The 123,430-nt window shown below is 40.3% G+C and overlaps 9 protein-coding genes and 3 pseudogenes across 20 annotated transcripts in view; 3 read left to right on the top strand and 9 right to left on the bottom strand.

The window, feature by feature from the left end:
* Nucleotides 1-2,074: 2,074 nt before the first annotated feature.
* LOC115733780 (microtubule-associated protein 70-2-like) lies at nucleotides 2,075-7,322 on the bottom strand. The gene is made up of 10 exons (XM_030664404.2): nucleotides 6,904-7,322; nucleotides 5,579-5,664; nucleotides 4,755-4,820; nucleotides 4,483-4,653; nucleotides 4,145-4,315; nucleotides 3,888-4,043; nucleotides 3,637-3,783; nucleotides 2,961-3,032; nucleotides 2,365-2,880; nucleotides 2,075-2,266 (listed from the first exon to the last, which is right to left on the bottom strand). The coding sequence occupies exons 1-10, from the start codon at nucleotides 7,115-7,117 to the stop codon at nucleotides 2,075-2,077; spliced, it is 1,791 nt and encodes a 596-aa protein (XP_030520264.2). The 5' UTR covers nucleotides 7,118-7,322.
* Nucleotides 7,323-10,655: 3,333 nt separating this feature from the next.
* Nucleotides 10,656-14,356, bottom strand: LOC125312743. 5 transcript variants are annotated; one of them, XM_048271879.1, is made up of 4 exons: nucleotides 14,213-14,356; nucleotides 12,947-13,093; nucleotides 11,551-11,627; nucleotides 10,656-10,995 (listed from the first exon to the last, which is right to left on the bottom strand). In XM_048271879.1, the coding sequence occupies exons 2-3, from the start codon at nucleotides 13,067-13,069 to the stop codon at nucleotides 11,562-11,564; spliced, it is 189 nt and encodes a 62-aa protein (XP_048127836.1). In that variant the 5' UTR covers nucleotides 13,070-13,093; nucleotides 14,213-14,356; the 3' UTR covers nucleotides 10,656-10,995; nucleotides 11,551-11,561. The 5 variants fall into 5 exon arrangements, with proteins under 5 accessions (XP_048127836.1, XP_048127835.1, XP_048127837.1 ...); XM_048271878.1 differs by lacking the exon at nucleotides 10,656-10,995 and adding an exon at nucleotides 11,221-11,450 and having other exon boundaries at nucleotides 11,545-11,627; XM_048271880.1 differs by lacking the exon at nucleotides 10,656-10,995 and adding an exon at nucleotides 13,960-14,035 and having other exon boundaries at nucleotides 11,221-11,627; nucleotides 14,213-14,338.
* Nucleotides 14,357-15,628: 1,272 nt separating this feature from the next.
* LOC115733798 (transcription factor TGA2.3-like) lies at nucleotides 15,629-22,045 on the bottom strand. Of its 3 annotated transcripts, XM_030664419.2 has the most exons (12): nucleotides 21,824-22,045; nucleotides 21,219-21,706; nucleotides 20,127-20,230; nucleotides 19,403-19,476; nucleotides 19,109-19,303; nucleotides 18,808-18,885; nucleotides 18,671-18,730; nucleotides 18,447-18,524; nucleotides 18,308-18,359; nucleotides 17,347-17,618; nucleotides 16,742-16,990; nucleotides 15,629-16,143 (listed from the first exon to the last, which is right to left on the bottom strand). In XM_030664419.2, the coding sequence occupies exons 2-12, from the start codon at nucleotides 21,314-21,316 to the stop codon at nucleotides 15,997-15,999; spliced, it is 1,407 nt and encodes a 468-aa protein (XP_030520279.1). In that variant the 5' UTR covers nucleotides 21,317-21,706; nucleotides 21,824-22,045; the 3' UTR covers nucleotides 15,629-15,996. The 3 variants fall into 3 exon arrangements, with proteins under 3 accessions (XP_030520279.1, XP_030520284.1, XP_030520290.1); XM_030664424.2 differs by lacking the exon at nucleotides 21,824-22,045 and having other exon boundaries at nucleotides 19,109-19,252; nucleotides 21,219-21,765; XM_030664430.2 differs by lacking the exon at nucleotides 21,824-22,045 and having other exon boundaries at nucleotides 20,127-20,222; nucleotides 21,219-21,765.
* Nucleotides 22,046-24,402: 2,357 nt separating this feature from the next.
* LOC115728991 lies at nucleotides 24,403-27,040 on the bottom strand (annotated as a pseudogene).
* A 19,267-nt stretch (nucleotides 27,041-46,307) lies between these two features.
* Nucleotides 46,308-48,861, bottom strand: LOC125312720 (annotated as a pseudogene).
* A 1,542-nt stretch (nucleotides 48,862-50,403) lies between these two features.
* LOC115729895 lies at nucleotides 50,404-51,329 on the bottom strand (annotated as a pseudogene).
* Nucleotides 51,330-55,317: 3,988 nt separating this feature from the next.
* Nucleotides 55,318-62,107, bottom strand: LOC115733464 (amino acid transporter AVT1A). Of its 2 annotated transcripts, XM_030664130.2 has the most exons (13): nucleotides 61,753-62,107; nucleotides 59,735-60,018; nucleotides 59,364-59,578; nucleotides 59,193-59,216; nucleotides 58,933-59,113; nucleotides 58,625-58,844; nucleotides 58,408-58,543; nucleotides 58,287-58,306; nucleotides 58,033-58,178; nucleotides 57,003-57,046; nucleotides 56,128-56,190; nucleotides 55,587-55,704; nucleotides 55,318-55,479 (listed from the first exon to the last, which is right to left on the bottom strand). In XM_030664130.2, the coding sequence occupies exons 1-12, from the start codon at nucleotides 61,956-61,958 to the stop codon at nucleotides 55,612-55,614; spliced, it is 1,632 nt and encodes a 543-aa protein (XP_030519990.1). In that variant the 5' UTR covers nucleotides 61,959-62,107; the 3' UTR covers nucleotides 55,318-55,479; nucleotides 55,587-55,611. The 2 variants fall into 2 exon arrangements, with proteins under 2 accessions (XP_030519990.1, XP_030519983.1); XM_030664123.2 differs by having other exon boundaries at nucleotides 55,318-55,704.
* A 5,866-nt stretch (nucleotides 62,108-67,973) lies between these two features.
* LOC115732273 lies at nucleotides 67,974-69,279 on the top strand. The gene is made up of 3 exons (XM_030662922.2): nucleotides 67,974-68,446; nucleotides 68,527-68,599; nucleotides 68,938-69,279. The coding sequence occupies exons 1-3, from the start codon at nucleotides 68,298-68,300 to the stop codon at nucleotides 69,184-69,186; spliced, it is 471 nt and encodes a 156-aa protein (XP_030518782.1). The 5' UTR covers nucleotides 67,974-68,297; the 3' UTR covers nucleotides 69,187-69,279.
* A 1,343-nt stretch (nucleotides 69,280-70,622) lies between these two features.
* LOC115731719 (phosphatidylinositol 4-phosphate 5-kinase 5) lies at nucleotides 70,623-74,915 on the top strand. The gene is made up of 8 exons (XM_030662393.2): nucleotides 70,623-72,167; nucleotides 72,600-72,767; nucleotides 73,014-73,179; nucleotides 73,264-73,380; nucleotides 73,627-73,820; nucleotides 73,962-74,092; nucleotides 74,203-74,275; nucleotides 74,371-74,915. Exons 1-8 carry the CDS (start codon nucleotides 70,945-70,947, stop codon nucleotides 74,660-74,662), a joined length of 2,364 nt encoding a protein of 787 aa, XP_030518253.2. The 5' UTR covers nucleotides 70,623-70,944; the 3' UTR covers nucleotides 74,663-74,915.
* Nucleotides 74,916-82,628: 7,713 nt separating this feature from the next.
* Nucleotides 82,629-101,360, top strand: LOC115729373 (ferredoxin-dependent glutamate synthase 1, chloroplastic/mitochondrial). The gene is given in 35 exon segments (XM_030659936.2): nucleotides 82,629-82,647; nucleotides 82,696-83,118; nucleotides 84,334-84,646; nucleotides 84,917-85,359; nucleotides 85,447-85,578; nucleotides 86,545-86,643; nucleotides 87,620-87,690; nucleotides 88,237-88,333; nucleotides 88,798-88,890; nucleotides 89,781-89,926; nucleotides 90,071-90,230; nucleotides 90,729-90,839; nucleotides 90,977-91,192; nucleotides 92,217-92,374; nucleotides 92,476-92,605; nucleotides 93,024-93,082; nucleotides 93,232-93,337; nucleotides 94,138-94,234; nucleotides 94,565-94,680; nucleotides 94,789-94,986; nucleotides 95,099-95,209; nucleotides 95,370-95,609; nucleotides 95,691-95,789; nucleotides 96,638-96,733; nucleotides 96,824-97,021; nucleotides 97,110-97,184; nucleotides 97,355-97,483; nucleotides 97,591-97,689; nucleotides 98,270-98,412; nucleotides 98,585-98,678; nucleotides 98,857-99,095; nucleotides 99,172-99,220; nucleotides 99,222-99,251; nucleotides 99,679-99,762; nucleotides 100,661-101,360. Coding segments are annotated over 34 exon segments (4,893 nt in total). The 5' UTR covers nucleotides 82,629-82,647; nucleotides 82,696-82,818; the 3' UTR covers nucleotides 100,823-101,360.
* An 18,451-nt stretch (nucleotides 101,361-119,811) lies between these two features.
* On the bottom strand, nucleotides 119,812-121,428 carry LOC115732929 (transcription factor ORG2-like). 3 transcript variants are annotated; one of them, XM_048271682.1, is made up of 3 exons: nucleotides 121,020-121,428; nucleotides 120,303-120,686; nucleotides 119,812-120,174 (listed from the first exon to the last, which is right to left on the bottom strand). In XM_048271682.1, the coding sequence occupies exons 1-3, from the start codon at nucleotides 121,383-121,385 to the stop codon at nucleotides 120,055-120,057; spliced, it is 870 nt and encodes a 289-aa protein (XP_048127639.1). In that variant the 5' UTR covers nucleotides 121,386-121,428; the 3' UTR covers nucleotides 119,812-120,054. The 3 variants fall into 3 exon arrangements, with proteins under 3 accessions (XP_048127639.1, XP_048127640.1, XP_030519477.2); XM_048271683.1 differs by having other exon boundaries at nucleotides 119,813-120,174; nucleotides 120,303-120,626; nucleotides 121,020-121,427; XM_030663617.2 differs by having other exon boundaries at nucleotides 119,823-120,174; nucleotides 120,303-120,689; nucleotides 121,020-121,422.
* Nucleotides 121,429-123,334: 1,906 nt separating this feature from the next.
* Nucleotides 123,335-123,430, bottom strand: part of LOC115732914 (kinesin-like protein KIN-7O) — a 16,997-nt gene continuing 16,901 nt past the window's right edge. For all 3 annotated transcript variants that reach the window (XM_030663602.2, XM_030663608.2, XM_048271681.1), the window contains one exon: nucleotides 123,335-123,430. This exon is cut by the window's right edge and continues 392 nt beyond it. The gene's annotated coding sequence lies outside the window, so the exon portion shown is untranslated.

Below are 123,430 nucleotides of genomic sequence, written 5' to 3'. Positions count from 1 at the left end.
GAGGAAGAAGGAGAAGAAAAGAAAAGAAAATTTGAAAATTGAAAATTTTATTTTTTTAAAATATTTCACGTCAGCGCTGGGCGGCCCGGATGAGCAATTTTCTGTCAAAGTTGGCTAGATGAACTGATTTGGTACAAATGAAAAATGTTTAGGATTGAATTGACATAGTTGCAAGTTTATAATTTTTTTTGATAATTTTTTAAGGTTGTGAAGATTGATAACAAGTAATCCTGAGAAGTGAATATAATCAAAATAAAATAAAATAAAAATTGGCCTTTTCGTGGATGGCCCTTCAAATGACCCAAAACCTCGTGTCACGAATGGACTAGAGAAACGGACAGAGAATTAATATTGGGCATCTACCTAAGTTCCTCTTTGAGTTTCATGTTTGTACTATGGAGTTCTACTCAAATATTAAAGGAGAATCATGGGCTCCTCCATAAACATCTCGTCCAAATCGCGCATAGTCGCTTGCAGTTCGTATGCCTCTCACATGGCAACTCCGACTGGAACCTTTACGAGGCAACACATGGTTGGAGACGATTTTTAGCTCTTGCGCCACCACAACGACCACTTCCCCGGCGTGGCGTTTTTGGTCCACTTGGTCGGGTCTTTCCTCTAAACCAAGGTTGTGTGACTACGGGTGAAGACGCAAATTAGCCAGGTTAGAAGCTTCGCAGAGTAATTCAAAATGTAACGGCCCTTCTCGCCTCTACTCAATCCGTGAAGAGCGGTGTCAAAGTCCAGACGAGAATCGACGGGGCGAACCGTGCACCTGTGCATTGGGAAAACATTATGCACAAATACGCCTTCAGCAGATGCGGACAACACTTTTTACGATACAGAAGATACGAGACTCGCATCCTTCTGTGCGAGTGAAAAATGCAGATCGCATCGCTTCTCGAAATGCAATGCATTTGGTCACGACGGGAATTGCCCGTAACATGCTCTGATTTCACAAATTCAAATGCAGAGCCTTACGATGTGGTCACTGGCGAAACAAGGAAATCTTCTGACTTGCATTTCGAAAACTGTTTGCTTATATCGCCGTGCTTGCTCTTACCGGTTATCTTTCCGTGGCCTCCTACAAAGAAACCCTACAGAGAAATTCCAATGGGCGAATACCAGATTCTCAGTTTAATCTTTGGAAAGACCATCTTAACTGAACTACGACGGTTCTCTACCATATTGGCAGCCTTGTCTCATAAAGAAAGGGGAAAGAAAAACCCAGAAACAAAATGAACATAAGAGGAGCATCTCTTTGTATCTTTCTCCCGATCTGCTATCAATTTGCATTACATCGCTGGAGGAGCATTTAACCAAACAGAAAAAAAAAGCACTTGCGCTATGTTTTTATAGAGTTGGAGTTGAGTTACCACAATATTTGGGCGGCCTCCATCTGGCTTCCGCAAATTGAGTGAGTCAGCTTTGACCTTAGCTATATAGATACAAACATGTACAAGATTCTTGAATCCTCAACCGGAAAGAGAAGTCAGGCCCTTGCAAATTGACCACGCTGGCTGTAGAAGGGACGACAAACGTGGATGATCACACCAAAACCACACTAATTCGTAAATTGCTCGACAGAGGTATCTCAGCAGGAGCTCAGAGGAAATGCCCAACTATATTGCCTACAAGTTCCGCACGTTCCTGTAATCAGAACATGATGAACTAAGTAAATTCAGAAGACCATCAGATGGGAAAACTTTTCGCCATCAGTATGAAATATCTAATTCTATATTGGCCCTACAAGAGGTAGAAGTCAGGTGCATGCATTGATCTGAAACTAAGTGAAACTCCTGAGCAAATTGGCCTTTCGAATTAGTAAACTCTACTATAATTCCATCTCTAAAGTTGATGCGAGCAGCATAAGCTGAAAAACTTTTCTCCTCGTGACTTCAACATCTAATTACATCTTATCTTGAAGTCGCAACATTGCATTTAGTTGAAGAAGCATCTTTTTCTGAGGGCACAAAAGTGCATTTAGTATTATCTCGACATAACAATTGTTTTATGATTTCAACTGTTAACTAATCAGAAATGATCACAGCTCATCTCTCTTGCTGACAATTAGTTACCTCGCAGAAATTGATTGAGTGCAATTCACAGCCCCTCTGGGAGCGCTGAGGCGTCTTGTCCTACTGTTGTGCTCTTTGCTAACACGCATAGCAGCAACCTCCTTTTCCATGGAAGCAACTTCTCTACGCATTCTTTTCGCTTCAACTTCCATTGCTTTGTTCAAAGTATCAACCTTCTTAGCCAACATCTGCTTATTCAACCACAGCAAATATCAAGTATTCAGACACGAAACCCCGTGATGAGGAAAGCATAGATAATCATAGTATAGGAGGCAAATCCATCAACCTCTATAGCGTCATCCTTCTCTTTAAGGCTCTGATCTTTGTCATGACCAGCTTTTCTCAGGGCTATGACCTCTTTTTGCAAGATATCGTACAAAGTTCCCGATACAACGTCCTCATCTTCTGGTTGCGCTTTGGCATTATGATTCCCATTTGCAATCTCTATCATCTCAGTGCTCTTCATCTGTTCTCCTGCGATATCTGTGGCATTGTCATTATCAGTTGAGTTTGGCATCAGTTTATCGAGGGACTTGCTGCCACCGTCAAATGATGCAGATGACCCTCTTGCATGTCTCAACAGTATACTGGCACTGTTGGAGCGTAGTAGGCCAGACGGTGCATTCGACGCTTTCTTTTGTAAGGAGCCATTGGAGTGCTGTCTGGACAGGTGCTCCAATCCACTAAGAGACAGCCGCCTTGAATGTCCATTAGTACTCTTTCCTTCTGAGTGCGTCCGAGCATTGCCATTAGATCCTTTAAGCTTTTCCTCCAAAACTTTGAATCGCAGTTGGTATTTTTCCTAAGCATCATTGAACCAGCCTGCCATCAAGATTAATTGCCCAAAAAGGAAGCTATTGCTATAATTGATGATTTTTGCACCTTCATTTGGGCTTCTGCCTTTGCAGTGCGCTCGGCTACAGCAAGTTTATCCCGAAGTTGTTGCATTTCACCCTATTGATATAAGAAGAGATCAGTAAATCCTGCTTTAAAATTAGATTCCCCTAATTACCCTTCACCTAGTCAATGTCGTTAAAAAAGTTGCTTGCATCTACTTAGCAAAGATCTCTTCCAAAAAAGAGCTTTCTAGACGCACTTGAATTGAGAAATGTAAGTTAGAAACCTACTAAGGATTCAGAATTGTTCGAGGCTTAAAAATTGAAGAACCGTTTGATGCTTTCAAGTTTCCACCACAGCTGTTTTTTTCACCATTATGACAAAAGCATAGGATTAAAGGGGCATTTAAAAGCTCCTTAATATCTGGATTATGTAATTAATCCAGCACTCTCACTCTTAACGCCTACATGGCTTTGTACGTGGGTGTCCTAGGAACCCTTTCAACACTATTTGGTAATGCGGCATGCACAAAGAGTCTGACCACTATATAATTAACAGCCCCTAGTTGTCGAGACATTTGCTGCTTCTTTGGCAGCATAAGGTAAGACAAAAAAGAAATTATTGCATTTGATGTTAGCGGTCTAAGTTAATCAGGGGATGAACGCAAAAAGATAAGCAGGACACTATGCATGCTAACGATGGCATATTGCAATTGACTTGCCTGAAAAAATCTTCTTTCTTCGAGCCACTGCTTTACAGGCATAACTTTGTCATTGCCATCTTTCCATTCATTAGCAACTACAGTTGCAACTCGGTTTGCAGAAACCTTTGCACGGGCAACTTCCCTTTCCAAGGTCTTTCTCTCCTCCTATGTGAAGCTTCCGTGTCAGAAAAAGCTTCATATGTTCGTGACTGAATATGGAAAAGCATTCAACGAGAAGACGGAAAGAAGAAGCTTCAAAGAGAGATTACATTCATCTCTTGAACTCGTCGCTGATAATCCCGAACAGCATTAGCTGCAGCTCCACCAGCCAAAACAGCTTCCTCAAGCTCTCGAACTGTTTGCATTAGCTTTTCAACCTCAGAAACTTTTTGTCTATGCATCTTGTCCAGAATTTTGTTCTCCTCCTGCACATAAGTGCAAGAAATAGTCAATATTTGCCTACTTGAGACAGCCTCGATCTACATCATATCATGAAGAAGAAGAATTAATCTCAAAAGAGTAAAACCTGGCAGATTTCAATTTGCTTCATTAATTCTTGGTTCTTGTTCTGCAGATGATCCACCAGTGCTGCTTTTGCTAAAGCAATCTCAATAGTCCTTTCAGCCTCCAGTAGAGCAGCCTCCTTGGACTTTGTGAGCCGATCAAGGGCTCTGTTGTCTTCTTGCAACCTTGCAGCCTAGAAAGAAGGCAGGATTACAATGTGAGACAAGCTCTCTCTCTCTCTCTCTAAACAACCAGAAAAGAAGATCTTGGGATGTCAGGATATCTCATCAGAAAAGAACATGCATCCCAAAAGACAATGGGATGCGCATAGCAAGCAATTGATCAAATTCCCACGTATACCTCGAGCCTAGCTAGCTTAAGCTCTGCCTCAAGTGGAGCTATGATTGCCTCAATTGGAGGCATCTCATCATCTTTTTGGGCAGCATGGACTCTTCTGAGTGTAGCTTCTGCAGCAAATTGTGCAGCCAGAGCCTCTTTCTTCTCATCATTTACCTTCTTAATCTCAAGATTCTGTAAACATGGTGCCCATTAGTTTATGGCGAAGGTCACATTCTTAATCTGATATGGAAAAGAATTGCAAGCAAGTGACAAGTCACAATGGTATTTCAAACCTTGCTTTCTAAAAGAGCTTCTGCCGCTTTTAGCTTCCCATCCACTTTCATCAGCTCGTCAGTCAACTGATGTCAATCATTGCACAAGACGATAAGAAACTTTTTTGACTATTTGATAATCCTCAAAAACATGATAACATCTAGCCATCCTAAGGAGCAAAAGAGGAGAAAGATGCAACTGCCCAGGGTCCTCAGCTAATTTTAAATAGACTAAGCACGAGCAATATCAGAAGTTTACGACGAATGAGGTCACACAAAAAATAAAGCAAAGCTTCAGATCGCTAACAAATAAAAGGACCAGAAAGATCATCAGAAAGCCTGGTTTATCCTCCAGATCGTACCAGGGGCACCAGTTTGGTATGCTGAGGGAAGTGCCGAAGAACTAAAGTTTCCAAGACCATGCTTACCAATATTGGTCTCCCAATGTCCAAAGAAGTGATACAAGACTCTTGGATCCAAAGAAGACGCATGTTTCTCATCAAGCCAACAAGCAAGATCAAGCATTTCGATTTCCTTTTATTGCAAAACCTAGGTGAGATCAAGAATTAAACTGTAGTCGAATTCAGGGTGAAACCGAGGATTAAATCTATAATTGCAACTTGTCTAGCCCTAGAACTTCAACTGTTTTTCATCTTTCTTACTCAGTGAAAAGTAGTCTTCGTCATAAGAAATCATGATTCCTTCTCAGTTCTCACCAGGCCAAAATCAAAGATAATCTTCTACGAGGTGATGATCCGAGCTGGTCAGCTCATACAATAATTGCATGTGATAGGTCATCTAAAAAGAAAGAGACACGTTGCATAGCATTGTGGGTACGTGAGTACCTCTTCAACTGCTTTCTCTTTAAGACGTTCAGAATACTTTAAAGCTCTAATTTCTGCAAGTGCATCCCCCAGTTCTCTATCTTTGTCTGTGGATAGAGTAAAAAAACTCATAAGATTGCTGCACATCAGATGCGCTCAACAGAGAGGATATATAATTTCCTTGATATCTACTAATTTTTCTAAGAAGCTCAGCCAAGTTTATAAGTTAAACCCAATCCACGAAACACAATCATAAGAAACATTAGACAAAACAATGCAATTTTCACTATAGAAATATACTTCAAGGAAAGTGCATATAGTAATCTCCTCCATTCACTACTCCGACAAAGAGCTGGACCATCAAAGGGGCAAAGCCTAATAACACGAAGTTCCAACGAATCTCTACCTACTTCTTGAACAAGTTTACAAGGTGAACCTCTGATGCTTATTGAAATATATCTCTAGAGATGACTCACTCCTGCAGACCTCTTAGACTAGGGCATCCTAGTGCCTCATTATGAGGTTTGGCAGGTTGAAAAGAGCCAAAAACATGGCACGTTCAATGTTCACTGACCAGTACATTGAAGCATTTCATTCCCATCACGTGTTCAAATGCACAATGAAGTTGCATGGCATGTTAAAGAGCAGAAAAGGAATATGTACGTGGTGTACTCTGCCGGGCAAAGGTGACAAGGAATCAGCATTCATAAAACTCTTAACAGCAAGAAAATGATCCAAACACGGATGAACGAAACGCGGTACAACCCAATGCTAGAAAAATCACATTCGCATGGATAAGCCAAATCTAGCATAAGTAAATGACTGCGTTTGTGAAGTGACTAATGCTGCAAGATCTTTGGACGGGAAAAGCCAACCAAAATCGACATTTCTATTCAAAATCCGGCCCTCCACCGAGTCTACTAATACAATTGCTTGATTAGAAAAGATTGCACCATCGATTCGAGTAAAAATCAACCTCGATAAATTGCTCGCTACACATCCACACTCAAACATACACTGCTTGACCAATCTAGTTGCCAACTCCCACCCACTATAAGTACACAGAAACTCAAAATGCGTCACCAAAAGAACAAACAAGAGAAGAACGGACAACTTTGCTCAAACTACCTCCAAATTGAGTCAAAAGAAAGGAGAATCGATGTACCACCGTCTCGGCAGCATGATTCAGGTATCATCGTGAAACACGAGTAAATGCAGCATAAGAAATGGACAGTCACTAGACTCACTGCTACTGCCTCAGCACATACAACGGAGACGCAAAGACAATCGAAGGAATGTGCTACGCAACAGAAGGAGGTCCCTAGGGAAGGAAACGGAGCGACAACCTCGGACTCCGTTCTCGAGGCGAGCGAGCTCGACGCGCACGGGATCGGAGCCGTGGAGAAGAGTGATGAGGTCATCGACGTCGGAGCCGACTCGCGACAGGGCGTTGGAGGCGCCGTTCGGCTTCCGGCGAGCGGACTTGAACGAGGCCGACGAGCTCAGGGAAGCCGGCTTGAGATGCTCGGCCTCGCCGTTGGCAATGTGAGCGCCGGCCATCGGAGATCTTCCGGTGCACGGCTGTGACGGCTAGAGCGCTGCTGAGCTGAAGATGCCAAAATCAGTCGCAGGAAGAGAGAGAGAGAGAGAGAGAGAGAGAGAGATTTGGGTATGATATGATTTTGGTACCTAGAGAGAGAGAGAGAGAGAGAGAGAGAGTGTGTGTTTAAAAGTTGAGCAATTTGTTAGACAGAGAGTTGAGAATTAAAAACGAGGTTTAGGCGGGGCTTTGATTGACCCGTGGATTAAGACAACATTGTTACTTCCCGATATTCGAATTTTTTGACTCCATAAAATTTCTAAAGATAAGGTCGTGTATCCCCATACGTATTGTATAAGTTTATTTTCACCAAACATAGATCATGAAATCGAAAATGTCGACACGAATCGGCATTTTGTTATTTTTCTTGGATAATTTAGAATTCGAATTTTTACTCAATTGATCTGTAAAATGCATATCATTCGCCTAATATCGCGATGAAGCCCAAGCCATTGAAATCGGAGATTATTTTGATTCGAACACGGAATTTGTCGCATTCGAAATGAATAGTAAGTGGCTCGGCTATTTGACCCCCCCAATCCCCGTTAGGTGTCTAAATGCCATTAAAATGTGTTATGGTTTTGTTGGAGACAAGGCCGGTGGGCATCATATGCTAATGTCATTAAAATGTTCGGAAAATGGGGATTTACAGATGGGGATTTGATTTTCGAAACGGTGGGACCCAACGATTGACTACTGGGGGACAGGTGGCATAATCGTAGCCGTCTGATTGAGATTGCGTGCGGCTAATACACAATTAGCATCTCCATCAGAGTACTCTATCTCTCTCTCTCTCTCTCTAGATCGTGGAAAAGAGATTGCCCGAAAAGGACATGATTTTGTGTCCGGCGGGCCCCACTCCTCGGACACCACCTTGATCAGAAAAAGAATCAAACGGTTGGCTTCGCAGCTTTCGGTGGTCCGGCAAATAACACGACCGTTGAAGATGATAAGGTCAAGGTACGGTATTTGCCCCCCTTTTTCTGTTTCATTTCAGCACCTTACAAGTTTTCGGGGGAATGGTTTTGTTTTGTCTCGACATGTCTTCCTTATTTTGGTCTCTTCACCCTCTCTCTTGGATTGTACGCACTTTCGTTCCGTCAGTCCATGTCGGGCGAGTACTTTCTTTCAAAATTCGAATCGCGTCTTATCTAATTCACAAGATCGAGCCTCATTCGAGCCACCCAAAGGTGCCCGTTTCAAAGCGAGGCATTTTCTCTTGCAAGAAAAGTATCCACGCTATTGATCGATAAATCGTTCTCGAAATGAAAGAGCCCCCATCTGTCATTTAAACCGGCGATAAAGATCGGCCTCTGTATAGCAGAAGGACTTAATCGTGGGCGGCGGAGGAGGGGCGAGGGAGCACGATAAGAGCGGTGGGGTGGCGGGGCAGGAGAACATCGGAAGATGCGGAGAGAGAAAGCGTGAACTTAGAAAAAAGCGGGAATAAATAATTGGGTGGGGAGGTGGGGGTGGGGACACCGAAGACAAACGCACATGCGCGGAGAGATGGCACGCGCTCTCCCCAGTTCCACTCTTCCGCGCGTGCGCGCGTGGCCTCCCTTCAGATAAGCTCCCCTCGAACGACACGTGAGGCCAACGCCCGTTTTTAGTCGGGAAAATATCGCCACCCCCCACCTTTTTTTTCTCTTTTTTTAAGTAGCTTTACGAGATTATCTACGATCGTTGCTGTCCATCTCCGACCCAACTCGTAACAGCCACATCGAAGTTCGCCCCCCGTGTCCAATCAGAAGACCCTGATCATTAACGTTCCGACCGCCATTCGTTTCGAGACTTGCGTGGCAACACCTTTGTTTTATAAATTAACTTCTGATCAAAAATTAATTTTTTTATTTTTCAAAAGAAATAATAAATTTTTTTATTTTTTCAAGTGATTTTAAAACTATCTCTAAAAAAAATGCTTCAAAAATTAAAAATAAAATTACCTAATCAAACAAATTTTTGCTCTAAAAACGCTTTTGAAGAAGAAATTTTACTCTTGAGGTATTGTCATGCGCGTCTTAAATTCCCATACCACCCAAAAGGACTAGAACTAATTAACAATCAAACCACCTAACAACCCAAAGGACCTTTCAAAAAATAATAATAATAATAACCCAAAGGAACGATGCGATCTTTCCCGTGCTGGGTGTCGCTCGGAAATGTGTGGGGACGCTTCTAAATGCAGAGATATGAAAATGGTTATCGGGTCAATTACGAGAGACGCACTGCAAATGGCCAGCACAAAACCGATGGGGATCGGCCCTCTGCGCACGCGCGTGCCAACGCAAGCGTGCGGGCGTTATTGGGCAATGAACGGGGGACTACGGAAGCTTTGAGCTCACATGCTCTGTGGGGCCCCTCAACTGACCAAACCAAAACACACAAACACCCCCGCACCCCCCGGGCGGGGCTTTTTCGTTTTAATTGTACTGCTTTGACACGTCAGAGTTGTCTCGCGTGGGCACGTGTTTGCTGGAGGGCAGTACTGTCAAAAGTCCTTTCATAAAGTCATAAGCGACAAGACTTGTTCCGTCCGCTTCAGAAACTTAAAAAAAAAATAAAAATAAAAGGAACATTTTTATTTTCGTTCACTATTCATTTATTTTCATATATAATATAAATAATTTTTTAATTAAATAATTTTTTTTGATATTTTTGTTCATAAAACAAAGAAAAATTTAAAAAAAAAAACCTCAAATACCCTCATTTTCTCGAATAAGAGCTCAAAATAGAATTTATTTCGAAATAAGAATGCGAGGTGCCATCATTGTATCAAAAAAGGGCCCGAGGTGGATATGATTATTTCAAATAAAGGACTCACTTCGTCGGTCGGCCGACCAAATTTTCTGGCCGATCAAAGGCATTTTTATAAAAATATAAATTTAATATACTTTTTTGTTAAATTAAATTAAAACAAAAAAAAAGTTAAAAAAAACAAAACAAAAAAACACAGCCTATGATCGCCGCCCCACCACCGGTGGGGGGGTGGGCGGCTATGGCCGTCGAGGTTGTCGGCGCCTCAACAAGGGTTAGCGGCCCTCGTTCAAGTCCGATCGAGGGCCGCAACCATCAATTGGGACCGAGGGTGGGTCGAAGGACCCTTGCCCAAATCTAGGAGAGGCGCGGCCCTCGCCGAGGCACCAGCAACCCCGACGGCCATAGCTACCACCCCATCGATCCTAGAGCCTGTGTGTTTCTTTGTTTTTTACTTTTTTTTTCAAAATCTCTAAAAAAAAAGAAAAAGTAAAAAAAAGTTAAAATAATAAATTACCAAAATGCTCCTAACTAAAGGTGACTCGGGCCATTTTTTGAGAATAATATAGTCACTTCATGCTCTTATTTGAAACAATATGTACTTCAAGCCCTTTTTTAATACAATGAGGGCATTTCATGCTATTATTTGAAATAATGTATATTTCATACCATTATTTAAGAAAATAAAGGCACTTGAGGCTATTTTTGGAATTTTCCCTAAAACAAATGCAAGTTCAACTATTAGAGGGGCCAAGAACTCAACAGCTATGGGCTCGCTGATTCTGCACCAACACGACAGGGCCTTCGAATCCCAGTTTCCAAGTCTTGAGGTACAGCTGTGGGGGAAATGGCATGTTTGGTGGGTTCCCAATCGAGTGACCTCCAATTCACCAAATGCTGTTCCTTGATTTTCTCAAACACCAGGACTGTCCCCTCTAAGAATTCCCCCCTACTGCTACTTGCCCTACCAAAAGGAGCATCCTTACATTCCAGGGCACATACCTTTGCTTTCCTTGTACTTCATGTCAGCACGCAGGTTCAAGATTGAGTCTTCTTCCAGATACCTCGTCAAACTTTGCTACTAGAAGAGACAATCTTGATGAACAGCTAAAATCACACCAGTTGGGTCGTGTGTTTCAACTTTATTACTCACCAACTGAATCTTCTCACCCAGAGAAGGTTCCTATCTTGACGAAAAAGACACTCGCAGCCAAAGATGTAAATTTTGGTTGCCTGTCTGTATTATGAATTTTGCCATTCAGAAGCTTGTTAAGTTCAGCCCACACAAAAGATACGGCAGAAATCCTAATAATATCCAGGAGGCAACTCGAGATCGAAAGTAATAGATTTGTTGGAAAAAACAACTCTGTAAAAGCTCCCATATGAAGTAAAAGAAATCAACTGCACTAGCACTATCAGTTAAATCAGTTTGATCTAATCAGTAGAACCTCACATAGTGAAATGTTGATAGAATTTAACAATTATATGTACAGCTACAATTGCACATTCAATCAGGTAGAAACTGTAATCAACCGTGCTCAGTGATTTCGACCAGAACTTGAGGTAAGGATGCGGACCAATTTTATGGATAGGTCAAGATGAAAAGGAAGGAACTCCAGTATGGGAGACATGGCACCTTAGTTGATTCTATGTTGATCTAGCACCAGAATTCTTAGCTAAAGCAGCTTCACGTTCCTGACGACGATGTTCTCTCTGAAACAAGGAAAGAATTCAGATGTTAAGATGAAAAGATGTACATACGGTATGAGGCACATTTTTCAATGTGTCGCAATTTCAAGATAAACAAGACTATTTCACATTGATCTTAATAATTTGTGTCTAGTCCACCCACAGGAAACAAATACACAAGCCCATCATCCGGGCTCAGTCACATGTCTCGATTTTTGGAAATACGACACAAGTGTTATAGCAGCAGTGCTTATGTCAAATGAATGGTGATTGCTTCATCATCTAAGACACAAATGATCTTCACAAAAGCGCACAACACAAGGGAAAATCAGACCACATAATTCTACTTTGAGAAAGCATCTAACTAGTCAATGGAGCTAAAGTACAAGGATATTGCACCTAATTACACATTTAGATCCAGCAGACAGTTATGATAATTAATTAGAGTTCTGAGCAAGATGAATAGTAGCACTTATAACTCTTGCATCCCACACTTTCTGTTCAAGGCTATTATATCAAAGAACTTGATAGTTTAGATGTCCATAAGCAAACCTTGAAGCCCACACCACATTGGATGGCATCCTTTGATATGAATATTTTCCAAAAACAGGCCATGATGTAACAGAACCAGGATATATTCTACAAAGAGATATTTACACAAACAGTCCCTGAACTTTGCTCCAATATACAATATCGTCCATGAACTTTTAATTAGTTAAATGTGGTCCCTAAACTTTAGTTTAATGTGTAATGTCATCCTTGAATTTTAATTTGTTTGACTTGATCCCATAACTTTTGGTACATGTTCAACTAGTTCCTATACTATATGAAAATGTTCAATATTGCCCTTGAACTTGAATTAATGGAAGGACAACAATGGACATTTTCATATAGTTCAAGGACTAAATGGAACATGTACTAAAAGTTCATGGATCGCATTGACTAAATTGAAAGTTCAAGAACAACATTACACATTAAACTAAAGTCCATGAATCATTTGTGCCATTTTCCCTCTATCAAATAGGACAATGTATTGACATTATGCATAAGGCATGGAAGTTACACATCTAGATCAACTGCTCTATCAAACAATCAGAGATCAGCTGTTACACAATTTTTAATACTGACTTTTCTGTAAACATATAGGTTTCCTTGGGAAGAGGGAGGGCAGAGAAAATGGAAGGCGGGTGAAAAAAATAGCTGAAAGTTTGAAATTTTTGTGAAAGAAAAGTTTCAGGCCTTAAAAGATTTTCTCTTCCATCCCTAATATTCTCTCCCCTCTCCCTCTTCCCAAACAACGCCATAAAAATCAATGCAAAAGAGAATGAAAATAACGACGATACCCTTCTCTCCCAGTAAGGTAGAAAGCAGATGAAGTCATAGACAGGAGTTATAGTTGAGACCAAAATGGCGTTGACTCCAGTAAACAATAACAGAGCCGTCATGGGACGGGTCTTATGTGGCATTTTACCAAGTAATCAGATGCCTCTCTGCAAAAATATGGCGTGAAATTCCAAGTTAAGACAAGAAACAATTGATACTTATGCAAACTAAGCTAACTTCACCCTCCATAGATAATCCACAGACTGTTTTGAGTAAATAAGGCCTCATCTATACATTATCTTGTGGGAAGAAAAGAAGAAACACGAAATATTGAATAAGAAGAGGCGGTACAATGACAAGACTAGTTTTAGAGACTCAAACTTAAATCCACAACATCCGCTCTCAAGGCCCAACATATAAAAAAAATAGAACGAATGACTAACAATCTTAGCTCCCCGGTTACGAAAATCTCAGCAAATGGTAGGGTCACATTGGAGGAGTAGGAAATCGAGTTAGATATATTCAGAGAGGGGTTGATGAGAAGTTCATTCAGAGTCCTCACGTATATACTACTTCACTTTGATCAAACAAAGCAGCCCAAGTTGAAACGGTATTATGTGGCCTTGCTCTCCCACCTCTACAGCTAGCTTTTATGGTGTTAACTTCCCAAGAATCAATTCAACCAGTACCAAAGCTGTTTGCCATGTGTTTTTCTAGTCCCTATTGCAATTGCACGTTGCAGTTAGGGACACCGGTATTGCAGAGCTCAACTTGGGACAAGTTAAGGCTATGCACTGCCAGCTCTTACCGGTTCCAGGATTATGGAAGCATGGCAGATCATTACGATCCAAATTGTATTTTCTGCAAGGGACATCCATTGAGATTTAGACAGTATCGATCTTGCCCACCTCAACAACTAGCATCTGTGTACAGCTCTCCCAAGTCCCTACCAGCCCCAGGAAATGACAACAAAACACCATGCTAAAAATGTAGTGCGAAAGAGAAAAAAAGAACAAGAAAATGGACGCATAACTCTTTTAGGCATTTCATCAAACAGACGGATCACCAATCCTCGCCTCTTTCAGTCGAGCCTAGGTTATACGGAAATCCTACAAACATCGTCAAGAACAGGTCCTGTTCGGTTGCTCAGGATAGCTATTAGGCGGGAAAGTCAAAACCACGTTCTTCCGCCGCCTCACACGTTCGTACTGGGCAAGCTGTCTCGGACTCGCAAGAAAATTCTGCCATTGCAGGAGGGTTCTCTTCTCATTCTCGCGCTCATTTACCTGGCAGAAGATGGATGCAAAAGGAATGCCCGTCTCGCTGCTCTGCGATTTCTTCGCACACCCGAGAGACGAACGAGAACGATGATCGAGTAGCGTCTTGAGTTCCCAAATGCCCGCGCTATTACATTTCCGCGCTCTTTCATACATCCACTTGTTATACCGCATGCTTTCCAAGAGGCCAGCAATTATGGAAATATCCGTTTTTTTTTTTTTTTTTTGGGTCTGATTTTTTTGGGTATTTAGACATCGACACGACACGACACCGTATTTGAGATTGTGCAAATCGTAATTAGCTCAGATTGACCCATTTAATCTATTTAATTGCAAATTCACGTTAAGTTAGCGTATTGACTTCAATTTGGATTGCCTTACATCATTAGGATTAAGAAAAGACAATTTCTTATTCAAATCCAAGAATTGTTCACGAATTTTCAGTCACATTTAATAGCTAATGATGGTTCTAATTTGTCCTAAATTTTGGCTTTTGCAAAAGAGATGGAAATTTTTTGAATATTTAGGTTTTGAGATACTATACAAAAAATCGAAGGGATGGATCCAACCCGAAAAACGAAAGATTTTTTTTTTTTTTGGGCATTCGGGCAAGGGTTAACTTTAAGAAAACAAGATTCAAGATGCAAGTCCAATAGAAAAAGAAGATTTGGGAATCCCCCCCTCTCGACGCAAATAAAGGGAGACTTTTTTGGCTATTTTATAAGATATCATACATTTTCTTTTTTCGGCGGCATGGTCGAGACGCGATGCTGTTAAATTAAATTAACACATTTAGTAATCTTGTTTAATAATTATTCCATCCTTTTAAGTTTAGAAAACAAATAACACCTTATCTTAGAAAAGGAATGATGGGTGAAGAAAAATAACATATTTAGAGATAGAGTAGATAACCAAATAAATTAAAAAAGCTAACTTAAGAATACACACAAAGTTATAATGCGAAGGAAACCTGCTTCGAAAATGTTTTAAAACAAGCCATCGTGCCTAAAAAGTGTTTACGTGTTTACCGTGCACATATTAATATACATGTGTATTGTTAATATATTGTGTGGCGACACGTTCAGTTATCCTGTTTGGTGCCGTGCCTTACAACCCGCTCTTCTAGGCATGCCGTGTTCATGTCGAATTATTGAGCACTTTATGCTCAAAGGTATTACACTCCTGTGTCGACCCGACACGATACGAACCGCCGGACTATTGCTCAAATGGAGTATTTTCAGTGGTTATTTAACCCAGCATCTTATTCTGTTCACGGATTAGTGAGATACTTCATGCACTCCGAACTCAAGTGTCTACTTGGCATGAGCACTCTCATCATGAATGAGGAAGCTGTGAACTAACACAACCACGAGAAAGAGAAGGAATCAGTCTACAAAGATTTCACTTCAGACTGCATCAAGAACCCATTAAGCAGCAGACTCGGTTTATAACTTCATGGTATCTTCCGACAGTATCACCGTGAAATAAACAACTCCCACCTCTATTCCTCAAAGTTAATGCATATTAAACAGAATACATTGGGAGTTCCACAAGACTAAACACGACATCGCTATAATGTTACAACAGCACGGACACTGAAATCGCTATAGTGTCATGACAGCACGAGTCTATAATTACAACAGCTAATCGTCGTTGCATTGCAGTTTGGACATTCAACGGTCTTTGACCTTGGCCGAGTAACGGCAATCTGCATTGTCTCCTGTCAGGACACGCAGGGGCAGCAGTGGACTTCAACAGGTTAATAATATACGACGTCGCCTTAAGTGAGATTATCACTCACGAGGCCGGGCAAGCCAGAGAGAGCTGAGCGCTCGAAGACGGGAAAAGTAGTCGTTTATTGCGAGAAGAGCGCGTGCAGATTGCCTCGTCGTTAGAACTCGGTGCATTTGCTGCAGAGTTTGTTGGCGCAAATTGTCCGCCTGGAAGTTAAACAAAGATGAGCAATAAATGGGCATCAGCATCTCCTCGGAGGAGTCAAATCCAGCAGATAGGTCTCTTCTACAAAGCCAAACAGGTAGAACAACAGTGCAGTAACAAACGCTAACATATATCACCTCCATGAAACAGCTAAAGTTTGGACATTTTCTTAGCAGATACAGGTCATATGAAATCATGCAAGGATTTAATCCATTGTACTGACTCGTAGAGGGAATATCTGCATCTATTAGTTAGGCAATTCCTCGATCGCTTGTATAATTCATTGTCCATTTTTCAGTCCACGTACACCATTTTGCCAATCACTAGACACAATAAGAATGCATCCGATTAATTTCAAAGAAGACATAGGCACCACAAGCTAAATTGTAATCAACCCTTGTATGAAGAGCTGTAATAGATACATAGAGAGATTCGTATCATTTTGGAAGACTTCCCCATAACCAGCACAAATCAACCTCTTAGTCTGCACATTGAACAATTCCTGAAGAAAAGGGAAGTTTGGTAAACACCTGATGCCTCCCCCAACAAAAAGATGACCTGCCGAAGTGAGCCATGTAGGAAGACTAGAACTACTATTACCTGACGAAGGAAACCCTCAAGAGTTCCAAGTTTGCCCATAGCCATGGCCATTTGACCCATATAGCTTGCCACATTCCCGGAAGGTCCTGCCGTTGCAGGTGAGCTGGTGGCCAATGTCTCCGCAAGAGATTGTTGCAATGCCTCCAACCCTTGTGACAGAGCATCTTCGGCCTGTTGCGATGACTGCTGTAAGTTGCCAATACCCACCAACTGTTGCTCGGTCAAAGGCTCCAATTGATTCACAAGAAGCTGCAAAACGGCAAATTGGTTAACAAGATGGGCTTGGTGATGCAAAATACACAGGTATTGAAGTGAGCTCCCATGAAAAAAATTTCAGAATATCAAAAGGGTCAAACTCAATGCACAAGAGAAACAGCCAATTCTGTCCCTAATGGCACATCTGCACCAGCTCACATTCTCTATGAAGTTCTAACCTTATGCAGTTTATGAACAGTCAAAATGTTCCCACTACTTAAAAAGGCACACTGTGAATATATCTAGTTCTCCTGAATAAGAGTGGAAATGAGAAATGAGCTTAACGAGTAGGTTCTGTACCTTAAGGACTTCAGATGAACGAAATGAGCTTTAAGGAGTAGGTCCTGTACCTTAAGGACTTCAGATGAACGAAACCCACCAATCCACATAAAGCATCTCTCTGCTGGAGTTTTCCACATTCCAGACAAAATGTGGAAAACATCAGCTTTTGATGCAGTGCCTTTCAGCTTGAAGATTTCATCAAAGTGTGTGGTAACGTTGTCAACAATTGTCCGTAGCTCAGTGTCTCCAGCGTGAGAATTGACCGCATTTCTCAGCTCATTAACTAGCTTGTTGTGCTCTTCTAGCCAACGCGCATATTCAACATCAAAGGCCAGAGCACCTGAGGATAGATGGAGTAGAAAACTTATCTTTTACTGATGAACATGCAACTTGGGGAATCGCATCCCAAGAATCATCATTCCAGGAAATTAAAGACCAACAAATTACTTTTTTAACACGTGAAAACTGCTTAAGGTTCTACCACATCGATTGCTTAAGATTCTACCGCATGGATCCTGCTAAAAACATCCAATATCAGGTGATGCAGGGAAGTTCTGCGAAAAATAGGTGAATGAACCTGTACCTTTAGATGGTAAGATATAGGGAAAAAAAATTGGGGTGCTTTAATTTTGTTCCTCGGGGGGCCAGAACCAGCAAATATTAAGCATTAAAGATGTTGATCAGTCATCAAAGCACTAAGACGTCATGAATAGATATGCCTCAGCCCTTGTTCTGGCTTATGCAAAGAGGGAAAAAGGGCAAAAGCCTGTGCAGGGATGGGTTAAATCTGCTTCCAATTTTCGCTACCTAGTTCCATTGCCAGCGGAATGTTCCTCCTCTCGAGTTTACAATTTCCTGTGCTGTGGAAAATTTACGTACATCACTACGAGATTGGCAACCCCTCCATGCTATTTTCACATTTCACAATGATAAAAACAACACCACCATATAGTTCTCTAGCACATTATAATTTCAACCAAAGAAAACAAAATTTATAAGGAGAAGAGAGAATGAATAAATGTTGAGTACCATTCCCGCTCATTGAGTGCGATTGGTCTCCACTACTTGAAATGAAAATGCCCTACAAATATAGACAAATAAGTTGATTTAAACACAAAAGGGGACACGTTACCTATATAAGTCAAAACAGAGCAATACAAAATTGAACCTGCTGACGGGCTCGCTGCAGTTCTTGCTCTAGTTGGGTGAGTTTCAGCCTGCTACTTTCTAGTTGTTGGACATATGCCTGCAAATCAGATGAAAATAGAAATGGGAAAACATAGATCTAACCATTACCCAAGCTGGTAAACATTTAAAGTACAAAACGATTGACGAAGCTGGATGAGAACTCAGCTTTTGCAGGAATGGTCAGAAACTAAATATAAGACCTACCTTTTTCCTTAATCTACTTTTTCTGGCGGCTTCGCGGTTTTGAGCAAGCCTGCGTAAAGTCTGCAAAATTTGAAGGTAAACCACACAATCACAATCACCATCTGAAGTGATATCAAGACGAATGATAAAATTTGCACCTTTTGATCTGTGGCTTTTTCTTTTGATCTGTCACTGGAATCAGAAGCTGCTGCAACAGCTACTTGACCCCCTTCGAACTGCATGATTGAGTACACAAGATTTCAAAACAGTAATCAAGCATCACGCACCACACCATACTGCAGAAAGAAGCGGTATGTTTGTCTTTTCTTTTGTGCAATAAGGACCAGATGTTAGTTTCTTGTCAAATTAAAATAATACATGCTGCAACATTTTGAAAAGAAATTGGAAAATAGAGTGACATAAGCTAAAAAAACATAGATATGGTATAGGAGACATCACCCTCTGATTCTTGTCACCTGTGTCGTCGGTTGAGGTATCTGTCCTTGGACTGGAATCTGCCATGGTGGAATCACCCCAGTTCTCGCGATGAGCACCAGGTATTGATACTAGGTTTGATTGTGCTTCTCTATGCATGGATAGTGTCTGAGACCCCATAATATTTGCAGAAAGATTTCTGTCTGAGGATGAAAGGGACTGAAACCACCAGTCATAAGAAAAGAGAGGAAGAGACAACAATAAGTTACTTCTCATTTACTATAGCAGAAACTGCATGAAAAGGAGAGAAAAGTTGACCTTATTCAAAGAACCAAATTGGACATCAGCCCCAAGACCCTGGGCACTTGATTTCATCTGATTGAAGACAGGATCTGCAGGCAACAAAATCACCAGATAGAAAATGCAGCTCAAGTGACAATGGAAGAACGATAAGCCCAAAAATTACATGAGTTAGCAATTTATTAATTTGCAAATGAACAACAAGGTGCTATTATCGGTATTTAAGAAAGAACAGTAATTTAACTCTCAAGACAGGCCACAAAGAATGTTCACAGCAACATAATGCCAAATTGATAGAAAGAAATCCTGTAACTCGTCATTTCATACTAATTAGAGCATACTCGAGCACTACTTGGCAGATAAGGTTCTAAAGGGCAGCAGCAGACCCTCAGCTCCAATGAATGACAAATGTCACCTCAGAGGACCATGGCCTTGGGAAGTGGTATGCGGACAAAAATACAGAACCAAAATGAATTGAAATGCAAATCAGCCACCAGCAGTTAACCTAAATGATGAGGAACATGCAATCGCGTGCTGCAGGCCCGACATAAAGCAAGAGTTCAATTCACTGTTCATGAGCTTGATGGAGCAGAAAGTAAACAGAGATATTTGTACGGCAGTTGCACATCATCCATTTAGTAAATTATCAACTTCTTGACATTGAAGTAAATTTGTGCATCAGACTGTCTGTAGAAGCACTTGTTGAAATAGAGGATAATAAAACATATGCACAAGCACGTACTTCTGCTGAGGTCAACTGCATCTTCTATGCGGTATCCAAGAGACTGCTCAAGGGTTCCAAAGTCTGTAATTCGAGAAGAACGAATGGAGTTTCCTTCTGATCCCCTAGGATTCATAAACCACCACTTGAGAATTGATTTTCAAAACTAAACTATGTTTAATAGAACGACAAGAAATAACAGAAGGCCACACTCCAGGGCAATTCAAATTATTGTCAGACAGGAAAGAAGCAAAACACAGTGACAAAGCAACTTCTTATCTTAATAAAGCAGTTATTCTACACCCAATAATAGAGATTGATGCATTTATTTGAGTCATTTCATAGACAATAAATGCAGAATTTCTAAATTGACGAAGCTCAAAGAAGATACAAATTCTCTTTCCGGAAGCGATAAACAGAACGTCCTTACCGGTTCAAGATGAACGAATCAAATTGTGGCCCACCACAGCTATAGGAATAGAATATAGATAAGGCAAAGTCTTCCACTGCCAAGCTACTTTACTGTCACCTTTTTAGTTTCCCATATGTTCATAACCATTAACACTTCGAATTCTCTGGACAGAGCCTACAGGAACTTGCCAGGCTAACTTAATTCCATCCAACAATTGGAGAAATTGAATGAAGTCGAAATCCCAAAGACCAACCAAAAGCATACTGACATGACTAAGGAAATCATACCCCGTATTTACTTGAGAAATGATTCCAAACAGATCAGTAGCGATTGCCTGGCAATTAAACATGAAGGATGCAGAAAGAATGCCAAGTTTTAACACGCTCCCACCAACCCAAAAGTCCCAATAAAACTGCAAAAGAAACTAAGACATGATTGCTATTTCTTACCTTTCCCCATTCTCAAACTCAGATTCGTAATTCTTCTTATTCATTTCCAGCAACTTTACCTAGGAAGGTGATTTTTCTTCTATTTAAACAGATATCTACTTCATGTAGAGAACATAGCCAGCCCTTCACAATAAAAGGCACACAAATTCAACACAAGCAATCACATGTAGTCACGATTTCAACAGGGGCAAACAGAAAAATGCGAGATCTTTGAAAAACAAAGTAAAACGATTGTTAAGGGGAAAAACTTACATGGAACTCGAAGTGGGTAATTGAGGGACGAAGCTCGGCATGCCGTTCACAACTCTGCCATCATCTCCACCACCGCCGGCTCTAGCTCTACTACCCATGAATCATCATCACCGCCACCTCCTCCCGAGTCAACGCATGCTGACCTGACCGGACCAGAACGCACCCTTTCGCCTCAATTCTATCTCTATTTCCTCCAAAACACAACCGTGGAGGCCGAACTAAAAAAATCTCTAACTTTACCAGCTCAAACTTCCTCGCTCCTCATAAAAATCGCAACTTTAACGGCAAGAAACCTTACGATCGACCCAACTAAATCCAACAAGACAAGCTAAGGAGCTACACAAATCTCCGAGACACCCCGCCAACGATTGTGATCAGGACATCCCCATAAAGGCTAGACATCACCTGACAAGAAACAGCACCCCGCTACACACTGAAGCAGCCCCGTACAGAACTGGTGGAAACCCCTCGTAGCTCTTCTAGGTGGACTAGGATAAAAGGGCAAAAAAGGAAAAAAAAAGAAGAAGAAGAAGAAGATTAAACTTCGGGGTGGGAAAATGAAGAAAACCCTAATTTCAGAGACCTTATGGGAGATAAAACGCAACCATCGTGCTGAGTCCTTTGACTTTCCTGGTCCACGGCGGATGTATCTTTCTGAGACTGACCGAGAAGTAAAGATGCAACAAAACGGGAAAACCTCTCTCTCTTTTACCCCCCCTGCAAATTCTCGACAGACCCACCTCTGAAAGCTCGAGCTCTTTTCGTTTCCTTTGACTGTGATTCCTGGGTTTGGTGAAAGAGAATGCCAAGGGAAGAGGCAGAGAGAGAGAGAGAGAGAGAGAGAGAGCAAAGGCTTAGAGTTAGTAAGAAGCGTGAGGCTTTAGTGCATTGACAATCTTCTATTGCCATCACGTCCTTTTCCCCTGAATTTACCCTCTCTCTTTCCCACCGATTTCTCGAAAGCGGATCGAAATAAACAAATCCTCCTCTCTATTTCCTATGCCGCTTTTTGAAAATTGCAGCTCTCGCTGGCGTGCCATCATTCTTTTACTGTTTTCCTTTCGGAGAATCACTCCCTCCCTCCCCTCCCCCCCGCAGGCCGGGCGAACTGCCTTGAAATCTCAAGTTATCGAAACGTGAATTCTTCTCTTCGGAGCATTGGAATGTGCAACTTTTTGTTCGTCCTTTTTGTTTCGAACGTGTCTTAAATAGCGCCATTTCTACTTTTAGGTAACTTGGGATGTCGGTGACAACACTTTTACTTCAGAAATTAATTTTTGAAGTAGAAGTACGTAATTGATTTCCGATCAAAGAGAATCATTTGATAACAAAACAAAATTTAAACTTCTGAAATAGAAATTTATTTGATAACAGTTGAAATTTTTTACTTCCGAAACATTATTAACACAAAATTTTTTTAATAAAATTATTATTGGCGATCGAAAAATTTCTACTTCATTTTAAATTTTTTAAAAATTTCTTTGAAAATAAATTTTATTATTAAAAATATTTATTTGTTTTTTTACTCCAGAATCTGAATACGACGGTTGGCGGCGGCCGACGGTTGGCGGCGGCCGGCGGTAGTCGCAGTGGCCGTGCGTTGGTGGGCGACGATGGTCACGACAGTGGTTGTAGCGACTAGCGACCGTGGTCGGCAATGGGCGAAGGCGATTCGGCAGTGGTCGGTGACGGCAGAGGTGTGGTTGAAAGAGAGATGCGACGAAAATGAATAAAAGTCGAAATGAGAGAGTTGTTGATGTTAAGAGATCTCTACTTCTGAAAGAAAAGTAACTTTTTTTAACTTTTGGAAGTGGCTCAAAAACAATTTCAGAAAGTAAAAATTTACTTCAGAAATAAAAAATGTAATGTTGCGGAACCAAACGAATTTCTACTTCCAGAAGTTACATTACCAAGCAGATTCCTCATTCAAAAACACTTCTGAAACATTAATTCATTTTCAAAAGTGTTACCATGCGCGCCCTTAAGTACTAAAGGTACTCGTCGCCAAGTTCTATTACGCTAAAAGTCCCAACTTCTTTCTTCACAAATGACAAACATGTAAATTATTCTTCTCGGCTATATGACAAACTTCATCGATCGCTAGCTATCTTGCGGGAGCCTAAAACACGAACATCGACGATCATCGCAATGGGTCAAATTTATCGGTCTAACAAACGTACTTAAAACGAGCATAGTCGCTGAATGTCCGATCACTTGTTCATGGCTACTGGACAAAGTACATGCTCGTATGAAATCCAAAAACGTAAGAATTCGTATGTAAATGCCGACTGCACTTAAAATTTGGTCATTAATTTGAAATGACGAGTTAATAATTTGAAAATTCAAGCGGACACCTGAAATGATAAGTTAATAATTTGAAGGCGTCGGGGGAGATTCCGGTCAACTCCTCGAGAGTCGGGGGGAGGGAGTGGTGGGGCCCGGGTAGTTGGTGAGAACCCTCGGGGAGGTAATTAGGAATTTTGAAAAGATTGGGGTTGGCAAAAGGATAAACCGCGTAAGGTGGGTAATGGCTTTTCTGCAAAAAGAAGAAGAAAAAAAAATAGAAGAAGGAATCGCTCTCGTGGCAAACAGTACGAAATGCGGCTCCGCCGCCACCGTGCAATAGACGTGGGCCCCTCCCCCCCCACACGTGCGAAACGGTGTCTACCTTGGAGAGGAAACTATAAATCATGAATAAATGGCCAATTTCACTATTCACATATATTTTCTTAATACTTATATCACTCATGAAAACGAATTAACGAGAATGTTTCAGCATAAATTGCCGTTAATACTAAAAAAATCTCCTTATTATTTTGAGGAGATTTTTTTAGTGTTAACGGCAATTTATGCCGGTTTTCGCACAAAATAGGCACGTATTAATTTTCAAGTTTTAAAGGCAAAAGCTGAAAAAGAAAAAGTAAAGTCATTATTATTGTTGTTATTATTTTGGTCAAAACAAAGGGTCGTAGCCAAGATCTTCCAACAAGTAGACACCTACCTATGTCAGCTACGGAAAGGGAAACAACACCATTGAGAGCGGAGGAGGTGTTTGCAGAAATGTGGAATCCAACCACGTTGACGTCCCAAATTAATTAACATCGGAAAAAAAAAAACATAACTATTTTCACCACACTTAAAACACGACTTGATAATTGTAACGACGCGATCCGATCTTGCCTTTCGACACGATAAAGTAATTATTCCAAATTATGTTCTCATCTTTGACTGGATCTGGACGTATCCTCGTTTGCAAAGGCGAAAAAAGTTCAATGATTGCACAAACACATCAACATATTTGGAATGTAAATTCGCTAAATCTCATTTCTCTATCTCCATTCTCCTTTGGGCCAGACGGGTTTCTGTTTCTCGTCAATCATTTCCTCAATGTCTATAGTCAAAGGCAATCAGTACATCAAAGAACCCACAATCAAAAGAAGAAGAACCCACAGAGAGAGAGAGAGAATCGCTAAAGGGTGGTGGACAAAATGAACAGACATTCGATTTCACCCACAAGCATAAGCACCAAGAGCATTACCTTTCGTGATTAGTTCATAACTTAACCCAACGCTCAAAATTGTCGAAGGGCCCGAGTAAATGTTGATCAGCTGCTCTATTCCCGGAAGACTCGTAGATCAATTTCCACTCGAATTGGAATGTTCTGTGTGTAAATGAGTTCAGCAAGCCAAATCATTTAGAACCAACATCGACCCCTCTTTGCTTCAAGTAATGCTTGGCCTCGACAACGTCCTGCAAAAGATTCAACTCTCTTGCCTCAACTCAAACCATATGCTCTAGTTAAAAAGCCAAACTCAAGTAAAATGTGATTAAAAAACGGGAAGGTACAGAACACATTGCTAAGATCCATCAAATTGTCCGACAAGGGAGCAATTATTCTGAAAGACCAAATTCATACGATTCATTAAAGCCGTGTGCCATCCGATTATCACGTCAAAGATATTTCACCACCACGGGGTCTTCCACCACTCCTTCCAGAGACACCAGGCACAACAAGCATGGGCTACCTACTTCCTCTTGCCGTAGAATGTGTCCCTCTTACCCCGCTAGCACTAGAATTCACAGTCGTCCAGTCCCTTCTAACCACCCGCTAGATTAAATTTAGTAAAAACCGGTCTGCTTTCTTTTGCTAGAGCAATGTGACACTCTTACTTCACTAAAAAGATAATCCACGATTACCTAAAATACTCAACTAGCTCTTCGGGGACTATATTTCCCCTGGACCACCCACCACCCCTCAAACAACACACGTAGAGTGGTCAGTGACAACCCCTCGAGTGAGTGACATGGGTGTTGTTTTGAAGCTCAGACCACCTGCTTCTGGTCAGGACAAAGTCAAATTTAGGGAAATACAATGATATATGACTCCGGAGCCATATAATTTACCACTTCCATATATGTCCCAGGCGTAATAAGTTAAATGAAATGCTCACGAAACCTGATAAAACAAGCAGCAAAGTGCCAACCTAAAAGACTGGAAAAGATACGACAGATTGCCTGGACGTGAAACCAAGCATGTCTTGAAAAATACAATTCAAGTATCAAGGCCGAAAACATATACAGACTTTCTTCGAGAATGTTGGAAGAGACTAAATATGTTAGAAGGTCATAATCTCGATGTTGTTCTTCATTTGAGATTAGGAAAAAAATATATATAGGCAACAGAACTAGCTCCCTCGAGAAAATTTCCTTTTAAGCAGCACACTACCACTAATATTCTTATTTAAGAAATTCTAAAAAGCAGACTTGGTGTAATCCTTACAAAAAAAAAAAAAAAATTGAGAGTCGAAAACAGATTATCGGAGCACGAGCCTTGTCCAATAACAAATTTAAGAAATTCTGAAAAATGAAATACCTGCTGCAACAACACTGCCTCTTGAGGACAAGTTGGAAAGTGCATTAGGCCGATGCCAATTGCCAACCGTTAGCAATCCATAGCATCCCAGGGAAACAATGAAGTATACCGGTAGCTCAAGAACGATTAGAAACTCAAAACATCAAGCTATGCACGGAAGAAAGGATCTTACAAGTGTAAAGGAGATCAGAGAAGGGAGAGGCAACTAAAAAGATTCTCACCAACCAAGTCTGGCTCCGTGGAACTACAGATATCTCCAGAAGACCAATCCACATGGCAGAGATAGCCACCAACAAGGCAATTATCTTCACAATATGCTTCATTATGCTCAAGCAATCCTACCCTTCGTCATACGAAAGTACAAAATCAGACCAGCAAGACTTAATTTCCCACCAGATTAGCAACAATATCTTTCGGCCATATCAGCGAGACACAGAATGCCATTTCAGGATATTCCACACAGAAAATTTCTCAAACAGAAGGCAAACAGGAGGCATGCGGGATATCTAAATCAAAGCTCAAAACTTAAACAACCGATGAACCGAACACGAATCTAAGTGACCCAAAAATCCGTCCAACACCGGACCTCCTTAGCCCCTCGCCGACAGTCCAATCTATACAGTCATCCATTTGCAACCATACACGACATCCGGACGGGACAACGGGATACAATCAGAAGGCAAAACGCGAACATCACAGAGGATCGGCACCAATTTTTCGCCGGAAGGGACAAGGCCGATCGACCATCACACGAGACGCGAAGTACAGAACATAGAGAAAGAAAACGGATTCAGCAATTGTCTTGGCACAATGAAATATGGAGGCAATCGACGCGCCTAATAACCATTGGCACAGTGTCTATCAAGTAAAAACGTATGGGCACGCGCTTAATCCGCAGCCGAGGACAAATTAACGTGAGCTCGATTCATGCAATTTCGTCGAGCATGTAATGAGCACTTAGAACTAGAACTCAGATCCAACCCAAAGAAATCATCAAGAAACATCCGAAACCAACCATGGCAGCTTACTCCGAACCAGGAAAGGACGAATCTCGGTTTCTGTTTGGACCAAATCCAGGATGGAGCAGGGGAAGATTCACGGGATGAGCGTTTAAGCGAATAAACCGTGACGTGGGTGCCAAAACTCACACTCCAAACAGTCCAATAAAGTGAAAAGCAAAAAACATACAATACAAAACGATTATTTTTTAAAATAATAGAATGTCTTATTCTAGCCATAAAAGTACACGCAATTAAATTTTAAGTTTTAAAATTAAAAGCTGGCAAAACAAGAGTAAGAGAACTAATTCAACTCGTAACAGAATTTCTCAACTCGGTTTTCCTTCACAATTGCCCAAAACAAAGCAAACTCGCTTGGATCAAGAAAAGGAACGTTACGTGTGGTGTTGATCGCTTGACCTTGAACAAATCAGTCACGAAGACGATCTCGAAATTTGAAATCGATATCGGCGGGTTGAGGAATCACTGCCGATCACCATGGCTGAGGAGAACTTCCGCTCACAAATGCTGTTATGTCAAACATAAGGAAGTTCCGACCGCTTGAGTATGACAAGTGCTGACGATTATCGCCTGTCAGCGCAAAACGAACTGCTTCATACCTATCCAACAAAAAACAGAAGAGAAACATCCGCTATGATGACTATTTGATGCCATAGAGAAGCTCTTTGGAGCGATAATACAGGCTTGAATTGGCGAAAAAAGCAATGGCGATCGTAACCTCGGCTCTTCAATGCCGGGAGATGTGCTGGTTTGAGCATCTTCCATGAATTCCAAAAACACGGGCTTCGTAGCATTTCGAGCTTCATTGGTCTGCTCAAATATTTCTTATACCCCATGCATGACTTGTTGAACTGCCGAGGCACGAATCTCGAAGCGCTTGTGGAGTCGGGAGTGAGAAGCTTCGATCTCCTTGGGGATCCCTAAATGCGAACGATCGAGGTAGCACTTAAGATCGCTGATCGAGGTCAGGCTCTAACTCACTAGAGATGGATTTAGGCCGGAGGTGTTGTCGCTGTTGATTCTGCAATGCAGTGAAGATGGCCATTGATTTTGGATGAATTGCAGAGAATCGCGAGGCAACGACAACGAAGGGATCGGTGATGGCTATGCTTTTTGCTCAGATAATCGTCCTGCAAGCATAAGCATAGCTGTCACCAATCCCTTTGCTATCGTTGCCTCGCGATTCTCTGCAATTCATCGAAAACCAAAGGTCGTCTTCACTGCAAAATCAACAGAGATAACACTTTCAGCCTGAATCCGTCTCCAGCGAATTAGAGCCTGACCTCAATCAGCAATCTCAAGTGCCGCCTCGATCACTCACATTCAGGGATCTCCAAGAAGGTTGAAGCCTCTCACTACTGACACCACGAGCGCTTCAAGATTCAACGGTCATGCATGGGAGTATCAGAAAATATTTGAGCAGATCGATCAACGAAGCTCAAAAAGCTATGAAGCCCGCATTCATGGAATTCATGAAAGATGCTCAAACCAACACATCTCTCGGCATTGAACAGCCAAAGTTATGGACCACAGTTTTTTGGGCCGATTCCAGCCTGTATTATCACTCCAAGGAGCTTCTTTATGGCGTTGATTAGTCCGTCGTTTCTTATTTGTTTTTGGCTGGAAAGGTGTGAAACAATTCATTATTCGTTGACAGCCTCAACGTCGGCACTTGTCATCACGGACCATGTGATTGAAACTTCCTGGTGTTTCACATAACATTTGTGATAGGAAGTTCTCCTCAGCCATGTGATTGGCAGTGATGATTCTCGGCGAGGAATATGATATAAAATTGTTGATACGGATTTCAGCCTTAAAGATTGTCTTCGTGACTGATTTGTTCAAGGTCAGGCACTTACTATAGGTAACGGTCCTTTTCTTGATCGAAGCGAGTTTACTTTGTTTTGGGCGATTGTGTGAAGGAAAACCGAGTTAGACAAATTTAGTTACCGTTTGATATCTGTCCATGTTTGCACGTATGTTCTGTTCATTGCTGGACGTAGTTGAGTCATGTATGAATTTGAATCAATATCGAAGTTTTCTTTCCAAATCTGAATAGAACTAAATTGATTCTTATGATGCAATGTCTATTTTCTTTTGTAAACGAGTAAATACCATTTGTTGACGGTTTCGTGAAAAAATGTGACTGGAGATCTCTATGGAACGTGTGCTTTTGTTTTGAAATTCTATATGGGTGTGAACATTGCTGGTGTCCATAGCTGGTTGGTTTAGTGGCTAGGAATTGATACCATGATTGTGTGAGGTTGTGGCTGGTGGACGATGGCAGGTCAAATGACCTAGATAGATGAAGGCAGCGCTCGGTTTCGAGAGTTGGAAGTACTGGTCGTAGACGAAGTCTCCAATAATCTTGTGCTCACGAACGTTCAAGGTTCCTCTTTGGAAAGAAGAAAGAACTTCATGTCCTGAGAACTTGACAAGGGAGACAAGCGAGAGGCTGAACGCAAGAAGGGGATGAGAGAAAATACAAATGAATAATGGAAATAATAAAAAGAGAGAGAAATAGGGATTAATAGAAAATGGATTTCGTTCAGTTATGATGGAAACTGGGCTTAACGTGGGCTTAGAGTAGTTTTAATGAAAAATGGGCTTGGAGCGATTATGATGAATCATGGGCTTGGTGAGTTTATTCTACCAAATTGGGCTCGTGAGGCTTTAATTGGAAGAGGCTTGATTAGTGAGTCCATTTGTATATTGGGCTTGGACTTGTGAACTTTATATCTGCCCCCATCTGGGACCGGGCCCAAGGACTCGGCCGGTGTTCTGTTTTGGGGATATTATTAGCAATAATAATAAGATAATTAAAAAAATTAAAAATTAAAATAGGGACAAAAAAGACCTGATTATGTAGGCAGATCCTAATAATAGATTTAGTTTGGATTAGATTTAAATAGTCCCAAAAGAATTTGAATTCAATTGAATCTGGCTTACGAGATTGTTATTCTAAGACTTAATAACCAAGCCATGTGATATTTTTTAACCATCTCATATTGGTTTATTTACTGCGCTCTATCTCTTATTAGTTTCTTATTACTTTTTTAATGAATGAGTTGCGATTCTTTTATTAATTGTGGACGAATGGAAGAATCGCCGCTCTTCTATCAAGATGCCGCGATGAGCATGTTCTCGACTGTGGCTATATTGATTGAGCCGGTTGTAGAATCTAGGTTCCATCTCGGCATCTTGATAAAAGAGCACTCTTACATTTGTTCACAGCTCATTGATCAAAAAAAGTAATAAAAATTTAACAAAAGATAGAGTGCATTAAAGTAACCCAATATGAGGTGGGTAAAAAATATAACATGGCCTGTTACTGAGCGCTATTGATAGCCATCCCATAAGCTAGATTCAAATTGAATTCAAATTATTCTAAGAGATCGATCTATTTAAACATAAACCAAACTAATTATGATCTACCTACCCAATCAAGACTCTCTCTCTCTCTTTTACCTTTTTTAATTTTTAATTTAAGATTTGTTTAGTTTAAGATTTAAAGTCCACAAGTCCAGGACAAAATTGCAAATGAGCTTACTAATCAAGCCGCTTGCAATTAAAAACTCTAAGCCCTATTTTGAAAAATTATCTCACCAAGCCCACGACTCATCACAACCACTCTAAGCCCATTTTCCATTGATGCTACGACCAATACTTCCAACTCCCGAATCCTAGCGCCGCCTTCATCCATACACCGTCATTGGACTGCCGCCATCATCCACCGTCCACAACCTCACGCAATCACGACATCAACGGCCAGCTCCGTACATCAATACCGTTCACACTCATATAGATTACATTACGCATAACACAATTTCAAAACAGAAGCACACATTATGGAGAGATCTCCAATCCCATTTTCCACGAAGTCCTCGACAATTGGCGTCACTCGTTTACAAAAGAAACATGCACAATAGACGTCGCATCATTAGACTCAACATAGTTCTATTCAGATTAGGAAAGAAAGCCTCAGTATCGATTCAACTCCATAATCTGGCGATGAACAGAACATACGTGCTAAAACACGGACAGAAATCAAACCACTAATGGGCCAAGGGGACTCTCGGATAAGAAGGAATGGATTCACAAAAGTGATCGATGTTTTGGACAAAGTCATTCAACGCACGTCAGATTGCCCTTTAATCAATCTATAACCCAAGCTATTTTTTTACTTTTCTTTTTCGGTCGAAACGGATCTAATCTGTGCATTTCGTCGAATAAACGGTGAGGATTTCGTAAAAATGACCCTATGAGCTTAATTGATACGGATCTAACTTGTGCATTTCGACGAAATAGATGGTAATCATTTCGATCCCCATACGCAATAGCAAGACAACAATTCGATCCAAAGTTTCTAGAAAAGGTTTAGTTCATATCAAATATCGACTTTAAAAGCAGCTTCTACTTGCAAAATAACCAATGCAGAGCATCTCGAGTCTTACCTTGCCCAAGAGAAATTAACGGTCAAGCTATCGCGAAGAGGTTCTGGAAATCATTTCCGGCGAGGATCAAGTTCGGCCAAGTCCGGCGAAGGAGATTTGAAGGAAGACGCAGAATTTGGAGCTTCATGCAATGGTGAACAGACGAGCCCAGCAGCCGGCTCCGAATTTCAAGATACGGCACAGATGTTGGCTGACCACGACGAAGAAATTCTTTGTTCGAAACGAGAACAGAGACACAAACTTAAAACGAGAGAAACAGTGGCAAGGTGCAGCGTCAAATCTCTGGTGATTATAACCGAAGACATAGCTATGAGGGTAATAATGATGGAGATGACACTCCGCCACGATTCATCCGCAGGGAGAGGAGAAATTGAGTTTGTGTCTCTGAAACATTTCCGGGTCGGGGAAGGCTGGTATACAGGCACTGATGTGGATCGTGGCCAGGAGCTTGTAGGCTTGGTGATTCCACGATTTCTGTTCTCTCTTTGGAAAATCTCAACGGCTCAATCTTTAAATCGCCCTTCGGCCAAACCCGTTATCTCCCCTCAACCACTCGCCGAAATCCAAGCCTTCGTCTCGTCTCCGAGGTCTCTTCCGTTCTGTGCCCACTATTTTATTGTTTCCTTCTACTAATATTTCAAGAACTTTGCTAACATAATTGTGAGAATAACGATACGTTGTGAGCTATAAAATCTTAAAAAAGTCGATCCGTAATAATTTTTAATTATTTATTGTTCATTTTTTGCGGTTCAAAACAGACCGTTAGCATAACGGTCACAAAAAAAAAAAAATACTGTTGTATAATCAATTATCTTGCTTTAATATTGTGCTCCAACTTGCTCCCGAGGAAACAGGAATCGTATTCTCAGATTGACCATATCCATAGCTTCAAATCTGGAAATGATTGCTCGAACACGGGAAAGATCCGCTTTTGACCTACTTCTTCTTATTCATGGTAATCCACCCACTCCCTTCGACTTTGATGCGCTGATCGAATCGCAACACGAAAGTTCCCATTTGCACTTGGATGACTGACCACACCCCGCTTATCGTAAGTGCATTATGTCGACATGCAACTTCGATATTTTTTTGTTTAGGGGTCGGATATTTTATGTGGGGAATGACTACACGGGTTGTCAAAGTTTAGGTGCCAACAATTAGTAAATGGAGTCCGAAGAGATGAAGAGGTAAAATTGCTTCTTCAATGAAAGTTTTCAAGTCCCTCTTGATAAAAAATTTAAATATTAAAATTGCGTATTCATCTAACATGATATCGGATGAGAAGGTCCCGAGTTCAAATCTTTCCGGACCCATCTCACACCTCCTCGATCGTATTCTTGATTGGTTATTCAGTTGACCGCTTATATATGAAGTTGTTATGGAGAGAGAGAGAGAGAGAGAATGGGGATGCACAAGTTAGCATGGGTGCAAAGTTTGTGTAAGGCTGCCCTAGAGAAAAAGGGAGGGGGCGTTGGGTTCTCTTTTCTCTCGTTATGGGATTTCGATAAGCATAAGTGGGAAAGTAATGGATGGTCGAGATGTAATTACTATCGATTCGCGTCGATTCTGTACATCTTTTTTGATTCATGCGTCGAATTTTTTGAGTATGCAAAGTACGTCGATTTATCGGGTCTTTTCTTTGTTTGAGAATGTCCGGAGTGCAAGCAATACACATTATTCACACAAATTTTTGTGGCATCGATTACGTCCATCCTACCATATATTACTAGAGTTATAAATAGCTTTTTGAGTTATGGGGAAGGTGGAGATAAGAGCTTGTTATTAGTTCGAACATGAAATGCCACTAAATTGTGACGTACCAATAACAGTAAATGCGAATATGCGGAGATTACAAAAACCGATTTTATAGTATTAGCGATGAAATGTGGAAAACCTTTAATTCTGGAGTTAAAAAAGATAAAGAGATGACTGAGTTGGCACAATTGTAATGAGTTTACGGTTTACCTCCCCAACCGAGCTTTACGGGCCTATCTCTCTCTTCTTGGCCATGGCCGATGTCGCCCTCGACAAATCCGGGTCTCGAGTTCCGTTAGCAATCGAATCGGGCTCGAGATGTCTGTCAAGTAGAGCTCGATGCCGCCGTGGACAGATTTGAGTCAAGCTCAACGCGGGCAAAAGCTTGATGATGGGTTGCAGCTCAGCTGAGATGGCCTGCTGCAACGACACAGCGAGTGTCGGCAGCAGCCAAAAGAAAAGGGGAAGAGCACCGGCAAAGCAATGGATGAATTAGGGTCCCCAGCAAGTGATTTTACACTCTGGGTGGATTTGGAACGATGAAAATGGCTATATTGAAACGAAAGTTAAGGACCAAATTTCGGATGTAATTTTGTAATGCTAATCAAAAGTCTTTTCAAAACTTACGACGCAAATCGATATGAGGATGCTCGGTAATATTTTTCCAAAAATTAAAATTGCATGTTTGAAATATCGATAGGTCATATCTTAGAATTCGGGAAAATTATCAAAAAGGTCATAAACTTATTGTAATTATGCCAATTTAGTACTAAATCTTTTGTAATTGTACCAACTCGGTTTATCCGGCCGTCCAGTGGCATAATATTTAATATTTCTTGATATTTTTTATTTTATTTTCTATTTTATTTTTCATTTTTTTTCTCTCATCCCCCTTCTTCTTCCTCCTCTAGCCTCTAGCTAGAGGGGACGGCCGGGGAGGTAGCTCGCCCTCGCTGGCCACCGGCAAGAAAGAAAAGTTTCCTTCCACCAAGTTGGCTTAATAAAAAAAAACAAGAATCAAGCCCTTAAACCATTTCTTGTACTGAATTCGATTTCTAGTAAAGTAGTAGAATTGAATTGGCGTAAATTACAAAATATTTATGATTTTTTTGATAATTTTGTTCAAGAATTCTTTAGTGAAAAAGTATTACATGACCCAATTTTGTGAACCGGGCCGAGAGAGAGAGAGAGAGAGCTCTTGGGGTTGCAATGAGTGCTGCGTTGGAAGGGAAGATGGAGATGTTAAATGCCGCCAACAGCAAATGGCTATTTAGAAAAAATAAAAAAAAATGAAGAAGAAAAATTTGTGGACCTGCAACAAGCAATCTCCACTCCAGTTGTGCCGGCTCCTCCACCAGGGTTAGCTGTCTGGCCCCTACCCCTCCCCGTTCTGGACAAGTGCTCCCGTCGAAACGGGTTTCATCTCGATCGTTGATTCCCACGTGATCGAGGGCCGCAATTGCTTTCAGTTCACAGATCTGGTCGAGACAAGACATTCGCCGCATGCCCGACCGGGGCCATTATTATTTCACGTCGTTTTTTCTAGGGATCGCATGTGCCCACAATTCTCGTCCCGACTCGTTCGCACGACGCGGTCGACATCTAATTAAACAGGTCGTCGGTCCATTGACGAGCGTGTTCGGCTTCATGGCTCAGGGCTGAATCGAATTTTGCCGCAATATTCGATTTTTCCTTTTTAAGTTTCTCTGTCGGAGGGTGAAGTCAATCCTTAAAAGTAGAAATGAGCCGACTTGGTAGAGATCTGTCTAGGCATAATCAAAGTTACTTCAGATGGAGCAATTCTAGGGTTTTCATGTTGCTCTTTTGCTTGAGTTTTTTTGACACTCCATCTTCTTTATGGTGTTTTTTTTTTTTTTTTGGGGTCCGAAATCTTCTTTAAGGTTGAAGGGGCCGTTTCCAGGCCCTACAGATGGAGTCATTGTAGGGTTTTCTCATTACTCTGTTCCGTGACAAAATGGAAAGCAAATGAAACCAAGGACAAGTCACAATCGGAATCATTTGATGGTCCATCGACGCTAACCGCAACACCTACGACAACAGTTTTATTTCTCTATTTTTTATTTTATTTTTTTGTTCCGTGAAATAGGTCTGAAACAAAAATTCGTTTGGTAACTCAATTTCATTCTTCCTATTTCTAGGATAAATTTTTATCCCATAAATAGTTTTGAAACCGAAATGAGAAATATAAATTTTCTACTTTTTTTTTAAAATTTCTGCAACAGAAACAGAAATAAGAATTTTTCTTAGTGATCACCCTTTCTCTCTCGCATGCGGTCTTCCTCTCTCTCGGGTCTCTGCGGCTGATCGCCATATGCCGATTACCGACCACTAGTCTCCGTTCGTCAGTTGATGGTTGCCCACTACTCGTCCCCGGTTGCCTCTCTCGTGTCCCTATCGCCGACGATACATCACTGGTCATTGGTCCATAGGTGCAATTTGCATGTCATCATCTGCAAGTCTCTGTCCGCCTATTGTGGCAGCTGATCTCCATCCTCCGGTTGCCGGTTGCCGGCCGCCATCCGCCCGTCGCCCAACCGTAGAAATTTTATGCCTTTGTCAAATGAATTTTTGTTTTAGAAACAGAAATTTTGTATTGTTGTCAAATGTGTGTCTATACTCAAAAACTCATTCGGAGAATAAAAATCGAAAAATCTGGTCAGAAATATAGCCTAAAAAGAGAATAATTGTCATTCGCACCCTAACTTGCATGGTTAGGTAAATCCAATCTCCATGAAATTTATTTTCGGTAGGATTTGTGATGGTGACACGTGAATGGTAAATAAAAGAGTTAATATGACTAAAAAATTTCAAATTTGTACACATGCATTTCATTTAAACAAAAATATATATTTGTATTAAAAAAACTCTTGAGCTTGTACATGCGTGCCATTTTTACAACAAACTAATTTTTAAATCGCAAAAAATCCAAACAGGTATGCTCACGTCACATTTATCCCAAACTAGCACCGCATTTACCCCTAAAAACACAATTCGGATAAATGCCACACGAGTATACCGATTTAGGGTAAACGTGGCACGGGTGTTTCAATTCGGTATTTTATTTGACATGAAAATTTGTTTGGGGTACATGTAGCAAGATAGACTAGTTTGGGATTTAGCTTTTGTTACAAAAAAAAATAATAATAATTTGGGCTAAATGTAGGATGAATGTATTAGTATGAGGTTTTTTGGTGGTATTAAGACTAAATAAAGTAACACAGCTTGCCTAAATCTTTCATTTTTTACATTGATCGTGTATCAACTAAAAATCATTTTATCATAATCCTACATTTGAATTGTCTCAATTTGCTGCCAATCTCTACTATGAGTATCCAATTACCCGAGGCCTTTCTAATTGAACCGCTCGTGCGCATTTTAGAGTGAGAAACCGTCATTTATAGGATTTAACTTAATTGATTACTAGAGTCGAGCGCGCGTCATGCGTGCGTGCAGGTTTTTTTTTTTAATGTAAAAAACAATAAATAACCGATAGATGTTTTGAAAAAGAAAACAATAGTTTTTTTTTTTTTTTTTGAGTGGATGAAGTTTGTGAAGGTAGTTTTGGAAGGACAAAAAAGTGAGATGACAACTAATTAGGGTGAGCGATTTCGGGGCTGGTCTAGCTTTCTCTTGAAATCTACCAGCCGAATAACCATTTCATCAATTTTTTGAAACTTTGAACCTACCATGATTACCTTAGAAAAACAAACTTTGGACCTATCCCATGATAGGTTCCAAGGTCTATTCAAGTTCCCGTGTATTCTTAAGCGAACGATTGCAGTGAATTATCACTCTTGATGATAATCATTTGCAGCTACAATCCACCGACCATGGCTTATATTTAGACACGTCGAGAATATGAAATGTTAAAAAGTCTCGAGCACGGATATCGTTGAAAATAGAAGCTCAAACTAGTCATTTCATATTACACACTCATCATCGGATACTATGGAACATTGGGTTTGAAAACAAAGAACAAAATAAGCACAGAGACAAGTTCCAGGCGAAATTTACTTGTCAAAATCGGTTTCACAATTTTTTGAACTTAAAACCTAGTCTCCATATCCTGAAACTTGGAATCGAATTGGGTGAGACCGAAGATCGATTCTCAATTCTACTTTAGAACCAGGCTCATCTCAACAATTGAGTATTTTGGCTCAAACCGGGCTGGGTTTGACAAGTGTATCTACGATAGTCGTTAAAAAAAATTAAATATATATACATATATACAAAGGAAAACCACAAGCCACAAGCTCCATCATTTGTCCTTCCGTAAAGTATACGTCACCGAATCGGTACATTCAAGCAGTCAATCATTTCGACCAAAAAAAAAAAACAATCAATCATAGAAATATTCGATTTTCTTTTGAGTTTTAGGAAGTTTTCGTCTATCTTTGTCCCGAGGAGAATCCTCGTCCACGTGTTAGAAAATAAACACGACGGCCCCACATTGGTTTTCTCGAAGCCCTCCCTCCTTTTCATCGCATTGCGTACGTCGATTTTTCCACCTTTAGTAAGTTTACGACCTCAATCAATGCCCGACGCGTTAAAGTCAAAAAAACATGGTTGAAATTAACAACGCATGGGATGCTTAATTTTCCCTCTCTCTTTTTTTCCGGGATAAAATTACTTTTTTTTTTCTTTTTCGTGATGTAGAATCGGAGACATCGTGTAGCTGGCGATTTGGGCCCCACTAAGGCCGGTCGAGGTTGAAAGTTATCATCTCCGATTGATTGCCAATCCGAACTAATTTGAAATGAGTTTGAAATAACCGACCTCATTGAAGTCGTACATTTTATATATTAGCATCGAGCTTAACTTAAACTCAAGTCATGTTTTCAAGTCGAAGCCGAAATCTAATCACATGACCATGTTGAAATTTGCTCTTGTGGCGAAACTCGCTCGGCTAACATTTCTCCTCGCATATTTGAAGCTAAAAGTATTTTTAGGTGTGTATAAATAATCAATCGATGCAATTTGTAACCAAAATGATGCTTAATTTTCCCTCCCCCTCTCTCTCTCTCTTGAGATAAAATTCTTTTTTTTTTTCTTTTTCATGATCTAGAATCGGAGACATCATGGAGTTGGTGATTTGGGCCCACTAAGCCCGATCAAGAGGAAAAGTTATCATCTCCGATTGATTGTCAATTCGAACTAATTTGAAATGAATTTGAAATGACCGACATCATTGAAGTCGTAAATTTTATATACTAGCCTCGAGCTTAACTTAAACTCAAGTTGGTGATTAAAAAAAAAACCTTAAAACTCAAGTCATGTTTTCAAGTGGGAGCCGAAATCTAATCACATTACCATGTTAAATTCGCATGGGTTCCATATGTGCGAACTTGGGCATAGGGAGGGATCGTGTCGTAGCTATCAAGGAGGAGAATCATTAGTTTGAATGTGCGTTTATTTCGTCGAGAATGAATGATCTTAAAAATATTTTACTAAAAATGATCGCTTAAATAGCTTTAAAAAAATGAATGAACGAAAGATACTTTCATTGTCTACCAAAATATTTAGACATGAATTGCTATCGATGGTGAGAATATTTTTTCATTAAAAAATATGTTTAAATGAAACCTTAAACTCATATGTGAGTGAGGATCCAAAATAGTCTCAATCATTGGATAAGTGAGGTTCACGCTATCGTTGGATAAGATTAATTCGAATTGCGTGGACTCGGACGGAAGCGATTTAACGGCGGTCCCCGTCCACCGAGTGACGTGGTTCGGCCTTTCCTCGTCCGAGTCAAAACACGTGCGCGACTCGATCGTCACAAACGCCGTCGAGGTTTTTCTGCCGCGTGGCCACGCGTACGTACGCCTGGAGTCATCTCGAGCTGATCAACGCTGGAGCCCCTCTGGTCAACGTGGATTTTTTTCACCGCCAAATCTCAGGCCACGTGATTGAGCCACGGCGTCGCTAAAAAATTGGCCGCTGCTGGATCTTCTCCTTTCGGATTGCGAAATGAAATTAAGAAAAAAAAAGCCACGAATGTATTTTTATCCGAAATGTGATTTGATACTGAGATTGATTTTATCAGAATTGATATACAAATTGTTTATGGCATGTTTTTTTCCCATTTATTTCGATACCCACATGAATACCGCATCAAAGTATTTTTGTATTTTTGGCCCAGCGTTCGAGAAAAACACAGATATGTGTGTATACAACACCACGGCGAATAATTTAGAATTTATACCATGAATTTTGGTTTCTCAAAAAATTAGGGCGGCACTCTATAACAAAAGTTGCTACTACGAATTAAAGATTACAAAGACTCCCAGCATGACAAGAATATTCAATTCATCATTACCGAACTTACAAATTGCAATCTTTTTTTTTTGTTGGTAAAAGATTTACAATGCATTTAGTCATGAGTAATACACTAATGAATCATTTCTAACGATGTCCGCATATACGAAAGTATCATTTAAGAATTGAACTGTGTATGATTTGACTAGCACGACATGACAATGAAATATTCGTAAAGTGATAATTGATATCAATGGCTAATCCTCGTATTAGTTTATCCACCTGGTTATATCGTAACATTTGTGTCGCGTGAAAATATGACAAAGGAAGTTTAAAAAAACTCATTATGTTTTCAGATTTTGAAGGGAAAGTGATAAGTAGAAATTATATATATATATATATATATATATAAGGGAGTTTGCGAAACGGGATTCCACCAGACGATTCTTTTCTTCCAAAAAGAAAAATTAATCAAAGCTTAAACAGTGGAGTGCACGGATTGTGGTGCACCATCAGGTGATGACATGATGTTAACCTGCTCGAGCATCTAAAGCAAGCTGAACAACTGGAGACAAAAAAATTTTTTTAATCCTTTTTTTTTTCTCGGACAGCTGTAAAATCAATTAAATCACGTGCATCCCGAAGCTAATAATAAATTAAACCGAACGCAACCAAATGGCCCAATGGGCAGAAAAAGGCGAACGGAAAAGAACTCCGACGGAATACGAAAAATGGCAGAAAGGAAAAAAGAAAATGAAAAACTCCAGCCTACGTAACATTTTTTAGAGAGATTTGAATCACCTAAAATTAGAATTTTCGTGACATGCATTACATTACTCAAATCAAGCTCGTCCAAATAAAAATGGACGGCTTGATTCGAGCCACGTCGTGTGTTTAAAAGGAAGGAAAAAATGTAGGTGAGAATTTTTTAAAATTTGAAAAATTTTGAATCTCAAAAGTGGTTCGAACAACATGATTTCAGTAACGTCACGCATGCTACAAAAATTTCAATATTAGGCTATCCAGGTCGTTCGTGGAACCGAGCTAGACACAGCCTAACACTAACTGGCTTTCCTGGGACATGTCTAAAGATCGATCACCCGTCAACCGTCATCGTCTTTCGTACCGATGACGTGTGCACATCTTATCAGGCCAGTGCCACGTCGCGGCATTATTGGGCGACTGTTGCAGTCAGCTGGATTTCTCCACGCGCTAGTGGTCTCCTGCCCTCCACGCTCCCTCTAGATTGTCGTTTGTCTTACTCATCCCCCTTTTTTTCATAGGTCCCGTCCTTTCCTTTTTAAGAGACTTTTTTTTTTGCAATTTATTTTTCTCTAGTTAAATTAACTCGTAAAGACTCGAATTTATTAATCTACAATGTACATTTTCACCAAACAGAAAAATATACGCCATACAAGATAAATACTATAATCAATAAATACATTTAAAAATTAATTGGACAAGTATCCATTATAGACCAATCAAAATGAAAGGATACTTATTCCATCGATCATGTTACGTTTAATTATTATGCGTACATCGGTAGACGATTGGTTCATTCTATTCTTGAGAAAATTTATTCTTTCCATGATATTCCTCTGAAAAAGTTATGCATAATCAAAATATATTTCAATAAAAAAACTTGTCGAAAAGATGAGTTACACTGTCATGAAAATTTGCCCTTTCAAATTGAATACAATAAGACAAATGACTGGAAAAATGCTCTAATAGCATGATTTCTTATATTTTCGAGAAATTTCGTTGCTTTCTTGTCGGCCAACAATTCCATCTCAAAAAGACAAATTTCATGAGAAGAAAGTGTGGTGCACGCGCGCCATGATATGTCCACAATCCCTTCGCTAGCTTCCATTTGCTGCCATCAAGACGCACACTTTTTCCACCATTTTTTTCCGCACTTTATCTTCCTCTTCAAATCTCCCACTTTCTTCGCAGCAACCCTCATTTGCAGCCTCAAACCCCAAAGGAATCCCCCATGTGAGAACAAACCCCGCGCGAGAGAACAACCTCTTCATCTTCCTCCAATCTGCCGTAGAAGAACCCAGCACGATGGACGATCTACTCTGCAGCATGCCCAAGAGAAAACCCACCAAGCGGTCCAAACCCAAGAGCAAACCCATCAAAGTCGTCTACATATCCAACCCCATGAGGGTCAAGACCAGCGCCTCCCAGTTCCGGGCACTGGTGCAGGAACTCACCGGCCGCGACGCCGAGCTCCCCGACCCCGCCAGGTTCGACGGCTCCGATACGGACGGCGTCGGCGGCGGCGGGGGGCCGGCCGAGCGGTCCCCCATGCCGCCGCCACGAAGGTCGATGCGGCGGACGATGACGTTGTGGAGCCGGGAAGGAGGTTGAGCCTCCCGAAAGATCATCAGAATCACCCGAGCGGCGGCGATCTCGGTAGACTGGGTGTCGGCAATTATGAGCCGTTGGATGACGACGTGTTCACTCCCCAAATGCTGGACTCTCTCTCGGCTTTGCTGCCGTCGAGCCTGCTGTACGAGTCCTCTCAGGTGGACGTGGCCTGAGGGACAAGCCCGAGAAGGTAGACGCGGAGTGGGAATAATTGTTCAGGTAAGTAATATAAGTGACTTTTTACTGTCGTCCTTTTCCCCGTTTTTGCTGTACATGTGTGTAAATGGCGCTATGGTAAGGTGTAATTATGCTGATAAATAAGCAGTGACCAACCTCAAGAAGCAACTTCAAGCTTGGATCGATTGGTCTAGACCGTGTATATTATGCTCCTGTTGTTACAACTCTCTGAAAAATCCATGTCGGTCGATCATTTCGTCGAGTTGTGGCGCCCTCTGGTGTCCAGTTGTAGGCCTGATTTAAAGAATTTATACCCCCATTACTTATACCTCTCACGATGTCCTTTCGAACCGGTTTAGATCTTGGATGATTAGCTGGGTAAAAATCATGGATAGGGGAGATTTTCTTATACATGAACTTACCGTGATTTGGGAAGAGTTAAGAGCTTTTGAGTAAGTCTTCACCTTGCCGGCATGGTGGACCGAGTTACTATGGTTAGGATTAGCATATTCCTAACCCGGTTCTTGCTCGATTGAGTCTATCAAAATAGAGAGAAAAAAAAAAAAGGCGAAAACAAGGGATAAATTTGTGAGAAATCTTGCCCTAGCAAGGCAGCTGACACTTTCAGTGCCTTATCAGCAGAATATACCTTTCATGCACCATCTCCAGTTGAGACTCTCCCCGAATGTGCACTTGATAAAGATAAATAACGAAGATGATTGAAAAAGATCATCTGAGGCCATGATCTAGGGAAGTCCCGATCAGATGACACAACCCATTTTGGAGCAAAACTATAAGAAAGTGATATCAGTTTTGCACTTTTCCCTGGTTAAATTAGTGTTAGCTGCCATTGTTCTCATTCTTATCGATATAAGAAACAAATTCATGTACCTAGACACCGCGATTAGTCCCAAATATCAGAACTTGCACATTCAGACAATTTTTGTGTTCTCTTGAAGGAACTATTGCACGGTAAGTGCTAAGTTCTCAGAAACGGTAACTTTCTTCTTAGGTTACATTCAGGGTTAACACTAGAAGAAAACCATACATTCAGGGTTAACGCTAGAGGAAAACCATACTGATTTTTTTCTTTTCTTTAGTGAATATAAGCGATGCTTCAGCTGGCATTGGAGCATTCTCGATCTGAGTACTGAAACCCAAGTCCGAGCTTGGAGTTAGAAATTTCTTTTCTATAATTCATGGCTGAAGCAGAAATTTCTTGCCTGTAATTCATGGCTAGAGCATCTAAGCTTCCTCAGTGCAGGTCTTCTCACTGTAAGAAAATGGCTTTCATGGTTTTCACTCTGATCCGTAGGTAAAACGATTTAACCTAACTCTACAGAGAGATCTGCAGAACGTGTACATACCAGCATATGTCTACCAATGTGCACGTGCGTGCGACGCACAAGAAAACCGTTCTCATCTGGTGCATCGAATTGGAGGGCTGCCTATTAATGAGCTGAAAATCTAGTCCGCAGAGCAGCCGCAACCCGAACTGATGCGTGCGTGTACTGAGCTAGTTCCTGCGTGCACCCCTCCAACTTGCATAAAGATCTCTCGCTGACGCTTTTTTCGAATTCAATGCGTCGTTTCGTCTGGTTCACGGGTTCGTTGTCTTTGGCCATTTCCTCGTTTTGTTTTCCAATGATGAGATGGGCAAAATATTCACTTGTCATGTAATGTAAGTGATGCTTTCAGCATTCATCCTTCTCTGGACCATCTCTGGACGGTCAAACAGAAGGTTAAAGTAGCTTGCAGCTGCATGAAGGATTCGATTCATGGAATGTTTACGTAGATATGTATTTAATCCAACTAGAGTTGTTGGATCTATTAACACGCGATCCCCACATGGCGGTGTGCCACGTAGGATTTCTCTCATACGTGTTGTGCTTTATCTTAGAAATATACACCGTAACCGGCATTTCCCAAAAAAATTTGTTACGTTCTTTTTCTTCGTTTTTTGTCCTAGTTCACAAGGTCAAGTGAGGTTACTCAATTAGCGGTGCTTGTTCATCTTTCTAAGGTCGGGTTTCTCGTCCTATTGTTTGTTTGGAGCCATGTTTTCCTCAATGAACGATGGGTGGTTATAATCATGGATATCGCCCGAATCTATTTTAGATTAATCGGCTTGCACTTGAGTGAATGTTCATAACTTGTTCATCCACCTTATCAAATGCATGGTCCGTGCCTTTGGGGCTATCCTAGTGGTCAAGATCTCTTCGGGTCATGACAAGATTACTTCCGCCGCGCCGCAACCGGGTTATTACCAGGATAGGAGACCTCGTTAATTACTGCCCTTGCTTGTACTAATCCGACGGGGACATGGATATTCTGTAATTCCATGGGGGTTCCCTACTGGCTAAAACCTTTTTCCAAGTTCCAATTCGAACCGTGGACCAACATCTCCATCGACCCAACGTGGCTCTTGTGGTGCCAGAAACTTTCACTAAAAATCCCACCTTCTTTAGATGGGAGATGCGTGCATGAGAGAAAGCGATGGCACGCGTATGAAACTGTGGGTGGCAGTCCTAGGTCAAAAGCTGTCGTGCATCAAGACAGTTTCCGATGATGTAGGGTTCCGATTCAAAACACGGATCGAAGGCAACCGCCGGACACGAATCGGGTCTCTTCTGGGCAGACAACACGGGGCGTTTCGTAGGTCCCTCTTAATTAAAATTCCACCAGGTCGTACCGCAACCGTTTGCGATCCACTTGGGGGACACGGCAGGTCGTCTTCAATCCTCGATGCGTAAAATATCTCAAGCAGTGACTGCTTGTATTCGACCAGATCACAGCGCCACCACACTCAGAGCTCCAAAAGATGATGGGGAGTCGCCACAAAGTCTTTCCTGTTATAGATGGCGGACTCTTTCTGGACATAATTCGTTCAATGATTTGTAGGGGAAAAGCTAAATAACCTTAATGCATGTGCTAATTCAAACCGAGCGATAGATGGTCCTACTCTTGTCCGTGCTTCAATATGATCTATTTATTTGACACCCACTTACACTGGGTCTCATCGCTTTGTACGTCAATCTTACTAAACAAATCTTTTAATCCGCGACATTGCCGTTCTTAAGAAATTTAGGGTGCTTTTGTTGGAGTGAAAGTATTTTTCTGGAAATTATTTTTCCGTACTTTCACCCGTTTAATTCGTTGAAAATGACTTAGTTAACGGAAACTATTTTCCAATCAACGGAAAATCTATGCACAAAATTAGAAAAGTGAATTCCTAAATCTAAATAGGTAAAAATGCCTTTTGGAATTGCTTCTCTAGAATTTTTTATTTTTACTTTTATGTTATGTTATTTTCTTTCCTTTTCTTTTTTCTTCTCCCCCGCCGATCGCCGGGCCTCGGCGATGGCTGATCGGCCCGCGAGCCTTGAGCTCGCCCGTGGCTGCCGCCTACCCAAAAAGAAAAAGAAAAAACTCAAAAAATTATTAAGAATTTGATTTTGTTTTTGCTTGAGATAAAAAGATTAAAATCATTTTCCAAATGAGATCCAAACACCAAAAAATACTTTTATTCACATATCACCAAATAAAGGAAAATTAACCATTTTCCTGAAAAGTGATTTCTGGAAAGTATTTTCCTCTAACATGAAGTTTTCTCCCAAACAACGCAGTCTTACCATGAAAAGAAACGATTTTGCTTATTATTTTACATGAGTAATCACACAATGGGGACATCACTAAATATCCCCACCAAGGTACTGTGGTGCAAGGTAGGCAAGGGAGGACTAGAAATTCATGTACCTTAAAGTATAAAGATGCATCCTTGCCTTCTAATTTACGAAGGGTTAAAAGAAAGAATGAACAAATGTGCAAATTAGTAGGCAAGGTTGCATCTTTAGGGCCTTTCTTTCCTTCTTCTGCCTCTTACATTCTTGCAAAATAAACAGCAGAATGCTCAAAAACAGTGTGTTTTCTTATTACAGAATCAGCGAATGACACTGATAAAAGGATGCAAGCGAAAATCGGCTTAAAGAGTTCTCCTAGGAGAGGAGAAAAGGTCAAGAACTAGAGTGCGCAAATGTTTCTGACTCCTAATTCCTAACCTTCGTTGGAACAAGAAGGGTTAATTTCAGAGAGGAAAGTTTGCTGTTGTCCTCTCTGAATACTGAATAGCATCCAGAAACATGTCTGATGTTAGTGTCGATGATGATTCGCGAGCTAGGATGGTTCTGCCGGTCTATTTTCTTGAAACCCGATCGGCATGCCACCTGGAAAAACCTTCTCCCGAGGCCTCTCGCATCCACGGGTACCTACAACACTCCATGGCTTCAGCAACAGTTAACCAACTTCGCTGGCGAGTGCCCTGCTCAGGCCAAGACTCAAGTTGCTCCTTCACTAGCAATGCGAACATGGCACCTCTGCACCAATCTTCAGAACTAAGCTCGTCCTGGAGGGTCTTGCTCTTGAATTTGGAGTAGCAGATAACATGCCGAAACACAGAAGGTTTGCCTAAAAACATTGTGAGCAAACGGGTAAAACAGACGGAAAAGTGATGCTTGTTTGTCTGGTCAAGTACAGTGATATTTTAACAAAGCTGGCAAGGGCATCGAAGTCACTCAGTCTTTAGGTCTAACATTGATGCACCAGCTAGACAAGTTCAAATCAAACACATTACAGAAAATATAGCCTTATAGAGTAATAGTCCCAATGAAAACACATTATGGACTTCGCCCGAACCCGGGCTTCCTCAAGAGCTTCACGTGAGTCAGCCTACTCAACAGTTTCATCATGTTCCCAGCTACCCCAAAATTTCAGAAGTAAACAATCCTTGAATGAAATTCATATAGCAACAAGCAGCAACAAACAATATGCAAGAACTCTTATTAACGGCACATGGTATCGCCGTAAAGAACGTGATCAACGACAGGAAAAGTGAAAGAATAGGAAAGTTTCTCCTCTTTCTGGCAATATGACATGAAAAATGAAGTCTATCTTAGTCCCAGTAACTGAACAAAGGGAAAAAACAAATTCGAGCTTGCAGCAACTCCTTTGCGCATTTTATCTGTGAGGGCTTCCACTCTAACAGGCCGAACAGCCGAATTATGAAATGAAGGAAATGCCCTTCCAAGAGAATTTTTTCCAGTTTTTTCCATTGAATTAGTTTGAAAATGAAAACAACCAAGAAGACACCTGCCCACCATACAATGCTGCATTGCTTCCTAAGCAAATTTCCATACGACCACCTATCCGGTTACACATCAGGACTTGTTTTTTATCAGCAAATATCAAGAGAAGTCCTACAGTACCCAAAGGAAAATGGATAGACATAGCCCGGTCCTCATGTCTCTAAATATTGACCTAGCATCCCTCTTCACATCTATCATCTACTGGGCAGCTAGAACTTCACAGGAGAATTTTGCCACTGATAGTTCTGAAAGAGCACAGAATGCCTCAACGGTGACCTCTGACAATAAGGTTCATTCAATCTGCAGCGGTACAGTATGCCCTGCAGACCAACCTAGCTCATGCAATAAGGAGTCTGACGAGCAAGTTCGCTAAAATTGAAAAGTGCAGCTGTATGAGGAATAGAGTCATGATGTTGGACTGCAAATTGTCAGATTCCTAGAATTTCCAACCAAAAATATGAATTTCTAGATAACTTGCTACTTGTCTAAATCTCAACATTGTAAACAAAAGTTTCAAAAGAATATTACTAAAAGGACTCGTGTCATTTGTAAGGCTAAACTCTCAAGTCTATTCTACCTCTGCATATATACCAAATGGATTTTGCTAATGAGTGTCCAGGGGGCACTTGTTAAAAAAACCCGTGTAAATACGGAGTGTAATTTCTAATGCCATGTCCTCTCATGTTATACGTAATCTCACCATTATCCTATGATTTTGTCCATTAGTATGCGGCCCGTATAAAGATCCCAGCACATTTGAGATCATGGTAAGATCCAACTCTCCCTTGGGTTTCTCCCTGTTTCAATGATCTTAGCTCACCGAATTATAAGATCCCAGAATCTTGATATGGATTTCGACAACAATGCCGATGAGAGCTTCAGTAAGAATTCATTTTCAGGCCTTGCAACTTAATCTCTCGAAAGTCGTCATAGACTTTGATACTAAAGTCGCAGAAGGTTGCAATTTTCTCAGCTATACATACATGCCAAAACTACCTCACCACCGACCTGATCTTTTGGTTTTAGAGAATACAGCGAGTACAGCGGGAGACCACCAATCTGTTTACTTTCAATCATCTGGCTACTAAACTTCTTACAGATGCATAGGATCGGGAAAAAGAGTAATTTCGCCTTGGAAGAGCCATCTCCTTGCAGAATCTCATCAAATAATAGCTGTTCTTCTGGACTAATGGGATTCCTCAGAGGAGCTTAAGTCTATAAAGTTTCTCAAGGATAAAGGATGAAGGGATCAATCCTTACAATGTACCTTTGGAAACAGAAGACCAGGTCCGCTTCTAGAATTGATCATCAGGACCTCAATATCTCCGTGACATACACCATTCCCATGTTCAACAGCACTTCTATACTTGAAAGGAACGCACCTTTTTCCATCAGTAAGTAATCCAAACACTGTTGTACGCAAAGAAGCTTGCTCATATTGCAGGAGAAGAGATTCAAACTCGTAAACCGACACCTCTAAGTCGAAGACCGCTGTGATCTCACTGAAGCCTTTTTTTTTTAATACAAAGGTTTGGGGGAGATTTATTTACTTGATACAGCTACAGGTAACATTTACTCCTAGATCATATCATAAACCTTGTGAGAGGCGCCAGACAAATTTTGCTCATGCACAACATGCTTGCTTTTTCTAATACTCTACTCCAATCCTAATTTATGCTTATAATCCAGATTGTCTCGACCGTCTCCGTATATAATAGCCCCAAACAGCTAAACTACATATTAACTTTTTCTGATGTCCCAACTTTTGCCTATCTATAAAAAGATTTATCTTCTTAATTTGCAAACTGGTTTTGTTTGCTTTATGTCCTGTCCTAGATAATATGTCCAAACTACCATTGAAAATGTATGATGGTTAGGAAAGCAAATTGACAAAGGCAATGTCATGCGCAAAGAAAGTACAACAGGATCCATTGGATCGAGGATCACATCCCTAACAAATTAGGGCAATTTTCTGGGTTACTACACTTCGACTTTAATCTTGTTGCTACCTCGATAATGCTTATCAAGAAAAGACCATCATATCGAAGGAATAACTATCTTATGATACCGAAGGAGACGGATCCCAGATGGGTATCACAGAATATGATCGGGAGTCGAATATCGAGCATGAATTGATGCAATGTGAAGAAAATGCAAAATGCTAAATCGGAGCTGTGGAAGCATTTGAAAGATGAAACATGGCTAACACATTGTGGCTATGAAAAGGAAAGGCTCAATAGAAGAGAAATTCCTTGAAGCAAAAACATGGGATTTCTTCTTCAATCAAGCCACATAAATGCCCAATAGACACATACAGAACAAGGAGTAAAGTAATGCAGAAGCCCCAAATTGTTAGATATGAGCTCCGGGGAACTATTAGCCTGTGACTGTATTGACGTCCAGTTTCAGACCTGACGAAACAAATTAGAATCTGAGCATCAATATTTCCTGAATTTAACCATTCTATTTCTGCAACCGAGACATCCATATTTTCCAAAAAAAATGATTTTCTTTCAAAGTATGCTGTTCATGTAAGTGGCAGCTGTTACCTAGTATTGATAAAATATAATGTTACACGGATGTGCCTGAGAATAACTGAGGCTTTCCCAGCTTGTTCCATCAGTGGATCATTGTTCGGTACTTTGTTCAGCGACAAGGTAAGTGAGGAGCTGATCAAGTATCAAGCAAGTCAACTGGCTTGAGAAGAGAAACAAAAGCAACCGGACTGCTCCCTCCCCTCCCTCCACGAGTTGCAGTCCTATACAAGTAAAACGCAAAATCGCAGCTGAATCATCGAAGTTCATCAGCAACCCCAACCTGTGTATCAGGGTCTCAGAGTAAACATCCAAAGCAAGAGCAAACTGTCACCTGTTTTCATGCGGTGCGAGAAATTTGATCTCATGACAGTTTCCTCTTCTTCTGCAGATACGAGTAATTTCGCTGGTAGTGCAAAACCACCCCCACCAGATGCCACAGCCTGATCTCCGGCCAGAGCGCATCCGGAGTGTACTGGGGACTCTAGCTATTCTGCCACAGCAGGAAGTTGCTCAGACAAGTCTCCCCAGAACTTCAGATCACAATATCCGAATCAGGAGCCCCTGCCATGTACATGTGCTTCTGGATATCTAGCAGATTATGAGAGGTTTAATTTCACGTACCATCTCACCATCTTCACTACTTTCAACAGTGCCTTTGGATAATTGGCTTTGCATGGATTCCTGAACTTCATTTCACTTTTCTCCACGAAATCCCAGAGCAGCACATTTGATGACTCCATTCTTCTTTTCGCTTGCCTCCAATTTGCTGAACCCGTTACAGCATATCTCATTTTTTCCCTATTATTACAGTTCCGTGCACTTCACGTTTATGGCAGTCTTGAATTTCTGGGGGATATACACCATTAATCTGCCCACAACTTCCATTTTGCTCGGTGCTATTGCGACCTGCCTTGATAGTATTTTCTGCTTGGACGTTATTCATCTTCTCTTCACAGGATTCTTGAACAGCATGAACAATTGCATCGTATGAAGTATGTGCCATTCCTATCAAAAGCACAGTCCGGCTATTGTGGGCAGTGGCCTTCATTGCCTTCTCTGCCGCAATCCTGACCTCCTCATTTAGAAGTTTCAGGTTTCCTATGAAGTACAACCTCATCCCATAATGATCTACAATGCTTCCATCTCAAAGCAATTCATCGATTTTCTCTATCATCAGATCCATCAGATATTTGGACTTCCTCAAGTTTTTCTCTCGAAGTTTTCAATGCTAAAGGCATACACCGTGATGTATTTGACACCAAGTTCGTAGCAGTAATTAAGTATAGATATGAGGGATTTATGACCAGCCCTATGGCCCTCGCCTTCAACCATGTTTTGTTTCTTAGCAAAACGCTGGCTTCCATCCATAATGAAAGCAATGTGAATGGGAATAGCTCCACATGACAAAACTCGAAACAGGTACTTCCTGAAAAAAGTGCTGAGAGTGCTCAAGACTGCGACTCCAACTGCTTTCGTTCCCCATTGTATGCTCGAGGAACAAATTTAGATTGTCAATGCCATACGACCTGTTTGAAAATAATACTCCATCAGATGAAATGCATTCTCAAAGCATATCTGTCTACCAAATAGGAGCAACAAAGACTGTACATGCCAAAAATGGTAGACTCATAAACACGGCTTATTCAAATTGCCAATTCAAATATAAAGTGCCACCTTTATTTGGTCTTTAAAATGATTTCTACAACAACGCACGATACAGAATAGCAAAAAATCCAGCAAAGATCATCTTAAGCACAAATGGGCAATCTAAAATGGGAAAAAAGCATTTCCAATCAAAATCCTAAGGAGGTGGAGTTAAAAGGAAAACTGCACTCAAAACCATAAGCTCGTAAAGAGGGCGAGTGTCATAAACGCCGTGTCACCGACGTATCAAAACTCAATAACACAGGGGAAGAAAAACCGATAAGTGAGAAATTGACTAACTCAAAATCAGCAAAGCAACATCCAGAACCCAGTTGGCAACAGTTCTGTAGTCCATTATTTTCCTCATTCTTTTACCTATGTATAAACATTCCAAGAATAGTGCATCATCATCAAACCAAATAATCCATCCCCCACAACTTTTTTGCCGCTCGACATTTGAACATAAGAAGATGTATGATGTGCCGATCTCTTCCTGATTCACTTTCTTCTTTCGATCCAGTGGGCGAATTACTAATTTTCTTCAAACTGGAAAAAACTTTCTCCATTTGAGAACACCCTTATCAATAGGCAATTTCATCAGATAGAGTGCATGGCTTTATTGCAATAACATGTTCCTGTCAAAGCACTAAAAACCATCCAAGCCACTTAAAGCTGTTGGACTCGCCCATCTACTTCTCATTTCTGAAAAGAACACAAGTAATAATCTACTGCAACAGTGTCTACAAACAGCATCAAAGAGGATCGTTCGCGTGTTGAAAAGAAAGCAAGAGTCAGCAATTTGCTAGAGCTTCCAGTAATTACACTCCAAAAAGACAAACTTCCCAGCTCGAATCTCCCGGCAAGCACATGCATAATTCTTGACAACTAGCATTCACAAACACCGCAACCGATCCAAAGGAAAGTGCCGTAAGTGCCAATACATTACAACTATCCAAGACTTAAAGTCATTTCTTAGAGACAGAAGCCAGAAAAAGCACAATGCGTTTTTTTGTTTTTTCAAAAAGGCACTGTTTTTTTTGGACTACAGTTAATAAGGATCTATCGAAAACTCAGAAGCCATCAATGACTAGGCTTCACCTATTCCCAAGAAGCTACCACTTACAACTCAGCAAACATTAGCAACGAGATGCTATTGTTGGAAACACACAATCTAGAACATAGCCAGCAACAAGCAAAGCATTGAACTTGGAGAAGAGGACGATAACATAGTAAAAGCACATACTTTAATCAACAAAAAAAGAGCAAAAGTGCCCCCACACAAGAGAAAAAAAAAGGGAGTGAGACAGAGAGATTAGTTGAGGTATTAGGAAAGACAGAAGAGGGAGACAGATATTAGTTGAGGGATTAGGGTTGACAAACGCAATAAGAAAATAATCAAAGGAGATGGAGAAAAATAAAAGAAGAAATGGGAGTAGGTTTACTTACGAGCAAGGCAATAAAAACCGACCGAATCTTACTAGTATGAAAATTTGGTCCTTTGGATTTTAATGAAACAATGGCGATGGATTAAATCGGTTGCAATTTATCTCATCACTAAATACATCAATTGCGTAACTAAGTCGTAGCATATCAGGTATTGCTTCACCGTGTATAATTCTTATTAGCGATGTGCAAGCATGTATATGGTTATGGTATAGTTGGTGTAGGAATGGACAGGGACAATGTATGATAGTTTAAGGAAAATATGGAATGGGACTAGGAAAGATGGTTTCACTAATTTATAGAAATGATTTTATCTAGACTTTTCTACAAATATATGTTTTACAAATATCTTGTGCATGCTAGATATATTTCTGAACTTCACTAGCAAATACCCATTCTAGACATACTCTAGAATTTATAGAGGACTTCACCGCTATAGTAAATTACACTAGATACATCTAGACTTTATTTTACAAATATCTATTCCACAAAAACGTTGTGCATGCCAGATATTTCTGGACTTCACTAGCAAATGCCCATTCCAGAAGTCTCTAGAAATTGGATCACAAATTCCAACAGAAATAAAGATTCTTTTTCTAGTTTCTATTGTCCAAAGCCACGGATCAACCCAGGCTAAGCAAATTCATAGACCTTCTGTCGCCAGCTCGCCCGGTGGAGCAAAGTTATTTTCACGGTTACTTTCACCGCATGCACTCGTCTTTAACGATATTGTGAGCAAGAAGACATGGGACTTCAATGGAATTATTGAATGCACGAAATCGTCACTTATTGTCGAGATGGATGGTCTTATCGAACTCCACGACTTCTGTTCGACACGATGCAGACATGACGGTCCAACGGCAATAACACGACAGTCCACGAGATTGATCCCGCCTGCATAGGACGGAATAAAGGGAGGCCGAGAGGAGTAATGGTCCCTCCAAGAAACTCAAAACCATTATGTTTGATTTGAGCTTCGGCTGTCGTTTGTTTCACGAAAAATATCAAAAAAGATATTTTTCACCCATAAAAAAAAAACACAATCAAAAATGAGGAAAATATATTTTCCTCTTTTTGAAAAATTTCGACTTTTCTAATTTTTATATAATTTTAAATTTTCTTTTCCTTGTTTTTCAACTTTCTTATTTTGCAAGTCGCCTGCTAAAAGTGAGGACGAGCCTCACTGCGAGCAAACTCGCCTTGCCAGATTTGGTGAGGTCAAGCGAGCTCGAGCCAGCAAACGGTGACACCCGAGGCCCCACCTCCCTTGGGGCCAATCACCGGCCATCACTGTGGCTGGCAATCGACCAGCCAAAGAAGAAGGAAAGCAAAAAAGAAATAATATTAAAAAAATTAAGAATTTTATTTTTCAAGGGAAAAAAAAGTAAAGATAAAATAAAAATAAAAAATTATTAGAATGAGCAAGAAGGAAAATCAAATCGAAATTCCCATACCAAACCATGAAAAAGCTTTTCTAGTTCACATTCAGATTTTAAGCAATCTGATCTTTAAAATTTTTTCCTTGGCCACTAGTGGCGGACTGGTGGTACCTTCCACGACTCGCCAGGGGTTGGCGTCCGTCGCGGGGCTCCGGTGAACCTTGTGTGTGTGTGTGTGTGTGGGGGGGGGGGGAAGAACACCGTCGCCCACCTCCACTACGGAGTAATGCAAAAATGGCGGCGAGGGTTCACTACCTTCGCTGCTGACTTATGTGAATACGGTGATCTAGGCCGGGGTCGCCACTGCCTATGGAGGCCAGGTTGACGAGGGCCAGGCTGGCGAGGGCAAGGGGCCCCGGCCACTTGGACCCGCCGTAGATTTGGGCAGAGCGTCGTCGCTCAGATCTACATGTAGGACCCAAGGCATCTGATCATCCCGAATTATTCGAGGAAGAGCTAGTCAATGATCCTATTCTCGATTCAAATCCACTTCATTCACGATTTACTGCATCTCATACTCGCCTTTCGTACTCTCCAATACGCAGGTCAACCTCTTCCGAATCACCCGAGGAGAGAATGAGCAATCCAAGCGTCACCCTCCTCCTCCATCTTATTAGGCAGATCTGTCTCAGAAGATGCACGGCGTTCCTCGCACCCCAGCTACCGTCTCTCTTCGTCCCTTCGACCTACCTGGACATGCTCAGCTAGACTTTCACGCCTTTTTCCCTTCCCGAATTTTTCGGGTTTCTCCGTTCTTATACTCCACGTCAGCAAAGGTCAGAGGAGCGCGATGACGTGTCGCTGGCACGGATGTCCGTGCACTGATATAGCGCGGACGTGGCTTCCCACCTCAGCATCCTTCTGGTCTATAAAAATAACAGATGTTTAATTTCACCGCGTGGTATACAATTTTTACTCATGTCCGCTCATATATTGACACGTGCACATTGACGTTGAACAAGAACTTGTTCAGAAAAAGCTTTCAGCCATGGAAGCTTCTTCGCTTCGTTGTTAAGAGAGATCTGTTCATCCATGGCCGTCACTCGTCCGACCTGAGCCACCCCCTCCGTCCTCTACGTGCACAAAGCAAGGACAGTATTTAGTCCTCTTCTTTTTTCCATCTCAAACTGAGCAATTAACACTAAAAAAATAGTTGACGATCACACGAATCCGGTGCTGAAGTTCCATGAAGCTTACAAGATATAGGACAGACTACTGATGCCTAAAGTTCTATCAGATTGAGTGGCTGAATCTCCTGTTCAGTAATTCTTTGCAATCTGGGAAATGGAAGAGTATGTCCCCAGCACAGCACTGACAACGCCCACGACCGCAATTGCGGTACTCAGGATCACCTGAACATATCAAGTGAAAAAGCAAATCTATCAGCAATTGGAGCAGTGGACAGAAGGGAACTAAGCCAACAGGATCTCGGTGTCTGCAATTTATCAAATAAGACGGATGCCAAGTTATTCTGCTTAGTCAGAGATAAGAACATCAAAGCCACTGCCGAGATGACCTCTCGCGGACTAGTGCTCACCAAGTTAATTTCTGGATTCAAACTACTAAACTAACCATTGAAATCCATCTTCTCTTGAAAAACTCTGTTTTTCTACTTTCTAGCCCCAAAAGGGGGAATGGAAGAGCAAGTGTGATCTAAACTGTAGGAGCCACACCACCCTATCTTGTGGCTATAAGCCTCGTACTTTTACTTCTCTCCTTCAAGTTGAATTCACTTCTGCCGATGCAAGTTTTAACCAAGATCAAGTCTGAAGTACCTGCATTTTTGTTGCTTTCTTCCCCATAATCCTCAGAAAGCACAAAGCTGGCATGATTACTGCCTGAATCAAAGATGAAATTTCACATGGTTCAGAAAAATCACGAGCAAAAGACTTGCGTTCTACAATAACAGATGAGATGGAGAATCCAAGAGACAATAACAAAGCCTTAACAACGTCGAGTTATTGCTTATACTCCTCAGGAGGATTGTTGTCAAATACTATGAATTAACATCACGTAAACAGGTCACATCCTCAAATGTCAAACAGTTGAAACTGATAGAATATCAACGCAATGGCAGAATTTTACCAAGAAGAATTTGAGGATCTGCTAAGCTAAACCGATTAGCTTTGTTGTCTAACAGAAAATAAACTCTGAATTTTACTAGATCTTATTTTGTTGGAGTTCAAATTGCTTCTAAGTTCTCAGAACATGTAAAAAAATGTATGTAGTCTCGAGCCAAAATTGAGAGACGTGCTTGTATGATTCAACTACAGAATCCTTGTACAATTGCCACAGCGAAAACTTAGTCCATAATAGACATGGAATGTGGACTCAAAAAAAACAAAAAAAAAGGGACAGAAGTGTGCCCAATAGTGCCTATATGCTCATATACAGAGAATAGCAAAGATGAGGTCTATCCGTTGGAAAATGTGAATGAGATAGAAAGAGGTTCAGAGTCAATCAAATCTTTAACAAAAGGCAGCACAAGACCTGGTTCTGAACTTGTTAAGAGTGAAAATGCTCCATTTATTAATGTTCCAAATATGAATGGACACAAATTGTTTACTCTGGAAACAAACATCAGATACAACAAGGCTGTACAGAAGAAAGATATAAATCCAAATTCTAGTTAATGAGGTAATATACCTACCACAAGAACACTTAGGAGGGAACCGATTAAAGCCATTACAAGGCCTGCATCAAACCAGAAATAATTATACTAACAGCATCACATTAATGTCAATACTTGTATGAAATACTAGATATAGCTGGAAAACATGGTAAGCAAACGGTAAAAGTTGGAGCAAAGTTATGGATATTCCATAATATGAGGTTTGTGCTGATGCAAATTCTAAGTACTTCATTTACTCTTTGTATAGTATGCTCTTCTGAAACTCTAGAGGCAAGCATCCCTCATCAGTATGTGCAGATTCAATTGTAGAACATGCTCGAGAAAGTTCTTAACATCAAGCATCTATTAGTGTCTCCATGAGGGTTTCTCATAAAAGAAACTGCAAAAAACTATGTCAAGTGTGGCACTTCAATATAGATGTGACGAATATCTCAACCTAGAATATTTGAAGGTATTACCATGGAACATAATACTGAGGAATGGAATGTTTCGTAACAGAGAATCCGTCAGGCTATACAGTTAAAGCACACTTACCTTTGCTACATGTTAATGAGGAAAAGGAAAAACTATTTTAAGTGTCCCTAGTATTGGAAGTATCAATATTGAATGAAAGATTATTGCAGCTCAAATTTTCCAATAGCCTCGAAGAGTAAAAATTCCAGTAGTCCTCCATTTTTAGTTTAGCTAATATCATCTTTGGCAGTGCGCAAGCAAAGGCCGCTTATTTCATTTAAGACGCGAGATGAAAATACTTTGTCACTAACCAAGAAAAGAGAGGGAGAGAATGATTTCAATTTTTCAAAATAGGACTTGACAAATGTGAGGAGGGACTACCACTGAGCTAAATCACAGCTTTTTCTTTTCTCCTGTTCAGAATTGAAGATTGGAAGCAACACACTCCCAATATATATCATCAACTCAAATTGAAATGCATGCCAATCCGCCAGATACCTCCATAGTCTTACATAGGTTTCATATAACTAAAGAATATTTCAACAGTAATGATGAGGCTGAACTATTTCTGCGAAAAGGAACTTAAAATATTTACCAAAGAAAGGAAGAATGAAAGCAACACAAACTGAGGAGATGACCAGGGTTGTTCTAAGCAGAATATAACATAAGAAATTGTCCGAGATTCCTGCAGGCAGCAACTCTTCTATGCTCCGTGCCAACGGGTTCATCAACAGCGCATATTTACAAATGTTCAGGATACAAAGTATGTTATAAAAAGTAGAGATAAAAAGAAAAAAGAATTCATCAGTTTAACTGTCACCACTCAAAAATGCATTGCAAAAAGGATATTTAGTGAACGGATTGATGACCTGCCAAAGAAAAAATGAAGGGGCGCTTAGAACCCACAAAGGTATTCATTTCAACCAGGGATAGAAGCATTGCAGCACAATGCACAAAATCGCCTACTCACTGTTGTCCATATGGCAATTTTGGAAGCAATGGAATGTTCTGGCATGTTCAAGGTTATCTGGGATAATGTACTTTGACCAAACATGAGATATCCCATGACTGCAACGCCGCCATATATTAAGACACACATGATGAAGCTGCATATACAAGAAAACTCGTAGGATATAAAAACGAATTAAGCAAAGTATGTTAAGCATGTATCAGAAGAAAGTCCATACCACACAATCAATGCCTTGCTGAATTTTGTTTTATCAGCCATTGATTGATAGATGTTTGGAAAAACAGAATGTCCAGAGTAGCAAAATCCGTACACACCAATGGCAAATGGAATGCCACTCCAATTCACTAAGGGACTTGTTTGGTGAAATCCAATACCCTCTGTAGTACCAAGTGTCACCACGCAAAGAAATATCAAAGCTGTAGCAATTACTCCTCCAGCTGCCAGGATGCAACGCGAACACAGATGAATTTCGCAGTTTAGATACTAAAAGAACTATAAATGTTACTAAATCAAGGAAATGCTTGCCTGAGAGGTATGATATTACTCGTAGATCCCTCAACCAAACTGTAGGTAGCACAACGAGAGCGGTTAAAATTCCAAAAAGGTGCAAAGAATCCAGCTGAAAACCAGCCCAGTCAAATGATACTCCAGGAAATAGTCTGGTGAGGTTATCCCCTTCCAAAATAACAAACTCCACACAGTATGACTGCAGACAAGAGCTTGGATAGTGAATAGGCTGAATTATCACAGCAAAAGTAAAAACAATGCTTCTACTCCGAACTTACATATAATTCGGTGTACAAAATGATCTGCAACAGGAAGCAAGAAAGACAACTATTAGACTAATGGCAATCCATTGCCCTGCCATGAACCTTTCTTTCACTCTCCATAAATGACAATTTACCCACAACTAATTAATAATCAAGCATTATTACACAATGAAATCGTAAACTCACAGAAATGAAGAGACGCCCATATCTCCCAAAGGCAGCTTGTCCTAGATCTGGGTATGTAATGATGCCTTCTTTGCTTTCAAAGCAGTCTCTCATGAGAGAGGCAGTGTAACAGCATATGATGGCGAAAAGAACTAGAATCGCGAGACTTGCCCATCCAGCTTCTTTTATCGTGCAAGGTGTTGATAGAAGCCCCACTCCAGCCAGTACATTGATCCCTATTTTGGAACCAAGGCATCATAAAACATCTGGTAAACAAAAGTGCTTAATTCATGCCAAACGGCTATGGAAACAAGGGCACTAATGGAGAAGTAAAAATATTCAAAATATCACTTGAAGATGTCAAGTGGCCACTAGTGCAATTCCCTACAGACCATGAAAAACAGTCTGGGTGAAGCTACATCCATGACTGATTGGCAATTCTCCCGTGAGCTGCTGGTGATATGAAGACTTAGCTGAATATGATGATTGTGCTCTTGATATCACATCTTCCTCCTTTGGATGTTTACTTTCTTCAGTCAGTAAAGGAGATCTTGAACCTGCGTCTACGTTACTCTTGGGGAAACCATTGTCACAGCTCGAATATCTAATACTTGGTGAGCGAACGAGAAATCCTAAGTTTGGCGACAACGAGATGGTATACGAATCTGTAGTTTCCCTGCAACAAAGGGTAGAGAATGGTAACAAGGATGAAAGTAACAAGGTTAGCACTTCAAAACTGTGAAGAATAATTCTACAATGCAAAATGTTGAGGACAACATTTGAACTCTACCACTGCTGTTTTAGCTAAACGTGTTACTTGTTCAGCTCAGGAAGAAAGTTTAAAGTAGACTCGAGAAATACGGACATCAAAATGCAGTACCACACTGGAATAAAATATTTTGTTTCGCACAACTATTACGCATATATTTGAGTACTAGACAGTATAGCTTCATTGGAGCAATTTATTCACTCTTATTATTGCTCTAACAGACGCATGCACTTGACTGTTTTGTTTTCCATTATCAGAATTTCTTTTCTCGTCAAATCAACACTCTTACAAAAGCTATTGCATAAAGCAAACATGCACGGCCGCACTTTGCAATCATGTGGAGAAAGATCTTGGCCTCCTGCTTAAAGGTGACGACTCTTTCACAAATCGTATATGCTGGGAACACTGACTGATGTGGGACAAGTTGTATTCATTGGGAGTCAAAGATGTTTGGTTGTTGTAGGTGGACGCTTGTGTCACGAACATGCAGTAATTGGATTATAGTAATGTGATGATCGAGTGAAGTGCTATATATTGCAGAAAAAAATGATGAACACAATAATAAACAAAATAATAAAATTAATTGGACATCAATTTTACGTGGTTCAATCAATGTGACTACTCCTCGAGGAGAGCAGCACAAAATTCCACTATAGACAAGCGACACAACAGAGAATATAACCACATTCGAGTCACTCAAATACTCCCGATGTTTCTTAGCCTTCTATTATACCCGATAACTCAGTAATTAGCCCTCACAATTGCTCGCGGAACAATCTCTTAATATCACAAAGAAATTCAATAATCTATTCGCTTCGAGCACGCTGCACAATTGATTGTTAATGCCAATCTTCAATACGTATAAACCAAGTCCCAATTAGAAACCAAGAAACCTACTTAAACTAGAAAACCACTCAAACTACAAATCTACTCAAAATAATCAGTTTCCTGGTTCAAACTCGACACTATACCCATACGTGCCTTATACTCCTTTGAATCAAGCAAATCAAATATCGAATATACATATCTCTGGCAATTTCTAACGGAACCTTTGACAAAATCTTCTTATTCCAAGAATCAGCACTGCAACAAAGATCCAGGCGGGAAAAAAATGTATACTAGCAGCATGGCTGTAGACTTCAAGTTTTAGAAAACAACTTTCCGCACGAACCAAAATGCTCCTTCAATCTTGACAAAGACACAGTAAAAATGGGGAATCGCGGAAACTCCTAAAGAAAGAAACAAGCAGGAAGCCCGAAATCTATCCTGCCACAGAGTACATTTCCAAGGATCGGCAAAATGCAACGCTCAATCATTTTTTTTCCTTCTTACGATCAACACTCTGTTGAACAACACAAAATCAACTGGATTGTGTGAAAGATCATACGTTTACGATTCACAAGCTCAACACACCCGCTTCTCGGTTGAATCCGGCATCGCTGCCTAAAGCCAACAAAGGCCAAAACCGGGATTCATTGACAGAACCGCCTTCGCTATGAATACACTATACACCAATCGAAAACCAAATAAGCAACGACAACTCGGGAGCATGGCAACTTTTTGCCATACCACAACGTCGCCGTGGACCAACTGATTGGGGAAATAGAAACTAGTCTGGGAAAAACCGTAAGCAGACGTCACCTGTAGCTCTGCGGCCACACTAGAGAGGCTAAGGAAACAGGCGAATCGCTCCGGCCGCAGGCGCCATGTGCCTCCTCTTCTCCTCCTTCGTCGCTGCTACTTCCCCCGATCTTGTTCACCTCGAGATCTCCGTGCTCGCTGTCGTCGACGTCATCGTGCTCCAAGAAGAACTCGGCCTCTCTCTGCTTCTCCTCCTCTGCCGCCATAGCGGAACAAGAGCTGCTGCACTAGACTCAGAAACAGATGGAAGAAGAAGGAGAACGAGAAGGAGAAGGAGAAGCCAATTCCCCTTTCCAGGTGAAGAGAGGAGGTTGAAGAGCTGCCAGAAACGGAAGCGCCGAAGATTGATATTGAGATTGAGATTGCATATCGGTCTATCGGGGAAAGGCTTCTAAACTCTTGTTCGTGTCGGGACTTGGGTAATGGAGGGAACGGCTGACGTGGCACGAGTTCGATTTTACTGACGTCACATCCGTCTCGGTCCCGGGGGGAGGGGCTTGCCACGCGCGCCCCGTTCTTGCTGTTCCTGCGCGCGCCCTGGATTTCGCAAATTGGAGATTTGATTATTCTGATTTTTTTTTTATAAACATGATCGTTTCGTGTGGGTCTACAATAATTAATTAAGTTTAAAATATTATTATTATTAATTTATGTTTATATTATTTTTTAGAGATAAAAATATTTTTTATTTATTCATTTTTTTTGTAAGTGGTACAAACGGTCGTTTTAAAAAAATTTATTTTTAAAATTATTCGTTTTTCACGAAACAAATAAAGACTTAAATATAAACATGCATATTAATCATCTTTTCAATATAAAAGGTAGTATTAAAGTCATTTTGCTTATCTAATTCGTACGCTTGCGAAACAATCACTAGGCTTGTTTAATGAGCCAATGTTTAATTGTCAAAGTATAAGTGAATTAAAATTACATGTTTTTCTTATTTATCCACTTAATAAGCGTCCCAAAAAAATCGATCTAACTTTTATTTTTGCTCTCTCTTCTTATTAGTTCAAATGAACAAAGAGATTGCTAATTTTCATTTTCTTCTTCCCAAATATTCTTTAACACGCGAAGACGAAAAATCAAGAAACTTGACATTTACTTTTGAGGGCATACTCCTCTAAGCATGCGGAGAGATAATAGATTTTGAAAATGCAAGAAAATATTTATTTTTTTATATGCGATGTTAAGAGAAATGATAATTATATAAAAATTGTAATAAATCACACTATATATTGAATAAAGTTCGGACTGTTCATGTGGACTAAGCTAAACAGTAGAATGACGGCCCCCGTTGGATTTCAAATTTATGGAGAAAATTGTCAAAAAAAAAATCTTTACACTTTTAATAATTCAATCATAAACCTTTTTTTATGTCAATTTAGTCATAAACCTTTTGTATTTGTGTCAATTTAGTCCATCCCACCAATAACTTTGACCGGTTGACGTTGACGTGGACGCCGTCCGACGCTAACGGGATAATTTCAAATAATATTTTAAAGACATTTTCAAAATTGTATGTTTTTTCTTTTTTTTTTTTTTTTTTTTTTTTGGTTCACCTTCTTTCTCCAGCTGGTTGCCGGATCAACGACCAGCTAGAGGGGATGGTTGACGAGGCTCGACCTCGCCGACCACTGGCGCCACCGCCATTGGGTGAGGTTGGCCTAGTGAGGCCGAATCACCCCCGGCGACAGCGTAAGTGGGATTGCCGTGGAGAAAAGGCGAGGTCTTTGTGATTCTTCAACGTTCATAGTCGATTGCGAATGCTCTGATTTCTGAAAGTCCGATTAGTTTGGTTGGGCTGAGCTTCGTTTTGTTTTTCATTTTTGTTGTGATTTCCAAGTGTTCGGTTGAATGGATAATAACCGTCAACAATGCGGGGTATTATATTTGTATTTTCCCATCAAAGAGACTCCGAGCAGAAGCTACTAACCTAAGAAATATAAGAAGAATAACCAGATCAGAGAGTGTTAGGAATCGGAAATTGTCGAGAGGAAGGAGTAACTGTCCATGGTTAATAATTGTCGCTGAGCACGCGCATCAGCAGCGGCGCTGGTGGCCGACTAGGTCGAGCCTCCCGGACCCTTGCCTCTAGCCAGTCGCCGATCCGGCAATCGGATGGAAGAAGAAAATGAACCAAAACAAGAAGAAGAAAAATTAAAATAATTATTAAAAATATCCCCTTCAACGCCGCCCGTTCAAAGTTGGCCGAGTAGACCGAATTGGCACAAAACAATGTCTAGGATTAAATTGACATAAATGAAAAAGGTTTAGGACTGAATTGATAAAATAAAAAGATATAGGACTAAATTAACAAAAATGTAATATGCTTAGAATTTTTTTTTTCAAATTTCCCCATATTTATGTGCTAAGTACACTGATAGTTACCCTTGATACGCTCGTCAATCAATGCATTAGTTGCTTTTGTAAAATTTATGAAAATTGACAATTTATTAAATTAACTTAACTAACTAGTGCTTTGATGACATTCATTGATGAGATTCAATTACATTAAAGGGAAATCATCATAAAGAATCCTCGTATTTCAACCTCCAATTGGCATCCCTTATTAAAAAATTTATCATTTTCCTTCCAGTTTTAACCTCTCCTACCTTTTCAAATCCACTCACAATGAATCACCACTTGCTCAAAGCTCCAATCCACCCACCACACATTGCTCAGCCCCTCCCTTCCGGCGCCGCCGCCGACCACCACATAGGCGCCATCTACCACCAATGGTCGCCCTAGTTGAGTCACACCCCATTGAGCTTGACCCGCGGCAGACTCGATTGAAATCCTTCGAGCTCAACCTTAGGGAAGCTCAATCTAGTTCCGTCAAGCTTGACATCGGCCATGACTAAGAAGAGGTAGATGTAGAGAGCATAGCGAGAGAAAAGGGAGATATGCAGAGGGCTCATCCCTAGCGGCATGACGTCGTTCGAAAATGGTGGCATTGTAGTATCAGGTCGCGGTTTGTGGTGGAAGCCCCCGAGATGGAGGGAGAAAGTAGGGTGAGAGAGAGTATGAGGGAAAAGAGAAAATGATTATGATTTGGATGAACTTGAGAGTAAATCGATCTCTTTAGACTGGTGATTTCTGTTAGGGCAAGCAAATTACAAGTTTTCAAAATTCTAGATGTAAATTGGCATTGAAATGAGAAATGAAAAGGGTCATTGAAATTACCTTACAATTGAAGCGTGTAAACTTGTTAAATGGGTGGATTGGGTCATAAATAGTCCAATCCAAATTGATCTACTAGCCCGTTTATGCGTAGTGCAAATTTCACCCATACCCGATCCAACCCATATTACCAAAGCACTTTTATATTTAATCTAATCTTACTAAATCATTGCGAATAATTTTTATAATTTTAAAAAATATGATTTTTTTAAATTTTTATTCCTTTTAAGAAATATGTGTTTTTCAATTTTTTATTTGAATATCTTTTATTTCTATTTATTTTTTAAAAATATGATTATTTATTTATTTATTTTTTCTTCTAAGAGTGGTAGATGGCAAGGGTCGCCGGTCGACCCTCGTCGGTCTAAGAAGAAAAAATGAAAAAAATTAAAACAATCAGACTTTTTAAAAGAAAGAAAAAAAAAGTAAAAGAAAGACAAAGAAATGATAGAAGCATTTATAGGGTTGTCTTAAGTGGATTGTAAATGGGATCACAATGGATTTCTTTATCATCTATTTATTTTGACCTTTTTATTTTTGTTAATTTATTATGCTGACCTGGTAAATTCATTATGATCCATTTAATTGCTTGCAAGATCATTAAATGAATTTCGAACCTATTTCGATAGGCTTAGAAAGTTAGAAGTACCAAACGAGAAAAGCCAGAGACAGCTAGGGGACAGGACTCCCGCGTTTGTTCACGCGCGGAAGGGAAGCGCTTCGGGCTTGTTGGGCCTGCCCGCCGGTTGCACGTTTCATGCGAGCTTGACGGGAGCGAGAATGATCCGACGACATTGCGGATTGTCCGATTCTCAATAATTAAAGGACGAGCCGCGATGCGACGACGGCCGAAACGAAGACAAATAGAAACGTCTGAGCCTCGACCCGACCGGTTCCCACTTGCGTTCCTAGCCCGCCACAACTTTTTTGCCAGCGAGTAGGACGTTACACAGCTTCCTGACAAAATGTTGCCCCACACGTGGCTGGCGGGCGTTATCCAAGAGGAAAAAACACAGAGAGAGAGAGAGAGAGAGAGAGAGGTACAAAATCTAGGTTCCACATGATTCCGGATTATACCCAAATAATATTCCCGATTTCCCCTCGTTTTCTTTATTTTTCATTTCCGGAATTTCCATACGATGATCTTTTGATAAATGAAAGGGCGAGGAGGGGGCGATCGGTCGACCACACAAAGTAAAATGTACATTGAATCCTATCCTTTTTGGATAGTACAAACTTAGCGCGTAGTTTTCACCCGATTGTAGTTCTCGATTTTAGACATGGAATCACCCACAGACCGCTCATGTAGGATCGATTTATGTATTGCACGAGAACCCCACTTACTAATTAGAGATTATAGTACCACCACCATACGCTCTCAGCTCCTTGTCGTTTTCTCTCAATCCTAATCCTCTCATGGACTCGTCTTTCTCGCAGCTCGCTCTCCCACCACAAGATCTTCGAGCGATAAAAGTTACCAGAAATAAACTGACCTAAAAAAGGTACAAGGAGGAACTTAAAGGAAACATGTAGAAGAAATAGAGACGACAAAGATGGAGGATCCAAGGCAGAAGGGGGTTAAAATAGTTGAAACTTTGGGGGTGGAATTGCCATAAAAGTGATAAATTTATTGCAATTATGTTAATTTAGTATTACACTTTTTTTTCTATCAATTCAATCTTAAATCTTTTACATTTGTGTCAATTTAGTCCATCCGGCTAATTTTAGCTAGCCGATCCCGATGTGGACTATTTAAAATAAAATTTTAATTATACTTTGAATAGTTTTAATATTTTATTTATTTAGTTTTTTTTTCGTCCTTGGACTTAGGGCTAGCAAGGGCCAGGACGTCCTCTTCGGCATTGGGAGAGGATGTCGCAGCCCCTCGCTTGGGAAAAAAAAATAAATACAAGAAAAAAAAAGCAAAAAAATACAAAAAAAATATTAAGATATTATAAAAAAAGTTCACGTCGGTGCCAGTATAGATTGAATTGGCACAAATACAAAATATTCATGATTGAATTGTCAAAAATTAAATTGGTACAACTTTAATATGTTTAACTTTTTTTTTCATAATTAATTCCTTAGCGGGTGTCTTGGACTTTTGGTCAAGTCGAAAGTCTCTACAACCTTCTCAGCTTCTCTAGGAGTGGACCTTTGAAGGTTTCCAAGCCATTCCACGTTGGTGTCGGCTCTACCAGGTACTAACAGATGGTCTTCTTCACCCCAAAAGCGGAGAGAGAAAGCTGCATAGCTGTGGCCTTGACCAACATTCTTGTGGTGGTGGAATTGACCAACACGTCGGCCCATCTGAAAGGATGAACTGCGATTCTTTCAATTTGTGTGCTGATCACTTGCTGTGCGTGCAATCGACGGTTCCATGAACCCACTCGAGAATCGATTAATATTAGATTGGTGATCCAATTCCCGTGAAAATAATTATAAAAAAAGTTCTAAATTTATTGCAATTATGCTAATTATATCTTAAACTTTTTGCATTTGTATCAATATAGTCCATCTGACCGACTTTGACATTGGCAGCGCTGGCCCGGTGCTGCCGGTGCTACCGTGACAATTTTTAATAGTATATTAATATTTTTTTGAATGTTTTATTTATTTTTATTTTTTTTTAACTTCTCCTTCTTCCTCCAGCCGACGACTGACTAGAGGAAGATGGAGAAGAAAAAAAAGAAATGATAGAAAAAGTGAAAAATAATTCAAAAAAATATTAAAGCATTATGAAAAATTATCCTCGTCGGCGTCGATCGCCCAAAGTTTATAGAATGGACCGAGGTAACACAAATGCAGAATGTTTAAAATTGAATTGACACAATTATAACATGTTTATGACTTTTTTCATAGTTTTTCCTATTTTCTAGTGGGTCTAGGTACTAGTGGGCGGTTCTCGATTCCCAATTTGTAGAACTAGCTCACCTTGAAGCCGATTACACCTAGGATGACCGACATTTAATTTAGCGATTTCTGACCAAAATTAATCCAATTGACTATATTTTATAAATGGTCGGAAGGTTTAGAACTAAATTGGTCATTTTTCTATCATTTTCTTATTGCAGAAAAGGATCAAGAGAGGGGAGGAATGGGCTTCTTTGCCATCACTTAGTTTCAATCGCATGAATCGATTCCTTCCTTAAAAGCAACCAAAACTTTTACTTTTGTCGGGCTTACAATTTTTGGTGCCCCGTTTCTGTTCCAGACACAGGAAGCTGGCAACCTAAAGCAATGCATTATACTATGCCCACCATGCAAGCCTTTGTCAATGCCCCCTCCAGGGTTATTTAGCAGGACAACCTGAGAACCCCCCTTCAAAATTCGTCGCAGAGGCCTCGCGAAACGAGAGCGAGATGGGGAACGTGCTTGCCGGAGATGGAGAGAAGAAGGCAAAAGAGTTCGAGCCGATCATGGAGAGATGTTACGAGAACCACTTCAAACAGAACGAGCTGGAGGACATGAGCTTGGCGGATTTGTACCGCCTTGTTTGCGAAACCGTCGAGTGAGTTCCGACACCTTTCAACTATTTCCAAACATTGTATTGCGTTCATTTCTTGATGGTCGATCCTCTCTCTGGGACAGAGAAATCAATAAGAAGCTGGGGAACACGCAACTTCGAGTGCCAAAGGTCTCCACTCTCAGGCATGCTTATGAGGTAAAATGATGGGAAATGCTTCTCTAACACTATAAATCTCAATCGTAGATTCATACATAATCACTGCGTGTTTGATATAAAATACTCATTGACTGGGAGATCGTGTGATCAATTAGAAATAATTGACAGCACTTTCAGACCGTGAGGCTAGCAACTTCTTAAAACGTTCAGTATCTAGCTTTGCAAACTCCTCGCTTATTATCAATCATGTAATAATTTCCTTTAAGCATTATCGTGAAAAAGGTCGTAACGTGTCTATTTTATTTATTTGCTGGTTTTTGATTTCGCAGTGTACCCGATAAGAATGTTATATTTGACTCATGTCACCAAAATTGCAGACTCACCATCAAGGGAAGGGGAAATCGTTGACCAAGGAAGAGTTCCAGAGAATCCTGCAAGAGGTGATCGTGGACACGGGGTTCACCGGCGTCGGAGCCAAGGACATCCTCTTCTACCTCTTCGGTGTCCCAGCGACTGCACTGTTCATCAAGCAAAGAGTCGCGCCGCGAGCGATTCGCGACGACATCTTCATCCCCGGAATCACCTCCGCCACCGTCTTCCTCCTAGCTAAGTTCAACAAGATATGAACTGACTCAAACATACGTCGTTTGCATGTGGACTTTTTATAGTTTGTGCTTGTCTTCCCTTCATGTATGGATAAAGGAGGATCATTTGCTCTTGCCTTTTGGTTGAAATGGGCCTGTTGCTGGTGTGATGATTCAAATTCACTTGTTGCAATAGGTGTGTACAGAAAAGTTGGAAATGGGTAGAAGCCTGAAAACCGGTCCGTCGTTTGGGGCCCGAATTCGACCGGGTTGGTTGTAGCGGCAACAAACTTAAAAAAAAAATTTTTTTTTTTTTGAAAAATGTCAAAAAAATGGAGTTTGAGTTAAACAAATGACTTCTGAATTTTTCCCATGCGGCTACGTTGTAGCGCCAAGTTCAGATTAGTATTTCGAGTCTCGTAAATCAAACGGATCAAAAGTCGTATGTCATACCAATATTAAGGCGCGAGAATTTTCTTTTCTTTAGAGAAGAATTAATATCAAGTAATTTCACATTTATCATTTCATAATTGCATGTTTGAGTATTGAGATTCCATGATTTGCGATCAATTTTTTATTTCCTTAATGATGGCGTTAGCTTCTTGTGATGACTTGCGTATAACAAGCCGATGACATGCCAACGCCCCTTCCACCTAATTTGCATGAAAATCTAATTCATCTCCGAAGACAATAGTGTGAGAGTTTCATGTTGGTTTTGTACACCACCAACGCTCGCTTAATTTGCACTACCGATTTGACGATATCCGGAGAATAAGCATTGACTAACTCTCGATAGAAAAAAGTCTTCTTTTTATCATGAAATTTCCCAAAATGGAATGCTGCATCTCTTCCGAGATCCGGACGTTTAGCATGACTTATGCTCATTGCCTACAGAAGTATATCAATTTGGCTTATGCACCGGTATTCTCATCATATATAGATCGCGATAAGTAAAATTGTGTAATATCCATTGTAAGCCCTTTCGAGAGAATCTTAAACTTCCATTATCCTTCTGCACAATCAAAATATACTATAGTCGAATGTTTCGATCATTCTGAGGTCAAACACAGAGATGCTTCCAAGTTCCAGCTGTCCAACGTAAGTCCAAGATTTACTCGTGGCTCGAAAGCATCGTGGATCCTATTCTCCTCGTTGCTATGAATATAGACTCTGTGATTTTGGTCGTCTGGTGCACAGATTATCCGGCCATACATACGAGAAAGAAATCAATTTACAAATACGGTAAGGGCCAAGGACGAGATAATCTTATCGTTCCTTGTAAATAATTACTGAAAATGATGATGATGATGATGATGATGATAAAATCACCAACTGGCACGTGAAAGTCGAATGCAAAGCTCTTGCCCTCCCAACAATTTCGGTTAAGAGAAACGAGAGAACAAAAACTGCTCAAGCTAAAATGAAAACAAGGAAAAGACAGGAACGTTGGAGGGTGTTGGTTGAGTTATTTTCTTGTCAGAGAGACGTGAAAAAAACCGATCTTTGGTTCAATCGCTCTTTTCGCTCCGTTCGGACAAATACATGGATAGATAGCAAGAAAGAGAAGATCGAACGAGGAAGAAACGAGAAACCTTCAACGACTGACCCAACCCACATTTCCAAATCTTTGTCACGCAGACACCCGAGGAGAGAAAGAGGATATAGATCTTCACGTTCGGCTGGATCGCAAGGAGCAATGCATCGGCTTCAGGAATTCGCGCGAACGGACGTAAGAAAGCAAGAGGAATAGACATAGCAGGGATTTTTTCTTCTTCTTTTTTCGGTTTTCGATTGGTAAAGATGAGCAAAGAACACAGCAACACGGTGATGAAGGCTTGGGAGGCGACCCTACGGAAGACGCAGGCCGCGAAGAAGCGTGCCAACAGCATCTTCGGGACCATGTCCGTGGCCCACGCCGACGACGAGGACGAGGACGGCGACCATGACGATAGCAAGAACAATAACAACAAGGACAACAGCAGCAGCCTCGATGCCTCTCCGGGTGGCAGCGAGATCTACCATGCAGAGCGGTTCGTCCTGAACGGCGACTGCTACACGGGGCAATGGCAAGACAACTTCCCGCATGGGTACGGCAAGTACCTGTGGACGGACGGATGCATGTACGTCGGCCAGTGGCACAATGGAAAGAAGATGGGGAAGGGTAGGTTCAGCTGGCCTTCCGGGGCAATCTACGAGGGCGAGTTCAAGGGGGGGTACATGGACGGGAAAGGCACGTACACCGGCCCGAGCGGGGACGTCTACCGTGGCCAGTGGATCATGAACCTGAAGCACGGACACGGGGTCAGGAGCTTCACGAATGGCGACTGCTACGAGGGCGATTGGAGGAGGGGGCTGCAGGAAGGGAATGGGAAGTATCAGTGGGCGAATGGGGATTGCTATGTGGGTGAGTTCAAGAATGGCGGGATCTGTGGGAAGGGCACTTTTGCTTGGTCCGATGGGAATAGATATGAAGGTTTGTGGGAAGATGGATTGCCCAAAGGGAATGGGACTTTCAGGTGGCCTGATGGGAGTTTTTACACGGGGAATTGGAGCAATGACCCGGAGGAGCGGAGCGGGAGCTACTACCCAGCGGGCGGGTCGCCGCCTGCCGAGGGGGATAAGCTCGAGTGGAGCCCGCAGCAGGTGTATGACGGGCTGTCAGGGCGTGAGATCTGCTCGGGAGAGAAGGTCTCCATCCTGCCCTCGCAGAAGAAGCTGGCGGTGTGGAGGTCGTCTAAGGGTGACGCCCGGCCGAGACGGGTGTCCGTCGATGGGAGAGTCAGCGTCGGCATGGAGAGGACAATTGACCGGGTGCGAATGCTGGAGGGCGACGACGGGGGCACGGTCGAGGAGATGGGGAGGGACGTGGAGGTGGATCTCTTGGGGCTGGATGTTGAGAAGGCGAACCTGGGGGTGTTCCCGGGGCAATTGAGGCTGCCTAGAACAGGGAAGAAGCAAGGAGAGACAATTTACAAAGGGCACAAGAACTACGAGTTAATGCTCAATCTGCAGCTCGGGATAAGGTATGAATCAATGTTGAAACTCTTCCGCCCCTGGATCCCTTCTTCGTAATTTACTTTTGTCTAACCATGTCTAGCGATGTCGTCTCGTGCGGTCTGAATCGGCATCTAGGATCACTCTGTAGTTCCATTTTCAGTCATGTCTGGATGATGTAACGTGAACTTTAGTGTAGAACTAAAAGTTGTCACCTTATTGACCTGCAGAGCCAACTTGTCTGCATAAGTCTCGGAGGTACAGTCTGCGAATGAACCTTATCAAATTATCTTAACTGAAAATGGATGAACTTGCGTTTCCACTTCAAGTGATTTCTCTTCCAAATTTGTTGCAGTTGGACATCTAGATTCATTGAGCATTGGCAGTTAGACAAGCTCAAACAACATTTTCTATGTATGTACAAATGTTATCTGATGGCCATATCAATTTTCATGTTCCAGGCATTCGGTAGGAAGAGCCCCTCCACCTGCATCTCTTGATCTCAAGCCATCAGCCTTCGACCCCAAGCAAAAGGTATGGACGAGGTTTCCTCCGGAAGGAAGCAAATACACACCCCCGCACCAATCTTGCGAGTTCAAATGGAAGGATTACTGCCCTTTGGTTTTCAGGTCAGTCCTTGGTGCAGTTACGTGAAAGATCTGTCAATCCGACATGTCGAACAATGGTTATTGGTTTGTAAGCCTTAATTGTAGTACTGGATTCCGGTATGCCATTGGAAGAAATAGCTTCAAATTCAAATGCTTTGATGGCAAATACCATTAAGTAAAAGAAAAAAAAAAAATGAAGCATGAGACAGCATGTCGTGGTTTTCTGTACAAATGTAATCCCTATTAACCGCAGCACATGATTTTTAGGACCCTGAGGAAGTTGTTCAAGGTAGATCCGGCTGATTACATGTTGTCGATCTGCGGGAATGACGCCCTCCGAGAACTTTCTTCTCCTGGCAAGAGCGGTAGCTTCTTCTATTTGACAAATGACGACCGATACATGATCAAGACAATAAAAAAGGCAGAAGTGAAAGTGAGTTCCGCATGTTTCATTGGTGGTCGAGTAAACAAAGACACTATTTTCGTCCTCCTTGCTGATTTCGATTGATTGATTCAGGTGCTTCTGAGGATGCTTTCGGCTTACTATAATCATTTCCGAGCCTTCGACAATACTCTGGTGACGAAATTCTATGGTCTGCATTGCGTCAAGTTAACTGGACCTATTCAGAGGAAGGTTAGAACATGCCTCTCCATATAATTTACCAGTTCTTTGACATGAAGGCAGTTTTTATTTTGATTGCAAATGAAGCCAAGATCCTTCCGAGCTAATTAGGCAACTGCTATTAATATGATTACCCTAATCATTGAAAACCTTTTTCATGAAGCAACAGCTAGATCTTGCAATAAAAGAAAATAAATGCACAAATATCAAGCTCGCATATGCAAGATTTGCGACTGAGATCATGGTCTGGTGAATTAGGTAAGGTTTATCATCATGGGCAATCTCTTTTGTTCTGAGTACACCATCCATAGGCGCTTCGATCTCAAAGGCTCGTCCCTCGGCCGCACTACTGACAAGCCCGAGTCAGAGATTGACGGGAATACAATCCTCAAGGACCTCGATCTGAATTTTCTGTTTCGCCTTCAGAAGCCGTGGTTTCAGGAGTTCTGCAGGTAATTGATGGCATGCTCATCCTTGCTATCCGCAGCAGGCAGGACAAGGATCCTCAATCTTGTTCATGGATCTTTCCAGCTGAAACCCATTGCCCTTTTGGTCTTGATGATATATAACAGTGCTGTTCCTATAATCAACAGGCAAATTGACAGGGACTGTGAGTTTCTTGAGCAAGAGAGAATCATGGACTATAGCCTTCTGGTTGGTCTTTACTTCAGGGAGACATCGGTGGCAGGGTATCTAATCCCGTCCGGAGCTCGTACTCCAACCGGTTATAACTTTTTCATCCTTTGAATCCGTTATTTTTTCATCATATAGCGTTGAACAGTACAATTCTTAAGTAATAGGAGCTTAACTTTTCGGGTTTGTTTCATATTGCAGGTGACCCGGAAGACGAAGGCGCTCCTCGGCTCTCTCGAGCTGATGTAGACCAGCTTCTTCTTGACCCAACCAGGTTTGGATCTAAATTTTGTTGAACTTAGTCCTATGAAATGATCCTGTTCACTCTCTCTTTCAATCATGCGACACATTCCGAGGGATTGATTGCAGGTGGGCTAGTATCAGGTTGGGTGTGAACATGCCGGCTCGCGTCGAAAGATCGATTAGAACAGGCGGTTCTGAGCTTCAGCTCATAGGCGAACCCACCGGGGAATTCTATGAGGTGGTGATGTTCTTCGGCATCATCGACATCCTCCAGGACTACGACATCAGCAAGAAGCTCGAGCACGCGTACAAGTCCATCCAATACGATCCCACTTCGATATCAGCGGTCGATCCTAGGCAATACTCGAGGCGCTTCCGCGACTTCATCTTCAACATTTTCCTCGAAGACGAGTCGTGAAAAATGGACCCGTGGATTCGCCAGCCTTTTTTCCTCCGGGATTTCTGTGTTCCTCGGTCAACTCCGGCCACCTGACGACCTTCGCCGGCCGTTAATCAAAACTGTATGATGCAATGTACAGAGCTACGTGGAAGATTACGCATTTGATAGGAGTGCGCGAAGGAAAATAGAATAATTGCACAAAGGAAACGGAATATGTATGCCTGCAACTTTGTAATGTTTTGTCCAAATGAGTAGCTATATACATGTAATTGATCCATTCTTTTATTTTGAATTAGTATAGAATTTGATGTACCGAGACTAGTCCTGATCTTGCACAAAGCAATCCTGGGTAATTTGTTAAGTTGAGCATAGTCATAAATATTTTTCACCCAGAGCTCTTGCGTCGCACGCGAGTCGTGTGAACGACCCGGTTAGTAATAGTACGGAAAAATTGATCAATCATCCAAATCAATAGTCATAGATGTAGCTCGTGTACAATGCAAAACAGAGTGCACGAGCTACGTATCTAGAAAACAGAGTGTTTTATCCCAGAGCTGAGTGAGGTATTTCGGGGCTTGATATGAGCACTAGAGTTCGGCCAGACCAGACCCAAATGCATAAACATGGAAAAAGAAAACAGGGCGTTGGGTTCAAATGGACCGGACCAGACTAAAAGGGAAGTTCGCTCCAGATCTTGATTGCCCTCCTTGTCCTCACTCCTCTTCCGGGACTAGACAGATTAAACCAGAGACTAAAGCAGTACTTCTTCATTCACAAATTTCAAAGACTTGTGCATGAAAAGAGACGAATTTTGTAATGGATCTCTGTTGAGATTTGTTTGCAAAACAAACAAAAATGCCTTTTTTTTTTTAATTATCCCATGTGGAAAAGATAGAGACAATGCAAGACACTTTATTAGTCTAGAGGTCATCCTAACTTTTCAAATGAAAAAGAAAATGGGTAAGTTGAGTTATACCCCACTATACTCACGTGCGGGTGCCTTATTATTATGCACACTTAGCAATTATTTTTAAAAGGTCTCACATTTTCATAATAACATGTCTATTTGCAAAAGTTTTTGCAAATATTTATATATTACAATTATGTTCATCTATCAGAATTGTTTTTGCTAATATTTATATATTACGATTCTGCTCATATATCATAATTGTTATATGCTCATATACCAGAATTGTTATTTGCTATTGTCATTACTTTGGGTCTCCCATTTTCTATTTTTATAGGCATTACTAAAGTGGGATTTCAAAGAAATGGACTTCATTTTTTAAGCTTCTTATTACCCCGTAGGAGTCCCATTGCCGTTAGCACCTTTTTTAGTACTCCTTGAGCTAATCCCTCATTGTTTTCGCGCATTCGACTTAGGAATACATTTATTTGCTAATATGATGGTGTGGACCAAATAAATTATTAAAGAAAGTGTTATCACGTTTTAAAATATAATTTTATTTCATCCCATTTTCGACAGTATTTTTGAAACAGTCTCGACCCCTTTGTTGGGTTGATCGCAGCCCATCATGCACTTTTCTCCTGCGTCCTTCAAAAAGAGAGAGAGAGAGTCAAGCTTAACCAGAATAGACAGGTTAGTCAAAGGGCATGGTGAATTGGTGATTTCTGAGCATGACAAAACAAAGGAAAGCCTCACCTCACGAGGTCGAGATGGGCCACTTTGAAGGGTTTCTCTCTGGGGATGAAGCGGGCGTGGCTGGTGACCCACGTCCTTCAAAGCATACGGTAAAAGGGAACAGAGCAAAGCTGGTGAAAGAGCAAACTGCAATATGCGAAAATGGGCCTAACTCCGTAAAAAATTCCTAACTTTAGGATGTGTAAGTTTGGGGAAAACTCCATGCTGAAAGGAAATACCTTTCGGGAAATCATTTTCCCTTTGTTTGGTGGTATTTGATCCAAAATGTTTTTTAGTGTTTGGATCTTATTTGACAAATGATTTTAATCTCATTACTCTATCTCAAGCCAAAAGAAAGTTCGATTTTTTTGAATTTAAATTTAATTATTTTATTTTATTTTTCTTTTCCTGTGCTCCTCGCTCTCCGGGCTTTGGCAATAGCCAGCAATCGGCTGCACGAGGTTGTGTTTCATCGGGGACTAACGAGGCTTGACTTTGTGTGGGCAATCGCCGGCCGATCAAGAAGGAAAAGAGAAAAGAGAAAAAGGAAATAATATAAAAAACAAAAAAATGTAATATTAAAAAATCGAGATGAGGGATTCCAAAAAATGTTTTTACCTCTTTATATTTAGGAATTCATTATTTAATTTTTTGCATATATTTTGCATGGATTGAATAATTTTCAACGAACTAAATGGTTGAAAGTATGGATAACATTTTCACTCTAATAGACGCATCCTAATTTTAGTCCCAATTTTGACCTTTTTTTAATCTAAAAAAACTCCAAACTTTAAGTATCGTCCAAATGTGTCCAAGACAATACTTTGTCTACAAAAAAAAAAAATGACTTTAAGTCTAGTCCCAAATCTTCTCCTTCGCTTTTTTTTTTTTTTTTTTTTGTTTAAGAGAAAATCAACAATTTTAACTCTGGTCCCAAATTTGCCCATATTAGTTCTTTGTCCAAAAATCGATGTTCGTCGTCCCAAATTTTCATATCTTGGAACGGTTTTGTTTTTGAAATTATTTTTCATGTCACATGACTGATGTGACTTTGTTATTGACATGAAAATGTTAAGTTGGGACTAGACCATGTGGGTAAATTTGAATAGATTGAAAGTTGATGACTTTTTTTTTTTTTTTTGCGAAAATGTCACAGCCAGTTGCTCTTATTTGTGTTCGAATGTTTGGCTTCACATTGTCCCATTGATGCACTGGAAGGAATTTCTTTGTACTCTAGGATGCGGCTGCAGGGGGGGCACAAGAGTAAAACATTGTCCACATGGCGACGAGCATGGCCGCCGAAGGTCGATTCCATTGCAAAAAGTCACGATTCAAACATGAGATCCATTCCAGACGGAACATATTTAACCTACTAAAGCAACTCCTCGAGCCATTACAACTTTAATCGTATCATGCAATCAAATCGATTGGATACACCGGCACAAATATGTTTGTATGTAATGTTGTTTTCACTTTCTAAAATATCTTGTACCTTCTATCTGCACGGTCGACCCAATTAACGGATAAGATTAACGAAGAAACATATGAGTGGCTTGGAGAGTATACAATAGGTGATTGAAGCAGGTAAACAAGATCACGGGACATTATTTCAAGCATGAGACTTCCTGGCGATTTCCTCGTATGGTCGACATCAACTTGTCCGGAGTGATTTGTGTCCCCCCCTAGTTGATGAGTGGAGGTCTTTCTTTTTCTTTCACGTGCTCTTTAGTCTTTGAATCTTAGTTACTGTCCTCCACTGAATTACGTGCTAAACGCATCAAAATCACACGAGTTTAAGACTTTGTTTATTTTCCGAAAAATAAATAATTTTAATAAAAATTCTATGCAATCGCTTGCATTACTTACAAAAATGAATAATGAAGAATAGTTTTACCCTCCACAAAAATTATTACACCGAATATTTTCTATTGACTAATTGTTTCCAGAGATATAAGTCATTAATTTTAGAAAAATAATTTTCAAAACATCCATTTTCTGCTAAGCAACAGCATCTCGACAAAGCATAAAAAAAGGAAACAAAAGTCAAATCCAACACTAACGAAAACAATTGTGGACGGGCAGGAGTGACTAAATAATTGCGTTTGAGAAGTTATTTATAACTAGATGGTCGGTGACGTACCAGATGCAATGACGAGAATATAGTATCATAATATCTCCAAAGCTCATCCACGGGGACATATGATACGACTTGATTAAATAAGCATAAGGCTTGGCTATATTATTAGATTGCTTATGTAATTAGAAACATCAAATCTCCCTGAAGATTCCGTTCACCTTCCTCGCCTTAATGTCGCTCTCGGCGAACCATCCTCGCAGCTGCAAAAGATGAACTTCCACTTTGGTTGATTGCTGATGCAGAGGCGCCACCAGCCAACCCCCCTACAAAAACAAAGAGAGTAATTCACGATGATGATTCGCGAATGCGTGTCGACCATCGAATCATTCGACAGAGACTCTCCCAATCGACGTCGTATTTGGGATGTCATAAGAAACGACACCAATGATTCTGAGTTTTGATCCAATTTTATCTGTTCAATATAATTCTTGAACTTTGGTCCATTATTAAATGCGATCCCTGTAATTTAAATATTTTCACATAGTTTAGGGACTATATTGAATATTTACAAACTGTCCAGGGATTAAGGATGACATTGCACGTTGGGTTAAAGTTCGGAGACTGCATTACACAAATTTCAAGTTCCGGGATGAAATTGTACATTGAACCATTAGACCAAAGTTCATAGACCATTTGTGCTATTATCCATTTTTAAAAAACTTTTGTTAGTATTGGCTCGTATCGCCCACCAATACTCCCCAATTTGATGTGTGGCATGATCCTTTCTTGCCCCATTACCGTCGCCTTAAGAACCTATTAGTGGCCGCATGTTTTTTGAACTCTCTCGTCGGGTGGTCACTCCTTGAATGAAATCAAAACGATGTTAATGCATGAATTGCCCACGTCGGAACGGACATGAGCTTAGTTTGCCCATGATCCATGGATCTAATGAAGACGATGATGCTTTTACCGTCGACGCAGTTGAGGCACGGACAAGTGTCCATTTACAAAGTTGTTGACACCAAAAACTTTTGATTTTTATCGGCAAGAAGGACATCGGCAACTCGCTAGTAAAGTTATCGACAACACAACGTGAAATGATCGACAAGAGTTTCGAAGTTTCTAATAAAGTTATAGATATTGACAGCGAGCAACCGACACGAAGATAACCATCGACAAGAAGATAGTTGATGGGTGATTGTGTTTATATACTTTAATTTAGGATTTGTGTAACTTCTTTTGGGTACGAACCCCCCCAAAAAAAGGAAAGTAACTTCTAGCGACCCCATTGAGAAGTTATTTGTTTATTTGAACTTCAAAATTGAAATCGCCTATAGGGGATTATAAATATCCTACGTGTACTCTTTGTAAAAACCCCCTTCAATCGTCACACAACTTAACATTGTTTACTTTCTATCTTTACTTTTAGCAATTTGTCTTTTTCGCAACTTTACATTCTAGCATCTCTCAATTCCCATACGTTTATCGTAATTTTCAGATCTTCATTGTCAATTAAATTCCGATGTCGTATCTCTCCATCATTTCACTTTGTCATCAATTACATTTAGGCAAAGTGTTTTTAACTTCGTCGTTGATTAAATTTCTACGAAATATGTCGGTTACTCGTAATTCATTAAGACTTTTGTTTAAAATCGCCACAAAATTCATCTCTTCTTAATAAAAATTAAGGAATCAGTTTCAATAAAAAAAATATTTCGTCACTTGTGACACTTTTCAGCCAAACACAAGTCAACGGCCGTGCCTCGATCACTTAACCCTGTTTACCGCCCCAAAACATTAGAAAAGAAAAGATGAGAAGTGAAAGTTCTGGCTTGAGACGTGCAAGAAGGGCATCCACAACACATTAGTAAAGTCATCGACAACACAATGTGAATTAATCGACGAGAGTTTTGAAGTTTCTCGTAAAGTTATAGTTATCGACGGCGAACAACCGACATGAATATAACATCGACAAAAAAATAACCGAGATGGGTGATTGTATCCGTATAAGTTAATTTAGGATTTGTGTAACTTCTTTTGAATAAGGGTTTGACAAAAAAAAAAAAAAATTCCGATGAATCCATTAAGAAGTTATTTGTTTATTTAAATTTCAAAGTTGAAACCGCTTGTAAGAGATTATAAATATCCCAAGTGTACTCTTTGTAAAACTCCCTTCAATCATCGCAGAACTTAAGGTTATTTACTTTCTATCATTATTTTTTAGCAATTTATCTTTTTCGCAACCTTACATTCCCGCATCTCTCAATTCCTATACTTTAGTCGTAGTTTTCGGATCTTCGTCGTCGATTAAATTCCGACATCGTATCTCTTAGTCATCTCACTTTATCGTCAATTACATTCCAACAAAGTATTTTTAACTTCGTCGTCAATTAAATTCCGACGAAATATATCGGTTACTCGTAATTCATTGATACTTCTATCCAAAATCACCACAAAATTCGTCTTTTCTTAATAAAATTAAAGAATCAATTTCAATAAAAAAAAAATATTTGGTCGATTGTGACACTTTTCGGCCAAAAGCAAGTCAACGGCCGTCCCTCGATCACTTAACCCCGTTTGCCGCCCCAAAAGGTTAGAAAAGAGAAGATGAGAAGTAAGGGTCCTGGCTTGAGACGTGCATGACTCCCTTCAGGAAAGAAAACAATTGGGAACATGCCACGCGTCACGAGAGAGAACATTCTGCTACGGGCTTGGTCAGCGTAGCCTCGTATCGCAGGCCAATGGTTATTTAAGATGCTTCTGCTTACACGAACGGTAAATATGGACACGAGCAAGTCCTGCAAAATTCGAGGATATTTACTGAGATGAAGGAAAAAAAATATTTTTTTCTAGGCTTAAGGAATGACAATGGAAAAGGTAAATTTCACCTCAACTTCAGTTGGCTATTGTTGGATAAGCGGATGTAGCAATCTCTCGTGCTTGGGGCGAGTCGTTGGAACTTCATTTCCTGCATTGTTGACTTATGCTTTGTACGGTGTCTTGTAACCGACTTGTCGAATTGCATAGCATGTGAATCAATCTAAACCGTTGATCGAGTGAACACGCAGAGTGAACAGTTAGGATATCTCCGGTTCACATGATTTTGTAGATTATATAATAGAGATCGATGATTTAGCGAGAAAGAGGATATTACTAGTATCGTACCTTTCGTACGACGCTCGTTTGAGTGTTACAATTTTTTTTTTTGATCACTTGAGTGTTACGACTTCCGAAAAACGTCCACTAGTCAATTACTTGAGTGCTGCATCTTTAAAAAAATGTTCACCCAAGTGTTGAAAATCCGACATGACATGGTACTTGCACGAGCGTTTTTAAAAAAAAAGTCATGATGCTCAAATAATTTATTGAATAGTTATATAACATTTAAGTAATCCGAGAAAAATCGACACTCAAGTATTCGCTGTACAAAAATCATTGTACTCGCAGTCCTTATTTTCTCATTCAACATGTTTCGAGTGTGTGATTTACTTTCTGAATCATCCAAAGTTATAAACTCTTTGAGACAACGGTAGCATCGAATGAAGGGACATCGTGGTTTTGTGGAAATGGTCAATAAGCAATTTCGCGCATCATATTCGCTTATGGTATTGATATTACATATCGTTCTACTTTTATGTTTATTTTTTGCATACGTTACTACGCGAGTACACATTTCTAGGACCACATCAGCAAATCGAAACACACGTCAAGCCTTTGCCCCAAAAACACAAAGGATCTCAACGCTTTTACGAGGTATTCTTGAATTGATGTTTAATCAGGAAGAAATTATTGACCACCACGTGAAAAAATTGTCACGTGGAGAGAGAAAAATTCAGTTTTGGCATATGCTAGTGATGCATATTTATTTATGACGATGATTTAGATTTTAATATATAAATTATTTTTCGCGCAATTAATTGTGGTCGCGTAATATTTCGAGCATCGATCAGTATAATTAGCATGGTCATGATAATTCTATCCAGTAGCATGAGCATTATAATAAATCATAACCAAACAGGTGGCGATTCTCTACCCGTTGGTGGGGCCCAACTCTGTTTGTCTTTGACCACAACGCTACGTCAACGAAATCAACGTCGTCGGATCGATCAAGCCCTCGTCGCGCAGCTGTGGCACCACACACCGAATGGGGGGCCCACGGTCAGAGTCAGAGATCCTCTCGCGCAATAACGTCATGTATTAAAATAAAGGTTAATAAAACGAGAAGAAGAAGAAGAAGACGAGGAAGTGGTGAGAAGCAGAGACGCCAAACAGAAGTCCCTCTCGCGGGGAGAAGGTGGAGGGAGTCGGGCGTGGTCTCAGTCCTCTCTCTCGTGCCAACCATTTTGTTATCTTCACTCGCATCCACATTTTCCCTCGCTAGTTCTCCTCCTCTCTCTCCCCATCCAAACACACGCCTCTCCCTCTCGATCGATCGTCGGGGCGGCGGCGGCGGCGATGGCTCTCCAGTCGGTCTCCCCCGGCGCTCAGCTGCTCCACTCCACCGCCAAGCCCAGCTCGGTGCTTTTCCCCAACAGAGGAGGGGCGGGTAACATCTTCTCCGTCGATTTCGTCGGCCTCTGTTGTAAATCCAAGCGGACCAGGCGGCGGCTCGGCGTCTCCGGCTCCAGGAGCCGCTCGCGGCTCCTCTCCGCCGGCAAGTCCGCGTCGCCTTCCTCGGTGAAGGCCGTGCTCGATCTTGAGCGGACAAGCCAGTCCCTCGGCGAATGGCCTCGTCAGTCTGGGGACAAGCTTCAGGTGACGTGCGAAGTTTTTTTTTGTTTTTTTTCTTCTTTTTCCGTATCGTGCTAGGAATTTGAGTTCACAACGTGTTTTTGTTGTGGAAGTGGTGTTCGGAGGGGTAAGAGGGATTTAGAGCTTATGAAGGTGGTAAAGTACGTCGCTTTGGAAACGGAGGTGTGAACGGATACACTAGGAGAGTTTGTTTCCAGTGTTCCTATTTTATCGGAGATGGATGCTCAGTAAGCTTCAAAGCTACAGCAATTTGAGAATAGTTGGTCGAGGAGGTTTGGAAGAGGATGTGGGCTTACTGTGGCCTCCATTTCTTTTTCTTTTCGTTTCTTTCTTCTTCTTTTTTTGGGCACTGAACAGTTTGGGTCAGTGCCAATGATTGGATCTTGAAAATCTTGTTTTGAATCTTGGATTGTGGAGTGTTTTCAATACGTCAATTGTGACCTGCTCTGGAGACCTACTTCAGATGCTTACGAGCCTTCTCTGCCCTGGTCCCTTTAGATGAAAAAATGGGATGAAAAAACTGAAATCGTCCTGGCATGCCTTGATATGCTTTTGCTTCTTTTTCTTGAAGCGGTTAATGAGGATATTGTGATGTTGCTGCTGGTTTCATATGTTTTTCTAGAATGTACTCCACAGGACTAATCATCTGTGGCTTAGAGATCAAGGTGATGACGAGTCGCCAAATCACCCTCTTGTGATTACATGCTGCATACTGAACCGAGTAGATTCATGTATGCCATTCAAGTGGAGCATTTTCGCATCCCATGGATTAAAATGTATTTTTAATGGTCTAAGAATCAGCAAGAATGATTTTGATTAAGTTCAAGATCTCAGGAGCTATGGTTCCTGTGAGATTGTTTGGGATTGCCGGTTGAAACTTGTACTCAGAAGACCTTAGTAAAATTTTGGATGCCAGAGACAAACTGGCTTGTTGTGCCAGAACATAACATCATTCAGAAGACCATCCCAAAGGATATTGATGCTTAGTTTCTTGGTTTCTTATACTCTTGGCAGATTCATAAGTCTTGATTCATGTTACTTTGAATATTCTGTTAAATTAGATACTTCAGGAGAGGTTCAAAATGAAGCATCAATACCTGTCTAAGAATTCTTCTGGGAACTTTCAATCTTGTCATTTTATTATCTTTAATGTTTTTATGCTTCTGTCTTTTGAAAAGCATAGGATTTAATACTTTGGATGACTTTTCCTTTGAGCAGGTTGCACTATTGGAGGACATAATAGCTGAAAGAGGAGCTTGTGGAGTTGGGTTTATTGCCAATCTTGAGAATAAAGCTTCACATCAGATTGTTACAGATGCTCTTACTGCTCTTGGTTGTATGGAACATCGTGGGGGATGTGGAGCTGATAATGACTCTGGTGATGGTTCCGGAGTGATGACGTCGATTCCATGGAGTTTATTTGATGATTGGGCTAGCAAGCAAGGGATTGCTTCCTTCGATAAGTTGCACACTGGTGTTGGGATGTTTTTCTTTCCCAGAGATTCTGACCTTATCAGTGAAGCCAAGAAAGGTGAGTGCCTCCTGATATTTACATCATTCTTAGTCGGGAAGATATTATGTACTTTTTAGCGTGGAAGAGTGCATATACCCCTGAATTATCATCAGCGATGCCAAAAATTTTTAGATGAAGGCCCCTTTAATTTCTTGCTCCATGTGTGAGCGTGGCTACTTTCTGTCAAACTCAGTGTTTTTGCTTCCAAGTGTGAGCATTGATTGCACAATTTCATGTAATAACCATGGAAGTTAGTTAATGAGGTGGATTTGCCTTTTCCCTCCGCAGTTATTGTAAATATCTTCAGACAAGAAGGTCTTGAGGTGCTTGGATGGAGACCTGTCCCTGTAGACTCATCCGTAGTTGGTTTCTATGCAAAAGAAACCATGCCTGACATACAGCAGGTGTTTGTGAGAGTTGTAACAGAAGACATTGTTGATGACATTGAACGAGAACTATACATATGCCGGAAATTGATTGAAAAGGCAGCGAGTACGGAAAACTGGGGAAATGAGCTCTATGTCTGTTCTCTCTCGAATCAAACTTTAGTTTACAAGGGAATGCTTCGGTCAGAAGTTCTTGGTTTATTTTACTTGGATCTTCAGAATGATCTGTATGCATCATCTTTCGCTATATATCACAGAAGGTATAGTACAAATACTAGCCCCAGGTGGCCTCTTGCTCAGCCAATGAGGTTTCTTGGTCATAATGGAGAGATCAACACCATACAGGTTATCTTCTGCTTCCATTTTGTACCATGCTGTTTTCATGATGCGGATTTCATAAATGTCTCTAAGCTAGTCCAAACGTTTGTGCAGGGCAACTTGAATTGGATGCAATCTCGTGAAACCTCATTAAAGTCCCCTGTTTGGCGTGGTCGTGAGAATGAAATCCGTCCTTTTGGTAATCCCAAAGCGTCAGACTCTGCAAACCTTGATAGTGCAGCCGAAGTACGTGTCATCTTTCTCATGGTTCATCATAGTTTACCTTTGTTTTTAAAACCTTCACTATCCTCATGCTTATACAACTTCATGAGCCGATCATATTATCTTTTACTTTATTAGCTATGAAACTTGTCGGATAATTAAGAAAGAAATTGAAAACATGATTTTTTTTCATATAAAGGAGTCTCTAACCTAAGTCAATGAGTTGCTTTTTGTTAGTGCTTCTTTGGATGCTACTGGGTGTGCAACTTTGCTGTTATGTGTAGGTTGTTCCAGATACTAGCCTTTTTGTGTGGTCATCTAATGTGGCATAAGTAACTACTTGTTCCTTTCTTTATTGCTGCATAATGATGCGGTTGAATTTAATTTGATGGCTAAACCTAGACACCAACTCTCCTACAATGAAAACGGCAATGTATCCAAAAGCTTAAGCAATTGGGCACACAAACTAGAAATGTATATCCACTGCAATTTGTTGGCTATGTGATGTGGTTATGAAGGCATGTTGACATCAATAAATTCAGTAAACTAACCAACTACAAATGCACAAAACTTCAATAAATTTTGAAATTAGTATATGCAAACCTACAGGCCCATACTTAAATATGGCCAATATTTAGAAATTGTTGTCATGTGTCTTTGGTGGTTTTGGTATCTTAACATCCTCACTCCTTCTCTTTTCCATGATTGGGAGATTTGTATGCCGGACTGATGTTGACCACCTTTGCTGAAGTACAAAGCCTAATGGGAAACGTGATAGGAGATTGTTATGATCATTTCTAATGATAGATAAAGAAACACCCCAAATTATGCATTCTCTGTTTGTAAAAGCTCCCCATGTTTTCTGTGCATCTTTATTTCTTTTCATACTTTTGCCTATTTTATCTATGATTGAAATCAACGGACGATCAATATGCTGTTTCAGTCTGTTGGTTTCCTTCATTAATCCTCATTTTCTCTTTGTTGGTTTAGTTGTTGATAAGAAGTGGCCGAGCTCCTGAGGAGTCTCTAATGATTCTTGTTCCAGAAGCATACAAGAACCATCCTACTTTATCTATCAAATACCCTGAGGTACTTCACTTACAGTATTGAGATGTGCTGTAGGTCAATTTAATTTTCCGCCAAGGTCGTTGTTGAATCTTCTCTTAGGTTTTTGCAAAGGAATTTTTCAGTATCACTAGCTTGTTTCTCCATTCTTGAAGATTGATCATCTAAACTGTGCCGAATGCTAGAGTACATTCCGTAACAAAATGTATCTGTCATAGCCAAATAGATTCTTTCACAATGGGAAGTGGCACTGCAATCAATTATATGTCTTACTTTTTCACTTTGTGGAATTAGAAACTAATAGAATTAAGCCAGGTCAGCAAAGAGATATTTCTTAATCGGACACAAGGACGACTAAATCATATAAATGTATTCTTACATTAACACGGTGAGGAACTTTTTGACAATTGTTCAGGCAGTTGCTTGCTAGCACTTTGGTCACCAAATCCTATATAAGGAGAAGCTTTTAGTGATAAGATGACTGTTGAATGCACAAGGAAAATTTGATTTGCTTCTGACCTAAATATTTGTCTCTGTGACCTGCGAATGGCATCACAAAAATCAGATATTTTTTGTTGGGAGCTCTGTGCTTTTCCTTTAACTTGAAGCATCTATCAGTTGACAGGCTTTACTCAATATATTCAGATGTCTTATAAAATCAGACCTGTTTCTTGTCTTGTAATGAGCTTTGCTTATGTTTGGTCTTTGTCTCAAGGTGGTTGACTTTTATGAGTACTACAAGGAGAAGCTTTTAGTGATAAGATGACTGTTGAATGCACAAGGAAAATTTGATTTGCTTCTGACCTAAATATTTGTCTCTGTGACCTCCGAATGGCATCACAAAAATCAGATATTTTTTGTTGGGAGCTCTGTGCTTTTCCTTTAACTTGAAGCATCTATCAGTTGACAGGCTTTACTCAATATATTCAGATGTCTTATAAAATCAGACCTGTTTCTTGTCTTGTAATGAGCTTTGCTTATGTTTGGTCTTTGTCTCAAGGTGGTTGACTTTTATGAGTACTACAAGGGTCAGATGGAGGCTTGGGATGGACCAGCATTGCTTTTATTCAGGTCATCCTCAAACACTATTATAAACCATTATGTAAGCTTCCATTGAATTATTGTTAGGAGGAGCCTTGACTTCAAATTAAATATGGAGTAAGCTCATTTTTCTTCTAAGAACTAATTGAACTGGTATTTATCATTTAAGACTGAAAATCTGCATAATAGTGTTGTGTGGCAATCTTTTCTCGGGCACATTTCTAGTCACTTAAATTTGGATGGGCTATGTGAGAAACAGAGTGCATTATATGCTGACTGGCACACTAGGTTATACTCTCTATGGTTCAAGTGGTCTGCTTTACCACTTCCTCACAAGATCGACAGAGGAATCCATAGTAAATATTGGAACTTATTGGGATATCTTTTCCTTCTATGGCAGAGTTACTGTGTTACTTGGAGGACATCTTAGACATTCTGAAGACACTTAAGCTCCTTTTTCATGAGAATGATAGATATTTTGATCACTATAAAACCTGCTTCGCCTCTTCTCCTTCTCCTTAATCTGGTCATCTATGTCTATTCTTCCAGTTCTTACTGATTAATTTGTGTGGTTAGTGATGGCAAAACTGTTGGGGCCTGTCTTGATCGGAATGGACTTCGCCCGGCTAGGTACTGGCGAACAAAAGACAATGTTGTCTATGTTGCATCTGAGGTATGATTCAATCGTCTTTCACTTTGCCCCGAAACATTCTACCATGTTCAGGCACTATTTGAGACTGTTTGCTTAGATGGGGATCAGGTGTTGTTCGAGGTTTTTGAACATCAAAGAAAATTGGCTCATCTTACTCTTCAACACGTCCTTATTTTTCTTGTTCAATAGTCTGTGTAGCATTAGTTACTTGTATTTGGATGGTCATCATGACCAGGCATAGATGGTCAAAGTGTAATTTAGGCTTGCAATCAAAGTGTAATTCAGGCTTGCAAGTGTAACCAATCATGACAGAGTTCACTCTGCCAACTGGGTTGAGATAATGACTTAATTTACTTAGTTAATGCATGCATTTGCCTAATCATCCACAAATATAAGATGATGGAAGGTTATGACTGACATAGAACAGTAGTTTTGCTGCAATTATTGTAATGAATCTGCCTGTGCTCTGTTTTCTGTATATTCAGGTTGGTGTTTTGCCAATGGATGAGTCAAAAGTTACAATGAAGGGCCGGCTTGGACCAGGAATGATGATAACAGTTGATTTAACAAGTGGTCAGGTTTGTTTGGGATTTTCTGTTGGTTTCTGACACTAGAAGGATATAGTGGTTTCCTGTCGTGATAGTGTGCATATATTTTGTTTCCCAAGATGATAGTTTTCTTTCTCCGGTTGACAACTGTTACCTGTGTATAACTGCTGAATAGTATATGCTCATCTCCTGCACCTTGGTGGTTATCGACTTTAAGATATGTTCTTCTTGATCAATATTTGTTGGTTGATTGTCTTCAAATTTGAAAAAGATTTTATGGATCTAGGCATGATCCTTAGAACATCGAAGTGGAACTTCTAGGACGACAGAAGTATCTGGGTTAAATATTTTGAGTGATTAACAGAAAAAATCATGTTGAAGTGAAGGTGTATTTTCTAGCTATATGTACATGGATTTTGAAATGTGAAGAAGCTTGGCTTAAATGATTTGTCCTGCATCACTGACCATGAGACTGCCGTTGCATTGCATTTTGTTATTGAAAGCTAGACACTTACTCGAAATATCTTGCCCAATACATTATATATGCCTGTAAGCCAAACCAAGATTGATATTTCAAGATCATTGATGCTTTTGCACTTGACTCTTTTGATACTGTTTCTAGACCTGAAAAAAAAAATTATATAGGTGAGGAAGAGGAATCCTCGGGAGCGCTTTCACTGTTTTGGCTTTGATAGCCAGTTTGGTGGGGTATAATGTGGAGTCCCTGTAATTAATTTACCCTCTGACAGTAGGCATGTTTTGTCTGAGGCTTGTGAGATCATGTAGTCAATGATGAAAAATTATGATTCTCATTGGTTCTCTCCCAAATAAAGGACCTTCTGAGGTCGTGAGTCTATTACTAGAAGGGAGTGACGCGTCGAAACTCACAGAATATTTTGCCCAAAACATGTCAATTACAGGTTTATGAGAATACAGACGTCAAAAAGCGAGTAGCATTATCAAATCCTTATGGAAAATGGGTTGCTGAAAACATGCGAAAGTTGAAGCCTGCAAACTTCCTGTCAACTACTACAATGGAAAATGAGTCGATCTTAAGACATCAACAGTAAGAGTTACTTTATTGGTCTTTGGGAATGGACATGTGACTAGAAGAAATGTTTTCATGGCAATGCTAGTGATAGAGATCATAACCGGATCTGGAATTTTTTAATCTTGATGGTCTTTACCGGTTGGTACTGGGATGGAGCAGGGCATTTGGATATTCAAGTGAGGATGTCCAGATGATAATTGAAACAATGGCTGCACAGGGAAAAGAACCTACATTCTGCATGGGGGATGACATTCCACTGGCAGCATTATCTCAGAAGCCTCATATGCTCTACGATTATTTTAAGCAACGATTTGCCCAGGTTTGTGACAGTTATTCTAGCTTTGATGGAATTTGCGTTCGTTGACTATAGTGATGAATAAAAGATAGTGACATTTCCTATTTGGAGCCGATCTTTGGCACTGAGAGTTGGGAGAAACTGGAATTACTCTTTTGCTTGCTCATCTAGTCTCATTCTTTTCTTCCTTTATTCCCAAGCTTTCGCTCGTCAGGGAATGCATAAGAGGCTGCCCAGCCCTACAGTTTCTCCAATGAGCTAAGATTGTACATCTGCATGTGCTGCCCTGTTCAACATGCCGTAAAATATGGCATGGCATCCTTTATTACTGAAGTATCTACCAATCAGCTGAGCTATTATTCCTAAAATCCATTTACTTTTTTTTTAATGCAATTTTAAGTGTAACGTTGAAGGACGTATTGCATAACATTAATTGGTTGTTCTGATGTTTATATTATGTACATTTTTGAGGTAGTTTTTTTGTCAGTAGCGTATAAACTTATTGAGTCCTTGGAATTCCAGGTTACAAATCCAGCTATTGACCCTCTTAGAGAAGGTTTAGTCATGTCTCTTGAAGTCAGTATTGGCAAGAGAGGGAACATATTGGGGGTTGGACCTGAAAATGCTTCCCAGGTATGCCTGCAGATTTTTTCTCCATTGCAGAAGTCTGTACTCAACCATGTTAGCTGTGAAATTACCTCCACGGAATGCTTTTCATTTTGAATGTCAGTGGGAATGAGATTAATTATTTTTTTTTGTTTTTGTACCAGGTGAGTTTATCTAGCCCTGTATTGAATGAGGGGGAGCTTGAGGAGCTGCTGCAAGACCCAAACTTAAAACCCCAAATATTACGGACATTTTTTGATATACAAAAAGGGATTGAGGGTTCACTGGAGAAGACACTGAACAGGCTGTGTGAAGCTGCCGATGAAGCTGTTCGAAATGGCTCACAATTGCTTGTTCTCTCTGACAGATCAGATGAATTGGTGAGTGCATTCTATTTTTCCTTGTAACCTTAAGCCTTCCCTGTGGAATGAAAGGAAATCAGCGGATGGTGATTTTTTTGACAGTAAAAAGGATTTTCTTTCTTAGATTACTGGTGGATTGGGTAAAGCTACAGAACTTCCTCCTGCCTTATCTTTTTAATGCAATTTCTTGTGCTTTCAAATGTTAGGTATGATAAATTGGTGACTCTTATATTCCAACTCAAAGTCCGCAAGTGATTGCATGTGTCTTGTGTAGCTTTAGCTTCCATATTACTTTCATCAAAAGGTTTGACTAACATGGTACTAGCCTACTTTTTACAAGACATTTTTTTTTTCCGTGAGTATAGAGAAATTTGCTATGAGGCAAGAAGAGGATGCCCATCCATTTACAAATAAGAGCTCAAAGCCACTTCTTTTTCACAACACATATTACATCATGAAAGGGTATCATATTAACTCTTCGTTTTGTTGGTTACAAGATCTATAGCATGAGATTCATGTATTGAGTCCACTGGGTTATTGCATCATACATGTTTAAATTAATGGTCCTATTGCCCCAATTGATGTTTGTATAAATCATCAGTCCGATAATGAGCTTTACATTTTGGCGCTTGTCATCTTCTATGGGATAATCACAGTGATACTTAAAATAGTTTGGTGAAAAAGGCCAGAGATAGGTCTTTCGTGAAAAGTATGGTTTTCATGCATTTCCATCCAATTACATGGGTTGTTGATGCAATCTTTCCTGGAGAAGTGAGGCATACTGCAGACTTCTGAAAATGAAGTGGATTAGTGTATTTTCAGCATGTACTGATGAGATGTTCTCCCCCTTGAGAAATATCTAAATTTCCTACTGATAATCTTTGTTCCTCTGACGAACTGTCACATTTTTTAATTTTAATTTTCGTTGGAGGATCTCCTCTGTGGGGGTGAACATTATGCGTTGTGATTCACAATTTTCTGCTCATAAATGATAAAAATAGAAGGAAGTTATGTCAATCAGTTGTTTTGACTCCTCCTCCAGGAAGCTACACATCCTGCAATACCAATTCTTCTTGCTGTTGGTGCTGTTCATCAACATCTCATTGAGAATGGCCTGCGAATGTCTGCTTCGATTGTAGCAGACACTGCTCAATGCTTCAGCACTCATCAGTTCGCTTGCTTAATTGGATATGGGGCTAGGTAAAACCTAACAAGTACTGTGTTCTTTGTTAAACGCAGTGGCATGTCTTCTGACGTTCAGTAGTATAATTTAGAATCTTATCCTGAATTTACTCTGTCAGTGCTGTATGTCCCTACTTGGCATTGGAAACATGCCGACAATGGCGCTTGAGTACGAAAACAGTAAATTTGATGCGAAACGGGAAGATGCCTACAGTGACAATTGAACAGGCACAGAAGAACTTCTGTAAGGTTGGTACTCAATCTCCAACATCAATATGGATTTGCACATTTTTCCCTGGTTTTCCTTATATATTCTAAATATGATTTTTTCAACGTCATTCAATGTTGGTTAAGCGACAATAGTTCAACTGTTATAAGTTTGATTAGGAGATTACCAATTGCAATCGTCTTTTTGAAAACTTTTCCATCATAATTCAGACGCATTTATTCTATTCCTTTTGTCATTGAAAATTTTGATGAAACTTTCTGTATCTAGCTTGTTTCCCAGCAACTATCCTGTGTGCAGTAGGATAATTTTGTTCTACAGTTTCTTTTTTTTACCAAATTTCGATTTGTTTCTGTTCCCAATCTTCTCTGTTGGACAGTAGAACTTTTACAGTTTTTCTTTTATGTGCCAAGTATGCTAAAGTGATGTTTATGGTTACAGGCAGTCAAGTCGGGTCTACTTAAGATTCTTTCCAAAATGGGTATCTCATTGCTTTCAAGGTACAATCTTAATTATTCACGAGAAAATATGGTGTCACAATCATTATCACCATTTTTCGTTATGTTCTTCCATCCTGTTAGTTTGCCATACAGCTTTCAAACAATTTGCTTCTGATGGATTATGTTCACAAGTTTGCTTCTGGTTTCAGTTATTGTGGTGCACAGATATTTGAGATCTATGGATTAGGGAGAGACGTCGTTGATCTGTCATTCCGTGGAAGTGTTTCTGTGATTGGTGGACTGACACATAATGAGGTGAATGAGACCAAGAAATTGTCTCTTAGTCAACTATTCTTTCAGTTGGCAGAAATTTGTGTAAATATTAAAGGCAATCATTTGGCCAAAGACCAGGCAATCATTCATTCATTGACCGTCTATGCTTCACATTGTTATGGAATTTTTTCTCGAAGAGTATGGGGTTATGTGCATCAAATTGATATTAAATCGCATAGGGAGGTTCTTTATATGCATTATTCTGAGTAGCTGCATGGCCTAAAGTTGCGGTTTTCCTTCAAAATATATTTCCTCTGCTACGGAATCTCAAGAACTATAGAAGCATCAATTATGTCTTTCTGATATGTTAATGCTTACTGCCATGGCTAGTTATGAAACGGTGTCATAGACGAGAATGTTTGACATAAGAATCTAGAGAGGCAAAATTTGACAATGAGATACACAAAACTGCAAGAGGTGAAAATCTTCCTTCCATAGTTCGAACAAGAACACGTGACATGTTATATTTCTGCCTTCAATTCCGAACACTTGGATTTCTTTTTATTTAGGAGACTACGCAATGGAATAAGTTCTAATTTCTGCACATCAATTATGAAACTATTCCTCAGGCATTTTGTACTTGTTGGGATATCAACAATTGCAACTACGGTAACTAATATTTACAAAAAATCACTATGAAGCAAACCTAATCTTGTAACGAAAATGCTAGTTAAATGCCTCTTCCATTTACAGTTTTACTATTTTCTTCTTAAGTCATTGTCAAGCTGCTATTTTCCTAATCCATGCCCTTTGGTTCCATGGGGAATCTTATTCTCTGCCAGCTAGCAAGGGAGACATTGTCTTTTTGGGTGAAGGCTTTTTCAGAGGATACAGCGAAGAGGCTGGAGAATTTTGGATTTATACAGTTCAGACCTGGAGGTATCAGTCAAATCGCTAAGTGAATCTTAATTAGCAAATTATCCATGCTGATAGGGTCTTCTCACACATATAATTGGATATTCTGTATGATCACTATTTTGTTACTGAAATATTTTACCTCCTAAGCTATTTCAAAGTCGTAGAATAGCAGTTAATTTACTTCTCATTAATTTTTCACCAGCTTTATTGCAATTTAAGTCAAAACTCTTATGTAGAAGATAGCATGATACAATCAAGTTTGTGCAGTAGCTGAGACAGTAGTGGATTAGTTCACTCTGTGGAATGTAATCCATTCATGACTGAATATCTTTTCATTTCGGCATCGTCAAGGGGAATATCATGGAAACAACCCAGAAATGTCAAAGTTGCTGCATAAGGCTGTTCGTCAGAAGAGTCTAAGTGCATTCTCAACTTATCAGCAGCATTTGGCCAATCGTCCTGTTAACGTAGGTGATCTGTTCTTGTTCAGGCTTTGTAATATCTTATGTCATTTAGAACATTGACACTCGGAGAAACTTAATATGGAGGTTCCCTATCCATGTTCCCTTATCTAGGTACTGCGTGATCTTCTAGAGTTTACAAGTGATAGGGCTTCTATACCAGTCGGAAGGGTTGAACCTGCATCTTCCATTGTTGAACGGTTTTGCACTGGTGGAATGTCACTTGGAGCAATCTCAAGAGAAACTCATGAAGCAATTGCCATTGCAATGAATAGATTAGGAGGAAGATCAAATTCCGGAGAAGGTGGTGAGGTAATCTGCAGTTCTTCATTCACTGACTGTTTTATGTGTCGTTTAGGTCCCGTCTCTTAATTCTTTGAAGCCCAGAAGTTGACCGACAGTGACATGTTGTGACTCATGGCAGGATCCCATCCGCTGGAGCCCGTTAACAGATGTTGTTGATGGTTATTCTCCAACACTGCCTCACCTCAAAGGACTACAAAATGGGGATACTGCTACCAGTGCTATCAAACAGGTCATTAAGAAGGATTTGTCTTTTCCTTTTGTTTTCGAACTTGGACTTTGTTAGCTTGATACGAGGAGCTATTGTGAACATTCTGTATCAGAAGAAATACATAATACCATGCTTCAAAGTCCCTCTTGTGAGCATCATTTTGTTTTTCTTTTCCTTTCAGGTTGCTTCTGGGCGATTTGGTGTTACTCCAACATTCTTGGTCAATGCTGACCAATTGGAGATCAAAATTGCACAGGGTGCTAAGCCTGGTGAAGGTGGCCAATTACCTGGGAAAAAAGTCAGCGCGTACATTGCAAGGCTGCGTAACTCTAAGCCTGGGGTTCCACTTATATCTCCACCTCCTCACCATGATATATATTCTATCGAGGACCTTGCCCAGTTGATTTATGACCTTCATCAGGTAATTATGTTTTGCTTCTTGGATGCTTATATTGCTCGTCATCAGCCATAGTTAACTTTCCAATATCTACTGAACAAGCAGGTCAACCCTAAGGCCAAGGTATCTGTAAAGCTTGTTGCGGAAGCTGGAATTGGTACAGTTGCTTCCGGCGTTGCAAAGGGGAATGCTGATGTTATACAGGTTTGGCTTTTAATAATAATGTCATGCCAGATTGTCTAGTTAATCTCTTCCAACGTAGTTTTACACTGTCTTTTACATTTTATACATAGTAGGTCGCTAGCACTCAATGTCTAAGAAAGATTTTAAATTCAAAATGAGATACTCTTAGATCAGAATTCAAAATTAACTTACTTCCATCAGGATCATCATTGTGGGAAGAATTATAGTTGGACATTCCCGGTGCATGCAGTGTTCTCTGGGAGCAGGGTTTTGCTTCATTCAATGAATTTTTTCTTTTTAGTACCATATTATGGTTGAAGTCACTGCCAGTTCCTAGAGAAGCATGTAGTCATCACTTTCTCCAAAATATATATATATATGCTCGGGGGGAGGGGTGGGGGGGGGGTGGGGTGGGGTGGGGGAGGGAGATGAGGACTGCTCTCAAACATGTTAAAGTTTACAAAAGCTGATGGAGATCATCACAGGAGTTCGTGACTTCAAAGAAAAGTAAATAGATGATCTATGGATAAGCTTGGAAGATGTCTTGGAAGATAATGAACCCAAAGAGAGATTATAAACAGTAGTCGGAATATTGTGTCAGAATTCTTTTCCTGTATCTGCACCACTTTTCTATTTAAGTAACATTTTCTCTCTGACTATATGAATACACTATATAAAGTCAGCAGCGGAATTATTGAAAAATTATTCTCATTTATGTGTATACTACATCTTCTAGTCTGTCTGGAGTAACATCAGTTGGTTGCAGGAGAAGGCCTGTGCATTCTTCTTTCATCGTAATTGTTATTTAAGTTCTTCGACAGTGGAAGTTACATGGAAGTTAGAATATGAATGTAATCATTCTTTTGCAGATATCGGGCCATGATGGTGGAACTGGAGCTAGTCCTGTTAGTTCAATCAAGCATGCTGGTGGACCCTGGGAACTTGGGCTGACAGAAAGCCACCAGGTTTTTTATTGAGAAGAACCATATGTTGGAATTCTTTTAATGTTCGTCCTTGAACAAAATAAGTATTGTTGGGATTGTGAACTTTTACAGACTCTGATTTCTAATGGACTTCGAGAAAGGGTAGTTCTACGGGTTGATGGTGGCTTTAAAAGTGGATTTGATGTTTTAATGGCTGCTGCAATGGGTGCTGATGAATATGGGTTTGGTTCAGTGGCCATGATTGCCACTGGATGTGTTATGGCTCGCATTTGCCATACCAATAATTGTCCTGTTGGTGTTGCAAGCCAGGTATTGGCATTAGGGATTAGTTTCATTATGCTTTTGTTTCTTGTGCTGTATGATGTTATGAACATTCCTCTCATTTATCTTATGTCAGAGGGAAGAATTGCGTGCCAGATTTCCTGGTGTGCCTGGTGATCTTGTCAACTTCTTTTTGTATGTTGCGGAGGAGGTAATCTACCACTTTATCTTTCTCCTGTGAATTAGGGGGTTTCATTTGATTTGAGGTTCTTTGTTTGGCTTTTATCTCATACTTATTACAGGGCAATATGTTGACTGGCATATATATGCACCTTGTAACTTCTCCAGTATCTCAAACAAAACTGTCATTACTTTGTCTAGGTGAGAGGCATGTTGGCACAGCTCGGTTTTGAGAAGTTGGATGATGTAATTGGAAGGACAGAATTGTTAAAGCCTCGTGATATCTCGCTTGTGAAAACCCAGCATCTTGATCTGAGTTACATTCTCAGAGTATGCAACTGGAAACATGCTTTCCTCTGATTTTTTTTTTTTTTTTTGCTGTGATAAAATAAGCAGTCTCTCTTGGTGTATCTGACATTCGTTTAACTTCATTCCAGAGTGTAGGGTTTCCAAAATGGAGCAGTACTGAAATTAGAAAACAAGAAGTTCATTGTAATGGTCCTGTGCTGGATGATGTTGTGCTGGCAGATCCAGAGGTAGCTCATCTGCCAGAGGCTGTCTGACTTTATTCATTTTGTAGTATCCTGGGACTTCCTAAAGCAAACCTTGTCTCTCTGAGCACATATTACTGCTATGAGCTTCTACGATGGGCTCACATTCTTCTTGAAATAAAAAGAAAATGTCTGTATGATTTAAAATGGTCCTCATAATTAGTATGTCATCTTTATCGGGGGGCACACTTAACAGAGAGAAGAGGTGTACAGACACTTAGCTGATACTGATGCATTGTGGGGAAATAAAAACGAAGCTTATATTTGAAGTTTATCCTATCTGCTATGTTAAGAAGTGCTGTTTTAGTCGTATAATAGAAGCAAATCTAACCTGCCAAACTTGTTCGGCTCATTTATTTGACCTTAATAACTGAGTTGTGATTTCTGACCACTTTAATTGTGGTCATATAGTTCAGTAAGTCAATTGGAAGATCTGTCACGAGCCCAAATAATGGTCCTTTTAGCTTTGCATTAAGTCTGTAGCGACTTCAACTTGTAAGCAACTTTATACTTCATGACCTAGTTAGTCCATTCTTGTAAAACGTTTACTGTGTTTATTATGCAGATATCAGATGCTATTGAAAATGAAAAGTTGGTCAGTAAAACTTTCAACATATACAATGTGGATCGTGCTGTTTGTGGACGTGTGGCTGGTGTGGTGGCAAAGAAGTATGGGGACACTGGCTTTGCTGGGCAGCTGAACATAACGTAAGATTTAGGTTCTACAAATTGTTTTGGGAAAAAAAGAACATTGTGGACGTGTTTCCTCCTGACAACTTAAGCTTTTAGAAAGAGTGATTAGTTTTACCTGTTCTAAGGAAGTGATTTGAACTGTGGATGCTTGCATACATTCCAAGTTATATTTTTTTGACTTATGCAGATTTTTAGGGAGTGCTGGGCAGTCATTTGCTTGTTTTCTAACTCCTGGAATGAACATTCGACTTGTGGGGGAGGCTAATGACTATGTTGGCAAGGTACACAGAATCTCTTCCTAATGCACTTTTCAGTGGATTGGTAGAAAAGCACTAATTTCAACACCAAGCAAAACGCCATGTCTTATTGGTCTTCATTTGATTGAGTATGATTCAAAGGATAACTGAATACAACGTAAAGCTAGTCTAGAAAGCCTGACACAAATCGATCTCTAACTAGGGAATGGCTGGCGGTGAATTGGTTGTAACTCCTGTCGAGAATATTGGTTGTTGCCCCGAGGATGCTACAATAGTAGGGAATACTTGCTTGTATGGAGCTACTGGTGGCCAAGTTTTTGTTAGAGGGAAAGCTGGGGAGCGATTTGCGGTGAGGAATTCTCTTGCTCAAGCAGTGGTGGAAGGTGCAGGAGATCATTGTTGCGAGTACATGACTGGAGGTTGTGTGGTTGTGCTGGGAAAGTGAGTATACTCTCTTCTTTCAATCTTTTATGAAGAAAGGAACATTTGTTCAACCAGTTTGTTTTGCATTTGACAGAGTTGGTAGAAATGTAGCTGCTGGAATGACCGGAGGTTTGGCATATATTTCTCGATGAGGATGACACTCTAATACCTAAGGTTTGTCTAGATGAAACCCATTCTTCTTTTTTATTTTGCCAGTCACACTTATAGCTTCATCTAGCATGAAAGATGGGTTGTTGTCATCATTACCTTGAGCTGTGGTACTATGTGACCTTGGCTTGCATGACGACAGACATTTCCTAGAATTGTTCCAATCTATCATCAAGAAAATGAGGAAGCAAGACATTTTTACCTAATTTTTCTTTGGCTCACTGCATGTGCGTTGTCAGTAACTTTTTTGATGAAGAATTTGGATTATGTTGCAATGTCATTGGGCGCCTGGCCCTGCAGTTTGGGTGGAGAGTAGTTTGGATACCATATCTTATGCATAATAGGTGTGAATAGCTTGTCAGTCCCCCAGTGTCCTTTGCTTTCCATGTCAAATGTCCTTTATCTGCAAATCTCACTGAAAAGTTGTTGACAGGTGAACCGAGAGATCGTAAAGATCCAGAGAGTGAAGGCACCAGTTGGCCAGATGCAGCTGAAGAGCCTTATTGAGGCCCATGTTGTAAGTTTGAAATGATATCCATATGTATCTCCTCATTATACGCTCATAAGAAAAGTCAGATCCCCCTTTTTCATGGCTGAGAGTTTTAACTGCAGAAAAAACAATGTCACTGATGATCTCCAGCCATATTTTTGCATTTGAGTTTCTAGTGGTCAAGCACTTTGGTGATGATAGATAGATATGTCTGGCATATCCATTTACTGCATTGCTGTCGTAAAGAATCTGAAAATAAAGACTACGTTGTAATGACCTGGCCCAAATTCATGTGGGCCAAGCCCCTAAGAGGAATATCTCAAGTGGTTTCCTTTTTGGTGCGTCTCGACCTTTGTATCACTTAATAATCTGCATCCAACCTAATGTAGGATATTACGTAAGTATACACTGAAAGAGTTATAACTATGCTAAGTATCTTCTATATGAATGCAGGAATTCTCTCATTGATCATGGCATTTCATGGCAATTTAAATTAAATATGCAATCTCTTAAGGAAGATAAGTTAGAAATATATACTCTTGTTGTCCCGATTTTATTTGGGTCTAGAAGCAACTAACCATGCGAAGTTCCAATGAACAAAACCTTGATTGAACCGTCTGGTTACGTGAAGCCAGATGCGCTGGTTGTTGGGTCAACTCATGACTCACACCACTCATTAGCTTTAATTTGCTGGCAGTTTTTACTGGTTGCTAAACATGGCCTTTGCATTTGACAGCATCCAGTTTATTTATGAGCAGGTTAATCTCACAAATAAACTATGCTTCATCGATTATTCAACCCGACAAGCTTTTCCATGTTATATGAATCATAGAAATTACTCTCATATAGGTATTCCTGAATTTCTCCATCTCACTTAGACAAAGTTGTTTCACAAAGAACTCTTCTGGTCTTATGTTCGGTGTAGGAGAAAACTGGCAGCAGCAAAGGCTCGGCAGTTCTCAAGGAGTGGGACAAGTATCTACCACTCTTCTGGCAGCTTGTTCCGCCAAGTGAAGAAGACACTCCGGAGGCTTGTGCAGAGTACGAGACAACAGCCGCTGGACAGGTGACCTTGCAGTCTGCATAATTTCTTTGCGAGTGATGAAGCATGTGAGTTAGAGGCAGCCAGCCAGCATTGTACAGAAAAAATGAATGTGAATACATAGCTGTGGTATCGTTATTCAATTGATGGGTCAGGAACACCTGCTACTTTGAGGTGGCATTTTCGAGTTTGGAAAGATCAACATTGCCGGACCAAAGAACATGGTCTATACCTCAAAAGTCATTCACATCCGGGCTAGAGCAGTTGTACAGATAGTGGGAGAAAATGTAAATTCGGGTTTTTTGGTTTTCTGTCACGTCGAAGCTTCTGGGAATTTGATTGAGAAGCAATCACGAGAGTGCTTCGGCTGGGATTACATGAGTTCAGCCACAGACAAGCATTCAGTGAGTGACAAAGTGATCTGTTGTTTCTCGTCAGTTATTCTCTCCCTCAGATTTACTCGCCTGATGATCCTTAATCAGGAACTTGTAACCTGCATTACACATTATATTGGGGGTTCCGTAGTTTCACCAATATTTAAGAGACAGAAAGAAAATAAACATGAGTTTTTGGAGGTTTGCAAGTCAAATGAAGTAATTGAGAAACAGTTGATGTGGATGACCTGCTTGATTGACTCATGGATGGCTTATCATATGCTCTAGTCAAGATCAAAGTCTTCTTCCATTGAATAACTGTGTAACAGTATGATTATTTTGCTGCTTGTTCGGCAGCTATATCTCTTCCCACAATACAGAGTCATGCAGATTAGCAATGTTTACGAGGGTTCTTCCTTTACTTAGGAGCCTTTGTTCAAATGAGATTGATGTTCCATCCAAGCCTAGCCATGAAAATGGAACTTCCTTGGATCAGTGAAGATCTAATGTCTAGCTTTAGAGTCTATTGCCGGAGCGTCATCTGCCCTGTTAAAAGGATAGGATGGCACAACTTATCCAGACATCGGAACAGCTGCTCCTGTGCTAATTACTCAGGCCAACGGTTCTTGCTTTACAACGCTCGGCATCACTCTATTTCTTGAGCTCTCGCCAAATCTTCAACCATGTCGCATGGTGCTGCGTGCTTTGTTGTCAAAATTTATCGTTGATCTCTGAAAGCCGTAGAAGACGTGACATGCACGTTTCGGAACGAGGTGAAGTGGTTCCCTCCCTCCCCCCCCTCCCCTCCCCTCTCTTCACTCGAAATTATGAAAACCTGTTACGGGTACATGTTCTGGTGGAGTTGAGCACGTTTATTAGGCGGACCGCGACCCGCCCAAAGCAAGTGAATTAATCTTTTTCTTTTGGCATTCACAGAAATGAATGGAAATACCTCGTGGAAAGGCCGTGCAATTATTGAATTTAATTTGACTCGCGTGACAAAGAATGGTCCGAACTATTCAACTGTTCCAAATGTAACATAGTTTCCCCAAAAACCGAATTTGGAATGAGTCGGGCGTGAAGTTTTGTGTGCTCCAATTGTTCAGAAGGATTCGTAGTGCAGACTGCATATTCCTCTTCAACTTGTTGCAAGCTCAGAACTTTCTTCATAAGGTCGTGTCTCTGAGTTCCTCTTACTGCCCAAGTACAGTCAACATTGCAAATGGGAAATGCTAATGTAAATACAAACATAGAAATTAATTAACTGATATCCCACGGTACAGATCAACACAATCTTTGTGTACATGTTCAAGTAGCTTTGATCTATCCATCGGAGCTCGCTACTACTTTTACTTGATATTTTGTTTATATAAATACACGATTCGTGGAATCATTGTCCAAAAAATCTTAAAATCTATTATATGGCCACCAATTCAGTCACGAACTTTAATTTGGCTAATTTAATTCTAAACCTTTTGAGGATTTTCTAATGGAAATCGTTGATACGGACAATTTTTTCCAATTTTTTTATAAATTTTTCCGAATATTATCTTTTTTTCCTTTTCCTTTTTTTTTTTCCTTTTTCCTTTTTAATTTTTTGTTTGTGTGGCAGTCCGAATTTTCACCTGTTTAGATTTATGAGTGGAATGGTTAATGTCGGATTTAAGTTATCCGAAATTATGTTGGGGGATATAAATATTTAGCGCGGTGAAATTAATTGAGTCTAAAGATATGTTTTAGGGGCGACGATTATGGGGTCGTTCGTGAAATTTGTATTCGGGCGCAAGAGCGCGAAACAGATCCCGACACGAGGCCTTTTAACCGCAGCTTTTTCACCACCTCACCCTTGATATAAGGATGTTTCGATTCTCTCTCCTCCCCCTCGCCCCCTGCCTTTTACCTAGCACGACACCGTCCCTTGAAGCTGAACCATCTGTCACCTAAATCCCCCACTTCCGACACTAGCCACGTCCAACTCAACTCAGCTACAATCGGTGACATGCAGCCCTGTTCCAGGTCAATTGCGCCCTCTCCGCCATCTCGGTCGCACGCGCCCCGAGCCTATCAAGGCGTCGCCTTCGCGGCGGTTCACTCACCAGTCCTTCTACCCAATGCCTCCTCTGAAATGCCACCGACTCCACCTCAATGCACGCCAACTACAGAGCCGCGTCCATCCGAAACAAAAACAGCCACCCAACCCGCCATTGTCCACTAACATTGCCCAAACTAGTAAGCGATTTAGAGAAAAACTTGCCTTGAGACTTTGCGATCACCTTCGCTCCTGACTTCGCCGGCTAAAACGAACCGCTGGACACCCCAAATGCAGAGGAAGCCGAAGCGGAGTAGGAGGAAATGGGCGCGCGAGCTGGTGATGCCAACGAGGAAGACGATGCAGGGGCTGATGGGTTGGCTTTTCTGTGTTTTTGATGCACTCAAATGGGCCATTCTTCAAGGGCAGAGTCGGGCTCACGTCTTTTGTGGCTGGGATGGTGATTGGGCCTTACGGCCCACGAATACCAATTGGAAATAAAAGAGGATCATCATGAGGTTGGGCTGGGCTGAAACGGCACGGCCTGTGATGTCTGGCACAAAAAAGAAATAAAAGGGCCGGCTGTCCATTTGGAATCAAATTTGACAGATTGGATGATGACCCATGGGTGTACTCCGAGTAGTCTCAGCCGAGGGGTAGCATGTAGTAATGGGTGTAAGTGATTCGCTTATATTCATGGCGCAGACAATCATTTGGCAAAAAAATGATTAAAAATCATTTTTTATTCTATTGGATTTTTTGAGAATCAAAACGTTGTCAAACAAAGCGTTTGGACCACCAATTTTCCTTTTCATTTAAATCAAATAATTATATAATCACATTTGATGGCAAAAGGAAAATAATCAAATAGTGATTATGGAGCAAAAAGAAGTAACAAAATTTCCGTTCCCAATTCGTTTGTCGATTTTTCATGAGTAGCAATTTTTTTTTTTTTATTTTTTTTTTTTTTTTTTTTTATTATTAAAAAAAAAAAACTCCTATTGTGCAACCACCTATAGTTTTGCACTTTGAATTACAATCGTACAAGCTAAAACCCGAACTCAACTACATTGATTTTTCTTCACGACTGACAAAATTTTGTGCGGCTCGAAAAATGGAGAAAAATGGAGATTTAGTTGATGACGCGGAGGGTTGGGTCCAATCTTTAATAAAAAAAAATAAATGTTGAAAAACATAATAGGAAATAAAAAATAAAAATTAATTAGAATAAAAATAAAATAGCTAAAAATTGAAAAAATGCGTATTAGAGGTCCCTTAATATAAAAATAAATTATATTTAAAAATTTCTAAAACTAATTTTTAAATATAAATTTAAATTTAAATTGAATTTAAAAATAGGCTTAAAATTTTACAAAAAACTAATTTAAAAAAAGGGGGAGGGAAGATTTGATGACTTTTAAAATTTAGCTATTTTCAATCTAAATTTTTTAATTATTTTAAAATTATTAAATTAAAAATCTCAATATTTTTATTTCCCCCATTTCTTAAATTTTAAATTTTTTATTAAATTTTCCTTAAATAAAATTTTTAATTTAAGAAAATTAGTTTTTAGCAATTTTAAAATTGAATTTTAATTTATTTTAATTTATGTAAAGTTGAAAATCCACGATTTTTTTAAAAATAATACCATTTTATATTAAAATTTTAATTATAAGTATGAGGGATAAGTCATAAATATATTGTGTAAAAAAGTGATCCCCAAAAGTGTTCCAAAACACCAGAATCATATTTTTTTTTGCTTCTGAAAAGTGGTCCAAAAGTGTTCTCGGGATCAGAATCAAAATCATTTTTTTTTTCCATTATCAAACATGTTTCTGATCCTTTTTTCCGAAGGGTCGGAAGTGGAGGTACTACAAAGGTGATGTTTAGTGTTAACGTTATTTTCTCGGTTCTGAATTGGAAGAATTATTGAGCCGACTTAGCATGTCAAGTGACAAGACCTACTCCTGTTGTTGCTGGAACCATTTGCTTTGTATAGGCTGGTAGGATTTTTGATCGTGGGCTGGCTACTTGAGTTGTATATGGGGATGGTAGTGTTAGGGCCGGAGGGTTGGTCTGAGTGTTCCTGTTTGTGGGATGTAGTGTATCGGGGGTCGGGGCCTTACATCTTATTTCCCTCCGGCAATCGTCAGGACCTTGGCGATGGTATTGCGGCCCAAGTTGTGGCCGGCAAGGATCTAGGCGAGGGCTCGCGATCACAATTGTCACATGTCTGTTGGCCAAAGCCAAGGCCCCGACAACCGGTGGAGGGATATAGTAAAGGAAAGAAAATAAATGAAAATAAAAAAAGAAAAAATTCAGAAAATTCCAAAATCGTTCACCTCAATGCTGGTCATGCCCTGTAGGACGGCCAAAGCCGATTGAACTGCCACGACAACGATTTTCGAAAAAAATGGATAGGGGGACTACATTGGAAAATAGCCAAAATATTTATGACTAAGTTGATCAAATTAGAAATTTTAAGACTGAATTAGATGCCATGGATTTAAAACTTTTCGGATAATTTTCCCCATTAATCCCTTTAAGAGAATTGACGAGTGACTTAAACGTAAATGACCAAGAGAACTTATTCTTATGCCACCTGTACAGTGATATTCAATTGTCAATGTAGTTTGACAGCACTTTGCCTTTCATTTTGCTATTTCTTTCGTTGTTCCACTCCTCACTACTCATTGCAGTTAGTGCCTAGTGTCTATTTTCATTCAGCAAATTTCCAAGTGTGCACATTTAAAGGAGGACGAAGGTTCTCTAATTCCTTCTCTCATAAAGATAAGATCGGATATGATATTACACAGTAAAAGTGAGACATGTTTATACACACTCCCAAGAAATATAGACAAAAACTGTGCAAGCGATTGATTGTAACCCTCAAGGAGACATTACATAAAGGGAAAATCACGTGAATGGTCTAAAGCAGGTACAAAATTTGCGTACCAATTACAAACATATCATTGTGGACAGACCGCCTTTCCCGATTTGTATTGCTTTGGTTCGACTTCAAGATTCACATGAGAGCACCCGAAGTTGGCGCAATTTGTTTCAAGAAGGGACGTAGAATATGCCATAAGCATGCATGACTTCGTTCATTCTCACACATGTATGAATACAAAGATGGTTCCTGTCATACACGCAACTCAAAAAACGACGAAGTTAAGGAAGACCCTCTCAATTTTAGTCCTTTTCACCGCGAAGCAACTCAAGTGCTCATCCATAAACGAAGCTTTTTACGGTTCAGGTTTGAGGAAACTTCGTTAGCACCATCAATCATTCCCTCCAACCTCTTAGTCTGCAAATTACTGAGCTAACCAACTAAAAGTAGATGAGTCAATGTAATGTATAGTGAAAAACTAGGTTACTCTACCAAGTAACTGATAGAATACATAAATATTAAATCACGCATTCATCTAACAACTTAAAAGTAGTCCCATAAAATCTTACAATAACCTCTAGTCTTCTTTGTGTTTCCTTTATTGCGCACGTTTTCTGTCCTCTTTCTAATCGATAGATCCTTTGTCATTTCTCGTTTTCTCTTTTAGTATGGTACTTCATAGATAAGTCCAAAAAGGATCAGTGGTACCCATCTAGTATCAACGGCCGCTTATACGATATAAAACCTACAAGCTTATATGCTAGCTTCAGTCTACCGGTGGACACCAGGCACGTTAGTAATGCTATATATATCTCACCAAACTTTATATTATCGTGTGCTTCAAGCTTAACCTCGAATGACTATGGAACGATGCCATATGTCGACCATAAATAACCCAACCTAACCTAACCTAACCTAACCTAACCTAACCTAACCTAACCTAACCTTCTAGGGTAAGTGCAAAGCCAGGACGAAGATGGGTCCTTCAGAAAGCCTTTAACCTACGTAGGGGAAAGCTTCAACCACCATTTTATGGATATATAAACTATGCAGCAAAGTGAACGACCAAGCACCGCAAATCAAGGGTACTTAGGGGACTTAAAACGGTGCAAAAGAGAGAGGACCCCGACCCTTGAAAAGCAGCATAAGAACGCCTCGATTAGTTTCCTTTTGCTGAGTTGCAAATCAAACGCCGGTCAACGAAAGATTTCTACGGCTGTGTGTTTGTACAGGTACGTACGAACAGGAAGCTTCTTTTCACATCATGATGTCTCGTCCACTCATTCTTTTGACCGGGAAACCGCCAAAAGCGAAACAGGAACAGCGGCGTTGCTTAGTCCATCGGTGCCTATGACTTTGAGCAAAGCATACAGATGAATCTGTCACCCATAGTCATGGCAATTCTTCGGATTCAAGGCATGCCGCCACGTGTCCACTTGTCAGATTTTTTCTTCCTTGCTTTCTCGCTCTGATATTAGCGCCAAAATGGGGAAAAAAACAAAAAAAAAAAAGTGTTGAGAGACGGAAAACCAACCAACACTCCGTCAATTCTTCCGATCGATTCTTCATCTTCAACCAATGACCTTGTACTGATTAGTTCGTTCTTTTCTTATGGGTATGTATTGATTTTGTTCATCTTTCCCTTTCTGATTCTATCTTTTTGTGATTTTCATTCTATGTTTGTCAATTGATGTTCTCGGATATTGTTGCTCCAGGGTTTTTTCTTGCGTCTCCCTTTGATGATGGAGTGTGGAAGAAAGAAAAGTTCATGTATCCTCTCAATGGAAATGAAAGAAAGGAGATCCTAGAATACATCGATCCATCCTAGACCCCTCGTTTCCTCGCAGAATATTTTCCGACTATCGACAAAACAAAAGCCTGAAAGAGAAACCCTCTTCGTAATTTTCGCGAAAACTGTCAATTTTTCCTAGGAAGGAAGGAAACTTTCAATTTCATGCACATATCTGATGAACATTTTTTCTATAAAAAATTCCAATACTTGAACATCTTGAAACTGGGAATATGCATGCATGCCTCAGATCTTCCAACCCCCAGCACTCCAACAGGAAAGATATTGAAGGAGAAAAGCTCTAAACAAATTGATAATCCTAGAATATTTTCTGTCTCTGTCATGACTGTATACTACATACCGACATGCATGTACGGTGCAATCTTACCATACAAAAATTTCACCATCTAATTACAGAATCACACGCACCTTGCACCGAAACTCGATCGCCGTTGTCCCGAGCTCAAGCAGATGCGAAAGGAACGCTGGGATCTCCGGCTGGCGAGAAGGCGAGCAAAATGAGGAGGGACATGATCAGGACCGGCACGAAGAGGAGCATCAGCGGCGGTGGGGGCAGCGGCGGCAACACCAACGGAAGCCCCAGCAGCAGAAGCGTGAACAAGGCGAGGAGGATCATCATCGACCTCATCAGCATGTGCCCCGCTGTGCATGAAGCTTATATCTTATAGCCTCTGGTGATGAACATGAAGCAACTATCGATGATCACTCGATCATCACTGGACAATAGATCTCTCCTCGTGGACATAGGATCATCATGTGACGCCGCATGGTCCAACCATTGCTGCGTTAACATCGAAGCCTTTCCTAAGACCCTCTGGAAACTCTCTCCACAGAGAGCGAGAGAGAGAGAGAGAGAGAGAGAGAGAGAGAGAGAGAGAGAGGGAGTGTGTGTGCAGTCAATAAAGAAAATTGAAAAGTTGTTGAAGAGAGGTTTATATATACACGCACACACCCTCCTAGGAGAGAATAAATATGACAAAAAGAGAGAATTCTGTCCTCATATCTTTTTTTCTTTTTTGGCCCCAGAAAAAAGGATATGACCCGGTTCAAATCAGGGTCGGACCAATCTTTACTTTCATTGGTATAACTAATTCAAATTCTAGCAAAAGGAATCATACAAATTAGTGGAATGTTCACCACAATTTCATCCAAACTTAAGAGTGATCAATTCTCGATTCGATCAGATTCGGTCCCACTCGGGAATCGGGAATTGGATCAAATCAATCCGGTCTCATAGAATTGATGGATTATTAGCGGGAGTGAGCAACACAGACTTTAATTTTAATAAATTAATTAAGATTAGGTTTGTATCTAAGAAATGACAAAATAACCAGTGAACAATTGGGTTAAAATTTTTGCCCAAAAAGAAAAATTGGCTTTAAATTTAAGAAATAAAAAATAAAAATAATTGATTTGGTCCGGACAATTCGGTTCTTCTCTGAAATCGGGAATTGGACTGAAAATTACAGATATGAAACTGAAAATCGGACCAAACCGGCTGATTTCATTCAATCGGGGCGATTTTCAATTTGATCAGTCCGTCTCGCTCGCCTCCAATCCAAACACACCATAAATGTCATCTTTCCGAGAAAGAGAAAAATAAGGTATGGAGGAGGAATATTGTGGAAACTTTCTAAAGAGGAGAGAGACGGGGGTGGGCGTCGTGATGGGGACAAGGGTACGAGAAATGAGTAAAGGGGGGAGGAACGAGAAGGGCATGAGTGGGAAACATTCAATGACTTAGTTTTTATTACAAGAGGGAAACTTATCTTGGACCGGTCGTTGTCGTCACCAGTCGTCTTCGAAAGATACTTTCCTCCCCATTATTTCCTATGTTGGTGTCTCGGTTCACCCAACCCTAACGTGTGTACGCATACAACAAGCGCCTGCATCAGCACCCATCAAAGGTAAGCCGCAAGAGAAAGAGAGAGGAACGGGTCAAGTCGTCGATTGCTCTCGTTTAAAGCCGATGCTGATCCGGGAGTTTTGTCACGGTTTGCCCATTTCGGAAGCTTTGAAAACATCCCCACGACCAAACCACTCCCGTTCTAGTTTTCTTGATGTTAAAGTTTCGATTTTTGGGGTTGGGATTTGAGTGGTGAGAGGATTTTGCGCGTGGATATGAGGTTGGAGTTTTGCCAAATTTGATTCTTAGTCAAATCATGTAACCTCTTGGAGCCATACAATGAGGAAATAATTCGTCTTCGCCACGACTTCTGTAGTTCCTGCGTAGATGAACAACCTAACAAAGAGGTGGTATTGTTTTTTTCTTGATATGAATCAAAACTTATGCATCATCTACGCTAGGGACGCACACTTAAAATATGATCCACACACTTGGAATTTTCAAGGCACCACTCCGCCGCGATCATACAGCCCTTTCCCTTGGCTAATACGCTGCTTCTCTTTGAGCTTTGGGCCTCTGTTGTTCATACGAGACTCCTTGTCGTCAAACATCTCGGTCGCAAGAATGACCGTACGTGGTCTCGGACTGTCCTAGGCCCACGATTGACAACAATAGAGCACTTAATTTTGTGAAATTGTTCTAACTTTGCAAAGAAAATATACAAAGATCTACGGCAGCTTATGATAGCTCAACAACAATACAACCGGCAATGGAAACCCAATGCCCTGAAAGAAGTATGACCGAAAAGGAAACTCAAGCCTCGTAGTCTAAAGAGGAACCCCTATAAGCCCGAGACGAGGGGGTGGCCACGAAGGTTTCTCCCATTAGAATTTATTATTTATGGTTTTTATAAATTATTATTGTAATTTCTTGTTGATCTAATAAAGGAAAGATATAAGGTTTTCTAATCATAATTGGATATAGGGCTGAATAGTATGGATTGAATTAAACCTTATCTATAATGAGGGGATATGTTACAAACTCTATAAATATAGCCCAAGTCACTCTTCTAAATCTTAATGTTCACATAACCCCATATAAAGAGTCGTCAGAAAACAATACGTGAGGGGCCTATCTCATTGAAGTCGGTGTTTAAGGGGGTTCTAGAGGAGAAGCTCTTGATCATCGGTTCATCGTAATTTCGCATCAAGAAGGATAGATCTTAAATCAAGGTGCGTCAATTCTTCTACTTTATAAAATTGTGATTCGTATATCTATACGTGGTAATCTTAGGGGGCTGCTTAAAGTTATAATCACCGCTTACATCTCTATCTTTCTTGACTCCCTTGACAAGCCACAAGGCGATTGAGTACGAGCTTTCGCTTGCTTCTTCCCACTATCAATCTACCATATTCTCCCCCGGGAAATGGCTTGGTGCTAATAGTATAACAAGCGAGTCATTTTCAGACGACTTAAGGCATGCGAGTGACCTAACGACAGGAAAGTGTGCGCAGATGCATAGAACCTTGCATGCATCGAATTCCATTAACTTTTTTAATACATAGTTGATCCTCCAACTATTATGGTCTTATTTACCTAGGAAAGTTAAGGACGATTTACAGGAATTACCAAGATGCCCACATCGCCAAACTAGAAGAAGATAACTGTTTTCCATCAATCCTTCCAAGCTCAACTCTCTTTTGGCCTATCTTGCCCCGCACTAATTGGTTGGCTAGAGCTCTAATTGGGAAAGGGAACCTGTTATACCGGCCTTTTGTCTTTTGCAATGATTTTTAAGATAACGATGTCAATCGGACATCGGGCGACGGATTAGGTCAAAAAAGATTGAGGCGGTTCATTGAATGTTCCGAATGTTTCGACAAGAAAAAAGCTCATGATCATCCATTTGATTAAGGGAGCATGGAAAGAGGGAAGCCTAAAGTCCATTTATTTTATGGAACAAATCATTGCCGGTAATCATTTCCCAGCATTTGGATTGATCAGGAGCCAATGAAAAATCTTTCTATATTCGATGGAAAAAACGATTTTTGAAGTTTAGAAAATGAATTTCTCTTTCAAAAAGCAAATTACTGAAATATGATCCCTAGTACTTGGGCACCAATCCCTCGAGACTAGGCTTGAGACCTCGACACCATTGTGCGAGTCAATGGGGACTGGACCCAAGATCCCAATGTTCATGCTTGGGCCACTAGTGGCTGTGTCCGGGTCTTTGGCACCCACATAGAAGGCCGAGCCCAAGTACCAAGCTCCCTCTCCTAGGACCCTTGAGTCTAGGCTCGAGTCCCCAACACTCGGGCGCAGGTCCGTGAGGTTAGGATTGGGACCCCAATGCCCGTGCCTAGGTGTTTGCTGACCGGGCTTGAGATCTTGGCTCTCATCTTCTCGGTATCCCAACCCTAAGGCTCGAGTGCTCGTATCTAGGTCCCCAGCACCTAGGCTTGAGACCCCAGCGACCACACGTAGGGCCCTACAGCCGGGTCCCGAGTGCCCTTGGACATAAGTTTGTTTGAACATATTTTCCAGCAAATTTCATTTTTTGTGAAATAAACCGAGCTTTAATACACAAAAGCGAAGATTGGATGCGAGTATTTGTGTTGAAAGTGGTATGCTGATTATCCTTGGTTAACTAGTACTATAACTTTTGAAATCACGGGCTTGTTTCATAAAACATGAATATAGATCCAACATTGATTTCACGCATTAAAGATCGTTTCAATAAATTTCAGTGAATTACAAAAAGAAGAATAATTATGCATGTAAAATTTTTTTTACTTTCCCCAAATAAGGACGATGGATTTCTACCATAGCTGATCTATAAAACATTTGCTTACATCAAAATTTACAGTATCCCGTATACTTCAAAAAAAAAAATTTTGAGGAGTTAATGGAAAATTTTCACCAATATGTGTCTGCGTGTGTTTACACATACGATTATTGGCTTAAAATTTGGTTCGGTTTGATATTGTAAACTGTTTTTGGTTAATTTTTGCTAGGAGTAATAAACATAGTAAATGCTCAAAAGTTACTTTACATTATGTATTAGTAATTTGTATATATTTATAACACGTATAGGAAATTGTTATAAACACAAATGGATGTGCATCACGTGGACTTTACTATGAGAAGCACTTGCAAATTTTGTCAAATAGAGCAATGTTATTTAAGATTGTTGAAGTGAGGAATTCCTGAAATTTAAGGGGTCTGTGGGATAAAGAAGTTGTTGAAGTCGCCATTTTTTTTTTTTTTTTGTATTACATAGTAGGAATATTTCCGATCTCTCTTATGGGATTAGTGGTATTTAGGTAAGATATAACATGTATAGGAAACTGTTACCCGCACAAATATATCAAAACCCCAGCAAGACACGCTCTCTCCAATTACAGAACCGCCGCAGCTCAACTGCGGCTGCCATTGCGCCGCGTAGGCATCCTCAACACCCCTCGCCCCTCTCTTTCTCTGCAAGAACTGTACGTTGACAGAGGCACTGACCAAGCCCAGGATGCTTAGATTGAGGCATATCTAGACTCCAGCTCCAGCTCCACCACCATCTGCTTCTGCATGAGCCTGACTAGTACGACGCCATTGGCAATCGATGGCCCCGGTACAAAGGATGAGAGAAAGAAACCGCCGCTGTTGGCGATGTAACTTGTTGGAAGCATTGCCAGAAAGAATTGATGCAACGCCGACGGCTGGCGAGAGTGACTTAAAAAAATATTAAAAGAGTCCAAAACCTATTATAATAGAACTAATTCAATCCTAAATATTTCAATTGAATCAATTTAGTTTTATATTTTTTCATATTAGTACCAATTAAGTTCATTCGGCCAACTTTAACTGAAATTTACTAATGTGGAGCCGACTCTCTTACGTGGCATAGCCAATATGAACATTTTTTTTTGCAATTTTTTATTAATATTTTGGATTTTTACTTTTTCTTTTCCAAGCCATGGTGGGCAAGGCCGACCATCCCCTATGGTGGCGAGGCTGATCCTCACCCAAGCATTGTTTGAGGTGGCATGAGGGCAGCCCTCGCCAGCCATTAGCCTCGGCACAAGCTATGGAAGAAAAGAAAAGAAAAAAAATTGAAAGAACCTTAAAACATTACCTAAAATAATGTCCACTTTAATATCATCCGTGTTACGTAGAGCGATTGGTCTCCACGCTAGCAATTTCTGACCTAAATTGGCTAGATGGACTCAATTAGTACCTATGTAAAAATGTTTAAGACTAAAATGATTCAATTGAAAGTTTTAGGACTAAATTGGTAGCAAGACAATATATTTAGGACTTTTTTGGTACTTTTTTCCCTTGTAATGTGTAATGAACAATCAAAAAGTGGGTTTGTTTGGTGGAATGCATGTAATTAATTTTTGTTTGTATTTGCATGGACATCAAGAGAATTATCGTGAAAGCACAATGAATGAAGTTCATAGGGTAAACACTACATATGACTTCGCTTTGTCAAGTCCTATAGCCAAATGCAAAGGTTAAAAGATGTTAAAAATCCTTATCGATGACTTTGGGCTGGAAATTTGTGTTTTTGCATCATAATTAACCGTGTAGAATTCATGTCTAACCTAAACAAGGCAGTTTTATTAATGGATTACACGACATGATACTTTTAACACATTCAAAATTTAGTCTATTATACAAAAATGTGCTTAAACATATCTCTTAACGTTTCTAAATATATAAAACATATTGTGTTGATGTTGAAAATACGTTAATCCCGTTTAACGGGAAAATTCCAATAAGGACCTGGAGCGCCCTTTTTTTAAAAAAAAATAAGGACTTGAAATTGACTTTATTTCAAATAAGAGTCTGAAGTGTCCTCATTGTTTTAAAGAAGGGCTTGACCAATGTCATTTTTGTCAAATTTTTTTTTTTCTCTTTTCTTTTTATATTTCCCATTTCTTTTTTTTTTTTCTTTGTTACGGCTAGCGACGGCCCGGCAACCCTCGTCGGCCGCTGGCAAGGGTCGCCTTGCCAAATTTGGCGAGGGCTACCCTCCACTAGGCAAGGTGAGGACGCCCTCATCCGCCTTTGTTTGAAATAAGATCTACTTCAAACCTTTATTTGAAAAAATGAGTATACTTTAGGTCCTTATTTGAAATTTTTTATTGTTTAATTAAGTGTGTCTAAAGCTATCACGTATAATCAAGCTAAAAGAGTCGAACCGTAGATGACGAGCTTATTGCTAATGTATAAACCACGATTAAACTCAACTCAAACATGTTTAACACCCGCCGGATAAACGGCTCTGCCGAACATTGGGCACCTTATTGAAAGCAACAACTGTGTTGGAGGACTGATAAATCGCATTCCTTTATACATTCGTTTGTAATCTGTCCCATTTAAACAGATAGTTTTACTTTTCAAGTCTTTAACACATGGATGATTACTTGCAGAACTGCCTACAACCCTAACACCATCAGCCGAGTAATCGTCCTTCTTGCATGCATCCATTTTCACTGCTGTTTCAGAGCGCAAGAACTTGTTTTACTGTAGTAAAAAAGATAATATAAACAGACCAAAAGATTCGTGGTTGGATTGACCTGGTTGGTATATTCGCCATGCAAAATGCTTGTTCTCCGATTATGGAGTTTGATTTAACATCTTCACTGCGAGGTTCATTGCATCTCTCGGAAGTCTCCCCTGGCGCCCACAAGCGTGGATACAATAATATAAACCAGAAATGACCAGACATTTTTCTATTGAGGACCCTCCAATGGACCAAAAGGTGCCGAGGTCGAGACGTTTGACGTACGAGGAGGGAATGATTCTGCCCGAACCCCATCCCCATCGGTTGCCAAGTTGATCGATTTCTTAATGACCCAATTCTCTCTGCAATCAAACCTGAATCTTTTAATTAATTGTTCCTGGATTAAAGTCCGTTATATTCTTTTTTTTTTGGTTCAACAAAGTCCGTTATATTCAGCTCTCCTCACAATTGGTAAAACCTAGTTTGGTATTAATTCCAATAGGTCTTGAAACTCTAGACTTTGACTTCTGCCAGGAACAAAAGATCTGCAATTTAAATTTCTCGATCCCGTGCTTTGTTATTTGGAGATAACCTGGGGTACACTTGGAACGAATGCCCCCCAAATTCACCAATTTAAGAACTGTTCGGACTTGGTCAGCGTCTTTGCCACGGCTGAAGAGCCAAGAGGGGGCTTGGGAGAGACAACGATCGATGAGATAAAGTTTGGGGCTGCCAATTCGTATTTGCATGTCTTATATCGCGTCGATAGGGGGATATACTACAAAACCGATCAATTCAGCCATGACGGGATCGAATAATTATGTCAACCGACATGAAATGAACATGACTCAAAAATTAAAAGATTGGCACGACAAGATTTATGCAACTCGCTTGAAAGCGGGTCGAAGAGTCAACACAATCATATGACCCGCGAAATATGAAATTGACCTGCCAACACAAACTTTACTCGAAATATGGTAAAGTTTTCATAAAATACATGCACAAATTGCAAAAATCCAGTAACAAAATGTCATCAAATCAATTTAAATAACTTGTTTGTAGTCAATAAGATATCAACAATTTTAAGATCAAAATAGTGAATTACATTCTTTTAACTAGTTGTGTCTAAATGGATCGCGTAAAAGTCGTATCAACACTACCTCGTTGATTTATACGGCTCATACGGAGAAATTTCTTCTCTGCCAGGCTGGACACGAACACAACATGATTATTACTCATGTCTTAGGGGTCGACACGAAACTGACCCACATACAATTAGTCTCAACCTAAATCCGCAAATTCTCTATCACGTTCGAGTCGTGTAATCGTGTCGGTTTTCATCCCCAGTAGAAATTAAACTTCTTGCCAATGTAGAAATTTGTTGATTATGGCTGAAAGTCTGCCGTTGGATTCAGAACAGCACAAGTTTGTGATTATCGGGAGAATCGAAATGCTAGCAGGGGCATGCAGACAATGGTAGACGACTGGAGGCGCGAGGAAACAGCTTGCCTAGCTCCTAATTCAGCAATTCTTGAAATCATATTTTTGAATTTATTTTGTACATAATTTGCGAAAAAAATTAAAGGGTTTTGACAGCCGTCGTCTAAGGGTGTGGAGATCATGAAAAAACTTCTTTCTTGTGTTTGATTCTTGTGGTTATGGTTGTTGTCTAGAATTGGGGAACACTTATTTGTGAGCGTTTCGAGAGATTGTATCTTTGTTTTTCCGATTATAGCACTGACATATCTTCGATCCTTCCCCATGGAATAAGTGTTAGGATTAGATGCACAAACACATCGAAATAGAGAGTAAATGCGAGAAAGAAAAATCGAAACATAAAATTTATCTTGAGTCACCTTTAAATAATATATACATCCAACAGGTGATTTCACTAACATAGACATTTCATACCTCTCAGCTATAATTCTCAATTACAAGAAAAAGATATTGTGTATAATAGTAACTATTCACAGGTCCACGTTCAAACTACCAATAAAATATATGCTCAAATGTTACGAGAGCGTGATCTTCGTGCCTCTCTGTCAATAGGAATATAAATTACACCCCAACAAAAGGCACATCTCAAGACCACATACGTTGCCCGTGGTCGGATTTAATTTGTGCAGTTCATGTTTTGCTCGAACCATTTCCTTTATTCACGCTTCCATGTTAAGCCACAACAATACATATGAATCAATCAAATAGAGAAAGGCTTGACCCCACATATAAATCATCTCATTCAAATCGAATTTCCCAACATACACCGACAGATGATCCCTTCAAAATTTCATACGAGTTTCCGAATTATAATCAAAACCTACGACCACACAAGTGTCAATAAGGAATGGTTTCGATCCGGCAGCATCTCCGAAAATAATTGACGACCTCCACCTTTCCCCCTCCCGTACGTGCCGATGCAGATGTAAATTCTTGTCTTTTCTGCAAAATTCATTGCATCCCTTCTTCCCACCCGTCAGTTGTTTACTCCCCACCAGTCCCACGTAAAGCCACTCGCAATCGAGTGCCAATTCACGGTGAATAATCCTCCTCGGCTTGCGCAGTTCCTCCGTCTTTGCGTCCAAACCCTAACTCCTACACCCTAAGATCGCGTCCTCGTTTTGCTGAGCTTTTTGTCCATGGCGGGTTTTCAAAACCTAATCTGCCAGGCGTGACTTTCCGTACACTAGCCCCTTGGGAAGGCCATTCCCGAACGGAGCCTGCTGGCCGACACCGCAGTAACTGGCTCCGTGTTAAATTTATGTGGGACTGAAACCCGTACGTGTGGCCAAACCTCGAATGACAAAAATTTAACGAGTCGTACCTAAATTAAGTAATTCCATGACTCCAGTGTTGGTGCACTTGTGGCAAAGTACGTTGCACCTGCTTGTTTTTCATACCAAGAAAAGCAAAAGGCAGGAGAGCAATATCCGGATAACGATAAAGAACGATGCCGAAAGCTAACAATATAGGGGGGAACGCGTTGTCCGTACGAGGACGTAGGGTTTTGATTTTTATCATCACAAGATTCTACTGTACATAAATAGGCAGGTGTGTCCCCAATTTTTGCCGGAATTCGAGATGGGAATCATTCTCTACGAAGATGATGGACTGAACAATGGATTTCGACTAATGTCTCAAGAATGGTTATTTAACACGCTTAGTAAAAAGATACGTTCAATTATGATGCACATATACCTTGTTCGAGTTAATAGTAGCATTCGAATTCTCTTCCAATCTAAGATAATGAAATCGCTATCGGTTTCGATGTGTTCCCAGGAAATTAGGGCAATTGGGAGCTAGATTTGGTTATTATGGATAAATAGTTTTGATGGGTCTTAATGTCATGTCTAGCAAGGGATGCACATTGTGTCAAGTTTTCTATTCTCTCTTTAGGATTGATTATCATCTTGCAATCACAACAGGGTCGTAGTTCTATCTGTACGAAGAGGGATTTGATTTTGAAGATTTTAGTGGTATATGACCACCAGAATGATGAGATCGCAGCGTGACATATATTGTTTTTGTCAGCGGAAGCACGCAATGAAAATGGGCCGGTCCGTGAAAGGCCTTTTCCAAATGGACCGATCCGTGAAAAGCCTTTTTCAAATGCCCTGGGCCTTGAGAGACCCATTTAATCGAACATCTATATATCCACCCATCACTTTTGGGGGAAATTATGTGGTCCAGCACACCTAGATATGGGATCGGTCCGATGCACAATCCCAGCCATGGAATAAAAGAAGTTTTAATTTTGACCGTCGGACCATTTAAAAGAATGTTCATAGAGACGTGTTAAATCGGTTTTTGATAGTAACTTACCATGTAACTAAGGTAAGTTACTCACAATAAGGTTGTCAAACTTGGCAATTGAACAAGGACAATTACGACGTACGAGGATAGATACTACTCCTAGGTTCCTTCAATTTAGGAATCAAGAAAGAACAGCACGATATTGAAGTAAGTTTATTCACCATGGAGAAAATAAAGCGGGTACAGAATAAATCAAGGAGGTTTACAATTTCTAATGGCTTTCAAACTTGCGAGAACTCCAAGGTACAGATTCTGATATACACACAAACGTTGCAACGCTAATGTTTGCAAATCGATCTCATTAAATTAATGTGAAGCTTTTTGTTAGGGACTGTGTGATGCAACATGATGGTGCTTGATGCCATAAATAAAGTCTAAATATCGTCAGTTTGGATGTCTTAATTTAATGATGGATCCGAGTCCCAATTTACTATTTTGTTGCTTTCACTGTCCAAAGTAGATGACCTAAGGCCGACCCAAGATGTTGGTTAATTGATATTTTCCTGGCTAGGGTTTCGTTGGGTCAAGATGGAGTTGGAAGACGTTAGGGGAACGTCAAACGACGAAGGTCCTCATTTGACATGTTTATTAGCCGCTGTAAAATCCGTGGGAAATTTTTTTTTTTGTTGGTATATTATACGGTCTCGCACTATGCATTTTTCGTATTTTGAAATTCACCGTAGATGTAGTGTACCAAATGATTGTGAGGTGTTTGGGAATAGGAAGAAAATTACTTCGTGAGTAACCAACATCTTCTCATAATTGAAATTTGCTCCACGGTCGTATCATGTATAACCATTAGTGGACTATATAAACCAATTTCGATGTGTAAAGGACATCTAGTTGTGAAGGACTTAGTGTTATTAAATAGATCAAATAAATGTTTACCTAACTTATGTAATTATTTATTTTTTTGGGTAAAACTACTCATATAATATTTGCCAATGCATAATCAGAACACCTACCTGGTCGAAGGCTTCATCGACGAATTTAAATAGTAATGGCGGGACTGTTATTACATTATTACAAGATTCTCGTGTTGTCTCAGGAATTTTACTTCCCTTCCCTTCTGATCATATAACGCCAACAGTATCTCCTTCAAAGCCTCACACTCCATCCCCCAACTTCTCTCAACCTTCACATTTCAAATGATCATGTTTCAAAAAGCATGCCAATTGATCTATCCATATACCATGTAAAGAATTTGAAATTGCAAAGTTTTGGTTATGATTAAAGAAGCTGACAGTGAACTAACCAAAGTACCTGAACGTGTAGATTGCAGAAGGTTGTTCTCGTCCCTCCGAATGACTTGAACGTCGAAGCGTTTATGAGAGGAAAACCATGATAATCCAAGTTAAGCAAGATCTCGGAGAAGTCGACAGTAGTATTCTGAGTCGCGACCTTTGTTGTGCATATTTGGATTGCGACCTCGCTCTCGCTCAAATGATTTGTCGAAATAGATGGAGCCGAATTGGGAATTGCGCCTTTTCCTTTGCCGGTTTCTTGGTGAGTGCAATCCTCGCTTCCTTGGGCGGCATTAATTCTCGACAGAAGTTCTTCCTTCTCTTGAGCGAGTATCTGCACTTGCTGTTGCAGTTCCGGTACGTATTTCAGCACTCGGGACACTGTCGCCGGAATACTCAACTTCTTCTACGGGAAAAAGACGAGATCTAACTCTTGTTAAAACCTAATTTTAGGTGCCTTCCTTTAATTTCTCCTGACCCAATACTGATATATAACTGAGTATGCACTGACTTGAAGTTGAAGAAGCTATAAATAAAAAGCATAGAACATCAAGTTATACGTTAAGGATTTAGGCAATAGCACAAAAACTAGGGTTCATATGTGATCAACGATACTTTCCACTGGCTGCTACTCTTTTATTATACTCTCTCTCACTTTTTCCTTATTTGGCAAAAGGAAAGGAAATAAAAGACTAGCCCTAGCAACTTCCTTGCAGATACAGAACTTGAGGGTTACCGTTTGATCAGCAGACGGGAGCAGCGAACGGAGTGTGGAGTACAAACCGTTGATTTTCTTCCGCCGGTCGCGCTCCCTGGCGTTGTGGTTCAGCTTCTTGACCACCCCGGCTTCGCCGTTCATCGCCGCGAACGGGATATCGAGATGCTCGAGTACTAGCTCCGCATCCGGAGATGGTGATGAGAACGGCAAATGGAGAGGAGGTGGTGGAGAGCAAGGGTGGGCTTCTCTGCGCATGTAGTTCTCTTGTTCTTGGCTTGTTGAATCCACGTAGGGCCAAACACTAGGAGGGAAAGACAACATTTGTGGCCCAATTCTTCTGGAGGTTTCTGATATATTTAGATCTACAAGAAGGTGGATGATCATGGCTTGCTCATATATGAACTTCCCTTAAGGACCTCAGCTAAACAGTAATGGCGTAACTTATTGGGGAAAGATGACTAAAGGTGAGATGATCAATTGCTTATAATATGAACTTCCGGTAAGGACCTGAGCTAAAGATTAATGGCATAATGTATTGGGTGAAAATGACTAATCTGTTGATATAATTAGGATTGATTAAGCATAAATGGGAGGGATCTCTTTCGGGTTAAGCCTCTTGCACTCACTTCACTGTCCATACGCTGTCCATACGCGACCACTTTTTTTCTTGATTTATTTGGTTAAACACGCCATACACGAACCAAACATAAACATACACGTGTTGAGTTTGTTGGAGTCACCTTTCATCCCATGTTGATGGTAATCACTAGAAATTATTTTTGTGACCCAACACAAAATTATTAACGTTTGCAATGATAAAGATGGAATCCCTTTTTCCGTTTTGTATTATCAAGTATTTTCCCGAATGGTTTGTCAACCCAAAGGGAATTTGATATCTTTTGCAATTGTTCACATCGTATTAATATTCCTTACTGGTTTCATTTTATATTTCTTTTGGTAAAAGAACTGGGAAAAGGAAGGGAAAAAAAAAGAAAAGAGGGTGACTCGTGAAGAGCGCACGCCATGCACACCAAAGCACGAGCACAAAACGAGGTTACGACCTTAATTCTCGTGCATGAATTGCCATGTCACGAGTAAGCACGCATTCTCCTCGTTCTTGCTTGCGTTAAAGAACAGCAAATATTAATAATACCAGAGGAATTCCTTGTCTGGACTTGACAAGAATCTTTTTTCCTTGAAGCATCAAATCCTAAGTTCAAAGCATCGTCGGTCTTGTTTAGGGAAATATCCTTCCTACAGTTTCCGGTGCCGACATCTACATGAGGTGCTCGTCAGGACAACAGAGCTTTTACCCAACTGCAAAATTGGCACTGGTTAGATCCCCAACTTCCTGGAGAGGTTAATGTCTCTAGGAGGGATTGATCTATGATGGAAGAAAAATAATTCAACCTTCCACTTCTTTAGCGGGTAGTTCGCGAATCACGTCCAACAAGAGATGGATGCTTCTTTGCTTCCTCAATTAATGCAATTCATCCTTCATCCCTTTCTGCAGTGTAATTGGCATTGTTCTCCATGTCACCCATTATTTGCTAAAGAGAAGATTTACCTGTTAGAAAATTGGCTGGCTGGGAAGGGCCAGCAAGGCTCTTGCCCAGATCTAAGCAAGGGCCTGTAATCTGCGATTCCAACTAGTCATCGCCCCGTCATCGCCCTGTCATTGCTGGGCAGGTGGCGGTGGCAACAGTTGTTGTTCCATTTTTTGTGGTTTTTTTTAAGTTAGCTTATTTTATCATGATTTAAATAAAATTACTAAAAAATCATATTATGACCAAAATGATATCATTTTGATCTAATACTTCATGTTTTTAACCCCGTCATCGCCAAGTAGGAGAAAAAAATAATAAAAAGGCTATATAAGTATTTTCCGTAAGCCAAGTTAAATGGAGCACACGGAAGGTCTTGAGTACACCAATTTGACAAGTCTTAAGACTAGATTATACTTTTTCAAAGTTTTAAGTTTCAATTGTCTTTCGTGATAGGTTTTAAGACTCTAATGTACTTATTTCATATTTTCTAGCTTCCCAATTGAACGAAGCTGGGAAAAGAAAACAAAAAGTTTTGAAGAAGCCTTCAGTTTCTTGCTTGCCACTTCACTGTTCCGTGTCCTAAAAAGGGATAAGTTTTCTGTGCCAAGATTATTAGGTTGAACTTATAAAAATGTCAAAACTAACTTTTTTTTTAACTTTTAGCCAAGCTCCAAAATATTATTGTATTATTAAAAACTAGAGAATATCATATATGAATCTAAGCGTTGTGGAAGTTTCAAATGTTTAACCTTTTGCATACTATAGCCAGTATTATCGAATCTCACATCAATTTACCAACCCCGATTTGAGTGACATAATATCTATCCGATTGAGAGAGGTGTTGCTATTCCACCATTCCAGACAAATTATTTCAGAACTTAG

Source organism: Rhodamnia argentea, chromosome 10 (genome assembly GCF_020921035.1).
Source record: "Rhodamnia argentea isolate NSW1041297 chromosome 10, ASM2092103v1, whole genome shotgun sequence".
Classification (NCBI taxonomy): Eukaryota; Viridiplantae; Streptophyta; class Magnoliopsida; order Myrtales; family Myrtaceae; genus Rhodamnia; species Rhodamnia argentea.
Note: the sequence above shows the minus strand (reverse complement) of the source record. Positions and strands in the feature narration are given on the sequence as shown.

Excerpts from the sequence above, each read along its gene's own strand:
- LOC115732273 (XM_030662922.2), top strand. The coding sequence starts at position 68,298 with ATGGGGAACGTGCTTGCCGGAGATGGAGAGAAGAAGGCAAAAGAGTTC. Across the intron at positions 68,447-68,526 it reads CTTGTTTGCGAAACCGTCGA|AGAAATCAATAAGAAGCTGG; the intron begins GTGAGTTCCGAC and ends TCTCTGGGACAG. Across the intron at positions 68,600-68,937 it reads CTCTCAGGCATGCTTATGAG|ACTCACCATCAAGGGAAGGG; the intron begins GTAAAATGATGG and ends CCAAAATTGCAG.
- LOC115733798 (XM_030664419.2), bottom strand. The coding sequence starts at position 21,316 with ATGGGTAGTAGAGCTAGAGCCGGCGGTGGTGGAGATGATGGCAGAGTT. Across the intron at positions 20,231-21,218 it reads TTACCCACTTCGAGTTCCAT|GGGATCAGAAGGAAACTCCA; the intron begins GTAAGTTTTTCC and ends TATGAATCCTAG. Across the intron at positions 18,525-18,670 it reads AAAGTAGATTAAGGAAAAAG|GCATATGTCCAACAACTAGA; the intron begins GTAGGTCTTATA and ends TCTGATTTGCAG.
- LOC115733464 (XM_030664123.2), bottom strand. The coding sequence starts at position 61,958 with ATGGCGGCAGAGGAGGAGAAGCAGAGAGAGGCCGAGTTCTTCTTGGAG. Across the intron at positions 59,579-59,734 it reads CACCCAGACTGTTTTTCATG|GGATCAATGTACTGGCTGGA; the intron begins GTCTGTAGGGAA and ends GTTCCAAAATAG. Across the intron at positions 55,705-56,127 it reads AGAAAGCAACAAAAATGCAG|GTGATCCTGAGTACCGCAAT; the intron begins GTACTTCAGACT and ends TGATATGTTCAG.
- LOC115731719 (XM_030662393.2), top strand. The coding sequence starts at position 70,945 with ATGAGCAAAGAACACAGCAACACGGTGATGAAGGCTTGGGAGGCGACC. Across the intron at positions 73,180-73,263 it reads TAAAAAAGGCAGAAGTGAAA|GTGCTTCTGAGGATGCTTTC; the intron begins GTGAGTTCCGCA and ends TGATTGATTCAG. Across the intron at positions 73,821-73,961 it reads TGGTTTCAGGAGTTCTGCAG|GCAAATTGACAGGGACTGTG; the intron begins GTAATTGATGGC and ends TATAATCAACAG.
- LOC125312743 (XM_048271879.1), bottom strand. The coding sequence starts at position 13,069 with ATGCCACATAAGACCCGTCCCATGACGGCTCTGTTATTGTTTACTGGA. Across the intron at positions 11,628-12,946 it reads TACCTTACTGGGAGAGAAGG|AGAGAACATCGTCGTCAGGA; the intron begins GTATCGTCGTTA and ends TCCTTGTTTCAG.
- LOC115732929 (XM_030663617.2), bottom strand. The coding sequence starts at position 121,385 with ATGATCATCCACCTTCTTGTAGATCTAAATATATCAGAAACCTCCAGA. Across the intron at positions 120,690-121,019 it reads TCCCGTCTGCTGATCAAACG|AAGAAGTTGAGTATTCCGGC; the intron begins GTAACCCTCAAG and ends TTTTTCCCGTAG. Across the intron at positions 120,175-120,302 it reads TCTGCAATCTACACGTTCAG|GTTGAGAGAAGTTGGGGGAT; the intron begins GTACTTTGGTTA and ends TGAAATGTGAAG.
- LOC115733780 (XM_030664404.2), bottom strand. The coding sequence starts at position 7,117 with ATGGCCGGCGCTCACATTGCCAACGGCGAGGCCGAGCATCTCAAGCCG. Across the intron at positions 3,784-3,887 it reads GACGAGTTCAAGAGATGAAT|GAGGAGAGAAAGACCTTGGA; the intron begins GTAATCTCTCTT and ends AGCTTCACATAG. Across the intron at positions 3,033-3,636 it reads AAGAAAGAAGATTTTTTCAG|GGTGAAATGCAACAACTTCG; the intron begins GCAAGTCAATTG and ends TTATATCAATAG.